The 144,179-nt window shown below is 38.7% G+C and overlaps 2 protein-coding genes across 6 annotated transcripts; both read right to left on the bottom strand.

Moving 5' to 3' along the window:
• Positions 1-8,164: 8,164 nt before the first annotated feature.
• LOC134531718 (uncharacterized) lies at positions 8,165-37,127 on the bottom strand. Of its 5 annotated transcripts, none has more exons than XM_063367554.1 (7): positions 36,875-37,127; positions 32,649-32,789; positions 24,193-24,495; positions 21,433-21,614; positions 20,743-20,937; positions 15,933-16,142; positions 8,165-8,689 (listed from the first exon to the last, which is right to left on the bottom strand). In XM_063367554.1, exons 3-7 carry the CDS (start codon positions 24,359-24,361, stop codon positions 8,522-8,524), a joined length of 924 nt encoding a protein of 307 aa, XP_063223624.1. In that variant the 5' UTR covers positions 24,362-24,495; positions 32,649-32,789; positions 36,875-37,127; the 3' UTR covers positions 8,165-8,521. The 5 variants fall into 5 exon arrangements, with proteins under 5 accessions (XP_063223624.1, XP_063223621.1, XP_063223623.1 ...); XM_063367551.1 differs by lacking the exon at positions 36,875-37,127 and adding an exon at positions 36,664-36,798; XM_063367553.1 differs by lacking the exon at positions 32,649-32,789.
• Positions 37,128-61,580: 24,453 nt separating this feature from the next.
• LOC134531717 (mucin-2-like) lies at positions 61,581-131,639 on the bottom strand. The gene is made up of 10 exons (XM_063367550.1): positions 131,328-131,639; positions 103,999-104,208; positions 93,518-93,685; positions 89,854-90,030; positions 82,055-82,192; positions 81,055-81,191; positions 78,224-78,356; positions 77,465-77,674; positions 72,804-73,754; positions 61,581-63,447 (listed from the first exon to the last, which is right to left on the bottom strand). The coding sequence occupies exons 1-10, from the start codon at positions 131,404-131,406 to the stop codon at positions 63,191-63,193; spliced, it is 2,460 nt and encodes an 819-aa protein (XP_063223620.1). The 5' UTR covers positions 131,407-131,639; the 3' UTR covers positions 61,581-63,190.
• Positions 131,640-144,179: the final 12,540 nt, after the last annotated feature.

The raw sequence follows: 144,179 nt of genomic DNA, 5'->3' as shown, positions 1-144,179 counted from the left end.
AGATACATATTGAATGACTATAAAACTTACTTTTTTATGAGAGCAGATTTTCATGAAATAAATCATGAAATCATTCAACGATAAAAGCTGTTTATTTAACTAAGCGGACTGGTTCGCCCGAAGGAGAAAATTGACGCGGCAAGACCTCGTGGACATAGAGAAATGACACACACTCACTATTTATGTGTTTATGAAACATGATTTTTTTCTGCAATTTCAATTGTAATATGCAAAAACGGTATTGAAAATTGAAACAAATATGGTGACACTACAAACTGTCAAGATCTTTATTTTTTTCTTACTCTCTACTTAGTTCCTTACAATAGAAAAACGTAACGTAATGGCTTGAAAGCTATTGCACGGCAGGCATAGAGGAATGACACTAACAGTTTGTATATCTATGACACACATTACATAAAATTAAGATATATTTTTTTAACACGTTTAATTTTTTTTTTTTTTTTTTTTTTTAGACAAAATATAGCCTATGTCCATCCCCAGGATATAATCTATCTCCTTGCCAAATTTCATTACGATCCGTTCAGCCGTTCAGCCGGGAAAAGGTAACAAACAAACAGACAGACAGACAGACAGACAGACAGACAGACAGAGTTACTTTCGCATTTATAATATTAGTATTGATGAGAATATTTTAAGGAAAAAATATTAACTAAATATTTTTGACAAAAATATTTTTTTTTTTGTGAAGACGCGTCGTTGTAGATGGAAAAGAAAGGTCCATTTACAGTTCAAAAATTTTCATTACAAAATTTTAAGTTTTCCGTACCATGAAACAACTAGGGTCGGCGTTACATTCTACATCAGCATACAGTGTGTGCGAAAGATTCATCCTTGGATCGTCTTTCATCAGATACACATTCCTAAAATAATTTCATTTCTAATGATGCATTATTTTTTAATTGCACGTTTCCTTTGAATAAGCACAGCAAGTTTAAAAGGAATGTTGCCTCAAATTTACATATATACGTATTACAAAAATTTAACGAACGATTGTTTCGTCAATAGGCCCTACACGTGTTATTATTACATTATAGGAAAGTTTCACAACAAATGCTGATAATCCTTCGATTGTTTAATATTAGTTATATAGAATACGTTATACATAAAACATGTAAAAACGACAGTGTTCATGAATTTCGTAAATAGAAAAAACCTGATATACGACAACGGGCCAGTTTTATTAAAGCTTTAAAATTGTTATTATCATTAATATCGATATTAAAGAAGGTAACATAAAAAAATCAATTTTAAAATTTGAGATATTTGCTAAATATTTTCATTGCAGGGTTTTAGGTGGTAAATGTTTTTTTGTATAATTCCAAAGCAAAATTTAGGATTGCAGTTAGCGTAGCATCGGTAGGCAACACGTAGTTCATAGTCAGCAGTCCGGAGTCGCCAGTCAAAATTACATATCATGACCAAGGGAGTATTTGATTAAACCACATCATCGCGAAAGATTTTCTGATAGGTGAAAATATTTTGGCAGCTGGCGGTCTGGCAAGTTGTTTCGGGCCGAAGCCCGGCCTAGCCTCACCACCTCCACCTCCTAGGACTGAACCCGTTAGGGTATTCCAGGAGCACTAACTTTTCTTCTTTCATCCTGATGTCACCTGGTCTTAATGGCATCAGGATGTTTGGCCTCAGATGTTCATATGCCATGGTTTTGAATGGTTTAGCACCATTCGTTTGCCTCAACCAGAAACAACTTATCCATTCTGTTTGAGCCGCCGTGCCTGCAGCCAGAATATAGCTTTGTCAATTTTATAAAATACTTTGTCAGTTGCATCCATGCAGATTTTAAACACGACGGCTGATGTTAAAACTCTTCAGTCATTCCGCGTGGGATCTCTTGTATGCCATTGCTCCGGGACGGTCTGGCAGTCCGAAATGAAGTTAGATGATATCCCACTGCTCGACTGGCGACTGCTGGACTGCTGTCTGTGGAACAGTTTATCTCCGACTGCCGCCTGCCGGTTGCAAGTTGTCAAACTGCGGACTGCGCATTGTGAATAAGGTCCTAGATGCCGAAACGTCCGGCGTCGCCTCTTCGTAAGCAAAAGAAACTAAAAATTGAACATTTATATCCAAATGGTTTTATTCTGCGGGCTATAATGTCAGGCATGCAGTCCGACTGCCGGGCTCGGGTGCTTGATGAGAATGTGACGTGAGACGAGTGGAACGGTATGTGCACAGACGATAACTTTTTTCCGCAATGCGTAACACGCCAGCGCACAGAGAGGTTTAAGTGACACGAGATATTAGTATAAACACAGCGTCGTTTTTTTCTTATTTTAGCGGCGGCTACACATTACACGTCTCTTAGTAACCTGTGGAATTCGTCAAGGTTTTACAATTAGCAGCGGCGATAATGCAATATGATACTTTTTTTGAACCACTCTCACGGAGTTCCGTTTGTCAACTGTGAGTCTGAGCTTAGCGAGATTGACACGTGTACGTCTCCGAACGCATACACTTCCAACTTCCAGAACCGCACGTATGTTGCTAGACTCCGACGTTTATGGTTTGAATCACCGGAAAAAAACATAGAAGTGTGTACTAATCGTACGGCCATTAATAACAAGCAACAAATGCTATTTATGACTTATTATTCTTGTTTTCTGTATAAAAATTTTCAAATGTGTAGAGGTGTTCCCACTACAAACTATCACAGTCAGCCATGGACAGCCGGCAAAATACTACAGTAGAACCCGTTTATAGTGAACCCGCCTATAATGAATTCCCGTTTATTGTGAATTTCCGTCTCAGTCCCGCCAAAATGATGTGAGGTTATGTATTAATTTATTGGATATAGCGCACAACTTTTGTCAATGTTGATACGTTTTCCCGCGTACCACGAACAAATTTTGCCGACATAATGCACATTTTTCTCTATATTTTCATATAATTACAAGTTTTTTTCACAAAACATCTATTCTGGATCACATTGAAGTTTTTCTCCGCAATACGCTACTCGATTGTCCACTGTTCATATGATAAACAAGTCGTAATCGCGTGGCCTCGGTAGACTACGTGTAGCCAGAAATGGTGATCAGTTTGGTGAAAATAAAAAAATAGTTTTCCCTGCATAGTTAAAGAATGGACGAACGCGTGTACATTTAATATGTATTCAAAATAAAAAATAAATTACCGCCACACAAATACGTATGTACATTATAGCAGCAAATTCAATATTTTTACGTCTCATTTTTATCGTTCACGTTTCGGACATTTTGATCGAGTAAGGTTCGTAAGACTACCACTAGATAGAACTCTGTGGACTAAATTTTTCCATAGAAAGTGAGAAAATTTCGTTCCAGCTTTAGCAACTGCGATACTAAATGATATGTAGTGATCTTTGATGCGCCAGACTCGTTATTTTTCGTTTATTTACTTTTGACGGTAAAAAGAATTTCGTTTTATTAAGCTGCATATGTCCTTCAATAAGAAATACGTACATAAAAAGGGGTGAAAAACGCGGTAAAAAACGTAAGGCATTATCTGTGCGAGATAAACTGGACATTATTGAAAAGGTAGACTTTAACCCCACTGTCCCGCACGTGTTAATAGCAAAGGAACCGGCAATTACAACATCCACATTAAGTACAATATTAAACAAACTGAACAATCTTCTTTCTCAAGCTGCGAAAACGTCACAGAGTATTAAATGCCTGAAAAAAGGATAATACGCCGATGTCCAAGAACCATTAGGTAATAGAAAGTTTGTACATGTATAGTTCATTAAAAATAATATCTGCATTTGCTCATAAAACTGTTGCTTTGAGTATTTCCATTCCTTCTTTTCTTGGCTTAGGCCTATGTGTAGTTAAGATTTTGCTTTTGAGTATGTATTGCCAATATAAAAGTTTTCCCAGATATAAAGTTTCCCCTCTATAGTGAACATATAAACTACTCCCTTCAGATTCGTTATAACAGGGTTCTACTGTATTTGTTTTAATTGTGACTATAATGACAAGCTTCTATGTCCAAATTAAACTTACACTGTCTGAAATACTGCAATATTTATGCATGTTTGCACACACCGAACAGTTTGTAGCTAATTGCTTTGGGCACCAAATTCTGCTTACCAAATAAGAACCCCCACCCCCCTCCAAAAAAAAAGGCTCTTCTTATTCTTACGTTCATTCACAATTGAAGTTAAAAAAAATACTTTTTTAAATGTTACGTGAAATTCTTTATTTCAACTTGGCGTTTTTAAAATGGTTAAATGCATATTTTGGTTAAAAGTGTTGATTGCATATAAATTTATACCATTAAAAATATTAATGGCCACATATAAAATAAAATTAATAAATACGTAACTAACAAAGCCATATAAAATCGATTTGAATATATCACTTGTATAATGAAATATTACTTATGCCCAACGATTTGGCGTTTACTTCCTTTAATGGTTTTGTTCTTCTTCCGAGGTGCATTCTGTCGTAACCTTGCCTTATGACCCCGCCTGCAGTCACGCTGAATTCTAATGTCGTTCGGCCTCAACACAACTAACTGTGGAATACGCGTGTACTCAGCCCGGTCTGGTGTCCACAGGCCCGCCCTAGCCGGGGTGAGTATTCAGTCCGGGCAAGCGAAGCACAACTGAAAGAGGACAGGAAGAAAGGCAGCGCGGAGACCCCCCTTCATCCTGCCTCGTCATCCAAGGTCAAGCGGCCGTGGCGGCGCCACATACCGGGAAGAACATTCGCGCAGCACACGTCGTAGAAATCACGGTTTTTCTCAAAATTTTCCGTTGTGACCTAGTGCAAATTATATACGCAGCGAAAGAGAAAGGATTGGTGCACGATCCAAAAGTGGTTTTACGCAATAGTAATGAAAACTGTGAGCTTGGCGTGCCTCTGAAAATACGCTAATTAGGCTTATTCAGCATGCATTTACTAATCGACTATATGTCTGAGACATCTTAAACAACTTTAGGATCATGCCCGGTACCTTAATCTCTTTTATATCCGAAATCGGTAATCGCATGTCAAATAGTTTCGATAAAAACAACTGATTGTTAAACCTCTGCAGCTCACTTTGCACTGCATGTAGGCGGGCCCCTTAAGCCTGTTACACACTATCAGACCAGATTGCCAGACGGTCTGGAGGTCTCGTAGTCGGGGTACATGTCGGACAATGTGTATGTGTGTCGCCAGACCAAATACGTCTTGACAAACTCCCGACTACCAGACACCCCCACCCTTGTCTGGTCTAGTCTTGCAGTGTGTAGCGCTGTCGCCCCAGACCACACGACCATTTGGCCAGGTGGCAAGTACGATCGCGACATGTCGCAACCAAGTAATGAAAATGAAAGAGATAATTCCAGCATTTCTTTTATCTCCTTTTTTGCACCCCAGCTTCTTTAATCCTGCAATGTATCTCAATATGTCTCAAATCAATCCACATCCACACACATCCCCAAACCTCCACTCAGTTTCCGATACTTTAACTTCGGGTAGACCATCGAACCCAGTGCCATCTTCTACACTATTTCACCCAGCTTCGAGTCTTCCACCGGTTATAGAAACATTACCTCAACCTGTTTCAACAACTCCACAGCAGCTTGATATAATACTATCTCACGAGCCAAGTCAGATGTTTCTTCATTAGCCAAACAGCTTCATAATGAGTGTTTTGTAAAACAAAATATATGATTGAATATTCTAAATATGTTTTTGTAAAGATCTTAAGCATTAATAAATGTTGATAATAAGTGATTTTTCCTTACCTTTATTTGATGTTTTAGACAATGGTAGATAGCTGCGCACGTTTCTGGGATTACAGACGACAAAAGCTGCGGTGAAATTGAGCACTAAACTTCATGTCTTTATACAATCTCCCCGTGGCAAGGTAACGGAGTGTCACAATCAGCCTTTCTTCGGTGCTCACAGATTCCCTTAAAATAGTATTTTTCTTTTCTATGAGTGGCTTTACCATAACTAGTAATTCGGTAAAACACTCTTCATTCATTCGTAAATAATTACGAAAATCATCTGATCCCAATTCTTTGATAAAGTTGACATGGGTAAATCTTTTATGTTGTCGGTACATATTCTTCGTCCAAAATCTTCTCTTCTGTCGAATTTTATTTTCACATGTGATAACCAAAACACTTAATGCTAATCCAATTTTTTGTGGTTTGGAAAGATACGGAGGCATATTAAAGCACAACCCGCACTCTCGGCACAACACCAACGACTGGAGCAGTTCAGACAAGTCAGTCTGAAGGTGTATAGCCTCTGTCGAACTTCAGACGGTCTGCCTGTTTTGTCTTGTCTGTCTGATAGTGTGAAACAGGCTTTACCAAACTGTTTGGAATAGAATGGCAATCCAGCAATTCAGTGAACGACCTGCACAGAATCCCTAGTCATAACGGGACGCATGCCGGTGGAAGGGGCGAGTTGGTTGTAGTTTTATTTGCCACTCACATTGTAAATATTAGCACTGCATCTTACCCTCTTTTTTTTTTTTACATACGCGGGAGAAAAGACAGTTGTCTCATTCTGATATAACCATTATGAATGCAAGAATTATTTACAGGTGTAAACTATGCAGTGCTTGGTATACGAGTGTTTATACAGACTATTTAAATACGCAGTACCAACTCAGCCTCTTCATAAATTGTAACATGAAAATGTCTGCAATTATGAGTTTCGTGTTCATTAACCAAATTAAAAAAAAAATTAAATGTTCGTTATAATAACAAGTTTAACAAGTGTCCGTTAATGGAGGGCTTACTATAAACTTATTTAAGATTTTAAAGGTATTAATTTTGGACATCATAGTATTTTTAACACTTTTCAATATTTGTAAGCTATTAAATAAAGCATAAACAAAATCAGTTTTATATTATGCATAGCTCTCATCATTGAAGAGTCCTTTAACTTCTGAATTTTATTTCAGTTGTTTTGCAAGTTAGTTTGATTGCAAAAAAAAATTTTAAAAACTACAAGTAAATATAAAATTTAAAGTTGTGTAACTGTCTGAAACACGTAAAAAAAACATACTAATATCCATGTTGTCATATCTCTTCTGAGTTTTTTTGTTGCTATGTTTACGCCCACAGCACTGCCTCTGAGAGGACTCCTTAGAAGTAGATGTTGGTACAGGTTACACAAAGTGTCTGGCATGCAGTCACAGGTGGTCTGGAATCCCAGCTGGGGCCTCGGCCGAGAACCAGCCACCTTTCGAGGGTAGCAGTTTTGCGCTACACTCCTCTATCATTTGCTTTATCACATTTTTGTTTGAAGAATGCTGCGACTTGGAAGAAGTCCGGTGTCCAGCGTTCACCCCACTTTCTCACTAGGCTTCCCCCTCGCAACTCACTGCCCCAGCTCTCCCCTAACTCCCACCACGCTCATACTTGATACACCCTAACTAGCCTTCGTCCTTTATAGGCTCGCCCACCCCATTTCCTTCAACAGCTCTGTTGGGCTATTAATAAATACTTTTCCTTCTCATCACTATGAATTCTCCTCCACTTTCCCTTCACCCACATAGCTGCTCTCCTCTGCACCCACTCCTGTTCCCTGTCAAGCACTGCTATATATGGATACCATATTGCTGTAGCATGCTCCGGCACAGGGCATACCATGGTTCCTTTATTCTTTTCCTTTATAACACTGCTCCCCTTCTAAGCACCTAGCCCAGCAAACCCAGGGCCTGCCTGCTCTTCTGAACTACCTGCTCCCCCCCAAAGGTTTCCTTGAAACACTACCCCTAGATACTTATAGCTTTGAATTTCACCTATTACTTCTTTTTCCTAGTAAATATAACCATTTTTGTCTTGCTATGTTTATCTTCATGTCATTTATTTCTACACACTCTTCCAGTTCATCCAAATCCTCCCTCTGCATCTCTAACCACACAGTGATCAGCAGTCTCATGCACCCTTTAAGCCCTATCGTTCATCACAAAGCATTCCTGACATGAAACTTCCCTGCTCAGACATCTCATCATCCACACGGACCCTATAAAATGACTAATGTAAAAGACTTTTAAAGTAACAAACATATGACAGTACAAAAGCAAATATCTAGATTGTTTTATTTTGTTTATATGACACATACCATTTGCCATAAAAATGCTGACCTATAATTAATGGAGATGAGGAAACAGCGCAAATCAAAACAATGTCATCTATAAATTAACAAGTTTAATATTTATGGAGTATGTGACCTTCACTTTGTACAGAACTTTACAACTTTAAACAATGGAAGATATGATATTTATCAATACCAAAACAATACGACATCACATACAGTATGATGAGTATGTTATATAATATTCAACCAAATGGCACTTATCAACAATTTACTTCCTGTTTTCACATGAAAACCACTAATATGCTACATGTTGTTGAACATTAAGGTGTTTCAAAATAACATTCATAAGAAATAGTCTGAAAAAAGTTCACCTTCCAAACCATGCTGCTTGTTTGAAAGTTTTACGGGTAATACAAGCACAAGTACATCATCTTTCTTTCACATCAGTTGTGCTAAAGATTCTTCGTTTTTCGCTTATAAAAAATGAAGTCATTAGCCAAGTTATTTTCATGGGTAACTTCACTGTCCACGTCATAACCCTTAGATTCCATGAACTCTCTCAGATAGCTTTTCCCATCGTCTTCTCCAACTTTCACATGAAAGAATTCCACAGACAAGGTCTGAAAAACAAAACAGAAAAAACATAAACCATAATTATGATACACTTTACACAAAAGGTTGTCTTAAAATATGAGTGTGGATAGCAAAATGTTGGAAGGATCCGTGGTTCCATTACACAAAACAAGTACATAGCATTACTGTGCAAGTAATACTGCTGGAATGGTAATATGGAGTTTGACTGCCTCATTAACTTATACAATAAAATTAAACTAATTAAAAAATTACATTGTAGAACAGTGATGGCAACTTCAGTCATTTAGAGGGCCTTACATATTTTATAAAGCAGAGATGCCAAGTACTACGGATTTTCCGTAGTTTCTACGATTTTCGTTACTTGACTACGGCAATACGGATGGTAGGTTAAAACTACAGATTTTATGCATTTTATGGTTTTTCGGTTTGTTTACATTACGTCGCAGCAATATGTGGTATGTTGTGTTCGTGTTCCATAGATGTATGCATGTGTGATGTCACACTTGTGAAACAAAATGCCCTAGACTCACTTTTCGTAACATTTTATTTTACAGTGTCCAGTAATGACTCAATATATCTAAGCCGTTTCATTTTGCTTTGTTATTTTCCGGTGTGTCGGTTAGGTTATGTGTGTATTGATTCCGTGTGTATGCTACACTACATTTGGTGTGTTATTTGCGATATAATGACAGAAAATGTTGAAACGTAAAAGTTCTATCACTGAAAATATGTGCGAGCCTTCAAGTTCGAAGAAATCTAACGGGCTACCGAATCAGCATTATCGGAGATCTTACACGGAAGAATATCCATGCCTACAACCTTCAAAAATGTCTACAAACAAAATGTTTTGTGAGACGTGCAAAGGTGATTTTTCTGTAAAACACGGTGGACGCGATGATTGTCGCATCCAAAAAACATGAAGAAAATGGTCGCCTTAGAGGTCAGTGTAAACCACTAACCTCTTTTTTCACATCTGCTGAAGACACGAGTGTTATTCGTGCAGTGTGTTATTTCACACGATTTCTCATTGAACACAATTTGTCGTTATCAGCAGCTGATCATGCAAAACAGTTATTTAAAGCAATGTTTCATGACTCAAACATAGCAGACAAATATTTTTGTGGGAGAACAAAAACCACCGCAATTGTGAAGAGCATGCCTGATGAAACGGTCACAGGCATCATAAATAGGATTCAGAACGCACCCTTTTTTTTTTGGCAACAGACAGCAGCAATGACAATGATTGTAAATTGTATCCTTTTGTGGTTACATATTATTGTGAAGGAACAGGTTATGACACTTCAGCTTTCACTCGTTGAGTGTTTTGACAACACAGAGGAAGGAATATTTAAGATATTAGACAAAGAGTTGAAAATTATGTCATTGAAGTGGGAAAAATGTGTGTCATTTGGATGTGATAATGCCAACACCATGATTGGCAAGAATAAGGGTGTTCTTGCATTTCTGAAGCAGCAGCATCCTGCAATGATAATACGGGGCTGTGTGTGTCATCTGCTTCATTTGGCATCAAAGAAAGCAACAAAAACATTGGAATTGGCTTTCAACATTGAATCATTCTTGGTAGATGTATATTTTTATCTTGAAAAGAGCTCTAAAAGAAAAATGCATTTGAAAGTTTGCCAAGAGATGTGTGGACCTGAACTTAAAAGCCATAAGATACTGAAGCATGTTAGCACTAGGTGGTTATTTTCTCTAAATTGCAAGTTACCTTTAATTTAAGGCCGTGTTTTGATTGTTTTATTTGTTTAGCAGACATTATTTGTTCAAATACGGTATCAACCCTACCCAGTCTCCTATTTCGGAAAATTTTTCTTAAAATAATATTGGTATTTATACCAGTAAAATAGTTTAAATAGCACCATTTTGCACTTACTAAACAAAATTTTCCCGGGGGAGGGCCCCCGAACCACCACCCCCCCCCTTTTCACTCTTTATTAAGCCAATTGTTGCTCACTACTGACAGGCACTCCATTAGGTTGGCATCTCTGTATAAAGTAATCAGAGAGCTGCAACAATCTTAACTTTGATAGCTTTTTATTTAATTTAATTCTTTGCTTGTTTAAAATGCTTGGTTATCTTTTAGGAAACCATATCTGATTAAATATTGAAAAATAAATGTGTTTTACTACATAGTATTTGGACATAACATTGCAAAATACATGCCATACATAAACCAGCAAAATTTTGAGCATTACATTGATAACTTAGTTACTTCTGTGCAATGTCTACCTCAACATATGATTTAGCCACACAAAGGCTACATGTCATCCGGTGTATATTTTTAGTGGTATCACATCATCTTATGTGATACATTTTATACATACACGCGATACAAAAGTAATTTTTCGTCACAAAATTCTATGCAATTTATTTTTAAAATATTATTGTAAATTTTGCAATTATTTGCTGTATGGAAACATAAGAAACTGTTCTGAAAGAATGTGCAACTCTGTGATGGATATCATCAAATTTTGATTAAGTACTAACATCACACTTTCACTGCTAAATAATCTATGATGTTCCTTGTTTCCAACAACAAAACATTGGAAGTATGATAGTGTTTAGCATCGATAATCTTTAATGTTTAGTTTGCAGCGGCCAGCTTATACTGTCAGCGCACGTTGGCTTTCCCTCCCCTCCTCGATTGGTCTCCTTGTTCCTCCTCTCCTTCCCCTTTCGCCCTCCCTCTCCGCCTCTGAGCTTCCTGCGACGGTTTAGCGATTGGAATGGGCAGTCGTCTTCGGGCTCGGCAGGGCGCAGATCTCGCATGCAGGTATGGTTGGCGTTAGATTATTGGAGCGCAGTGACCGTTCCATTAGGCCGTGTTAGCCATGTAGCTTCTTTCCTCTCCTTCTTGGTTAAATTTTTCTTTCGGTTTGTCACTTCTAAATTCTGTTTCGGGTAACCGTTCGTATGTTTTTGCTCAGTGCCAACCATGCCAGTTTATATCTGTGCCTTGTACATTTTCTTTTTTGTGTCCGTGGCTTGCCGCGTTTGACTTATGTACTGTCCCTATTATTATTTTTTACTGTGCTTGCCGTTTTCGATTCCTTTATGAGGTTCTGCCGGGCCCGCTGATGACGGCCGGCCGAGGCGCGAGGCACAGTTTTTGCTCTGTGGTATTCTCGTCGCGCTGGCTGGTCGTTCCCTATTGTAAGATAAGCACTAGTAGACACGGGTGTTAACTAGGTCCTCGCGCGTGTATGTGCGGTGTTCATTCTTGAGTTTGAGTGTAGGTGTTTGTTGTTTTAGTTTATTTTTTCATGTGCCCTAAGTATGGTTTGCTACGAGTAGCTGGCTTATGTTATGAATCGCTACGCGAATACTTCGCCTTTCATTGTAAGGGCCCCTTTTGCCTGACCTGATACTTCGTCATTACGAGTGTCGTTTGACTCTGCGTGTGCTCGCGAGTTTGTAAGCAGCTTACCCTTTCGGCGCTATATTTTTTTTTTTTTGCGTACCACTCTTAAATTTTACTGGTGGCTTATATGATGGTATTTGGGTAGTGATCTTATGAAACTCGTCATTGTATGTTCAAATTCGTGGTAATAAATTTATAAATAATTGTATCTCCTGCTTGAGGCCTTGGGACTCATATCATTATTGAGCTTTGCCATTCTAGAAAGTTTTAGTGACTTTGAGCCTTTCTGTTTGAGTGGTATGTATATTTATATACTCCTGGTATTTTCGATTACTGCATATACTGTCAATTCTCATTAGGGTAACTTGTAATTTGTTGAGGACAGTCCTCCAGTCAATGTTGATGCAACTTGTTTACCCGTTTAGTACGACTTGTTTGTAAACGGCCGTTTGGGCTGTGGGACCGTGTGGTTTGTAATATTGTGGATACTTGCTTGTTCTTTGTCTACCTTGTATGCGGGGTTGTTCTCCTTACGGGGTTTGAGGCCGTGTCCTCTCTCCCATTGTATCATTTTGTTATGATTAGTTGTTTTTTGCAAATAAAGGGCTATTGAAATGGATCGTTAGATGTCTCTCATGTTTTTGCTCACTTCACCCTAGCTCTGCTTTCGTCCCTAACTGAAGGGATGCACTCTAGTTTGGTATTCCCTGCGACTTGAGGGATCTTTTTGTGAATTGCCCCGAGCGCTGAGGTATCACGCTGCGGTGGGGGCTTCTCCCTCCCCGCTAGCCTGCAAGTTTACCGTAACATGGCAGCAAGCAGTGGGTGATGAGACTAAAACATATTTTAAAAATGGAAAGCCGACTTGATCCACAGAATATGTGGTTACAATGTGAATCCAATGATAATCATGTCAGTTTTTATACTGTAGCTTGCATCAGAAAAATTAAGAAAACCTATGGTAGTTATGAAATTTCAATTCTTCCTTTATTATTGGAGTGCATGGTATGACTTTGAAGAAAAATATGTTAAGCACACAAAATCCAACATGAATACATATACTGTGAATTTCGGAAATAAACCAAAATCAATTAGTAAAAATAATAATAATAATTATATATATTGGTACTCAAATTCTACTGTATGAGAAAAAACAAAAACATGTGTGGGTAAACTCATTGATATAGTATATGTATTGTCCAAAGAAGAAATTTTATTTACAAAATTTTCACAGTTTGTTTATACTGAAAAAGGTCATGGTGTTGACCTAGGTAATAATTACAACAATGTTGTAAAACACAGTATATTGGCGAATACACAAAAATTTCAATAAAAGATGATTTGAAAAATGTTGCATACTTCAGAATTTGTGGTGTTCATTCGACAGTGTGTCATTATTAGAGACTTTATTTCTGATAAAGTATGTACATAAAGCTGCTTATGTACAATGTAAATTTCTTAAAATAGCAGATCTAGAAGATGAAATGGCAAAGGGCATTCTCAAATGCTATCACAGGGTCTTTGATCTCAGTATTGCTGATATTGAAAATAAACTTGTGATGTTCCTAGCTGATGGTGCTTCTGTGAATTTGGGTCACTGAAAAGGTGTAGCTGCTTTTCTTAAGAAACTTGCCCACGATTAGCCTATAGCTCACTGCCTCAGTTACCATCTGGAGTTAAGTGTTAAGGACTATGTTCAGACAAGATATCTATCAGATCTATTTGCATTACTATGTAGGATTCGTGAATTCTACATGTTGCCTACACAAATTTGAAAAAAATTGCTTTACTTTTAGGAGACAAAAATGTTACATTAGTAACTACTGCAAGAGTACACGTTGTGAGGAATGTGCGCTGCCACGTGGACAGACAGCTGTTTTCTCACTTCCCCCCACCCTCTGCCAGCCGGTCTTGGATGCTCGCATCTCTTCCGTAGCAGACATTAAAAAATATCTACTGTACGTTACAGCATATCATACGGTGTAATCGTGCCTGCCTTTCAGACTTTCAGACACAATGTTATTCCTGTATCCTGTGATCACTTGAAAAGTAACTTTGTGAACAGCATGTGGAGTGTTAATATTAAGAACTGCTCATATTTTTTATAGACCTACACATGTAAGATATTTCTCACGTAAAAAATACAAGCAAAATATGTATTCTGCCTCCTTTTCCTGCTTATTTTATCACCACTGATACTTTTCTTCTCCCCTCTTTTATTAATTCCCCCAAAGACATGCTAGTATTCAATCTTTACAGGATTGATAGAGGGGTGAAACAGAAGTACTACTGGTTAGACAAGACTTGCACAGGGGCTGGAAGCATTACATGCCTTGTGGTGCAGTTAATCTTCAACAACTCGGCATTAAAAATGTTTATGAACACACATTGACTACCAGAATAAAAGGGAATAAATACAAAGTTCAGTATACGCTTATATTGTTTCATTCTGTTCTTAGGCGTTTGTGCTCAAGAAAAAAATTGTGCTGTAATGACAAACACATTCATTAAAACATACTGTATACACATTTTAGTGCAAGAAAACAGTAAATTTTTGAAAGCCATCATGAATTATTTGTTTGTCTAGCAAGTTGAAAAGAGCTTAGTTGAAAAGAGCTTAGTTGAAAAACTGCTTGTCGTGTCTATGAACAGCATCACCTATGCCATTTCTAAATGCTGTTTACTGGTGAACCTCCCTAGCGGATGTGAGGAATGCGACTGTGTTAAGATAACAAGGGGTTGCTGGCGATTAGCCGTAGGGCAGAGGAAGTTGCTACTCAATCGCTTTTCTTTCTCTCTCATGCTGCATATGGTTGCACTTACTATGCAACACGTGCTGGAAATGTTAAAATGTGGAGGGAAAGGTGAGTATAATTCCAGCCAAGAAATTTCAAATTTCCAGCAGAAATACTGCTGTGCGACTAATGAACAAAGTTTAACTAATGCACTTTTTTTTTAAAAAATGTAATGTCTGATGTCCCAATAACTTACACAATATTATTAACTGTAAAAATGCCTGTTGCATGGGCCTAAAAAATACTAATTTTACCAGGAACGGACTATGCAATACTGGGTGGTGTTTTGGCTTCATCACAGGCAGTAAGGAGAGAAGTGGAAGATGCTGACAGTTTCTCACGAGGAAGGTTGTAAGAGGGGGCAGACAAGATGGTTTGTGTCTATGGGAGGGATGAGCTTTAGCCTTGAAGAATGGTAAACCAGGGGAGGGAGAGGTAAGCCATACAACGTAATGATGCCGCCGCTGCATCCAATTACTACTACTTTTCACCTATGCCACTTTTGACCACTGTTGATTGTTACTTCACACTGCACATTGAATTTGAACAGATAACACCATCCTGTTGCAGTGTGTCTTATATTTTTGTATTTTTCCTTCCTGCATTTTTTACACACCTACTGTACTGAATAAACTGTTACGAATATAATTTATCTTTCAATCCAATGATGGGGGAAAAAAAAGGGGGGGGGGGAGAGAGAGAGAGAGAGAGATATAAAATGTTTAAAATCAACAGCAAGCACAGCTCTAGACAAAATTTAATTTAATTTAATTTAAGCAGGGTGCTTTAAAATGGTGTTAACCACCAGCATGAAAATATCACATAATTACAGGTTTATTATTTCACCTCTTTAGTTCTAGGACTTGCTATCATAATATTAACTTTTTTTTTTTACATATCGATAGAGTATTTTAGATGGGTGTACTCAGCTTAATAGTTTTAGGGAATTCGGAAAGATATCGGCTAAGCCTATGGCGTATGCTAAGAAACCCATCCCAGGGCGACCATGGAAAACCAAAACAGCTGGACCCAGGTGTCACACTACGAGCACACACCTTTTGTAAGGAAGAAGTTTAATAACGAGCAGCTCACCCGAATGTCCACTTTATCAAACGGTATAGTCTTGAGCACATCCAGCTCGTTGCCCTCCACATCCAGGCTGAAGTAATCCACGGTGGTGCGGTTCAACGCTAGCAAGTACGTGTACAGCGGGAAACACTGCACGTCCACATAGCCATCCGCTCTGTAGCCTGCCGGGTAGTCCGATATCTTCCCAATGTTCACAGCTTGCTTGAACGACACCTCAAATACAAACAAATGGATGTTAGAGCACACAGCAATTTCCATGTTAACAGTAAAACTTCCTTACAACAAAAACAGTATCCAACACAAGGTATAAAAATAACTTTTTATAACCAATTGTTAGCTAAATCTTAGTCAAAAATGTACCTAAACAAGTCATTTTCATTCCTACTAAACAAATATTTTTCTCTTTCTTACAATAGAAAAAATAACTGAACTATGCATTATTTTATTTAAAAAACACCATTTAAAATGAAAAAAGTATAAAATAATAAACTTTTTTTTATAACCTAGTCAATCTAAAGAAATCAAGAATACTTACATGAGAAAAATATACACCCACCCTCGAAGTAATGCTGTTCGATTAGCATGGTTTTGAAGTAATGAAGACAATTAGGACATTATTTGAAGTAGTGTAGTCATAAATTCGAAGTAGCGCTGTTTTCTTTTATGTGAATTTTTATTTCCCTACTCGCACAATGGCAATGGCACTTGTGTAGCAATAAATGCAATGCAACAAATTAATAATGTGATGAATCAACAAACATTATTTTGCTCTTTCCTTAATAGCTATTCGCTTCCTTCATTATTTATGTATCTTCAATGACGCCTGTGTTTTCAGCCAACATTTACCTATTTATGCCATTCTGCATGTGAGCTGCAGCTCTGGAGAGTAAAGCTAACTTTCAGGGCTAGTTTATTTCGCGTCTACTATGATGCGCTAGTGGCAAATCATGGAAAACACACATTTAGTAAACAATATAGTCGGGAATTACATTAACAAGTTAAATAATCTTTCTAATAATAAAAAATGTTAAGTTCATGGTTTTTTAATTCATATTAAAACTGAAATATATCTTCTATATTAAAAACATTATTATTTTGTAACTCATAATTTTTTTTAGTGCATACTTAGGAATGCTATGCCCAAGCCCTATATTTAAAAATGTGATACGTGAACTTTTTAAATTTAATTTTAGGTTGTTTAATCCCTAAATGTTATTCAACATTTATTTAAATGTACTTCAAAAGTATTTAGACATATATTTGTACTGAAAAATAATTTTAACAGGAGCGTTGTCTTTATTAAAATGGTAGTTAGCAGGCACACTTATCTAATTGGAAAATGTATTACTTTGATTAACATGCATTCTTAGGGAAACAATGTATTTGATTAGTGCGGTTTTGATTAACAGTCTGTTTTCCTGGAACGAATTAGGGCGTTACTTCGAGGGGCGGGTGTAGCGACAAATATTTCACAGCAGAAACAGAATAACACAGAACCGTGCAATGCTGGTAGAGAATAACTATACAACAAATATTAGTAGAAAACCATGTTTTAAAGACAAACTGGTACATATGTACTTGTAAAAATACAAAGTTATCATAGATATAAAATAAACTAAGATTGCTTGAAAATTTTTCAGTTTTAACTGCTTCAGCAACTGGACCAACATTTTTGTTCGTTTGAACTTGTTTCTGATATTTCTTCAGAACATTATGTTTTGTTGGAACATTATGTTTTGACAAAAACCACTCGCCAGGTGAGTATCGACATTATGCAGTAAACGGAAAAAGTGGTCACTTGAGCCGCAGCAACAGACAACAGTTCGAAGCAGCTGCAGAAGTGAAAGGCTGGAGTGAGGAAGAATGAGCCACAGAACTAGCCTTGGCCCAGCAAGGACCTCCACTAAGCTGCTTCAGACCATACCAGTTCCGAACCAGAAGGAACATGCAATGTTAGCAGATGTCCTTGAAAACTTAAATAATATAAGTACTGGAGTGATATTACAAATAAAGTTAGTAAAGTATAATTTCAACCAAATTAAATTTTTTAAATAAATACTCAGTTTACAATATTAATATAACCATGTGCATAAAATTAATATCTTATTTAGTAAAAATTTTTTTAGATAAATTTTAATTAACAAGGAAATTCAATAAATATGTAATAATTTATAATGCAAATAAATTATACATATAGAAGCATGAGCTCACAAACACTCCTATGAAAACGGCCAGGAGACTACTAAACCTTCCACAGACACTCTCTGCCAACAACAATGCAAGCTTACAAATAACCTGACTTTGTTATACATATGGGAATATAACCTCACTTATATAATACGCTTGATAAGTTTATAAACACAATTTCTACCACTAATATTCAAAATATATAAATATTTTTAATGATATGGACCAGTATTCAATATCAATCCCTAAAATAAAAGTTTTTATAAGCACATATATTATTTTATTTGTATGTAGCCTTTTTTTTTATCAAGTGAAAATTTTCTTGCATGATCAACATGCACTGTAAAAATTCACTCTAATAACTTTTTCATAACGGCACCTAAAGAAATATAACTTCAAAAATTCCCTTTACAGTGGACAAACTGCATGATGTAGCTGCCATTTCTCAAACATTCACTGCCAAAATTGTACTACAATTTTGTTTCCCTAACTGAACGTGGCCATCTGATTGGCTGGGCAGACAGCTAACAGGATTAGGAAGGAATAAAGTTGGGTATTTTTCAAGTGTTTTCCTTTTTTTACAAACCAAAGCTTTTTCTGATGCCCAGCTCACGTAACCCAGGTAAAACCTTTCGTAAAGTATTTTTTTTATGGGTTTGTTGTAAGTTGTTTGCAGTATTATATCCAGTTACAGTATTATATATATCTTTATATCTTTGTTGTTGTACCAATTATTTATTATTGTTCTTATGAGATAAGAATTAATTATTATGAGATTAGCCTATTGGCCTGTTTCGTGTTCGTGCTCCTAGGAACTTGTGTTTGAAAATTGAAATTTATATCTGCATATGTTTTGTATTTGTCGGATTTGTGCGTGGTGTTGCGGCTCCCGTTCTTTTTTTTTTTTTAGTTTGGCGCGCCATCCTTTTTCCCTGTTACCCTTGCTTGCTGTGCCCGACTTCCGCCAGCGATCTTCAGCTTCACCTCACCGAGAGACGTCTCTGTGGGACCTTCCGTTCGCTGCCTACTCCCTACTGGTGTCACCTGCCTGTGAGAGCCCATCGTGCTTCTGCCCATCGTCCTACCATGAACTTGCCTGGCGGCTTCCTCGTCGTGTGGAAGCTCGATGCTGTCTCGCCGCTTCTGGGTCTTGGAGAGCGACCGTGTTGATTCCGGCTGAGTGCTTCCCGCACTGCCGTGAGTCCATGGCTGCCCCTGGCCCTTGCTGGACGGGCTCTGGACATCGTAGCTGACCCCTTCGGCAGCCTGCTAAGGCACTGTGACCTGGTGTTGCCTGCTGGAAACCCCTCCCATGCCTGGGTGGTTGCGACTCGCAGGACCGCCCTGCTCCGAGCCCTAGTTCTGGGCTGAACATCAATTTCATATCTGAACTTCTTACTCCGTATCAGCCGCTGGCTGCTACCGCTGTTCCGAAGACCTGCGTAGCGTGTGCCTACGTCCGAAGCCATCTCGTTGATCGCCGCAGCGATCTCCAGTTTCCAGTCTCCGATGTCAACATCATGAACTTTCTTCATCGTGTGGATCCACATGCTCTCCGGGCAGAGACACTTTAGGGAGGGGGGTTGAAGCAGTGCGGGCACTGCTGAGCGTTCCTTCCCCTCCTTTCCCCTTCCTCTCTAACTTCTCCTTCCTACCCCCCCTCTTCCTCCCTTCCCCACCGCGCCACCAGTGCACTCTGCCGTGTATTGTTCCCGGCCTATATAACCTCGGCACCCGGGCTATTTGCCGCAGTCTTCCGTACATTTGACACGAGGACTGTCACTTGGGGTTGGCGTCGCGTTGGTATGTACTCGGCTGTGAAACTTGACGTCTGTAATTTTCAGTAATTAGTATGATTTCTTGTTCTTGCTTGCGCGCCGTGGCCGCGCTTTCACTTTTTCATTTTTGCCATGTTTATTAATGTTTGTAATTTCTCTTGGACCCTTCAGGTCAGTGCTTAACTGGATTCTTTGCCTTAGTTTCTTTTGCTCACGCCGAGTACTACCGGTAGCTTATGTAACAGTGTTTTTCTGCGGCTGTATATGGGCATGCCATGATTGCTTTGGACACTTCCTGTCAAGCCGCGTCGTAACGGTAATTGTAAATGTAAACTCTTTCTTTCTTTCTCGTTGTTGCCTAGTGGCCTGTATGATTGTGCTACGTTAAACGCGTCGTCAGCTTGCCCCATTTATTGCACCATTGTTTTAGCCTGTATTCCTGCGGGAATCGAATTGTTATTTGCATATTATATGCATTGTATGCATTGTGATTAATAAATTGGATTGCTTGTTATTTCGTATTATCGACCTATATTTTTTGGAGTGATTAATGCATGTTTACACCTAGTGTTGTTGCATATATGGGTTTAACCTTGAAAGTACGCATGCTTGGACACAAAACTGAGCCATTTATTCCACTTTCAAAGCATTTCTTATGGGTGCACTGAAAACTTTGGGGGTGGTGGGGGGGGGGGGGGGAGGGGGAATCCTAAAATCATTAAAAAATAATATTCAAGAACAAAAAAACCAAGCTTAATGTATATTGGTATTGTGACATTTACTAAAAGATACAGTCAAAAAAAAAATTAGAGGGAAAATTATTTCACACGTCTCTAAAATGAAGTTACCTTCATGGGATGTGGTTTGATGCTTAGGCAAGTGGGAGAAAGGAAAGCTTTCCTATTCTTCTTCACCATCTCAGCGAAGTTGGAGGGATCCGCTTCAATCAACAAACCACTCCAACCATATGTGCGTTCAAACACAAGTGTGTTTGACCGCGTTTCACCATCTAGGGCCCCACACTCCACGAAGAAACCATTTTTCTAGTTTAAAATAATAATAAAAAAAATTATACAGATCAGTCACAAATACATACATGACATAGAGGGAAAAAAATTAAATTGAGTACTACAGTTTCAAAAAAAATTAAAGGTCATTTCACATGTCAACCTTTTTGAACATTCAAAGAATAGTGGAGTAAATACTAGTAAGACTGAAACTGTTAATAAGCCATTTGGCAAATTAATTAGTTAGCAAGCACACAACAACATAGCTTGTACATGTTTAAGTGGATAAAGTAAATTAACCTTTCTATTTAACTGTTGAAATAGATTGAAATGCATTGCAACATATGCTAGTTGGCCACACATGTTTTGTTATTTTCACAAAAGATTACTAACTCAAACCTTGAGTAAGAATTATATTCACTGCCAATACAAAAACCAATAGGACAGAATTAATTTTTTTTTTTTTTTAAATCATGTAAGCTAAGCAAATAGCATAACTACGTTTTAAAGTTGATAAACACAAAGTCTTACCTTATAGTTGACTAGATTTAGAATTTTCTTTGACTGACCCATTGAAGTATCATCCAAGTCAGCATCATTCAAGAAGTAAGGAACTTCCTGTGGTGGTGGCTTTATAATGAAATGTTTCAACAGTCGTGCAACTAATCTTGGATCATCTTGTCTGACATCAGGCCCATTTACTTCTTCTTTATCTAAACACAAGTTCAACACTCTCACCGTGAATACTTATATCCAGGGGCCGGAAAAATTAGCATCTTGCTGTAAGGGGTATTTTATCTCACTCATTTAAAAAATAAATGCTTTTTTCAGATAATTATTTTAAAATGTCATTCACTACATTTTAAACTAATTATATGAAGAAGCATTATATATATATATATATATATATATATATATATATATATATATATATATATATATGGTAATTTTAGAAAAAAACAGATGCTAATTTTTCGAGCCCCTACTGATATCAAACTCAATAACAAGATAAGGTGGTTAAGGGAAGCAGAGTGGTTTAAATGGTCAGAACACTCACCTCCCATCAAGACGATCGGTTTTAGTCTCAGCGGGGCTGAACCAGGATTTTAAACAAGTGGGTAACATGGCGGATGTTGTCTTGGCCTGTGGGTTTTCTCAGGGTGCTCCCATTTTCCCCATAAATTCATTCCGTTGCTCCTCCATACCACATCTCACCTCACGCACTCTTCAGGCAGGCCGGAATGACAGGTCTGTCCCTCGGGTAGGGCAGCCGGCTGCTATGAGTGTCTGGCAAATTCCATCCATTAGACCCTGCTTCAGGCGAGAAACTACACGCAGATATTCATTTTTCAACATTAAATACAAAATTGAAACATATTTAATTTTTGTACAAGCATTCTGTAATATTTGCTTGAAAAAATGTTTCAACGGCTTTATGCCCATGCTAAAGGCTATGAGTTTCATTCAAAGTGTACAGTAAGTAAATCTTGTTTACACTCCAAGTAAATCAAAACTAGGAGAACTCACATATTTTACAGTTAACCCTGTTATGATGTGAACTCCCCCACAGTATCAATCACCAGTTTTAGAGACTCGGAGCAGTGTGTGAGCAACACATCCTCAATGGATTAGACAACTTGCTTGCCTGGTGGGGTGCATGCCTATGTTATGGGACCCGCAGTACAAATATCTGCAATGCGGACATTTTCAAATCCACACTTCTGATTGGTCAAGACGCTCTGCGGCACAACCGCCCTTCTCCAACAAGTGTAAAGAGGGGCGCACTGGCGCACACCAGGCAGAACAGAAGCAGAACACCAGCAAGATACACGAGTCATCAGACAGCTAAAGGAAGGCTGTATGACTGTCACTATACTTTGTCACTTCTTCTCATGTCAGCACATAATCTTATTTATGTCTTATGTAACTCTGTATAGGACACGTATGTAAGGTCACTTCTCTGTTGCATCGATGTGTCATGCGGTATCGTGTGAATGCAGCTTGTCCAGTCTGGTATACTCCCGTTTCACTCGTGGTTCTTGCTGGTGTTCTGCTTCTGTTCTGCCTGGTGTTCGCCAGCGCACCTCTCTTTATACTCGTCGGAGAAGGGTGGTTGTGCTGCAGAGCATCGTGACCAATCAGAGGTGCGGATTTGAAAATGTCCGCATTGCAGATATTTGCGCTGCGGTTCCCATAACTCCCAGGCATGCGCCCCGCCAGGCAAGGATGCGTTGCGCACACACTGCTCCGAGTCTCTAAAACTGGTAATTGACAATGTGGCGGAGTTCACACCACAACAATCCATCTGAAATAACTCTGAGAAATGTTTGTTCACTCGAACGAGTTGTCTCATTTGGTACAGTGGGCACTCTTTGATTAATCTGGCACATTATGTAACTCAGAATTGACCAAGTAAAAGCTGTAACTCAGAACTCATAATTGTGTACATTCCATGATGCTTTTTTGAAGGTGATATATAAATCACTGACAATTGTCATCAAAGACTTTCTTAAACAGTAATGCACATATGTATTTTTTTCTTGTCAAAAAGGCACTTCATTACAACTGGTTTTAAATATGATTGTATGGTATATTCATATGTTCTGGTATTTCAAATAAAACTACATGGATGTTCCACAATCTGGCATGGCAGTGATTCAGAACATTCCAAATCAAAAGGCTTTACTGCAGCAGACTGCAAGCTGTCTCCGTAAAGCTAATTTATATCACTGGCTTTTAAGAAAAAATATAAAATTATTATTAAATATTTATTTACAATTTATTTGCATTATTCTGCAAAATCATGAAAAATGTTGAAGTTAACCCTGATATTACGTTTGAAACATATAAGTCAAGGTTACAAGAAATTATATGAGTAGTACAAAACAATTATGGTTGAATGTAATAAAAAATTTATTTTATGATATGTTGAAAGCTTTATATATAATAGACTAGTTATATATTAGGTTAGATGAGGCAGTGAAAACTAATGTGAATTTACACATATATTGATGCATGGTCACTTCAAGAATAAGTTTTCTGTTAACCTTGAAATTGCATGTAGGCATAACTCAAAGTATTCTCCCAAACAGCACAGAATTTGAGACTCACTTCAGAAGTGTAACTTTAACTTTATTGAAACTTTGAAAGACCTATGAAAATTTAATTAAAAGTCAAAATATTTTGTTGTGTGCACACTACAAACTGGTCTGCTATATTTTTAAAGTTTTAGAACAGGCCCTGCACTATTTAAAGACTGGCCACCCGTACTATTAATAGAACACCTTTTACCTTCAGTATGGTTCATCACACTTGGTTTTTCACTGCCAAAGTCCTTGGAGGGTTGCACCAGTACCATCTTCTCTTTGTCGTCCCCAAGCTGACCATAAAGGATGAATATCCCGAAACAGAACACCAGAAAAATGAGAATGACTGTCACCATATTCCGCTTGAGAATCATGGTTCTGTTGAAAACTGGTTAATGCCGATGGTAGTTCATTAAAACCATCTGCTACAGAATTCAGGCACTCGGGTATTCCTGATGGAGAGAAAATGGTTTCATGTGTGCTCTTTCATAACACACACAAAAATGATCTGCAAAAAAAGAACATGTAATAGGACAGGAAAATCAACATTAAAGGCCATTTAAAATAATCAAACTATGTTTCAAATCACTTTAAATTGTTATTCAATTCAAATCGCTCAAACAGCATGAAATATCACTTAAGTGCCATAATCACATTCATCTTGTTATTCAATACTCCAATTGCTTTAAAGTTTATGTTTTTAATGTAACACAAATTTTTTTTGTCATTTAAAAAGGCTTTAATTTTTTGGTAGTCATTTGTTTCTCAAAAATTATTGGATTATTTTTGAGAAATTATTTTAAACCAATTTTGGTAAATAAAAGGAAATTGTGATGTTAAATCTGTAAATATTAATATGTTTTTAATTGAAAAAATAATGCGGTTTTAATGCAGTTATGTCCTTGGAAAATAAAATTAAACCAGAAAGTTAAAAAAAAAAAAAAATCCTTTCAGTAAAAACCTTAAATTTTCATTGAACTCAATGTTTGAAATACATTCACAAAATGTCCTTGTACTCAAAATATTTGATTATTCAACAAATAAATTCAATAAACATTTTATGTGAAATAAGCCTTTAGATGGCATTAAATTGTGAGGATAGAACCGGAAAGTACAGAAAATTTTATTTTTATCTCCCAGATTATATATTTTCCTGCATTTTATATCACTTTTTTTACACTTCTTGCATTTTTTAATTTTTTCCTTAATCCCTGGAAGTCATAAAAAAAAAAAAAAAAAAAAAGGGGGGGGGGGGGTGGGAGAGTGTGGTGGCTGTACAAAAGTAGAAGGTAAATTGTTTGAAGCAGTGCGGGCACTGCTAAGCGTTCCTTCCCCTCCTTTCCCCTTCCTCTCCAACTTTCCCTTCCTACCCCCCCCCCCTCTTCCTCCCTTCCCCGCCGCGCCACCAGCTCACTCTGCCGTGTATTGTTCCTGGCCTATATAACCTCGGCACCCGGGCTATTTGCCGCAGTCTTCCGGTCGTTTGACACGAGGACTGTCACTTGGGGCTGGCGTCACGTTGGTATGTACTCGGCTGTGAAACTTAACGTCTGTAATTTTCAGTAATTAGTATGATTTCTTGTTCTTGCTTGCGCGTCGTGGTCGCACTTTCACTTATTCTTTTTTGCCATGTTTAGTAATGTTTGTAATTTCTCTTGGACCCTTCAGGTCAGTGCTTAATTGGATTCTTTGCCTTAGTTTCTTTTGCTCACGCCGAGTACTACCGGTAGCTTATGTAACAGTATTTTTCTGCGGCTGTATATGTGCATGCCGTGATGGCTTTGGACACTTCTTGTCAAGCCACGTCGTAACGGTAATCATAATTGTATGTAAACTCTTTCTTTCTTGTTGTTGCCTAGCGGCCCATATGATTGTGCTACGTTAAACGCGCCGTCAGCTTGCCCCATTTATCGCACCATTGTTTTAACCTGTATTCCCGCGGGAATCGAATTGTTATATGCATATTATATGCATTGTATGCATTGTGATTAATAAATTGGATTGGTTGTTATTTCGTATTTTTGTGTCTTTATTTTCTTGCAGCACGAGCGCACCACTGCCGTGGTCGTACGGCAACAACCCCTTGTTTGTGTTGATTTCCCGTTTCAGTTGTAGGTGCGGCTGCATGTTAAACAGTTAAAATGTATGTTGCTTATACATTATTTTAAATTACATATATAAAACAAGATAAACTTTTGGAATTTTAAAATAACACAATAAAAGCTATAATTATATTTAGTTAAGGTGTTTTGGGCATGATGTTGGAACAAATTTTTAACATCTGTATTTTTAGATTTTTTAGGTACTGGACAATTTTTGTAAATAAAAGACATTATAGAATCAATACCATGGAACATTTAAAAAAAAAAAAAAACAAAATTATGCATAACAAACTACTAATTCTTGTTCCTAAAAAGCAGTTATTTCACCACAGGAAGATGAGCTGCATGACTCAGATGCTGGAGATATTAATTTAAAAAATAGTTCATTCCTACTTGGTCAGTAAAATAATTAAGGAGTTTTTAATGACACCTTTACTTCATCACCTTCACCTCTATCAAGACTATCTGTACTTTGTCAAAATATTTCAAGAAAATTTTAAATAATTAAAGCACATATAAAATAATTTTGTTGGTTCGTTCAATTTTTGCAGATAAGCCCATATTGTCCACAGTTATCTCTGAAACACACATCTAACCCAAACATAGTGCCTATCTGAAATTTGTAGCCATAACATTTAATTTTATCACTAATTACATTCACTTTATAAGTTCAAAGTAAGACAGTAAAATACATTTTTAATACAAAAATGAGATACAAAATATGAAAAACTCATTCAAAACAATTATATAAAAATCTAATCGTGTAGCCAGAAATTTACCAGTTGTACTGCCCATGTGGAGTTTGCTATCAAGTGGGGAAAAAAACTACTTTAAAATAGCCACATTTATCCATTAATTGAATGTTTTCATTCTTTATTAAGGAGCTTTTAAAGGTTTTTTAGTGAAATTAAGGACTTTTAAGGACCCTTATTCAAATAAAGAAAAATGAAGGACTCCTTAAGGATATTAAGGAGTCGTACGAACCCTGCAAAATTCCATTGCATTCTTCCGATAAATAAATAAGAACACATGTGCATCACTAAATGCACAGCACAAGACAAGATTACAAATGGACATTTATGCATGGCCAGAGGAGAAAAGCTTGAATAGACATGCCAGCCTAGACTTTACATAACTAGAGTTTAAGGTAAGTTGCTATTGAAACTGTTATTTTATTTGCTGTAAAATATGTTTAGACAACTCAATTTTTTTTGACAAAACAAGAACCTGGACTCCACCAGCTCAGCATTATAATGTGTCCTGAGTGCTGTAGATAAGAAGTAGGCTCATCATCAGCAGTAAAACAATCTTATCTACCAAAGAGATAATCCATAGTGTCTGAATACAAACATGTACACGTATGCACAGATTTACAATTGTTCCTAGTTGCTAGTCACTTGCTATCTGAATGTGTAAAACAAGTGTTGTATTATTGATGTTTTATTTATGTTGGTGGAGGCAGTGTAGATTAAAACAGTAAGTGTAACTATTACTCATGAAATTAGTCTCAGCATGTATTCTGAACATTTCAAATTACTTCCAATATTATTAAACTGATAATGTATTACAGAATATATTTGAAACTCTACCTTTAGTTAGAGCTCTGAATTTAATTCAATATGCATATTTTAAAATGCATAAATATCTATTTCCAAACAACACAGTATAATTATTTTAAGGAGTGTAGCTCAGTGAACTAGACTGATTAAAAAAATGGGTGTGTATACTTATGTATGCATGTTAGAAGTTATACTTATTTAGTGTAATAATAAACCAATTTTAATTTTGTATGAAAATAATTAATATAAATAAAATAAAAGACCTGGAGTGGTATTATAAATACAGTTGGTAAAGTATAATTTCAAACAAATTAAAAAATTCAAATAAATACTCAGTAGTCAATATTAATATAAACATGTATATAAAATTAATTATATGAGTAAAAAATTAAGATAAATTTTAATTAATAATGAAAATTAATAATTATGATGAATGTTTATTTTTAAATTTTTATAATTTATAATTTTCTTTATTTATTAAATAATAATGTAATAATTTAGAATGGAAATAAATTATACATTCGGGAACACATGCTCACAAATATTCCCATAAAAGAGACCAGGAGACTAATAAACCTTTGAGGGCGTACCGGTGTTGAAGTTGGAATATTGGTGGAAACTAATGGGCGCCACCACGTGAGTGGGCACGCGGACCCGGCTGGAGAACTCTAACTCAGGGCGTTACGTGGCCCGTGTGCGGTGAGATATTAGCCCTCCTGATTTTTACGCACACCTGTCCCTAACTAAGCCTGCTCTCAGCGTCGGGCACGCTTCGAATTACCGCAGTAAGCTCTCAGGGCGTCCCACACGCCGCTGACCAGGTTAAGGACCCACGTGGCCCCCCGAACACAAAAACACGTGACTCAATCAAGTTGGTTTTTTTTACTCACGTTACACGCCCTTACACAATCCTCCCGTGATACTGCTATAAAACGCCCGAGGCACGAATCGAGTTAGGTGAGGAGGCGAACCACGCATGTGGCCGGCTCAAGCCGTTACTTAATACACAGATGATAGAGAGCTCCGGAGAGTAAATAATTATTAATCAAGCAGTCTCTCCGACCGAGAGAGGCCCCGAGGATATAAAGAAAACGATTTAGATAAATTACTTAACAGAACTACTTCTCAGTGAAACAACAGTGATGTCCTCGGGGTGTCTGCAGAGACGTCCGCTCCCGGCCGGCTGTAGAAGGAGACTGGGAAGAGACCCGGGCTTGCGGAAGGCAACATGGCGCCCTTCGCGCCGAACACAATTACCGTTACAACTTAGCTATGGCGTGCCCCGGGTTACTATTGAAAAATACATAAATCCTTTTACAAAAATAAGTACATCACATCCATACCCAGACCGTCTGTAATAATTACTTAAATGATAGAAACAGTTTAAATCCAGTTACGTGCTAGTTCCTCCACCGCCCGCTAGGAAGCGTCCTTGTTCGTGTTTGCACTTATTAAATAACAAAACATCATGATTTAGTTAAATAAAAGACACTCACATGCATAGCCGTCGTGACACTATTTTGGGGCGAAAAGGATTACACAATTATTAAGACTTATAGGGGTGCGGCACACTGCAGCTAAGCGCCCTCTTGCTGTAGTTCGTGGCGCGCAGTTTGAATCTCACATGGCTACGTACGTCACGACACAAATGCTGGGTAGGAAAGGTGGTGGGAAAGGGAACGGAGGATGATCAGGCTTGTGGGGGGAAGCCCCGGCTGACGTCACCTTCCACAGACAAAAGCAACAATGGAAGCTAAGCAACCTGACATCGTCAGACACACTGGAACATAACCTCACTTGTATAAATACACTTGAAAAAGTTTATTAACACCATTTCTATGACTAATATTCACAATAAATAAATGTTTTAATGATATGTACCAGTATTCAATATAATCACTGAAGTAATAAGATTTAAAAGCACAAATGTAGTTTTTATTTGCATGTAGATTTTTTTTCATATTGTGAAAATTTCATTGCATGATGGGCATGCATTGTGAAAATTCACTCTCATCATTTTTTCATAACATGTCTAAGGAGTATAACTTCAAAAACTAATCCACTGGTTTTGATACAAAACTTTAGAGTAAACTTTACCATAGGCATATCCAGGAAGGGTGTTTTGGGAGTTAATCCCCCCCTCCAAATAACGTCAAGAAATAACGCTCATGTAATTTGAAGCTCATTGTCTGAAGTTTTGCACTGAACGAGTGAGATAACGTTACTGAACAGCCCAATTGGTAAGCATATGTAAACAAAGTCAAATCGCAGTGGTTGGTTTCAATCACACATTTCCTAAATTCCCGGTTAATGGAATTTTTAATTTTTAGGTAATAAGTACTGCTATTTGTTGATTTCATAGGTCACATTGTTTGCAGTCAATGGAGTTTTCCTTAAAACTATGGACCAACATCCCCCAAAAAAAAATCCTGGATATGCCTATGTACCTGACCCTATCAGTCTCAATTTGAACACAAGCAAGAATGGCTTAAAATATTAAACCAAATATTAAATCTCAAATATTTTGTTTAAAGGCTAGGTATAGCCTGCCAAAAATATCTTGAAAACCACTTTATTTCTATTTTGTTTGACTTTAAGGAGAAAACACATAAATGTGGGTGATCAGGAAATGTTTGGAAGTGACATCAGGATATTACAATTGCAAATTTTTATTTGTAAGCCTATACTAGTAGAGTACCAATGCATGCACTTGGCTTTAATTTTCACACACATACATTTTAACTCTGAAACCAACTGTAAGATCACTTGAAGTATTCAAGTAGATCTATGCCTGTGAGTGAATAAAAAATATAAATTAAATTAGTCATAGTTATACTTAGTAGTTTGTTGTTAAAAGTGGTAACACTATGGAGAGAAATTTTTTTTGCCTAAATAATGTACATACAAAACTACCCATACGGTGCCTTGCCGTGACGCCATTTAATATTTTGCAATGCGTTCAAGTGCCGGTTGTGCTGGGCCTGATCTGGCAGGGAGGTGAAGATCAGGCCGGCACTGTGACGTCCTGAGCCTGCCTGCCAGTTGCTGTGGGCAACAGTCCAACAAAAGAAGTCAGTTTAACTTAGTATTTGGGGTTCCCTACACTCTTACTTCCATCTATTTTCCTGGGGTTTCCTGTCCCCCCCTAACATTTTCTCTCCCGTTACATCGGTGAATAATAAATTAATGGGCTTAAGGTGTCATCAAAAATCGAAGTCATTAAATATAGTGTGGGGTGGGGGGTGAGAATATGAGAATAGACCATTGAGAGAATGAATGAGTGGGGGGAAATGGGAGTCCCCCTAGAAAACCATCAGCTCATGGCAAAGTCTGCCATGTTTTCCACTTGCTCTGCTGGGAATCAAGCTCGGTGAAAGGCAGTTGAACCAACCACTCAACCACCGTGGCACCATGTCTGATGAGGGTAGTTGTTGAACAGTGGTTTTTCCAAGAATAATAATACAACTTCGAAAAAATTTCTGAGCATAGTACTAAACACTTAAATATACTTGATTATTCTGGGGCACTGAGATATTGCAATAAGTTTTTTACTGGAGAAAGATTATCCAGATGTTAAATTTAATTATTTTACTGTTTAGTTAACACCATCTTGAAGTCAATATGTCTTGTACATAATTGTCATTTGTATTGAGAAATATAGTGGTCTAATGTACCAACATTCAAAAAATTATTAATCCCAGAGAAATTAAAAAGTAATGACTGTTTTCTGCTATTATGGGTCTTTATTTCCATGTGGTTTTTCATTATTGTGTTTTTTAATTAAATTTCTTAATTTCTGAAACTATCTAATAACTCATTAACTATGATATTTCAGAAGAGCCATTTAAAAGTTAGTATTTGATACATGACATTCTTGTTATAAAATATCAGTATTCTCTCATATTCAGTTTATATTAAATAAAATTTTACTATCCTACTGGTACACACATTACAAAGTGTTTGTAGAAATTCTGAAGGCAAATGGAAATGAGGTTCTTATGAAGTAATTCTATTAATATAATTTCTGCTTTTTCTGCAATAACTGACCTAGAATGAAAAACAATCATCAACTGGGTACTGGCATTATCAACTTTCTTTATTGATAATGGTTGCCTCTTTGAAATCCTCAGCATAGGAATTCTTATAAAAGAAAGTGAAGTAGGTGTTTCTCTTTCAACTTTGGCAACTTTACTGTGGACAAATGTATCTCAATACTATTTGGAGTTTTGATATCATGGAAGAGCAATGTTTATGTATGTCCCGGGTTACGTTCCTAGACCTTCCAAAAATGCCTAACAGGCGATGTAATAACTTACGGGTGCTCCATAACAGGCCAGGCAGCGCGAGCAGGATGATGCGTCACAGCACAATCAAAATATCGAAACCTTGTCAGCTTGGATAAAGCAAGCATGAAGGCTGTAAACGTATCGTCCGGTAACCATGTCAAGAGCGAGGATGAGAGCAGGCAAGCGACAAGTGGCTGGTTCCCCTCACATTCCTTTGATGGAAGGGCAGTTAGACAATGGAGGGGGGAAAACACACTAAAACTTTCTTCTTCCAGTAACTAGAGACTGCTTGATGGCCTTTTTCATCCATATGGCTACGTAGAATTAAACACGTATATAATAAGATTTCACTGAAGGCAACAAACTATAAGAACTTAATCTGTATTTATTTAGGTTAGTCACACAGTGAACACACTGAGCCTGTACAACGCTGGCTACAAAACTGTTTAGAATAGAATGACTTGCGTATGTCACCGTCCGGCAGATCGGTGAACGACCTACACAGATTCCCTTGACATAACGGACGCACCGGCCAGTGGAAGGGCCGAGTTGGCTGTCTTTTCTTTGCCACACATCGTAAATATTAGTGCCAAATCTTAAGCTCGTCATCCTTCTATAACCAATATGTATGAATGCAAGAATTATTCTGTGTGTAAGTAATACAGTGCTTAGATATGAGTGTATATACGGCTATTCAAGAACTACCAACCACACCTGTTTATAAGTTGAGTTTGGCATCCATTCACCAAATTAAAGGCAACAAAACTGTTACACAAGTATCCGTTAATCGAGGATTTACTATAAATTGTTTGTCAAATGGTCAGAATGATGAATGGTAAGTAATTATCATGTTATCTGTAACAAAGACATAACACAAAAGAGTATAAGGACGATTCCTTACTAAAAGAAATACATTACTATATGTGTAACTTAATTTAGCAATGCTAATGTTTGAAAACATCCTATCATAAGTCAAGATTGCAGATGCCCATTAGATAGGAAAAATTCTTACTTTTACAGAGTACATCATAACATAGAATATGCTACTCTTCAAGAAACGCTGATGTGTTCACTCGTCAATGGTACAGTCACAACTGAGATAAAGACATTGCAACTGATCTACTCAATGGATTGTAACAACTCAACAGTGACACTAATCCTCTCACACTTATGTCACAGAAGTTAGAGCAACACCATTTATATAATACCAACAACATAATTTTGGAAATTATTTAATTTACAACATTGTTGCAGCAAATAAGTGTTATGTTTTAATGTAAAACACAAAGTTTTTGAATACAGTACTTCCAATACAGTACTTTGTTACTTATTTGTTTTGTTGAAAGTGAACTGTAGACTTGAACCATCCATAAAAATAAATGTGAAATGTAATAGGTAAGTACATATTTGAAATATCATTTTGTGAAAGTGGCCGTGGACAGCTGCAAAATTAAATTTTTAATAGTTCGCAGTGGGTTTGTCAGAATTGTACCATAGGATATTCTGGTTTTTGAATACCTGGAAGTTCTGAAAGTGCTTCAAGGTTGATAAATAAGCTGTATGGCTTGTGTTACCTGAAAGTTTCAATATTTTGAATGTTAGTAGTGTCTTCAGTGTTGTTAAGTAATGAATTACAAGTAATCAGATTACTTGTAACGATTACTTTTCAAGTAATTTATACTTGTAACGAGTTACATTTAAAAAATGTAATTTGTACTTGTAATCTGAATACATAACATTAATTGTAATCGATACACTAAGGTAATCAATACTTTATATTTACTTGCCATTACTTTTATTCTCGGAACGTATAATGAATACAATTAAGAACAAGAACAACATACATTTTTGTATTAGCAAAGTTTATAATTTTACGCTTGTAGTGCTACGATCGTATGCACGGTAAGCAAACTAGATAATGAATTTTATTAATGATATGTATTAACACTGTTTTTTACAACATATACTGACATTAGCTACTGTATTTCCACGATTGTAATTGTTTCGTAAGGTCAATTCCAAAATTTAAAGAGTGTTACTTTTATTACAGGTAGCTACTTGTATGAAGTCTTTTGATGTTATTCAAGCAAGTTTGTCCTCAAATATTATTCATTTAATTAAAGATAAGAAATTTAATCATTACATGAAATAATTATTTTAACAAAACATATATGTATGTATATTAATGTAACAGTGTGTAAAAAAAATTGTAAGTCAGTTTTAAAATGGTAGTGGAAAGTAATTGTAATTTTACTGATTACATCTATGTAAAGTAATTTTTACTTGTAATTAGTTACATTGTCACCACAGTAATTGAGCTCAATTACTTTTTCCAAGTACTTTTAACAACACTGAGTGTCTTGGTATAGGCCTATTTTATCTGAATTTTTATTAAATCATGAGGTGTTCTAAAACAAGAAATGTGAGCTGCTTATTGACAGAGGACTGCACAATTTTGATGGAAAACCAATTAAAAGTGGAAAACAGTCTTTGCCCCAGCTGTATCGTACTGACAATAAACACCCGTCTTTCAGAAAACAGCCTCAGCTTCACTGTATCCTAAGGATCTTTGGAGAACCACAGGATCAGGTATATTTCTCGTTTAAAACAGTCTCGGATGCACTATTAAATAAAAAATGGCAGCGGCCGAGTCATTGCACAGGGAAGGTAACTATTTAAAACTATAAATGGTAGTTTCTGGGAATCCAATAAAAATTCTGTACATGGTTTCTAGGGTACATAGAGGTAGATCTATAGTGTTGAAAAAAAAACCACTTTCATAATTTTATTATTTTATACACAGAAAAATCACAACTCTAGAACTTTATCATCAGAGTACCTTAATAACATGTAAAATATTTGTTAAAATTTGGAGTGTTTTTTAAGAACTACTAACGTTCCTCTATTTACCTTCAAAACAGCATCCCAACTTGTTTCAGAGAACTTACCATTTATAGGTTACAATAGACAGCCTGTGCAATTATGCGGCTGCCACAACTTGAAAATACCTAAGATTCCCACCAGGCCGTTCCAAAGCCCGAACAGTTCTGAAGTTTACCGAAGTTCGCCGCCCACTCATGCAACTTTAGTAGCACATAATATAAGGAAATTAGAGAAATGTTGAGCTACTTTAAAAATACTTACAAATAATGTGAATGGTTAATTAGTAAAAATACTGTGAAATCATGTGAACAGTTGGTTTGGTTAGTTTAGCTACATTACAAATACTATAAAATAATGTAGCTATTCTAACCTAACCAACCATTCACTATTTTAAACTTCGTTTAATGTAGCTAACCTACCCTAGCCAACCAACCACAATTTTTTTTAAAAGTATTCCTACTGTAGCTAACCTAACTGAATATTCTCATGTTATCACAAATATGTCAGATTTACACCCAAACTTAAAATTGTAAACTAATAACAATATGAAACTTTTATTTTTTTTTGACGTGACGTCTTATAAATCGATGAACGCCAGCTGCACGCACGAAAAAGCATGACTCATTGTCACGTTCCACCTGAGCTGAGTGTGCAAGAGCCTGCCAACCACCGTGCGAGAAAATCTTCTATAATATCAAACAGGTTAAGGCGGGCTTTTTAAATAATTGTTCGTAATTATATTTAAACTTAGATTATTTAAATTAAATTTGCAAAAACTGTAAATATTTGAAAATTAAAAAGTATGCAATTTTTCATCAATGTTTTCTTATGACGTTATCACGTAAAATTATGGTCCCTAAACAGACTTTACAGACAACCCCCCTTTTTTTAAATTTTTTTTAGAAATGTGGCTTTCTTTCAAAGTTACCAATGTTTTAACTAATCAGCATTAAACTTCTAACCAAATAGGTTCCTAGTGAATGAAATTTAAAATTCAAATCCTCAATGTGTTGATTTTAGGAAACGGAGAGAAAAAAATGAGAAGAAAAATAAACTGAGTGTGAATGTGGCCTCGGAATGAACAATCATACATCTCAGTTTTCCCACATGAGTCTGTGTGTGTATGTTATGGAATAATTTAGCCAATAGAGGTATCATCAGTAATGAAAATGCACATCACAAGTCAATGCTTCATGCCACCATACTGCTAAAACTTTTCCCAGTCAAGGGTTGAGGATTGAGTTTGGATGCTCAGTAAGGACAAATAATATTTTTATTTTTATTTTTATTTTTATTTACCTTCCCCTGTATCACAAAATTAAAAAAAAAAAAATGTACATTTTCATATACATGTAGAATCACAGGATCGGTAATTCAATGAAGCAAAAAAATTTCTCCAGCTACATCAATGCACAGGTATTGTAATGTAATGTTTTCAGACATCTGCAGTACTGAAAAACCATTTTCTGAATTTTATTGTTTTATTTACGGAAAAGCCGCAACGTAAGAAAATAACTAATAAACGTTTTGTTAATGCTCACCTATCAAAACTAACCTTTCACTTAGGATACTATATTTCATAGAAGCCAACATTTTACACAAATAAAATACAATTCCCTGATTTTTTCCCTTCGAGAAAGATACTACTTTAGGAAGACTGACATAAATGCTATAATTAGGTCAGGGTTTAGTTAAGCTGCTCACATCTCACGTGTCTTTGCGAAGTGCAGCATTTGGATTATAAATAGTAGGGGACTTTCAAATCACCACACAAGTTTTATAATAAAAAAAACATGTATTGCAACCAGTTAATAATCATTTATAACACTTTCACATTACTACTTACTCATTGCGATCGTAAAACTTGACAAACAATACTAAACCAAAACAACTTTAACAAAAAATTTATGTAATCATATTCAACGAGCTGGAGACATTATTGAAACCCCAGAGCTCACAATACCCCAATTTTGCAAAACTTTCTAAAAAAAAATCAAGTTTAAGCAACAAAACAAGTCAGAACTATATAGTCAGTTAGCTAGTCCTACAAGACTTACAATTCACGTTTTCCTAAGAGATATAATGCTTGAATCACATTACATCACGTTGCTTGAAAATCAAAAGAACCTCATTTAAAGTACAATATCTTCCTCTTAAAAAGCAAATCGTATGAAACCATTAAACATAACCAACAATTTTTTTTCCCCAACCAAGAGGTATATAACCTCATAAACACCATATCAATATCAATGAGCATATAATCATCTGTATAATAGCATTAAAGAGCGTGAGACAAATTACATGACATCTAGCGGGAAGCATACAACTCATGTATTTCTAAAACCCTCCCGAACATTTCCGAAGTTACCGAAGCTCGCCGTTCGCTCGTGCATCCTTCGGTAGCAATATTTCCATTAACTAAGACTCCTCCTACAAATACATTTAGTTTTTAGTTAAGTTACGGAAAAAAAATTTAAAGAGAAACTTCTTTGCTGAGGTAGCATCAATTATCCAGTGTTACGAAAATTCAGATCGCGCGAGGGAAATAGTTAGGAACATAGTGGGGGAACCGTGAGAGGAGAGGAATAGTTAGATATGTGGTAGGAGAACCCGTAGAGGAGAAGATGGTAGGCGACAAGTAGAATTAATACAGCATAATTGCACATTCGCATAGTACTTGCAAACTTGCAAACTTGCATACTTACACACACTTATACACTTACACACATACATGCTTCCTACTTGCATAGGTACCGGTACCTACTTTACAATTTCACATTCGCATACTTGCAAACTTTAACACATGTTGCCGTCACCCGCGGTCTAGTGATCGAGACCCGGGGCGGTCCTAGTGGTTTTCAGTGACTCTTAAGGAAATCTCCGGCGGGTGCCAGGTTAATTCGAGGATTAACCGAGGTGGTCGTGGGTTTTTGCCCCTGCGTGTTCCACTAGGATCGGCGGCTGTTGATGGTGGAAGGGAGTCCCTGCTTTTAATATGTACTGGCCCTAAACAGTGTAGAGGACTGTTTCCTAACTGTTCAGGGGGCGTCCACGAAATAAAGAAAACGTTATTTAGGTGCTGGTTTTTAATCCCACATCTCACAAAGTGTGGATGGGCACAAGTTACACAATTACACTTAACAAATACGCTGACACTCGCACTGAATAATTAATTACGTTTTACGTTGCGACACTTGCAAACAAGATCCCTACATGGGTTTGAGGGTCGTCGAAGAGTTTGAGTGGGTTAACGGCCACTCCCGTGATGAACTGGAACTAGCTTCGTGCCCGGGCTCACCTGTGTGAGTCGCGGGCCCACGAAGGTAATATTAAGAGACAAGTCTTTAAGTTTTTAGTCGGCAGGCGTCTGCTCGACGAATTATATTAAGTTCTGTGCGGGAGTCGGCCCGGACCATAAAGTGACTGCGTCGCGAACCGTTGTTGCGCGACAAGCAAAAATTAACGCGGCCGGGTTAAGCCCTGCACCGGAAAAGGGCACGGGGCACACGGGGAGAGGAAAAAGAGGTTTTAATGAATTATAATATTTACCAGTATGAAGAATCAGAAGCACAAAAGTTGAAGACTCCCTGCGGGATCACACGTCCGCCCCGGCCCGTGAGTAAAACTCTACTGCCGCTTTGTGCCGGCTTGGGAGGGGAGGAAGCGTCATGACGCGCCGAACTTTCTAATGTGCCGTTATTCCAAATTTATAATTATAATTAGACATTATTACCTATTATTTCTAGAACCCTCGTAACTTAATGACATCTGTCTGAATTAGTTGGCGGAAGGCCTATAATAATAATACATAATAAAATTAAGATTAATAATATTTGAAAATAGAAAGTCAAGCTGGAGACTGTGTGTCACTTGTTGACTACTCCAGTGGCTATTTGCAGGTGAAAAATGGGAGGTTAATTAGGTTTATTTATGCTGTTGTTAATTATTGGCGGAAGGCCGCAAGGGATGTTCCGAACGTTTATTAATCGCGGTTTCCCACGGGGAAAACCGCAGCACCCCTACGACGTACTTTCACTCTTAAGGGTTGTTTTGATAATTAAAAATCACTTAATTACTCCCAGTAATTAATGAAGCTTAAGAACTGTTTGGTGGTGTTGGCATATGGGCGTAATCTGTTTAAACACTCACCGACGTCGACGGCTCGCTTGACTCACGTAACCTGGGTTAGGGTTGCGTTCCGTTAGCGGGGTTTAATACTGGCGGGTGGAGGCCGGGCTTTATGGCCTTCGGACGGACGACGACAATGTATACTTGCACAATATAATTTAACACTCGCATAGTTCCATATATAAATATATAATTTGTGACCTCAGCCATAGAGAATTATGTTTCCTATAGCTAATAATATAATAAGCAATATATTTCATTTCTATCACACATGGACTCCACAAACACATAATTTTAAAAGTATAAATGTGAGTACAACTTGTTTTGAGAGATAGAAGGATATCTTCATTGTTAGAATTTGCAAAAGAAAAAGTATACATTTTCATTGTAAATGAAGCAGAAGAAACAATTTTGGGGTATTTGAATACATACAGAAAACATAATTTTCCATAATATGAAAGTAATATAATGATTTTAAAATATTAGGATAATATTATTCTGTCGTGAAAGTAAAGTACATGATGACGTCGTACCGACGCTACCCTTAAGCCGGTTTCACCCGATCAGTGGCAGGTTGCCCTTTCGGAGCGCATCCTCTCCAAACCCCGGACGAGTCAAGTGAGAGCTCCGCCACGGGACCTAATTCGATGCATAACTTATAAACATAATATAAGTACAATGATCAGTCCCGTTAATTTCAATCACCACCAACACTTTAATTACTTAGTTAATCAATGCGCATCAGTGTAATTACGTGTAAACAACAGTCGTCCACTGACTTATATTTTCAAACAGTTACTTGCTAGTTTGTCATATATCAAGCCCTCAGCAATTAGTTTCCAGATACTAATTTGTAATTAAGTACCTGGAACGATTTTTTTACTTAAACTTATAGTTGTAAGGTGATATAAGTGTCTTGGCGCGCGGCGCGGGGTGGTGGGGGTAGCCCGGAAGCTACCCCGCGCGGCGGCCATCTTCCGGCAGTCTTCTCCAAGCTCAGGCCCGGGGCGCAACTAACGTTCCGTGAGCGGCCATCATCTTTGAATTCAACGATCACTCATTCTGCCATGTGAGTAATTACCCCAAAACTTCCTTTTATTAGCTGCCCACGTGTCCCCGAGCCCTTTTTCCGCGGATCCGGGACTATCCCGACCGGCTTAAAGAGCATCGAGTGCAACTGCGCCACTGGCTCCACTTGCGGTACTGGCCGTCTCCAGTGAACTTTTTAATTAACATGTCGTGCAAATGCCTGCCGGTATCACGAGCGAATAATTTGTAACGCCAAGCTTCGTAACGCCATCACGCGACCCCCCATGGTAACATACGGCACTGGCCGCCTCCAGTGAACTTTTAACCCGCAAGACTGCCGCGGAGTTAGATCGTAGCGTAATAATTAATTAGTGTTTTCATTGGGTAACCCGGAACTTGTACCGTGTACCAACGTAACTTGTCATTCGTGAGTAACGACTAATAAAGTTACTCAGAAACGTCCCCGTGTGTAATTTCAGTGTTCTTGTAATCCCATCAGCCAGGCATGCAACCCCCTATATTGCTTAGGGCGTATCCAGCACCAACACAGTAAGTTCGTCGTCATCGTAAGCCGACTTATCTAGCGGACCACGCTGGGGCAGAAAGAACCCACGATTCATCTCATGGTCTAGTTCAGGCTAGCCTGGCGCCCACCGGACATTCAATCCACATACACGTCACTGCAACCCGCTAGATATTCCCCCTCAGCTCCCACAGAGAGACGGGCGGCGGCAAATGGCGCCCCTGCGTGGTGCGTGACAAGAAAAACGAAATCAGAAAAATTCGAAAAATTCGCAGGAAAAGTAGGAAATTACGACGGAGAACGACCATTTTTAGAAAGCGAAGGGCGAATAGTCGCGGGCGTGACGTGGAAGGCAGACAAAGGTTTTTCCACCCCCCACCCCCTCAAGATTCAACATTCCAGCAGGACGTGCGACGCGGGCGGGCGACGTCACACTACCCCCACTCCGCGGCGACCGTTTCGCTCTCTGCTTTGTGCGGTGTTCCGGGCATTCCTCCTGCCCACCGTTCGTTCTCGCTCTTCGCTTCACACAGCCGGCGCGGCAGCCCCTTCCACCGACGATTTGGATCGGCGCGCGCAGCTCCAGCTGCCACCATTATCGGCCTCTGTTATATGCGACAGTCCGGGCACCTAGCTCGCGACCCGGCGTAGCGCGCACGCGGACACGCAACAAAACAGGCACGTACAGTGCGTGTCATCACACGGCCACGCATACGAGACGAAAGTTACGTGTTAACACTAGACATCATGTCATACCAGGGCGGCGGATTACCGGCTAATATGGATTTATTAACCGGACCGGAACCCGCCTGGGTACAATTCCTAAGTGGAAAGGGGAAAACGGAACCCACGACACAAGTTAACAACGGACTCACCGCGCCCGGAGCGGCGGCTGTTTGCCCAGCGGCAAATCACGCCGAACACGTGCCCCAGTTACAAGACACCACGCGGTACATACCTGACTGGGCCACGGTGACCACACTCGCACGACCGAGCACTGGCCAGGCGATGTCGCTACCCGAATTCGGAGGGGCCCCACACGAGGACCCAAGCATGTTTCTCGAACAATGCACATCGCGGCTAACGCATAATGGCACACACCCTGCCGAATGGGCGGAGAGGGCCAGCGGGCAGCTACGCGGCGCGGCGCGGACTTGGTGGACCAGGTGGGGGCGCTTCGGAATGCCGTGGTCCGAATTCGCCGACAGCTTTACGCACCGGTTCGATACCGGATGCCCACTCATAGACTGCTCGGCGCAGTTTTATGGGGTTAGACAGCGAGAGGGTGAAGATGCGGAGGCATTCGTAGCCAATAAGATCAGGCTGTTTCGGCGAATTTCGCCTAACCAGGATCCCGCCCAAGCACTGCCAGTCGTGACCAAACTGCTTAGGGACGACCTACAGCCATTCATGCGGCTATACCAAACCACGTCCGTCGTGGACTATGCTCGACAAGCACAGGCCACGGAAAACAACCTCGGCGCCGGGAACCAGCGTCATCAGGCGTCCACGACCCCGCGACGACCTTCGATACTACCCCCACCGCCTCAGGCGACGCAAGATGTTCGCGGGCACGAGGAGCAGTCACGCGGGACAGCCGGACGAGCGCCAGACGTTAGGGTAACCGAAGCCCGGGCCCCCCAGTGCAGGTTAGGTTGCCCGCGCGGCACGTTCCATTGGCACAACGACTGCCCCCGGAGGAACGACTCACCCGGCCCACCGCCACCCACAGCACGACCGGACCCGCCCCCGCAGCGACAGACACCCCCGTTCGCCCCCACCATGTCGGGAAACGGGCCCCGGGGGGACCATTACTGAGTCCCCCGGCCGTGGCACCAGCTGTCCCGCCGAGCGCCCATCAACCCCTACCGACCCTGGGGCAACTGCACAGCCTGCCCGCCGGTCTTATGCGTGTGCTCGTGGAGGTCAACGGACACCCAGCCACCGCACTGATCGACACCGGAGCAAGTGCGGTCTTCGTGCGCCCCAACCTGGTGCCGCCTGGCACAATGCACCCGGAGCAGGGCGAACTACGCCTGGCCACCACCGCCCACACCGGACGGATGATCGGCCGCGCGGATATCAAGGTAAGCCTACGGGAGCTCGACACCAGGGTAAAGGCCATTGTAGTGCAGGATCTGAACGAGGAGGTCGTGCTGGGCATGCCGTGGTTAATTGACCAGGACGCCGTGCTTGAGCTACGTCATGCCCGACTCAACCTGGGCCGGACGGAACGCTACGTGGCTTACGCTATGGGACAGACGCCCGTGCCGGAAGGCACCATCACGACGTTAGCCGACATCCGTCATAATGTCCCTCCACAACACCAGGCCGACATAAACCGAGTGCTGTCGGGACGACCGGGCGTCTTCATGACAACAGGCCCGTTGAGACGCACCATGGTGGCAGAACACCGTATCCCGACCACCTCTGATCAACCAGTGTACGACCCACCACGAGGTTATGGTTTCCACGAACAGCGAGCCATCCGAGAACAAGTCACTGAGATGCTACTGAGCGGCGTTATCGAGCCATCACACAGTGCCTACAACTCCTGTGTCGTTCTGGCCTCCAAGAAGGACGGTACGAACCGGTTCTGCGTCGACTTCCGCCCCCTGAACGCCGTCACTGTTAGTGCCCCGCCCCCTCAAATCAGCGTCGAGGCCGCCGTGGCCGGACTGGGGAAAGCGTGTGTATTCAGCACGCTAGACTTAAAGTCCGGTTACTGGCAGGTGCCGATACGGCGCGAGGACCGGGAAAAAACGGCGTTCACGGTACCCGACGGACGCCGATTCCAGTTCCGAGCCATGCCCTTCGGACTGAAGTGCGCCCCAGCCACCTTCCAGACCATGATGACCAGGGTCCTGGAGGGCTACATCGGGGAGTTCGCCCTGGCATACTTAGATGACGTCATCGTGTTCTCGGAGTCGTGGGAGGACCACTGTCGACATCTGGCGCTGGTGATGGAGAGACTGGCCACCAATCACTTGACCGCTAATCCCGCAAAGTGCCACATTGGGGCGACCGAAGTCGATTTTCTGGGACACATAGTTAGCGAGGACGGCAACAGGCCACAACCGGGTCATCTCCGGCAGATAGCTGAAGCGGAAGTGCCACGCACGCGCAAACGGCTACAGCAATTCGTCGGTCTTATCAACTGGCTGCGAAACTATATACCTAATTTTTCGCAACGGATCGCGCCGCTTACAGACTTGTTGTCGCCCCAGACTCGTTATCGATGGACCCCGCCCGCCCAACTGGCCTTCGACGAGATAAAACAGGAGTTCACCCGATGCCACACACTAGCGCGCATAGACCCTGACCGGCCCTTGGTCCTACAGACCGACGCCAGCGCCCTCGGAACCGGCGCTGTACTGTTCCAGGTCGACGACCAAGGGGAGCGGCAAATAGTGGACTATGCTAGCGCTAAGTTTGGGGCAGCCGAAACACGCTACCACAGCAACGAACAGGAATGTCTCGCCGTCGTGTGGGCGATTAAGAAGTACCGCCCACACCTGGAGGGCCGTCCGTTTACGCTCCGCACGGACAACCGCTGCCTCACCTGGCTGCATACCATGCAGGGGCGGAAGGGGAAACTGATCCGCTGGGCACTGCTCCTACAGTCCTTCGACTTCGTCGTTGAGCACGTGCCCGGCGTCGAGAACCAGCTCCCCGACCTGCTCTCCCGTGAACCCGACACCAGCGAAGGGGTGGTGGATGACCACGACTGGGAAGACGTCCTGCCCCCAGACTACGCCACGGCACGAGGCGCCCAACAACCCGCCTACGCTCAGAACATCGTAGGCGAGGCCACGGACGACGCGCCTCCGAACACGGCCGCCGACGTAGACCGCCGCGTCTTAGAGGCCCAACAGCGATCTCCTGATGCCCACCGCCGTCGGCAATCGGCCGAGAGAGTGGGGCAGACGACCTGGCTCCTCCAAGGGGACAGGATAATGAATAGGTCTCCCGACCCGACGGGAACATGGAGGACCTACGTGCCACCGGAGGCCCGCGAGGCCGTGTTGCTGTTTCACCATGACCACGACCTCGCGGGACATCCGGGGGCAGATCAGACCCACCGGGCCATCGGGCAGTACTACCACTGGCCCGGGGTAGCTCGGGACGTCCGTGAATACATCAAGGGGTGCGAGGTCTGCCAGCAGCGCAAGGCTCGGCGTGGGGACGGGGTGCAACAACAACAACCCCGCCTACCGTCGACGCCATTCCAGACCATCGCCCTCGACGTGATGGGGCCCTACCCGCGCTCACCACGTGGCAAACGGTTCCTGATCGTCATCACGGACATGTTCACCAGGTGGACCGAGGCCTACCCCTGCGGCAACTCCCGGGCGGCAACCATCATCGGCCTACTGACCCGCGAGTTCCTTCCTCGTTGGGGCTACCCCCAATCCGCACTGACGGACAACGGCAGCCAGTTCCTGGGTGCACGTTGGAGGGACTGGTGTCGTGAGGCCCACATCGACCACCACACGACGCCCTCCTACCATCCAAGGGCGAACCCCACTGAGCGCCGGAACCAAGAGCTCAAGATCCAGCTACGACTCCGCCTCGGGGACGATCATGCTCAGTGGGACAGCCACGTCGCCGACGCGCTCTTCTGCGTCCGGAGGCGCGTGAACGCCGCCACCGGCATGACACCTGCGGAGATGGTACAGGGCCACAACCTCCCTCTGCCCGGCGAGTGGGCCACCCACGGCGTCCCCCACCCCGAGGAGCGAGGGGGAGAACGCGACCAACGGCGCACAGCTGAACATGATGCCGCCCGGCAACAGCAGGAACAGTATACCCAACATATCACCCCCCAGACCACCAGGGCACCACCCCCTCTACGGACGGGAGACCTGGTGTTCGTGCGGGTCCACCCGCTGTCCACCGCCCCGCGGAATTACTGCGCCGGACTCGCACCCCGTTGGCGGGGGCCCTACGTTGTCCAACGCCGCGTGGGAGCGACCTCGTACCGGATCAACCTGGGTGGTCGCCATGTCCGGAAAATTCATCGAGACGACCTCCGGCTAGCGGCCGTACCGGGTGCCCCGCCGCCCGATGGAGCGGATGACGACGGCCCAGTGGAACCCCGAGACGACGATGAAACAACTCCGGCCACCATGAGCCCGACGCCGCATGGGATGGGCCCCGCGGACGAGCCCCACCCCAACCCAAATGGAACCCCGGACCAGGCCGTTACCCCTCAAGGGGCTCAACGGGGCACCACGCGCCCCAAGAGGCTCTGCTTCGCCCCCACGACGGCAGGCGAAGAAGGCCACGGAGCTGGGCCCGCGTCTCAGAGGGGCGAGGGGTCGCCTGGCGAGAGAGTAGACCGCCCCCGCCGAAGACGACGCCGCCCTGCTCGGCGTCGGGGCTGTGTCCCCGACCGCGCCCCCGACGGGAATATGACGAGTCCCACAGGCGAAGTCCGCGTGACACGCCCAAGCGACGGCCCGGGAACCAGCACGGACAATCGGCTCGGCACGTCCGGCCCCGGGACGCCAACGCCCGGGACCCCCCCATCCGACCCGGCCACGGTCTTCATGGGCCCCGACGGGGATTCCAGCCGGAGCACGAATAGGCCACGACGGGAGCGCCACCCTCCGACGTGGCTCCAGGACTATGTGCTCGACGACGGCGAGCCAGGCGCCGCAACGCCGCCGCCCGACCCGGCAGCCACTGTCGCGTCGCCCCGCAGCGAACCCGCCGGACGTGAACACTCCCCAAACCGGGAGAGCTCCATCGCCCACGACGTGGCCCTACAAGGGGGAACGGACCGGGATTGGTCAGGCCAGTGTCGAATTACGGAGGCGACGCCGTCGGAGCTCAGGGACCTTGACGGGAACATGTCCGACGCGAACCCCGTCATCACGGAACCAGACGAGCCACTAAGCATTGCTACGGGAAGGCCACGACGGGAGCGCCACCCGCCGACGTGGCTCCAGGACTATGTGCTAGACGACAGCGAGCCGTGCGTCGCGACGCCGCCTCCCGGCCCAGCTGACATCGCAGGGATTGGGGCGGCGTCCCCATGCGCCGCGATGCTGCCTCCCGGCCCCGCTGCCTTCGCAGGGACTGAGGCAGCGTCCCCGTGCGCCACCGCTTCGTTCATCGCGACGCCGCCTCCCGGCCCAGCTGACATCGCAGGGATTGGGGCGGCGTCCCCATGCGCCGCGATGCTGCCTCCCGGCCCCGCTGCCTTCGCAGGGACTGAGGCAGCGTCCCCGTGCGCCACCGCTTCGTTCATCGCGACGCCGCCTCCCGGCCCAGCTGACATCGCAGGGATTGGGGCGGCGTCCCCATGCGCCGCGATGCTGCCTCCCGGCCCCGCTGCCTTCGCAGGGACTGAGGCAGCGTCCCCGTGCGCCAACGCTTCGTTCATCGCGACGCCGCCTCCCGGCCCAGCTGACATCGCAGGGATTGGGGCGGCGTCCCCATGCGCCGCGATGCTGCCTCCCGGCCCCGCTGCCTTCGCAGGGACTGAGGCAGCGTCCCCGTGCGCCACCGCTTCGTTCATCGCGACGCCGCCTCCCGGCCCAGCTGACATCGCAGGGATTGGGGCGGCGTCCCCATGCGCCGCGATGCTGCCTCCCGGCCCCGCTGCCTTCGCAGGGACTGAGGCAGCGTCCCCGTGCGCCAACGCTTCGTTCATCGCGACGCCGCCTCCCGGCCCAGCTGACATCGCAGGGATTGGGGCGGCGTCCCCATGCGCCGCGATGCTGCCTCCCGGCCCCGCTGCCTTCGCAGGGACTGAGGCAGCGTCCCCGTGCGCCACCGCTTCGTTCATCGCGACGCCGCCTCCCGGCCCAGCTGACATCGCAGGGATTGGGGCGGCGTCCCCATGCGCCGCGATGTTGCCTCCCGGCCCCGCTGCCTTCGCAGGGACTGAGGCAGCGTCCCCGTGCGCCAACGCTTCGTTCATCGCGACGCCGCCTCCCGGCCCAGCTGACATCGCAGGGATTGGGGCGGCGTCCCCATGCGCCGCCATATCTATGCAGCACACGTTCAAGTGCTGTATTTGGCTGAAGATACCAAGTGACGTCGGAGACTAATCGGCAAAACCGGGCTTCTCTAGGGGGGGGCGTTTGACGTCGTACCGACGCTACCCTTAAGCCGGTTTCACCCGATCAGTGGCAGGTTGCCCTTTCGGAGCGCATCCTCTCCAAACCCCGGACGAGTCAAGTGAGAGCTCCGCCACGGGACCTAATTCGATGCATAACTTATAAACATAATATAAGTACAATGATCAGTCCCGTTAATTTCAATCACCACCAACACTTTAATTACTTAGTTAATCAATGCGCATCAGTGTAATTACGTGTAAACAACAGTCGTCCACTGACTTATATTTTCAAACAGTTACTTGCTAGTTTGTCATATATCAAGCCCTCAGCAATTAGTTTCCAGATACTAATTTGTAATTAAGTACCTGGAACGATTTTTTTACTTAAACTTATAGTTGTAAGGTGATATAAGTGTCTTGGCGCGCGGCGCGGGGTGGTGGGGGTAGCCCGGAAGCTACCCCGCGCGGCGGCCATCTTCCGGCAGTCTTCTCCAAGCTCAGGCCCGGGGCGCAACTAACGTTCCGTGAGCGGCCATCATCTTTGAATTCAACGATCACTCATTCTGCCATGTGAGTAATTACCCCAAAACTTCCTTTTATTAGCTGCCCACGTGTCCCCGAGCCCTTTTTCCGCGGATCCGGGACTATCCCGACCGGCTTAAAGAGCATCGAGTGCAACTGCGCCACTGGCTCCACTTGCGGTACTGGCCGTCTCCAGTGAACTTTTTAATTAACATGTCGTGCAAATGCCTGCCGGTATCACGAGCGAATAATTTGTAACGCCAAGCTTCGTAACGCCATCACGCGACCCCCCATGGTAACATACGGCACTGGCCGCCTCCAGTGAACTTTTAACCCGCAAGACTGCCGCGGAGTTAGATCGTAGCGTAATAATTAATTAGTGTTTTCATTGGGTAACCCGGAACTTGTACCGTGTACCAACGTAACTTGTCATTCGTGAGTAACGACTAATAAAGTTACTCAGAAACGTCCCCGTGTGTAATTTCAGTGTTCTTGTAATCCCATCAGCCAGGCATGCAACCCCCTATATTGCTTAGGGCGTATCCAGCACCAACACAGTAAGTTCGTCGTCATCGTAAGCCGACTTATCTAGCGGACCACGCTGGGGCAGAAAGAACCCACGATTCATCTCATGGTCTAGTTCAGGCTAGCCTGGCGCCCACCGGACATTCAATCCACATACACGTCACTGCAACCCGCTAGATATTCCCCCTCAGCTCCCACAGAGAGACGGGCGGCGGCAATGACATAGCAGGTACCTATGTTAGCTTTTATATAAAATGTAAATGTAACTCTAAAAATGATGATGTCTAAATTTATGTGAAATATGCTGGCGAAAAATTGTTGCTCATTTTGTTACATTTTTCTACTCAGTGTAGGTCAGTGGTAGATACAGGATTTTTTTTTATAAAAGAAACCAGTGGTTGGGGGAAGGTAAGTTTGCAAAAAATTAAAATTGAAAAATGTGTATTTAAAAAAACCTACATTAATATTGATACTAACAGACTGACACATGGGCCACAGCAGTAGCCATATTCAGCATGGCTTCTCACACAGTAACACACTGTCTTCACTGCTATTTTTGCAAATATTTTCATAACTTCGTGGGATGGGTGGGTTTATCCAACCACTTGCATCTGCCACTGTGGAGGTACCTACATATAAAACTAGCATTAAATAGTATGTTATGAAACAAGACTGTTTAGCAAAATTGAAGTGAAAAACAGCAAAGTACTAATTTAACATCAACATTGCAAGACAAGGTTGTGTAAAAGAAAATAAACTTGATTCAGGAAGATCCGGGTTCAAATCTTGCTCCATTCATCCTTGTTTTCGTTTCCCACGACTATCCGAAATTGCTCCAGCAAATGTTGGGACATGGGACAATCTCTTTTTATGGGGTACCGGTATGTCTGATTGCTTCCTCAATTTTGCTGACTGGAAATTTATGGAAATATATTGAACTTAATGTTTCATTGACATCAAAGACAATATAAATGGTGAAAGCTGATGAGCTGCTAATGGAGCATAAACAGAATGTCAGGTTGCCCTGCGTCGCGCGCCCAGGAGTGCCGTCGTCGGACATGGCCCCCAGGATGCTTCCCTTGGCGTAGGCGGCCAGGTATCCTGGGCATCGGCGATCTCATCGCAGGCATCCCAGCTGGCTGTAGCCGGTTTTGTATTGCAATTCGGGAGGGGGTTGCATGTGTGAAAGGGCATTGAAGCCCTTGATGTGAGTGGAGGGTTGGCTGGTTATTTGATCATGGTATCGTTCAGGTCATTGATATCGGTCGGGGGTCGCAATCTCCTTACCCGTTCTGGAATGCCCTGTGAGGTATTCTTTGTTGGTGCATCCTCGGGAAGGTTTTCTTGAATATCACTCACATACCTCAAACAGTCTCCTTTGTGACCATGCATCAAGCATCTTCAACTTCGTACGATTATGAGGATGGATATTAGACTAACTCACGCAAGACCAAACACAAGACTGGAGCAGGCGTACAAAAAGCCAAGCAAAAATTACAGACGCTCGACAAGAAGATTATAGGAGGATTTCTTTCTTTGCTTTTGCCTGCATTGGATGCTCACGGCGGCCTCATTGGTGCAACGAGTGGTATAGTGCGGGCAGTCAACACTTCAAAGAATGAGCGCAAGCAGTTAAAAGAAGCACAGCGACATAATGCAAGCATGGAAGCCATTGCCATGGGTAAAAAAAATGGCGCGGGACTGTACTTACGTCCTCACAAATCAGGCCTAGACATGAGATAGAAACGAAAATCCTAAGTTCTATGCCGAAACGTCCGCTCACCAATATAGATTTAATAAAGTACGCACGCAAACTGAAAATACCAAATTTCCGTGGCGTGTTTATGCGAGACACTTTGCCCAGTAAACCAAAAACCAACGAACACCCCATCATTAATTTAGACACATCGGAAGATATCGCGGCACGCACTGGGTGGCTTATGTAAAGACTGTAAAAATGGCCGAGTACTACGATAGTTTTGGAAATTTACGGCCTCCGCCAGAACTTAGGCGGTACCTGGGCCGGACCACTACATTGTTCTACAATTACGAAACGGAACAGAAGCCTAATCAAACAAACTGCGGACACTTGTGTCTTCGCTTTTAACTAAAAAAATTTAGCTGACAAAAACAATTGCTACTTAAAGGTTGTGCAGTGATGATATATTATTAGTCATGTCGATAACATTTACCTTGACCGGTCACGCATCTGAGCTTCGGGCGGTTCATTTCCCGCCTCTGGATTTAGACAGAGAATGGTGTATCGGACTCGTAGATTTTAAACGTATAATGCCATACCGATTATCGACGAAGAAAATTACAAGATCTGCTTACTGAAAAGCGACGGGACCGCTCATGAAATACAGTTACCTGTTGGCTCTTACGAAATTGACGACATTGCAAATTACATCAGGGATATGTGACCACAGGATGTAGACTTTCAACTGCATGGAAATCCAAACACTCAAAAAAAAATTCTAACATGCAGTGAAATTGTCGACTTTACAAAACCTGGGACCTTAGGTTCGATGCTCGGATTCGAATCAAAGGTGAATGATGCAGGAAGAACGTACGAATCTACACGCGCAGTAAACATTTTGCCTGTGAATGTCATAAGAATAAACTGTAATTTGGCAAGTGGAATGTATCTCAACGGAAGACTAAGCAACATGCTGCACGAGTTTTCGCCGATAGTCCCGCCAGGATATAAACTGGTCGAAGTACCGCAAAGTATCATTTACGTTCCAGTCGTCGTGAAGTGCGCACACGAAGTCGTCGTCAGAATCGTTGACCAGCGAGGACGATTGGTGAATTTTCAAGACGAAGAAATTACATTACGTCTGCACTTGAAGCGATGGGCATAAAGTTCGTAACACCGAACAGTTATAAAAGAAATCGTATTGCAGTGAATAAGAACAGACATCGGTGCATTAACACCTGACAGCATAAAGTATCTTCTTAGTATTGGACAAGTGCCGAATAAATATGGAAGACGAAATCCTCAACGTGGAAGATCCGGTCATTTTTGATGACAGCATTACGAAAATGGAATTGCACGAGTACCAGCCTTACCTGCTCGGACCGTATGCACTACCATCAGAAGTACGCATTGCCGTACAGCACCAAGATATTTGTACTTTACCTTCGCAGTCATTTCTACGTATAAGAGGCACACTGACAAAAGCAGATGGTACACATCCGACAACAACGTCCTGCAATGGTAGTCTTCACCTCATCGAGCGCATTACATATGTACTCAATGGCGTCGAGGTAGACCAGACGAGAGATGTAGGCATAACATCTGCTATGAAAAATTACCTTTCGCTCACGCCAAATGAACTGACTGCTACAAATATGGCCAGTTGGGCTCTCGAGGATGAATCTAAGCTTCCGGATTATGCCGAAGGAAAGTTCGAAGTTTGTGTTCCTCTGTCCATGCTTCTTGGATTCGCTGAGGACTACAAGCACATAATCATTAATTCGAAACAAGAGCTCGTACTGCTTCTAGCCAACACGCACATTAATGCAATTGTCGCCGCTGCAGAAAACCCTCAAGATGTCTCGCTAACACTACAGTCTATTGAGTGGATGCTGCCCCACATCCAAGTGAGCACCGTTGAACGAGTCAAGATGTTGAAGAACATCGAAAATGGCAAGAACTTCAATGTGCCATTCCGATCCTGGAGCCTGGAAACTTATCCTGGCTTGCCTCATAGTCAGCGTATCAATTGGATAGTAAAGTCCAGCTTCGCTACGGAAAAACCAAGATACATCATCGTCGGGCTTCAGACCGGAAGACATCTCAATACAGGAGTAAGTCGCTCCTTATTGGATAACTGTCAATCACGTAATGTAAAATTATTTATAAACAGCGAAAGCTATCCATTTGTTGATATGAACATGGACTTTGAAAGTGGAAGATTTCTTCTCGCATATCAAATGTACGCCAAGTTTCAGCAAGCATACTATGGGCGGAGACAGTCACCGATACTGAGTCCCGACAGTTTCAAGAACAAGGCTCCGTTAATGGTGTTTGATGTTTCCAAACAGGATGATTGAATAAATTCAAACATCATGGACTGTAGGATCGAGATAACGACTAGTGGAAATATTCCAACAAACACCTTTGCTTTTTGTCTGATACTTCACGATCGGCTTGCATCGTACAATTGTCGAGACAAACTTGTGAAAATTCTGACATAAATACTGTTTCGTTTGCGATAATAATTCAGTTACGACCGAGCATTGCTAATGACAAGATGTACTACAATCTGCAAGGTTTCCAGAGCCAAAACGGCTTTGTTCTCAAATAAATTAGCGTCACCTCCAGAGACAAGACTCGAACTCGCAGCTTCCGACCCCGTATCCTTGGATATTACTAGACGAAAAAAGTAAACGGCCAAACGAATGGTTATGTAAATACTACCATGGCCTGGAGTGGGATGAAGGAAAAATCCCATACCACCAAGTGAAAAACACACTGAAAGATTTACTAGTTCAAAACGAAACAATATACGTTGCCGGACCTGAACAGAGGAAATGGCTACGAGATCTGTGTGAAGCCCCTGTTGAAATTGTAGACCTGCAGACCGACTATGGCTGTCCTTCCCTGCGCAAGCTTAGTGCAATATACGATGTGCAGCTACATGACAAGTTTGAACGTGTCTGTGCCTGTACAAACTCGCAGCTAATGCAGAAATGGTACACACAGTGTTAGTAGGAGCCTGCATATATAAATTTCGTACATACAGTACGTTCGTGCCTTCAGTTGTCGTTCGACCTGTAAGAAGATGTTTACATTTCATCCTGCTAATGTGTATGTAAGTGTACGACCTAGCTTCAGCAGTGTCGAGTACAGCTACTGGGATGCCGGGTATCTACGTACATATACAGAAACCTGTGATGGAGGCGTTCAGCATTAGCGGTTTGCGCACTTTCCTGTGTCCTACGAACCGACTCAGCAGCTATTAGATTGTTGTGAACCTGGAAACTGTGCCGTCTATCACATGAGACCGCACACAATCCTTCCTGCTAGCATCGCTGAGGTAGTCGCCTCGTTTGCACGTGCAACACCAAACAGAATATATACTGTGCTATATTTTTTCATGGCTTTTGGATATTAAAAATAAAGTAATTAATGTTGGTTTGAAACCAAAAATATGTTTTTTTAAGTCATAGATTTGGTCGGAATTACCCCAACATGTGAGTAATTCCGATATTTAATGTTTAACAAACAATTTTAATGTTTCTGGCCACATAGTTGTCGCTTTACTAATTTTAATAGCACAAATAAACGCACAGCACACTATAGTAGCAAATGGAAAAAATTACTTTATTTTCAACAAAAAAATATTTTCTGAGAAAAATTAAAAATTATGAAAATGTGGAATATATAAATTATAGCTGATAAAATCAAGTAGTTAATGAGCGACTGGTGTTTATCACTGACAATAGTCACAAACATTATTGACGGGTCTATCAAAACCAGTGCACTCTGCATGAGCCCACTCTGAGCACGAAGTGCACTTATACCAAAATTCATTGTCACGACCTTCATCTTGACATCCTCACTCGGAGCACTGATATAAAGAACCTGGGGGAACACCTCTCTTCATAATCTTGCTCAGCCTTTGACGGGTAGATAAACATTGGTGGTGCGGAAGAACGACTAGCACTCATTGCACATGCAACTGTCACATTTCTTCCCATTTCCCAGCTGACTGCTGTTCCAACTCTGTTCTCCCCTTTCTTGGCGAGTATCTTTCCTGGATTTTGGACAGGACTAATGCCAGTCTTATCTACGTTAAAGATTCTGTCATGTAAAAATTTTTCTTTAACATCTGGCCTTCCAAATTATCATAAAACAATTTAACTTCATCTTTATTGAAAGCTGTAATACTATTTATGCCTGTTGCCTGTGGTTGTCGAAGTGATATGCATGAAACCTTCCAGCCAATCCCCTCTGGCCAACTTACTTGACATGCAGAAATTGTGTGGAATCTGCAGTTTCTCAGCAAAAGAAAAAAGCTAGCTTTCTGAGGTATGTCATTGTAATTCCATAAAGCAATTATGACAGAAGAATTACATGATCTGCAATCTAATTTTCCTGGGCAGTGTTAAAAAATTGGTGGTCGTCTTAAATTAACTTGCGAAACATTACCCGATTTCAGTCGGTCATGGAGTGTTGCATATAGAATGCCATAGCATTTAACTGCTTGACGAGTTTATTTCTTTCTTCTATAGCTTTGACAGCTGCAGTCAGTGCTTCAAAGATGTCTCATGGTATATTATTTGACTGAGTAATGGTTGTTTATTTTTTGAATCCCACCTGGTAAAAAAAATTGCAAGTGCTGATTTAGTAGCAGAAATTCACGAATTAGATGTAACTTCAAATAAAATGTCATGACTCGTTAGGTAAATATCCTTCATGGAGAGATCGGTTTATCAGAAAGAACCAGAAGTACTTGGAGAAACCCCAGGTATGATCGCAAGAACACGGAGAAAACCATATTAATATTGTCAAGAATAATTGGAAGCACACGGAGAAAACAATCATAATATTGTCAAGAATATTCAGGAGCAAACGTATTGACAAGAACAATGCTGGCTTGGACGAGAAGTTATCTTTGCTCAACAATGAGAAGTTCACAAGCTAGCAGAATCTTGCAGTAACTGCGAATTCGGCCTTGGATTAGCCATGGGGCCATTCGCAGGGTATTAACATCACTCTGCCCTTTGTAAAAGATGTGCTACTAATATACACATCTTTAGAACAAGTTGAAAATTCTGCAGTATAGCTATCGGTAAAGCTAAAATGGTCGAGTCATGAAGTGTGAGAGTGGCTTGTTATTTCAAAAGTCAGCAGAAATAAAATGTAAATAATTTTCCTATTACTGTGACTTGCAGTTAGGAAATTGATGTCTTCTGACATGGCTGAGAGAAGTCTCTATCTGCCGCTAATGTATGTAGCACTTCCTATTGCATTCGCCTGGAGCCTGGAATTCTTTGGATGTGAGCGGAGCTGTGCTGACTTGTAGCGATGGCTTCTTGATGTGAAAGTAATGAAAAGATACTAGTTTCAATTCAATTTGAATGAGTGAGTGAGTGTCAATTTTCTATGTCTGACACACGATCATACACATAGTAAGGTCTGGCAAATTAATATTTTTCTCCTTGGTGAAACCAGTCCGCTTAGTGGAGCTCGCAGCGGCTAGAAAAATAAAGGCGCTAATAAAAGTTTTGTTCTTAACTTCGTCAATAGATAGAGTTGCCTTGAATTTTTAACGCACCATCATTTGATGCGTTTGTCATGTCTTTAATTTTCGTTTGTTTGTGCCGTATGCGTTCCTATACCATTCACCCGATTGCGATGATATTTTGGTGATTTTTTATGCGCATGCCCATGAAGGTTACTGAGATGGTATAACTATTTTTCAATAGTTGGAGCACGAATCGTGTCAAAAAATGTGTTTATTTCATTCACGGCACTTTGTCTGTTTTTGTTGTATAAGTGCGCATGCATGACACAATTGATTTAAATATAAAAGAGAGACAGAGATAGAGTGATATGTATAGAGACGGAGAGATAAGTTGTGATAGAGCGATGTATAGAGAATGAAATGGGTTAGATAAAGAGATATACCTATAGATGTATAGAGCTATATAGAGACTTATATATAGAAGATATAGAGATAGTGGGAAGTATATAGGTATGTAGATATAAAGAGATAAATAGAGATAGAGAGATACATAGATGTATATAGATGTAGATAGAGATGAATATATATAGAGATATGGATAGATGATTTGTATATGTGGAACTACTTCAAACATATTACAAAACAAAACTGAATGAGGCATTGCAATGCAGGCCGAGCATTAGCTAGATAATGAAATCTTTTCAATATTAGTAATCTCTTATTTTTCAGCTTTTTTCTATATTGCTTTATAAAGTCTAAATTACATACAGACCAGGTAAATAACTATAAACTAGCAGAACAATGTCTGTCGGGATCTGAAAGTGATATAAATTAATTTTCACACTTGACATTCAAATTAAGAAGACAATTACTAACTACATCTGATTTCGAAAAAGGTCCCCTTCACCCTGTGTTCAGCCCGGGCAACGTCGGGTATTGCAGCTAGTTCTTTTATATTTTTGTCACAACCATTAGTGAGCATTAATTTAAACATAGAATATTTATGTTATATACATATCGATTAATTCTATATTCAAACAATAATTTATATTTTTAATGTATTAAGTCTCATACAATATGCATTAAATAAAACTTTTACTTTGCTTTTTATCACTCATTGACTTATTTTGTGGTGTTGCACTAAATTATTAATAAAATGTGTAGATGAAGGAATTTTCTTCAGGTAAAATGGAATATTTGGAGGAACAGTAGGTACTTGAGCTAGAGTACAGTTCGATGTCATTTTCTTCTACTGAAATCTTGGTTGAAGTCTCCTCCTGTTTGACTCGGATTTACATCAAACATTGTGCAACCAACTTACGAAGACGTCCGTGGAAGATCATATATATTATGAATATGCAACTCAAGCAAATCATTATATTTATAACAGACATGGCAATAGAAATACATTCCTCGATAATCTCATTACTCTGGATGTGTCTTATTTTTTAAAATAAATTATTTAATACAGTAAGTCCATCATTTACGATTTTAGTTAAATTGATTCTGAGATCCTCAATTGTGGAAGAGGAAGCTGTCTCTCCACCGCACTTAAAATAACTTTATGTTATTATTGAACTTACCTGTGTCCGGTTTCGAATTTTAAAACGTGTAACCATGTTACTGTAAGATAAAAACTGAATCATATCACTAATTATGCTACAACCACTCACCTGGGACATCACTCCTTGTGCCTCGATTCAACTCTATTCTATTTTCTTATCTTTAGCATCATTTAGACTATCTCTCATTATTTTAATCATTTCAGAAACTGATTAAAACCCACTATTACCTTTCATTGAACACATAAATACAGGAAGAAATTCATCGCATATAACTTCTATCTTATACAACGTATATTGGTCTTTCATGTTTGACACTAACAAATTAGCTAAACAATTTGTAATATTAATCGAAAAGGTAGGTATTTTTACTGGGCTTGTTATATCACTACCTATTTAAGGTTTTGCAACCTTGTTATGTCATTAACACATAAAATTGTCTATTCTCAGATAAAGCTATGAATAGGTGGCTTGGTATGATTTGCATAAATTTCTTTAATATTTCCTCACAAGTAGAAAATAAGTGTAAACTCAATAAATTGCGAAATAACGATTTGTGGATTACAAAGGAAATTCAATAATAACCTGAATACTTGTTACTGTTGCAAGAGCATGCGCATGGTAGACATTTCATACTATCCATACATCTCATCAAATTATGTAAATGAAACCAATGTAATACTTGACAGTAAATTAAGAGCCATTACATTTAGAAATAATAGGTAATCAAACATTTTTTAAATAATATCAAAAGTTTTTTTTCTCTTCTTATTTATTGCTTACATATATCAAGACCTATTTATAATTCTCTTATAAGATTTTTTCGAATAATATATTTTTTAATGTCGAAATCGCAGGTTGTAATAAACCACCTTAAAGTTTGAGTTCATCGGTTCGCCAAAATCGGTATGTATTTATTATTTTTCTCAAACTTTGCATTTAAACCAGTTATAACTGTAAGATGTTTTGCATAAAATGAACTATATTTCCTTCTATTAATTTTATTTGATTTGTTAATTCATGAGTATAACTTGTAATCTTTATTGTCAAATGTACCAAATAAAAACTTCAAAATTGAACCACCTCCATTAATTAAACCTCGTTTTTCTGTCTTCTGAGAAATGTGTAAAATCAATTTAAATGAGAGATCTCATTCTACAGTTCATTAATTAATTTATGAATGGTTATTTATGCATTCGGTAACAATAGATCTCTCAAAAGAGATGAATTTAATTATTTTTATAGTTATAGGATTCATCAATTAGCAACTGAAAGCGAACTTTCTACTACCTTATCAGCTGCTTTAATATAAACGAGTTCTCTCCTGAATTCTACGAGAGCTGCCTCAAAATCCTTTATGTGGCGATCCAACATGATCGTCCATCTATCTCCTATAAGCAAGGTGTCATTCTCTTGAACCAATATTATGCCAGAGCCTATCATTTGATCTGTAATGTAAACCATTTTACCCATCTTTTAGCTATGTCCCTAAAAGATTTCTGCTAATATAAAATACTCATAAATTTTAAAAATTGTTCCACTGTTGAGGCGTTTTTTTTGCTCCGGAACATAAATTATCAACAAATATTTTTATCTACAGGTTTTTTTTATTTTACTCACAAAATATCGTGATGGTTCCCATACGTAAATCTCAATGTCATTTACAACATTTTGATCATCAATATCATCATTATTTAGAGCTTCTATATTCTCGTCATTTATACACAGACTTCTACTTGTGCTGTTTCGTGTATAATGTGTCGTAACTTAGGCGCCTTGTCCTACTCGAAGTCACTGACATTATTATTATTATCATTTAATTCCTCAATATAATCTTCACCTGAAGAAATATCTTCCTCACATAGGCTACTACTTTGCCTTTGTCATGGCGGCCTGACGGCTTGCTCAGGAGAGCTTTTCAGTCATTTTAGTCTATCACTATGCACAACAACTTTATGTCTGTCTACGAAATCTTAAATGTGTCATTACTTCATTTCTCGAAACTTTATGAGGTACAGTCCAGTATTATGAAAATTAAATATCCTTACTTTCTTTAAGCTTGGGGATGTGGTGTGTTCAAAAAGTAATGGGAAATTTATTTTTCTCAAAAGAAGTTTACTTATTCGTCTACATTAATATCATCACATTCAAAATAGTCCACATTAGATATTTACATTTCTTCCAATTCTCGAATTATTTCTGGAACTCGATCTTTGGGATATTATTTAGCTCTTTCAGTGAAGTGCTTTTAATCTCATCTATGCTTGCAAAACGACGGCCCTTTAAGGTTTTCTTTATTTTTGGGAACAGAAAAAAAACACACGGGGCTATGTCCGGCGAATATGGAGGCTGAGGCATCATTATATTAATGTTTTTCGCCACAAATTTACGAACAAGCAATGCAGTGTTAGCAGGTGCATTAACGTGGTGCAAAGTCATGAATTGTTTCGCCACAAATCCAGGCTTTTTTTTGCTACATGCAAATGGCATTGGACTTGTAGTAGGTATCCTATCTTTTCTAGGTACTTTTGCCATGAAAAATCATATAAAACAAAACATCCAGATGAAATCTGTGCACTGAATAAAGACCCAGCCTCTGTCGTGCCTACTACAGTGCCTTTAGCCATTCCGGGGCAAGTTCGTCTTCAGTATCGGCAAAAAAGCAATTGACTATAACAGAATCGTTCGGAAGGAAAATGCTTTGGGACGTAAATAACGCAAAAGACAAGAAATACCATTATTTAACAGCAGAAATGGTTGCACTAGAAAACGAGCCATTATCCATCGTTAGTAGAAAGAACCGGATTCATCAGACTCCTAGAACAAGCTTTACTCCGCTATAAATTTCCAAGCACCCTGCAGCAGCGTGTACAGCGAAATACTTTTTTTCTGAAGCTGGCTGTGTCTACGAAGACAAGCGAAACCTTTTGTTGCCTCATAATGCAGTGAAATTGGTATTGTTATCTTTAAAAGATTTGTGCAATGGGAGTGCATGACTTGATGTAAGTTTTAGCAATGGCGTATGTCCAAAAACTTACATCAAGAAATTGGTATTCATTCACCGTAATTTGCCCTTTTTGCAGTACTAGTACTAATTTTTTGTTGTTGTAAAATGAAAATATGGTGGTAATATTTGTTATGTGACTCAAATAAAGTACTTAGATTTTATATATATATTTTATAAATTTTATTTAAAATCAGGTATCCGCCCGGATACTAGCTTATTATCCGGTATTCGGCCGGATAGTAAATTTAGGCCTGATAGGCCGGATACCGGATAGTTACTGGATATCCGTTTCATCACTAATTTAAATTATTTAAATTTTTTTGCATCTTTAGCTTCAGGCTTTGTAGCAGACACACAACAGATTTTTTAAATTTTATTTTCAGTTCTAAGTTGTTTTAAATTACGCTCAAACAATTTACGAGGCCAGACGATAGATAGTGCAATATAGTTTTCTAGCAAAATTTTAGAATTCACTTAGAAATCTTTTTATTTCAAAGAAATATCTATACTTATCAATTAAAAACCAATTTGACTACTCTAACTCTTAAAAATTTAGGTCTCACTTGATAAAATGAGTGTTGACTGATAGCAATTTTTGAATTCTGATGACAATAATATGATAAGACGCTCCTCCAGGAATTTATTTACTAAGACCAATCATTCTTTAACACTCATAAAAATGAGAGTTGAGAGAGACAGTCCCCAAAATAATATAATTTTATATCCAACATGACTAAAACAAGCCACTTTATATCTATCCAGAATAAGTGAAACGTATGTCTTCACATTAGATATTTAAAAGTGTTCATTTGCTATATTCATGAACAACAGATACATAACTTTGCCCAAACAGAAATTGACTTATAAGAAGACAAACTTAAATATTATAAACTAATGTACTCACCAGTATATTCCAATTAACATGTTTAAAGTTGTGGATGCTAATCTTTCTAACATTTTTTCTATTAATTTCCATATCTTAAGTGCAACCGTTTGATAACTGTTTAAAACTGTAGGGATATAACATGAACATTATCCCTCCACTCTCATATTTCACTGGCTGACAGACTTAAAACTATAGAATACAGGTTTTCAACAATTTGGTGCATTGAAATCACAGCCATAAAAATAACACTTTTGATCTCATTGGCTATAAAAATACATAATTTTATTCGGTATGAATAAAAATAGTTACAAAACTTTTAGACCAATTTAATCTGTTGTGAGGTATATACAAAGTAACTATCTACACAAGTTTAGTATCAAACTATATGAATTGCAGAAAACCACATAAATATTAAGAATGTCGAAAAACACACGCTCATCCATTAACATACAAACGATACATAAATAGTGTTTTACATTTTCCGCACAACTGGGTTTGGTTTTGTATTTAAAACTCACCACTTTATGCAGTAACGTTTAACACTTTCCCAATCCAAGTTCAGGAATGGGCAACGTTTTTGTTTTATAAAAGCTTTAGTAATGAAATAAAGCAACGATACACAACGGTTTATTTGTTTTTTATTAATAACTGTGATATTTGCAAATTTTAGAACAGAATTTCAAAAGATTAGTTATAAACTTCGCTTCAAAGTATTCGTACCTCTTTGAGTCACAAAAATTCAGTCAACAGTGCTGTTTTTTCATGCTAACTTATAAAAAAATTCATCCTCCTCAACTCATTCAACCCATAACTTCCGATGGACATCACCTCGCGGAGCACTGGCATAACATTTGAAAATTTGAAAAATAAACTCTTCAAAACAAATTTTTAAAGCCAATCTGGAACTTAAATTTCATTATTGCTTTTGCTTATTTATCTCGATAAATGTTTTTGTATTCTTTCCTGAGAAAAAAAATTATTCTCGGTTTGGCTTAAAATATTCTAACGATTAAATTACGGTAAAATCGGGTTATTATGATGTAAGGCAATAACATCTAAGAAATGTTTTCTTATACGACATCATGACCTGGATATTGTATTGACCAGCACTTTAAATTTTCCTTTTCACCAGTAACGTCCGTATATCTAACAACGGAATTAAAAACGAAATGGGCCAGCGCGGGTCCGAATAGAAGCGGGACAATGGGTTCACCCCGACCTTGGTGGACAGGGCCCATGCCATCTAGTGTGATCGCCCATGCCGTCATCAGGGTTTCAGAACATCGAAACTGAGGAGGATTCATGCTGTGGGGGTGGTGCATGGACCACTAACGTAAGGAAACAACTAACGTAGTGATTGGACTGCTGATATCATGAAGACCGATTTTTGTTACAGAAAATTCATAATCAGTTTTACCTAGCAAATATAAGCTTAATTAAAATTTATAAAATTATTTTTTTTCCTCGTTTTTTTGCAGTAAACAATTAAGTGGACTATTCGCTGGATATCAAACACCTACTGAATCCAAACTCAGATGTACAAAGTGATACAAGAGTTTGTAATCTCAACTAGGTACGTGTCAACTGCATTCGGGACGATATAAGATTTTTTTTTGTGTCTTATGCTGAACGGTTTATTTGCCAATAGAATTGTATAAAAAAAGGTGTAATGGCTGGCACAGTTGGCGAGTTTCTCATAACTTTGTGTACCTATTGCTTTAATTAAGTGTTAAATTGTTATACGTAAAAATTGTCCCTAAAATTGTTAATTTAAACAACGGCGCATGTTCGCTGGCCTACCATTTGAAGGCAAACGCGCGTTCTTATGTTAGGAACAGTGTGTTCGGGCAGTCCTGTGCACGATACAAGAACAGGTCCACGGCTGAAAGGCTCTCGAGGGCGGGCATGTGGGCGGGGCGCTCAGACGTCGTCGTCGCGGTACTCCTTGGGCGTGGCCAGGGTGAAGTCGAGGATCTCGTCCGCCGTGAGGAAGCGCACGTCCGAGTCGTCCGACAGGTCGTCGCGGCGTCTGTTGCGGCGCCTGCGCCTCAGCACCGCGAAGGCGAGCGCGGCCGCGCACACGCACGACAAGATGGCGGCCACCGTCCCGCCCAGCGCCAGCGGCAGCGCCGACTTCTCTTTCCGTTGCTCGGCCGAGATGCGCGGCACCAGCAAGCCTGCGGACACACGTCGGGGCGGGTTCCGACACTCGCACGTCTGCCACCACAACCCTTTAGCGGGACCCCGGGCTGTTTACCTTTGCGGAGGCTCTCCCGCGAAAAATTAGAAAAAAAAAAAAACTCTTTCAAAAGAAAACATTATTAACCCAACCTATGAATCAAATTTCGACGATGGTTTTGCTAATTTTTTTTACCTTATTTTTGATATTCTATCCGGATAAATTATTCTCGGGTCAGTTTTATAAATGCTTAAGATAAAATTTCCGGAATAATCAATAAAATATTTGAAATATTCTTCTAACAGGAAATCATGAATTGAACTAGGCATTGACTAGCACATTAAGTTAAGAGATATAAAAAAAAAATTTAATTTTACTTGTACGATTAATGTTCACGTTTGAAACAGAACAATAAATGGCGATTGCCGGCCCTGATGCCAGCACCTGTAGCCCGGCGTGCCCGCCCTAATGCCGGCCTTCGTCCCGGTGTTGCTGAAGGTGCTGTCCAGCGCGAGGCTACAGGCATCACTGAGAGCTCTGCTGGAGCCAGGGCCGGCGCGTCCATACAGGCGAACTAGGCAACCGCCTAGCGCGCCAAGTAGCTGGGGGCGGCGCAGCACGACACACAACAGCTCATATCATATGTTTAACGATTATTGAAACTAGATGAAAATGGATTTTTGTAACAGTTTGGAATATTTATATTGTTATAAGTAATTATTTAAAGTCCACGGTGACCTGTTTATGATTTGTAATAAATAAAAAAGGAAAAAAAAAACCCTGCTTACATTTGATTGTTGACAAAATCTTAGGCTTAGCCTACATGATGTATTTTGAGGCAAGGATTTTTTTTTTGGGTGTCCGGCCCGGTTGGGGGGGGGGGGGGGGGAGGGGCAATTAAGGTTTTTCGCCTAGGGCGCCATTTACCTTGCACACCGGCCCTGGCTGGAGCTGTGGAAGTTGTGTAGCGGCGATGAAGTCGGATTTTGGCACGTGCTTAAACTATTGTGTATTGTGTTGTCTAAAACATTTTTCAGTAGGCAGAGCAGAACTGTATAAAATACCGAGTGCTCGGAAATTACGGGGCATAAATTTAATGCGTGGCAGGGAATGCCATTTGCTAAAAAAAAAAAAAAAAAAAAACAAAAAAAAAACGTATGTTTTGAAACGCAACCGCGCGATGATACAGGTGCGAACAGATTCGCGCAAATGTGAATTTATCGCGCATCGGACACCACTCCAGTGGCTGACAGGACGCGCTATCGCAGCATTGTGACGTTCAAACGCTCTGTGGCAATAAGGGACTAGCGTGGCGCAGACGTTTAGAGTTGGCCACACGCAGTCTGGTGTACAGCACCCTTCTTGGTACGAAACTATAAGTTTCAGGCAGTCGCTGGTTAAGCTGTACAATTCTGTAAAAGTGATCTTGGTAACCGCATACTTCTTCTGTTAGTTAAAACTATTCCCTGTTCCACCTTTACAATTTGCCTATTGGCCATCTCTGCGAATGTAAAGTCTGTCATGACGTTACCGGACGTCAAAAAAATGCAGCATCGTACTAATTAAACTGTCAACACATCGTCAATCACCCAAAGTCAAACGAGTGAATGTACCACAACCAATAATCCACTATGCTGTTCACCAGACACCTGGTTGCTACGCGTGAGACATCCCTAAATGGTTTAAGAAATATCAGATGCAGTGCGTCGGTAAAACACTACAGGCGCAGAGTAACAAACTTATAATTTGACTGGATATTGAAGTAAAAGCAGTAAACTGAATAAATTTGATTCTTTACTAAAAAAAATTGGTTGTCTGTAAAGTCAGTTTACGGACGATAGTTTAACGTGACCTCATAACAAAACATTGATGAAATGATTGCATAATTTATGAATAAAATTGAATCATTTTTATTTTAATAATAAAAGAATAAATACTTGAAATTATAGTACTAGTAATCAGATTTTTAAAATGCAAGAATAATTAACCTTTATTGCCGAAATTGTTGTTGTAATAAGCAATGAACACCACATTAACTTTTCACTTCACTTTATAAAAAGTCGACGAAACAGTTCACGTGTAGATGACTTGTAATTAATTTTTAAAACTGGCGTTTAGCTATAAAGTTTAAATATAATTATGAACAAGTTTTCATATAAATAAATAATCTGTAATCAAATATCTATCATCAATTATATTTATCACCATAATTTTTTAGTCAATTGTAACATAACCTATTATTACTGCACTCGCCGACAGCATAACGGAACACAGCGTAACGGAACAATGAGCGTAACGGGACACCGTGTAACGGAAAAATTTGCGTAACGGGACACTTTTCCGTGCGTGAAGCCGGCGTTCATCGATTAATTAGACATTGTCACGTCAAAAAAATCAAAAAGGATATTAAATGCACGATTATGGCTTTACACGTGCTTACACTGGCAACTTTATAGCTAGTCTTAAAACCAGTGGTTCACCACGCTACCAGTAAGCTACTAAAAACATGTTGCCACAAAACCAAAACATATATTGTGATTGGCAATCTAGGAGAGTAAAGTGAAAATTGTACATGCCAAGTGCTATATATAAATAATAATAAATATATATAAATAGTAATGATTATTTAAAGTCTGAAAACGAATAGTTCGTTAGACAAAATTACGTAACTTAGCTAAATGCAACAACAAAGTTCTCTCGACAAGGAAGTTTAAGTAATTTAATTTACAAAATGTCATAAAAGATTCGACTTAAATAAATCTTCGATAAAGTTAGTGCTGTTTATGCGTGCTTTTAAAACTACGCTGAATTATGTTGCGATTCACTGCTAGTTTCGGAGGCGGACGCCTGCTTGAAAATACCTGCAGCAGTAGCGTCTAAATTATAGGTAGCCAACAAATCACTAGATCCCATATGCCTAAGTTCAGTTATTTAAATATCACAAGACTGGCGGGTACTCCAAGTATAGTTCTGAATATGTACATGTGCTTAAATCACATAAGATTTAAACTTTACTAAACAGGAGTTCAGAGTGCGTGTTGAAACTCCTAACACTTTAAGAATGTGCATGACCTATAGATTTCGACGAGAGTCGGGGTACATCTAGGCCGCGCTCATGGCTACTCTACATCACACGCGAGTCCAATAGACTACAATAAATAACGTAGCACTATTGCAATAAAAAAGGGAGAGAATGTTAGTAGTTCCGTGCCCGTAATATGGCCCAGCGGTAGTGAGACGACTCCTTTAATTGCAAATCCGCTGTTGCAGTCCTCTCGCAACATCTCGTTGCCACGGCACAGGCAAGTTGCAGTAACACGCATGTGCGATCCCCTCGGGTAGATAGTCTCGCCTCAGTCCGATGTCTGTTCCGCCCGATACCGGGCGAACCGTGCAGCCAAAACAACTCCCAACGGCGCAAAGAGCGCCGCGTGCATTGGCAGCAGTGTTACCAACTCCTGGACACACAATCCCCCCAAATGGTACTTGAAAAACCCCCAGATGAAGCAAAAAACCCCCAAAAATTTAATTTAAGGAAAAACATTACAAGAACTAAACACTTTAACGGTTTTATCAACTAAACAGCATACGCACATGTAGGAAAATCACCTCACCTGTATAATGTAGTCCTATTTTCGTTGAAATTTTTTTATGCAAACACACAAACTAAGTCACTTCGAAACATTTTTAGCACTCAGTTAACCAAGAGTCCCAGGCCATCGGATCCGGATTGTCTGAATCATCTTCATTCAGTAGCAGAGTCAAGTAATAAGTTCTAGTTGATTTTTCCACACTAGATGGTTCTTTTGATGAACTTCCCCGTGAAGCTGGAGGGTCATCACCATATGCTGCCATCGTTCCAATTTTTTCCAGCACATCAGTTGGGAATGTGTAATCTTTGCAGCATTTCTTTTTACGTCTGAGTCCAGCACGAACGCACAAAATCGCATTTAGCATACCAATTTCCATTTTGTTTCTTTGGCGGTTTTTAACCAAATTCATTTGGCTGAAAACTCTCTCTAGCTCGCCATTGGACCACGGCAAAACAAGGAACTGAATTGCCAACTCTGCAAGGTTCTGAAATGGATTAATTCCAAATGCATTCCTGTAGCCTAGAATCTCTGCCCACAGTGCTGTAGTACTTGTCCTGTAACTTCCTGAATACAGTCCAGGGGCGTAGCCAGGATTTTATTTTGGGGGGGGGGGGGGATAAAACATTTGGCTATTCACCCACCCCCCTTTACGAAGTGGGGGGTCCGGAGGCTTCCCCCGGAAAAATTTGGATTTTTACATGAAAAATGGTGCTATTTTAGCAGTTTTCATAATATAACATTGAATATTGTTCTGCTGTAAACATTATTGATTTTGAATATTAAAATAACACAAATTACACAAACTCAACTCAGGTAAAAAAAAACCTTCCACACATTTCGGGAAGGGATGGATCCCTATGATCCCCCCCCCCCTTCCCAACGCCCCTGATACAGTCCTTTAGTTCATTATCAAAAAACCACTCTGGCCTGAATCGCTGCAAATAATTATGATCAACTTTTTTGTTTGGCATAATATAGGCTAGATTTACCTACAAAATTACATCACAAAAGACTGATTTTAGTTTTTGTTCACTTGCAGAATGCAGAAGAACACTGTAAGATTACTAGATAAATCATAAATAATGCTGAATTGTTGAACAACACAATAACAACAGTTTAGGAAACATGCAAACATACAGCAAACTTCGGAAATAAACATACATAAATATACATGTAATTCCCCCAAATTTCCCCCAAGATATGCGGAAACCCCCCAAAATTCCCCCTAGCCCCCAGATGTAAAATTTTGCCCCCATAAGCAATCAAAAACCCCCAAATCTGGGGGGAATACCCCTTAGTTGGCAACACTGATTGGCAGCACAACTCCAGTTCGACAGCAGCGCCTCGTTGCGGCCGGCAAGCAAAACAAAACATTCTCTACCGCAATTACGGTACGCACTGAAACTCCAGGCACAAGAAGTCTGCAAGGCGTCAAACTACGGCAAAATACTTACAAAATGAAGCAATATTATGATAACCAGCTTACAAATAGTATTAAAAGAAAATCAAGGAAATGTTGGGACGGAGCCGCTTTAAGGGGCCCGCCTACATGCAGTGCAAAGTATAAGCTGCAGAGGTTTAACAATTAATAGTTTTTATCGAAACTATTTGACATGCGATTACCGATTTCAGATATAAAAGAGATTAAGGTACCGGGCATGATCCTAAAGTTGTTTAAGATGTCTCAGACTTATAGTCGATTAGTAAATGCATGCCGAATAAGCCTAATTAGCGTATTTTCAGAGGCACGCCAAACTCACAGTTTTCATTGCTATTGCGTAAAACCACTTTTGGATAGTGCACCAATCCTTTCTCTTTCGCTGCGTATATAATTTGCACTAGGTCGTATGGTCGTAACGGAAAATTTTGAGAAAAACCGTGATTTCTACGACATGTGCTGCGCGAATGTTTTTCCCGGAATGTGGCGCCGCCACGGCCGCTTGACCTTGGAAGGCACGACGGGAGGAAGGGGGGGTCTCCGCACAGCCACTTCTTCCCATCCTCTTTCACTTGTGCTTCGCTCGCCCGGACTGAATACCCACCCCGGGCTGAGTACACGCGTATTACACAGTTGTGTAGCGGCCGAACGGCATGGGAATTCAGCGTGACTACAGGCGGGGACATAAGACAGGTTACGACTGAATGTACCTCGGAAGAAGAACAAAATTATTAAAGGAAGGAAACACAAATTGTGGGAAATAAGTAATATTGCATTATAAAAGTGTTATATTCAAATCAAATATTATATGGCTTTGTCAGTTACGTATTTATTTATTTTATTTTATGTGTGCCTATTAATATTTTTAATGGCATAAATTTATATGCAACTAATACTTTTAACCAAAAGATGCATTTCACCATTTTAAAAACGTCAAATTGAAATAAAGAATTTGACATAAAATGGAAAAAGCATTTTAAAAAATCTGCAATTGCGAATGAACTTAGGAATAAGAAGAGCCTTTGTGTTTATACATGTGGTTGGGGGGGGGGGGGTGTGTACTTGGTAAGCAGAATTTGGTGACAAAGCAATTAGCTAGTCTACAAACTGTTCGGTGTTTGCAAACGTGCTTAAGCATTGTAGTATTTGAGACAGTGTAAGTTTTATTTTGACATAGAAGCTTGTCACTACAGTCACAATAGTTTTTTGCCGGCTGTCCGTGGCTTACCGTGATAGTTTGTAGTGGGAACACCTCTACACATTTAAAAACTTTTATACAGCTAACAAGAATAATAAGAGTCATAAAAAGCATATGTTGCAACTTATTATTGGCCGTATGATTAGTACACACGTCTATGTTTTTCCAGTGATTCAAGCTAGAAACGTCAGAGTCTAGCAACATACGTGCAAGGGTAACACGTGGTTCTGGAAGTCGTGTCACCAAAACCTCTCTGCGCTAGCGTGTTACGCATAGCGGAAAAAAGTTATCGTTTGTGCATACTCGTCTCTCGTTACATTCTCATTAAGAACCCAAGCCTGGCAGTCGGACTGCATGCCTGAGTAGATTTTTGTCATTATAGCCTGCAGAATAAAACCATTTGGAAATAAATGTTCACATTTTAGTTTATTTTGCTTGTGAAGAGGCGACGTCGGGCGTTTCGGCGTCTAGGACCTTATTCACAATGCGCAGTCCGCAGTTTGTCAACTGGCATGCAGTAGGCGGCAGTCGAAGATAAATGGTTCCACAGACAGCAGTCCAGCAGTCGCCAGTCGAGCAGTGGGATCACATCGAACTTTATTTCGGACTGCCAGACCGCCAGCTGCCAAAATATTCTCACCAATCGGAACATCTCTCACGATGATGTTTAATAAAATACTCCCTTGGTCATGTTATGTAATTTTGTAGTTTGTAGACTAGCTAATTGCTTTGGCACCAAATTCTGCTTACCAAGTACACCCCCCCCCCCCCAACCACATGTATAAACACAAAGGCTCTTCTTATTCTTAAGTTCATTCACCATTGCAGTTTTTTTTTAAATACTTTTTCCATTTTACTTCAAATTCTTCATTTCAATTTGACGTTTTTAAGTGGTAAAATGCATCTTTTGGTTAAAAGTATTAGTTGCATATAAATTTATGCCATTAAAAATATTAATAGGCACACATAAAATAAAATAAATAAATACGTAACTGACAAAGCCATATAATATTTGATTTGAATATAACACTTTTATAATGCAATATTACTTATTCCCCACAATTTGGCGTTTCCTTCCTTTAATAATTTTGTTCTTCTTCCGAGGTACATTCAGTCGTAACCTGTCTTATGTCCCCGCCTGTAGTCACGCTGAATTCCCATGCCGTTCGTCCGCTACACAACTGTGTAATACGCGTGTACTCAGCCCGGGGTGGGTATTCAGTCCGGGCGAGCGAAGCACAAGTGAAAGAGGATGGGAAGAAGTGGCTGTGCGGAGACCCCCCCTTCCTCCCGTCGTGCCTTCCAAGGTCAAGCGGCCGTGGCGGCGCCACATTCCGGGAAAAACATTCGCGCAGCACATGTCGTAGAAATCACGGTTTTTCTCAAAATTTTCCGTTACGACCATACGACCTAGTGCAAATTATATACACAGCGAAAGAGAAAGGATTGGTGCACTATCCAAAAGTGGTTTTACGCAATAGCAATGAAAACTGTGAGTTTGGCGTGCCTCTGAAAATACGCTAATTAGGCTTATTCGGCATGCATTTACTAATCGACTATATGTCTGAGACATCTTAAACAACTTTAGGATCATGCCCGGTACCTTAATCTCTTTTATATCTGAAATCGGTAATCGCATGTCAAATAGTTTCGATAAAAACAATTAATTGTTAAACCTCTGCAGCTTATACTTTGCACTGCATGTAGGCGGGCCCCTTAAGCTTATGGCTAACTATAATCTGGACACGACGAAATCGATTAGACGTTGTACATCTTTCCAAAACGACAGAGTTAATGGCATAGGGTCTCAATGTAACGACAACATTAACACAACAAACTTGAATATGGCTGTCGGGAAATCTTTCAATACCAAATACGTCCATATATTGCAGTGTATAACGCACTAAAAAAAGTGTGGGCCCTTTATAAAGCTTTTATCTCCTGTTAACAGTTTGAAGTGCATAAGAACGAAGTGAAATAAAGTTTATTTTACATACAAAGAAGCAGTTTATATATGTTAGTAAGGGAATGAAAAATAATTATGCTCTTTGCTTTGCGAAGAGTTAAAACGAAACATTTGAAGCCACACTAAAAATGTGAAAAGTTACACACATGTAAAATCAAATTTAATTTTTCAGAATAAACATTTACTACCAAGTGGTAAATACATATTTATGAAATGTAATTTTGTAAGGTTTCCGTTTTGCATTCCGTCTAGCGGCACGACACGACGAAGTTAGAAATGGAATCTACTTCTTGCAGGCCGTCGGGGCGCGCATTTCGTCGTGTCAACGTCACAGTGACCTTGAATTTCATTGGCTACTGAGCGTGCCAGGTCTGTCGTGTCGTGTTCGTCGTGGCACTGCGAAGCCAGCTAACGTCCAGGGTGTCCACAGTTAGTACTTTCGTACTAGATCTAGTACTTTTATAAGTTTTTTAGTGGTCTAGTACATTTACGCTCAGATATGGTACTTTTTTCTTTTTAATATAATAATATTACAGTAACTCCAATATGTTTTATTATTAAGAGTAATTATTTTAATATTTTTAAAAACTATGGTTTTATGTGTGTGTGGTGTGATATTTAAGTTCAAGCATTGCAATGCCATAATAAGTTCCTAAATTGTTAATACCATAAAACATTATAATTTAGTACTTTTTTTCTTTCAAATCTAGTACTTTTTCTCGCCTAAGTTGGTACGAAATATTTTTTCCTTGTGGACACCCTGCTAACGTCTGTGCTCGGCTAACAGCCTGCTCACCGCGAGCGTTTGAACGTCACTGTGCTGCGATCGCATGTCCTCTCAGCCAGCGGAGTGATGCCTTATGCGCGTGAAAGTCAACATGAGTGATACTGTTTGCGCCTGTAACTTTGCAGGGTTGTGTTTCCGAACATACGTTCCTCAACAGAAATTGCTTCATTTGCCATTCCCTGCTACACATTAAATTTATGTCCCAAAATTTCCTTACATTCTGTAGAAATAGTATAAACATAGTGAAGCCACGCATTTTTTTCGTGCTTTATATTGTAATGCATGTTATATTTTTATAGGTATAATCAAATTTCTTGATAGTTCGAGTTCTCACTTAAATTTACTGAGGTCAATTTGAAACTGTGTTATTACCTGTCATTGTTGTCGATCCTGGAGTCACCGGCATGGAAGTAGCTCGGGTACTTGAAGCAGTTGCGCGTTCAAAAGCTGCATGCGTTGTCCGGTGCACAGTTGGCAGCGCTGTTGTAGCACGTGATCTCACAGCTGGCCACTTGTGAGGGGTTGGCTTGGTGAAGAGAACAGGTGTGCGGGCGTTGGTGCGTTTCGTGAAGCGGGTGGTGGGGCGAGTGGTGGGGCGAGTTGCAGCTCGAGTGGTGGGGCGAGTTGCAGCTCGGGTGGTGGGGCGAGTTGCAGTTCGTGTGGTGGGGCGAGTGGTAGCTCGGGTGGTGGGGCGAGTTGAAGCTCGGGTAGTGGGGCGAGTTGCAGTTCGTGTGGTGGGGCGAGTGGTAGCTCGGGTGGTGGGGCGAGTTGAAGCTCGGGTGGTGGGGCGAGTTGTAGCTCGGGTGGTGGGGCGAGTTGCAGCTCGTGTGGTGGGGCGAGTTGTAGCTCGAGTGGTGGGGCGAGTGGTGACCCTAGTTGGGTGGGTTGTAGCTCCAGTGACTGTATAGCGACGAGTTGGGGCAGTCGGCCGAGTCGTGGCGTGGTGCGTTGTTTGAGTGTCGATGGGAGAGAAAACCTGTGCGGGCTCAGAGCTGAAGAAAATCCTACCTATTGTTCCAGATGATTGATCTGTGGTCACCGGTGGTTCATACATAGATGCAGGGTGCACAGAAGGTCCTTCGGTCGTTAAATGAGATGGCATCCATGTTTGTTTACTCGATGATGCACTGCTGTGACTGTTTTCCGGTGTTCTTGATGTAAAGTATCTTGGCAGTGGTGTGTTTGTGTATGGCCCCTCAATATCCGATATTTTTGTAGGAGAAAACTGTGCAGGGGTTATAAAAAATGAAGGTGTGAATCCTGAATCATTTTTTAATTTAGTCGTAGTGGTAAGAGGCAGAGGAGGAATGGAGTAGTTTAGGGCTGAAACAGAATAAATTCATTAGTTTAGTACTATGCAATGACACACAATTTATAGAAAAATATGTTGAATTTATCTCTATTTTTAGGCTCAAGACGTGTGAGTACTAAAACACTAAAAAATGTCGTTATAATGTCTAGTCGACAGTTAGTTCAATAAAGATGGATACACTAAACATCACAGTTCAGATACTGAGAAAGGAAATCAGTCATATTCTACAATTGTCCAGTCCAGAACATTTCGAAATCAGGATGGCCGAGCCGGGATGCGAGTCCAGTCATTAACTACAACGCCACCGCGCTAAAAAGAGTAGATACGGAAATGGTTTAAACATAAGGCATATTGTACCTAATACAATATTTTTTAGGTTCTGCAGTAATATTGCAGTTTTATGCTTTTGTCTCGAATACTGTTCGTAGCACTAATAACAAATAGTACCTGTTAGATTTGTCATAATTAAAAATAATTTTTGTGTAGTAGACGATAAATAATATCACAATAGTAGTACATAATAGTATGTTCGGTGCCTGGGTTTCCGAAGAGGAGACCAGGAAGGGCTGGCCATCTGTGATTGTGACGTCACGGCGGCCATCTTAGATGACCTTGACTTTGACATTTGACCTTAACATTTTAAATTTGCCAAAAATTGCCAAAAATGACTCAAAATTTGTCAAAATTTGTCCCAATTTCGCCAAAATTACGGGTTTTTAGAAAATATTCTCCACCGAAAAATATGAAAACAAAATCGCAAAAATATAAATTTCCTTATTTTGAGGGAAAAATTCTCGTTTTGAGGTAAAATTTCCCGCTTTAATCCTCAAAAATGCCAGAGGCTTAAAAAGTCCTCAAACCAACTTAAATTCCTCATTTACAAGCCACCCTAAGCCCTCGAGGTCATTACCTTGACAATTAGGATAAATATAGCCACCATTTTGAATTGTTACGTAACCATTTAAATTTAGTTAGGATCACCATCTTTAAAATCTGTAATTATTATCAGAAAATTTTGGGGAAAATTTTAAAATTTATAAAAATTTAATTATTAAATTTTTAATAAAAACATTTGCCATTTTGAAAATATATCATAACCGCCCTTTTGAAGTTCCGTACCGGTAATTATTATCGAAAAAAATAGGGAAAAATTAAAAACAAAGTTGTATACAAATTTATAACATTTTAATTAAAACAGCACTTAAATCATGGCGTCCTGGGTTTTAACTCGGCGAGAGAGAAAAAAATGGCAACAAATCCTTTCTCCATGGAAACCACCGACACACTGACCTCCGACCACTAATGCAATGGTATATAATATATCGCCAGCTAATATGACGTCACGTCCGCATTCTTGTTTTCGTCTGCTGGAGGCTGCCATATTGGATCATACATATCGGTTTTGTATGCTAGAGGGCGCTACAGTTATGTTAGGTTAATGTTCACCCATTAAAGTGTAGTGATTATTTATTGTCAGTGCACCCGCCTTCTTTTCAGCCATGTTGGCCACCATGTTGGAAATATGTATTTATTCAGCTAGAAATTAGGGGAAAAATTCCCAAATTCCAAAATACATCAAAATAAATAACAATTAATTAGTTGAATGATTCGATCGATTACAGTGTTTGTTTGGATCCTTGCTAGATCAAAAAATTGTAATTTTAAGTAACAAAACTTGCATACATAATATTATGGTGGAAAGTCCTAAAAGCAGATTAGGTTCCTAGTCTACCAGCCTCCAGTAAGCCTATGATGACATTTTGGTTGGCCGTCTTGGTTGTCCATAATATTTGACCTAGAAACTCGGAAAATATGCCAAAATCATAAAAAATACTAATTATTGTACTAATATATTCATGTCTTTGCTTTGATACTTGGTGGATGCAGACAGTTAATTTAATTAAAATTCCCACTTAAGTGACATTTTCAAGAAATTAAATACCACAAAAATTACAAATAAAAAAGTTAATTACATAAATTTTACACTACTACAGGGACACATTGCTAATGTTAGCAATATAATAATCATTTAGTTCTGCATTGGCTTGAACTAACTAATTCTTATCCCTAATCGGTTTACTCAAGACAGAGACCAGCCAGATTTTTTCACCATATTTTATTAAATAATTTTTTAAACTTGAAATTACAATTTTTGCATTGAGCGAGGATCGAACCAAAGACGGAATTCAATCAAATCAATAATTATTTCAATACAAATTTTTTTTGATTATTTTTGGAATTTTTTTCTGAATTTCTAGCTAAATAATTGCAGATTTTCTAAAATTGTGGATTCCAAGATAGCGGCCACGGATTCATCTAAAATGGCAACGACCTCCTGATCATAAACCACCATAGACGAACACGCCCGAACATGGTCAAGTCCTCACGATTGGTAAGCCACAACTGAGTAAAGTAAGCTACCAAGCCGTAGTCCCACAAGAAAGAAATTGTGCCAGTTTTCCCTGTTTCCATCTACTACTGAAAAAGATAAAAATAACAAGGGTTGATAGACACAAAATATCATAACTTATTTAGTAAGTATACTATCAAATCCATTATAATTTTTTGTAAAAATTCTAATTATCTAAAACCTAAAGCTGAAACAATTTTTGATGAAACTAAGTATTACCGTAAAAAACAGTGGTTTTAAATAATAAAAAATATCATTACGTCATTACTATAAAATTAATTCGAATATATTTTAAACCATCTTAATATTATTTAAACATTGGTTCAAAGCAAATTTTTATATGACTACGTATTGTTGCAAGATATGAAAAATAGTAATTGAAGGTCAAAAGTATTCATAAATACCATTGTAGGCATAATATGAAAAAGATATCTAAAGCTGAATGCATTGAGTTAAAATCATTCGAAAATGATTTGCTACATGGATATGAGAAAATGTTTTATCAATCATTTTGGAATGTCGGAAAACATATGGGATATCATGTATGTTAGGTTCTTAAATTGTTCCAGACGTTTATAGAAACTTCCAGAACGTTTTCGGAATAAATAGGTACTTAGAAATCTAACTACTTCTGTAGGCTTCGCCAAAAGGAATTTTTTGTATATACCTTATTCAAAAATCCACTTCTCAAAATTTTCTATGGGATCCCTCTTCTAGGTTGAATGGAATTTCGAAGCCCGGGGCGAAAAAAAAAAAAAAAAAATCCGAAGCTTTTTCTTTAATATCATCTAATATTTTAGCTTTATTTCGATATAATACACATGTATGTTCTTACAACAATAAATTCATATTAGAACTAGAATAAAAAAAGGCTGTAATTAATGTCTAGTTAAACTTAATCTTATTTGTGTGCCAATGTGAAAAAAAAGAGAGTTTAATAGATGTCTTAAACACATGCTGTTTAAAAATCCGGAATGCTATGCTGGTTTTTTTTACACGTAGTTGTATTCGAATGGTGTTTAATACCAGTAAACAAACCTTCATTTTACAAAAAAAAAAAGAAAAAAAAAAGAAAAGTAGGGAATGAGGATGATAACATAAGTATGTGGTCGAAGGCCACGTGGAATGAGTCAAACATGGCGAATCAAACAAATTCACGGGGTAAAATCTTTGTGCAATTTTTTTGAAACCGTTGCTGGCATTATTTGTAGGTCTTCGTTGCAAAATAAACTGTTACTAAACTGATTTAGTATTCTTTTTTCTTGGTGTATAAGTTAGTAACGAACTTGTGTGAAACCAGCCAACTCTTACCTCGTATGCAGTAGATGTGGAAGTCCGAGCAGCAGGTGTTGCTGTCCGCACAACTCGCGTGACAGTCGCACGTGATGAGTTCTGGTACTTTGCTCGTGGTGAGTTCCGTGGAGGCAGCGAAGGCAGTGGTGCTCCTCAACAAGTACAGTGGCTCCCCGCACCGTCCTCTGCAACTCTGGGGATTCTTGATGCCATTCTCGCTGTAGTTACCTGATTTCATTTCAGCCATGGGTAAAGAAAACACATGATTAGTAGGTATATAATAGCTCAGAGTGAAAAATTGGACAGTAAAAGAAATAAAATACGTAGAGAAGCATACTACAAAAAAAAAAAAACAGGCTAAATGTTCAACGTTCAGCATTTAGGGCTACCTTGTCCTAAAAATAAAAAAAAAACTTGCTGAAATCAAGTTATGTTTACCAAATAAAATTTAAAGCAATTATTTGTAAATTTAACTCTGATGTCATCAATTATTAAAGAAAAAGAACATATATGTTTTCAATCAAATTGAGGAGTTATTTTTATGTAAACCAAATTTCAAACAGCAAACATGAAAACAATTTTCTATATATTTTTAAACGTAAAAAAGTAATTTCGGTACAACGTAGATGTGTTATAAACCTAACAATCATCTAATATAAGCAGTTGAATATAAAAAAATATATTAATATGCCTACTTACAAAATAGGTATAAAGTTTACTTAATAATAAATTTATATTTATTCTAACATTTTGTAATGTACAATAAACATTTGTTACTTTGCAGGTGTGTTGTTGCTTCTGTAGTAGTCAGACTTGAGAAACGGTTGCACGAGGGTCCATTTTCAATTTCCACATCATCTATTGCGATGTCACTCAAAAAACTCTCTCCTCGTACACCTTCTATAACAATCTGCACAAACATATGACACACATCACCAAAAATATTTTACCGATAATTGTAGTTTTCAGTTTTATGTTGAATTTTATATACTAACATAGGTATGTATGTATTCTATTACATCTTATCCAATTTATAAGTTTATAGCCTATGACTTCCGGACAGACAGACAGGCACAGCTACTAAAAAAGATTCCATAATTTTTGCATTAAGTACCTTAAAACTGCATGTATAGTAATATAAAAATACACTTCATGTATAATATACTAAAAAAGATGATATATAATTTGCATAGTATTAACTTTGAATTGTTTGTTGAACATGTAGTGTCACACAGTAGGGCAGCTGCAGTTCCTGAAGATATGCCTGCTTTGTTTACGGATGCAGAACCTACCACAACAAATATGTCTGCATTATTCTGAGTACAACTTTTTGTGGCTGATGTTTAAACTGGATGGCAACATCCTTTCAGAACCGAAAAAATATAGAGCATAGACATTTTTAATGCTTTCACTTTCTCTGGCGTGATTCGGATATGGTTGCAAAACTGCGACGTGTTCTGGGCGTAATGTACGTTCTGCTTTGGAGACAGAATCACTGTAGAGAAAACAACTTTTTCTTAGTTATCTGAAACAAAAGTCACGAGATAACGAATGTTACCATAGAAATCTTTTATATTTACAGCTTGTGGACATTTTTTGATATAAATTTATTGTTGGTATATTTAAAACTCTAAAATGTCTTATGGTAGTGACCTATGAATGTAATTTAAGTACCCTTTCCATTTTAAGCTATCACCAGAACTTACGGGAGTATTGGGGATGTTCCGGGCGAACAATTACGATTGCAATGTACGCACAAGCTGTAATGAAGTGGGAGTCTGTTGAGTGGCTGATAATGTATTGATTAAGTTTTTTCAAAGTTATCTTTAGAATTGTGTGATACAATTTGCAAAAGTTTTATTGCGAGATTCTGTTTAAAATATTTTGTTTAGGGAAATAAATTATATTATTATTTTGTATTTATATTTTTCATTTGTTTCAGATAAATAATTATATTATTTTGTCAGAAATCTTATTAATTTTATTTCAAGCAATGGCTTTTAACGATCCTTAGTTAAGTGTCAGTAGTTTTCTTGCGCAAAGAAACAATTCTGAACAGTTGTTGCGACTTCCATACACATATGTTCAGAACCTCATCTAACGAACCTGAATACTAGCTCTGGAGTCATGGACTCGATTTCCACCTCTATCATGGATCAAGCTAGTCCTCCCGCATATGACAGGAACGTAAATATTATTTTTAAAAAATCTTCATCAAACATCTGTCGTTCTGAGGCACAAGCATGTTTGAATATTCTTGAAATGAACCGCTGAACACAATCAGTGGTCGTGAAATTGAATTGAAAGAACATTATCGCACGCTGGTCCTGATATACGCCCAGTTCAGTTGACAGAGTATTAAAAATGTTCTATGTTGAAAACCGCTGGCGGTTTTGTTTATTCTATTGTCATTTATTTACATTAGAATTAGATTAAGCAGGCTAGAAACTTTTTATATATTCAGAAATATAACAGATTCGTCTTGCTTGGCGCGTGCCTGCAGGGTAGTAGCTCATTGAAATGCTGTTAATGCTGTGGGGAACGATGTTGAAGTAGATACTATTCAGTGCCTTAGAAAAGGTTTACTAAAACTTGAACCAGGCGAACAGCATTATGGTTCAAAACTAATGGAGGAACTCAACATAATTGCTCTTATTTGACGAAATAAATTTTAATATATTTATGAGAACAAAAGCTTATTTTTCTACGACGTGAACGCAATTTTTTCCGGCTAAATCCTACAGTGGCTGATTCAGAAACCTTATAACAAGGAGGGGGTTAGCCCTGACGTTGAGGCAATAATAAATTGTTTTCCAATTTTTTTTCTAGAAAACATAATACAATTTTATCTTGTGTATATTACAGGTACAAAAGTTCCGCTTGGATGCGACTCTGAATTCTGCGTTCAATTAGAATGTAAAACAGCACCATGAGCTTAGTTACACCTTTGAATATATATCCTGTATATAAGTCGCCAGCCCAGGTTAAAATTTCTAATACGGTTTTGAGGTAGTTGGTTAATTCACCGCCGCAATCACCACCATCTCTAGGGTATCGACTTGTGGTGGTCCCTAGCGGACAAGTGTCGAACTCTTCAAACACCCCTTCCCCTCCCGTAGAACGAACTTGAGCTGCAGTGAATGATAGATGGGGGGTGCGGGGAATGACAGCGGGCGACAGTGCTGCCCTCTAACGTGTAAATAACAACTAAGACGATACAGGGCGTTACGGCAGCGCACTGCAGCGGCGAAGTTCCCAAGCTGCTCATCATGCGCTTCTGAAAAACGTAGAGTAAATCCTATCCACTCGCGACGTCTATACAATATATATATTCAAAGGTTACACATAGTGAATTCATTCTAAACGCAAAACATTGCAAATAATTTGGTTAACTATTGTCACGATATAGTATCTAAAATGATATGCACTTATTTAACTGCAATGCACATAGAACCTCATTTATTAGGGCTGTATTATTCTGATAAATTTTACATTTTATTTATTCTAAAAGCTATCATAAATTTGCAAATAATGTCCCATAAAGTATAGTATTCCAATCCGTTCTTATTACAGAAGTAAATATTTTTACATTTCATTAACATAGTTACCTGGAAAGGAACTTCTAATTTGCTTATTTTGAAGAATCCTTCAAGCCAGACATCTCCCTGTTCACCTTTCTTTTGGAACACAGGCTTTAAGTTTTGTATCTTCTTTCCCTCTGGTTTGATGTACACGTTCAAGGAACCTTAAAGAAGGCCGATTCAGCAAACACATGTCACTGAAGAGTGAATCACTTTCAAACAACTTTTCAGTGGCCAGTGGGCCATTGTACTGGAGTTCCTTTTGAATTCATATTAGCTTACTTAATATGTTTCAAATTCAGTTTGTTTACAAACTGTTAAATATTACTGCAAGAAGCTACAAACACTGAAAACTGAACATCAAGCGTGCATATTTATAAAATAAAGACGGTCTTCGGTGTTTAGGGCTTTATTTCTAGCAAAAACGATAAGTCTTATATGACAAACTGTTATATTAATTCACTCAGAAGACTGCATTTTGAAATAAAAGAGTGTATCAATAGTAAAACTTCAGCTTTTCCCGCAATAGGCCGCTGAAAATAGGCTCGCCCACTTTTAAGGTTGGGATCAAACTATCGACCTTCACCGGCGTTAGGGCTTAGTGATTATTGCTACCAAAGAAAAGTTTCGATACATACTTGCTTGCTCTGGTAACCATAATGATCCTTACAAGAAAAAATGTGGACGGCCGGGGTAGAAATTAACACTACGGACCGTCACCGACACCCATACATTCTACACCTGATTACTTAACTTATCTCACAACTTTTGTAGTGATCTTCGGGCCATATGGAACCATCACACAGCGTGAAATCATTATATTTGAGACAGCCGTAGCAGAAGTTGTTGTTACTTATTTATCACAGTTCAGAAGATAGTTTATATATCATTCAATGGCAGTCTTTCAGGTAAAATAATAATAAATTACTCCTCTAGTAACGCTATGGATGGTTATATTTATTAGTGGATTCACTGTTAGTATAATTCACATAATATATTAACTCAAATAGAGATCAATATCACTTACCAGTAGATAGTCCGTACATGTGATACCAGAAGGTGAAGCAGGCATCCTCTGACAGTTTCGGGCTGTAAACCGGAGAGTATATCCTTGTTTTGCTGCTCAAGCCACGTGGAATAGACGTCTCCATGTACAAGTAATATCCTGTAATTGTAAGTTTGAGCACTGTATTAAAATTTTACATAAAATAATAATTATTATTGAAGTTATACTTATTTAGGTACGTTATGTAAAAATTATGAAAGTGAATTTTCACGATACGCGCGCAACATGCAACAAAATTTTCACAGAATAAAAAAAAAAGGCTACATGCAAGTAAAAATTATATATGTGTTTTTAAATATTATATAGAATACTGTACCTTATCATTAAATACTTTCATTTATTTTGAATATTAGTGATATAAATTGTGTTTATAAACTTTTTCAACTGCATTTTCAAGTGTATTTGTAAAAGTGAGATTAGGTTATAATTCTTTATGAGCGTTTTGAAAAAATAATGAGAGTGAAATTTTACGATGCGTGCGCAGCATGCAAAAATAATTGGCACGATGAAGAAAGGCTACATATGTACAAAAAATTATATATGTGGTTCTGTTGATGTACGATATTGAATACTGGTCCATATAATTAAAAACATTTATTTATTGTGAATATTAGTGATAGAAATTGTGTTCATATACATTAACAAGTGTTTTATCAAGTGTGATTATTTAAGTGAGGTTATGTTCCCGTATGTATATCGATGTCAGTTTGCGTGTAATATTGCGTTGTCGCTGACATGAAGTTCTGTGGAAAGTTTAGTAGTCTTCTTGACGTTTTCATGGGAGTGTTTGTGAGGTCATGATCCCATATATGTAGCCTATAACGTATTTGCATTATAAATTATAACTTATTTCATTATTAGTTAATAAATAAACACCTAACATGTTTATTGATTTTTTATTAATTAAAATTGATCTCGATTATATTATTAAATAAAATAATTAATATTGTACACATGTTTATATAAATATTGAATACTGAGTATTTATTTAATTATTTTAAATTGAATTGAATTTATACTTTACCTTAGTATTTATATCACTCCAATCCTTTCATTATTTTATTTCTATTAATTATTTGCATGCAGTATAAAGTTAGTTGTTTCTTACGCCAAGCAAGTGTAACTTCTAACACGGGTACACAAGTACTACATGCACCCATTTAAAAAAAAAAATAAACTACAATAATTTAAAGTCAAACAATTATGTACACAAATTTTAATTTTTTTTAAGATTCATATTATTTTATTCTACTATGATTCGATATTTTGTTGAAAAACATCACCCGATGTCAATATTACTATAATACAATAAAATTAATGTTTACTCAATCCGAAGATAACCAACAATATATTTAAATACAAATCCTTAAATTCAAAAGAAGTACCTAGGTCCTACATTTTATAGTCCAACAAAAATTATTGCTAAAATATATATTTTGTGAAATTATATATACACACAAGCATACTTTGTATTAATAAGTATTTATATTGAAGATTGTATCTTGCTCATGCGGAAGAGCTAAAGTGCAGAGTGTTCAAGGCCTTTCAACAAATCGCTTTACTTTTCAATCGCCGGGTCTGAAATCAGGTGATTACAGATGTTACCTACTTGAGGATTCAGGCACCTGCAGCATTTTTGTTAGTACCTGCTGTATGGATATCCTTATTTTTTTTTGTCAAAGAAAACTTATTTCTAGTCGTTGAATTGTATACTGGAGTTCAGAATTTTAACAGACCAGAAAATGTTGCTTTCGCAAGAGCACACTTTGTGGTGTAAAAACATATTATTGATATTTAACTTTAATAATAGAGCTCATAACAAGAGTTTGAACACTATATAGTGTGTGTAGAAGGAATCAACTTTATACAAGTCGTAACCTAAGTTGCAGTGTGTTTACGATGCAAATTTTTTCAACAGAAATTAATCCATCGTCTTTTATGAGTTTTGCTGAGAAAGATGTCAAATTACAGATCATCAAATGAAATACGTCGTTGTACAGCTTTGTATTTATATATTATATATAAATATATAATTATATATCATATATAATAATTTATATATACTATATATAAATATATAATATATGTAAATGTTATACATTCAAATACATACTATATTAATATATATACTATACTATATATAAATATTATATATATCCAGTCAGACAACTTAGGCAACCTATTTAGGCATCACTCGCTAAATGTTAGTTTTTAATCACCACCAGTGAAATTAAAGCTTAATATCTAAATATCATCACACAATTTGAGATCTTTGTAAGGAGATTGATTAAGACAGACTTAACGAACCACAATCAACAAAAATGAAGCACGTTTGGAAGCACCTTTTGAAGCACATTCGACATAAGGGAAGCACTACTGGAAGCACAATCAAAAAAGTAAGCACATGTAGAAGCATACTCGATAAAAGAGAATCACATTTGGAAGCACAATCAACAAAGGAAACACTTTTGGAAGCACAATCAACAAAGGAAACACATTTGGAAGCACAATCGACAAAAAGGAAGAACATTTAGAATCACATTATAGAAAGGAAGCACATTCGACATTAAGAAAGAACATTTGTAAGCACAAGATAAAATAAAGCATATTTGGAAGTATATGTGACCAAAATGAAGCATATTTGGTATTAAACTTGATAAGAAAGCACATTTGGAAGCGCATTCAAAAAACGGAAGCACATTGTGAAGCACTATCAACCAAAAGGAAGCACTTTTTGAAGGCCAAGCAAAAGTAATGCACATTTGGAAGCACATACGATAAAATGGAAGCACATTTGGAAGCACATTCACAAATAGGTAACTATACAGGTATTAAGATAACTCAGTATTAGTTAGAAATCAGTTTACGAGAAATAAAACACTTTCGAAATATTAATAATAATAATAATATATTTTTAAATTTTATAATCATGCAAGTTAAACAAATCATTATTGTATGTAGCCAGCTTCCTTCATTTCTTGATTTCAAAAGGATAAGTTGTGTTCGGTGTAGCAAGTCGTTTAAGTGAAGAGAGAGCTTAAAACGACACGACATAACTTGTTAGTCGAGCCCACTTTCAAGACAGAGGACAACGATGGATCTGCTATTCTAAAGAAGTGTGTGCTGCATGACAACAATAACTGTCCTTGTCTTAAACGTGATTATGTTCATAGCTCCCCTGATTTCGACAAAGAACTTAAATTGAAGGACGTTAATGATTTAAGGAAGACTGAAGACAAGTAAGTATCATTAACATGAAAAGTGAGAATACAGTCAAGTCCATCTCAAGTAGATCCTCCGTACTTGGGACAAATGATGGACACTTATAAAGGAAGCTTGTACCTAGACGATGAATAAGCTACGACGTCAACGATTTCGAATTCTTACAGTAATCCAGGTTAAGATGCTGACTTCTACGATGATGGCGACAGTGACTTGAAGCTGGTGACAAGACTAAATACTGTGATAAAGCACCTAAAGCTGGTATGATTTAAGACTGTGATAAGCCTTGAGACCAAAATGATGGAAATTATTTGATAACATAAATTATTCTGATCAAGTTTAAGTAGATAACTGGGACGATAGTAATCAAAAAATATTTATAATAAACATGCAATGAAGATGACAGCAGCAAAGGAGATTGATTGCTTACTGTCATGGGAAGATCCTAACTTATAGGTCGATCGTGGCTTTGCTTAGGGCAGGAAACTATTCGCACCTTAACGAAGTAGCCTCCATACTCAAAGAACTGAGGGAAGCTGGCTACATACAATAGTGACTTTTTTTACTTGCATGTGGATAACATTGAAAGTAATTATATTTTATATTTCAAAAGTAATTGTTTTATTTCAAGAAATATGATTTCTAACTAGAACTTAGTTCTTGTAATACACTTTCTAACTTAAAGATGTAAAAAATATCAATGACTAACTAAATAGAGGGTTATAATAAATTCATTCCAGTAATCGGGGCAATTTCGATCAATGTGCAATTGAAATCATTTGGAACCAAATGCAGTTGGAGCAATTGGAGCTTTAGAGAATTTGGAGCATTTGGAACTATGGAGCATTTGAGCACTTGGGGCGATTGGAGCATGGGAGAACTTAGGCAGTTGGAGCAATTGGAGCACTTGAGCAGATAGAACACTTGTAGCATTGGAGCAATTGGAGCACTTGGGCAGTTGGAGCACTTGAAGCTGTTGGAGCACTTGGATAATTTGTGACAATTGGAGCCTTTTAACCATTTAGCCAAGTTCGAATCTGATATGTTATTATAGCATTTATAGACAGTAAAATTATTATATTAAAAAGAATTATAACTGACTGTTATTTTGACTCGTGCATTAATGGAAAATGGTTATTGTTTTGACTCGCGTCTTATACCATTTGCTGCGGTTATTTATGTAAGGTCCAGACGACGGAGTCCTCAGTCCTCCTTTGATTGCGATGCAGTGAGGATCGACTCTCTTCAGTACGTTTCCTGAGATTTAGTTGATGTTTGAATGTCGACCTTGATGGTCAGTTTACCATCAGCAGAGCAGAACCTGGTGGCAGCGAAGATCGATGGCAGCAGAGACTTCAATGGCAGTATGCCAATGGTGATGCATATCTCGATGGTATCTGTGATAACAGCTGCCGAGGAGACATCAGCAGTTGCTGTTCCATGAGTTGAAGTTTCTCCAGTAACCTCGGAGACTTCAATGAACGATGGAATTTCATCGCTCCAGTGCAAATACTGTGGTACGTCATTCACTAACACTTCAAATGTTCGCAGGCATGAAAGAGGTGGATGTCGGAATGATGCACAAAGAATACTGTTTCAGTGCATCAAACGTAGTAATTTCATGGCTCAAAATTCTATATCGACATTATGATATCGGCATTGGGTTAGTTAATTGTCAGAATAACCTATTTATAAAAATTAAACTATTTATTTTTTTACTCTCGTCTCATGCTAGTGCGCATACCCCAATGGCAAGTTTGCTGACAACTCCAGAGATCCCGATGTAAACGACGGCGACGACGACGCAGATCCTGTTGGCAAAGGCGTCAAACGTTACACCTGCTGTTCCAGCAGATCAGATGTTTACGCCTGCAGTGTCTTCAGCAGCAGAACAATGGATGTCAACAGTGCCAGTGACATCGATGGATGACGTTGCAACTAACGGTGTTCCAACATCCCACTGTACGTATCGTGACATCAAAAACTTCAAAATTGGTGATTACGCAATACATTATTGTAAAAATATATCCTAACGCATTAAATATCAGCGCAACAGGTGTTGTAGTCGGGTTGTACGCTACGGAAACTTGAAAAAGCACATGTGGTTTTGCAAAGTACTGACTAAACGTTCATCAGAACCAAACTGTGTATTCTACGTCAAGACTTGCAAGGCATCATGAAATATATCACTGTCTTTTTAACGAAACTGAGAGCTCTGTGCTATGTGAAAAATGTGGTAATAAACTCTTACGTGGAACTGCAGTGTAAAGACCCGTAAAGACATGTAACGTACTTTATTTGTACTCTAAGAAGACTGTAAAAATCGGAAAAGGCCATTATTTGTTTTTTATTTGTTCTTGTAGTAGAGTAGAAATTATGCAATAAACTTTTTATTTGTAAAAATCTTGTTTAATTTTTCATACCTGTAATTTTTATGTTAATTTTTATTAAATTGTCATTAGACAAGGATTAACCCGAGGATGGGAATCGACCGAGTCAATCATTTTTTTGATGAGTGATTATTTTGATGATTTTTTGAATTTTCCCCGAATTCCTAGCTAAATAAATAAAGAATTTCAAGATGGCGGCCGATACGGCCGACAAGATAGCGGTTATCGCGACATTTGACTGTCTGTTAATAAAAAAATACTGCATTCTAGCTGGTAAAAATTAAACTAAGTAATATGGTGGCAGTGCCCTCTAGCAGATGAAAAAATGTGTCGCATCCAAGATGGCAGCAGACAAAAAAGATGGCCGCCATGACATCCGTGACACATCATATCTGGATGCGGTGCCCATATGGTGTACATTGCCCATATTTTGACCTACATGCATACAATAAGAAGAAAACTTTAAAATATACAGAAAGTTTTCAATAACACATAGTTTTTACATCAAAAATGTTTTACAGTCACGCTTTTTCAAGTGAAGGCAGCCCCCCCCCCCCCCCTCTTAGTGAGGGGCTTCTTAATTTCAAGGGGGCCTGGGCCCCCTGCCCCCCTCCCAGGATATACGCCCAGGGGATGCTTGATATAATTTGTCTTAAATTTACTATAACTTATTTTAGGATTTAATCATTACGAAAATGAAAGAGGAAAAATAAAATATTAATTTAATTTTTTAATTTTTAGTTTATTCAACTATAAAAGAGTTTTTTTAGTTTTTAAAATATACGTTTATTTGATTCTTTTTAGTTTCAAAACAAAATAATAATTATGAGTAATTAAAACAAAAATACTAAATGACTGATTTTAGTATTTATTTGTTACAATGAAATTAAAATTAGTCATTAATGTTCACGTAATCTAGTCATTTTAGTTAATGCGTCACCATTACATCGAACTTTTTTTTGTTTTCTTAGAGCAATCAAGTTCTTCTACTTGGAGACCATACAGTGACTTTACGCGACTAAGAGCTACATAATCCTATCCGGCAGCAAAGATAGGCGATTCCAAATAAACAACTGCATAATCTACAGTGCAGCTTTGCATTTTATGCATGTTAGATACCCAACTCAGTATTAATGGCAACATTCGCCTTTCAACAGTACCACAGCTGTATTTATCTGGAAACAGAATGGCTAGTGATTTAATTATATGTACACCATTTGTGCCGAAATCAACACGGACTGGTGGAATGTCCGTATCATACACTTGATCACGACGGAAGAGAGGCCAGATGATTCCAGATATAGTAGGCTACTCATATTGCCATTAACAAACCCCGGACACATTGTCCACCATAACATGACCTCGGAAAAACTCTAAACCTAAAAGAATACTTTTAAAATTTTAAAAATAAGGGGCACATTTTCGACCATAATCCAACATTTTGTATCAGAAAAACTCCAAATAGAAAAAAGAATGAATTTGATAATTTTTGAAATTTTGGGTCTATACTCATTCCCCCCCCCCCCCTTTTCCACCTGGGTAACAGTCGACCACGGGGCAAATTCCCACCATGCCCCAAACTAATGGATACACAAAAATCATGGTTATTAACCATAGCTCGAAAATAGTGGTTATTTTACCCTCTGACTCACCACTCCCCCTTAACAATAATGTCTTAAGTTATTAAAATATTGTATTGTCAGAGGTTGTTTATGATGCAAAATTTCAACACATTCGGACGTCGAAAAGTGTGTGAAAAATGAATGGAATATTTGATTGCCTAGTCCATTCATACGTGCACGCAGGCGAAGCTGATAAAAGCGTGGCAGGAAATGTGTTGAAACCAGGGGCGCAACAACAGGGGGGGGGAAGGGTATTTTGCCCCCCCCCCCTCTGAAACCTTGAAGTGGGGGCAACGGGGGCAAAGAAAGTGCTGTGTAATCAATTTTTATATAATAAAACTGCTTAAATAGCACCATTTTCCACCTTGAAATACAAATTTTCCCGGGGGAGGACCCCCGGACCCCTCGCTTCAATAGGGGGATCGATGATTCTTTATAAAAAAAGGTATATGCCGCCCCTTTGGAAATTTAGTTGTTGCGCCCCTGGTTGAGACCAGAGTGGTCTGCTGGACGCTGGAGGGCGTACCGAGGCGGCCCGGCCCGAGCGTGTGGTCGTGGGCCGGTCCCGTCCCCACGTGGCGCGACGGCGTGGGGCCGTTCTGCCGGAACCACCGCACTCCGTCCGCGGGCAGCTGCTCCTGCGCCCACCCGCACACGTCCGCCGCCTCGAAGTCGCAGCGCGCCTGCGCCGCCTCGTAGTCGGCTGCAACAGGAGCGCGCCATAGACCACCCCCACTCTACAGCCTTCTCAGTTGCTGCGCGCCGGTTGGAACCCTGGACTTACGTATGTGCGTCCGAAGTCATACTTCTTTTTGTGTTTAATACACAGAGCCACGGAATTTTCGCGCATTCATTTAGTCGCAAGCTAGAATGCAAACCTCCACACTCTCGCACTGTGTTCGTGATTGGACCGCAGTTATCTGGACACACGCCCCCCTCTACGACCGTGAGCCAACGACGTCCAGCTAGGAGAGAAGTAAGCGAATCAGGTAGTGCCAAATAACAAGGATAAAAAATGTTCTCGCTAAGAAATCAACCGATGGGAAAGTAAACATGGGTCGAGCACACCTGTAACTTTGAATTCTATCCTGAGGCCAGAGGAATCCGCGAAATACCCGGGACTCTATTAATACACTATGAATGAATTGTTTAAAAATATAATTTATTTACGTAAATTTGGTACAGCACAATGGATATAGAGTTAATTAATTATACGTATATGGTGGCCGGTCTACACGCAGAGAAAAATCATACTTCATTTAGGGGAAAGAAGGCAGTGTTGTTTCGAAGATGAATGCAGACAATAATGCAACTTTTTTTTTTTTTTTGGATGTCGCAAAATTTCATCAACCAGAAGCAAATTGTAATTTAATATGATGGAATAGAGGGATGGAGATAATTTTTTTTCTTTTGAAATCAGACGTACCTACACAGTAACTTGTGTCTTGTAGTTTTTTTTTTGGCATGGCCTCCACATTCGATAACGGGCGCTGGACCCAGGATCGGAGGCGGCCCCCCGCCCCCACAATTTTACAGTCACGTGCTACATTATAATTGCATGGTTATTTATTACCTACACTCTTTTTAGAATGTTATTTAATCTGAAAATACAGGGTAAAATTGTGGTTACTGTTTTATAAGTCCGAACTAAGCTTTACTTATAAAAAATTTTCACTTTAAAATAACCACAGCGAGTATGTATATTTATTTTACACACTAAGATAAAAATAAACGGTGCTGGGCCCGGGTCCCCTCCAGGCCCGGTCCTTGGACCCATGGGTCCACCCAGCCCCACCCGTGTGGGGGCCATGTTTTTGGACCTTCTGTAGTTTGAGAAGTGTCAGTTTCATGTAACACACATTTACACCCTTTCCTAGGACACGAACCCAGAACCCCATCGCACCATAAGCCGGTGTGCATTCAACTGCGCTACATAGGTCGGCTTTACCACTGAGATGCTTTATTACAATAGGAGAGGCTAAAGAATATTAGATTCTTTATTGTTAAATCCCAAGATCACAATGTGTTTTTAAATTTAAGATTATTTATTTTTATTACTATAATGTTTATAAAATTTATTCTAGGATAGTTTAGCTGTCACAAAGATTTATTTGGCACACTGATACGCTTGGTACGTCCACTGATGTTCACGAAAGTGAATATATACAGGTTTAATGCCGCCACACGCAGTCGACTATCTGGACGACTTCCGCTCGCGGTCGCATGCGCTTTATAGACTTTGTGTTATACTCCCATCCTTGGTGTGTGCGCAGATCTTTCCATTTCCGTTGCATACTAAATTTTCACCCTCAATGCAGCTAAAGAAGTATAATTTCAATGAAACATTACATCAATGTATTTGAAAAATATTTTGTATTTAATTTTACATATTTTCAATCATGGACCCGTCAAAATTTTAGTACCTTTAAATATGAGAAATTGCGATTTATTTTAATATTTTTATCAAATATTTAATATGCCGGAACTTGGTATTACGAACACAGCCGTGTTAGGGCCTGGCGAGCTTGCTGGAAGGAATATGAATCTTTAGTCGGAAAGTTTGATGTAAGATGCGTCAAGTTTGATTTGTACTCAGGGTATTGCTACAAGGTCAGGAGAGCAAACAACGTTGATAATATCAACGTTGATATGATTTTCTTCAATCTACCATAGTTAAAAATCCCCTAAAAATCAGATAGCTATTCTATATACTGTTACGAACACGAGAGACCAGAACGCGATGCCAGGTTTGGAGCTGGCTGATAGCCCCGCACGGCCACTGACGTCACGCGCCATCCATTTACGTAAGGTATGCCACGCACGCCTGGCCGGATTACAAAGGATTCAATACTCCCCTCCCCTCCTCCGCACCCATTCATCGTCCTGCCTCGGCGCTGTTATCTATCGCTGAGCGGTCTTGGGGAATTCCGCGGGTCGCCGCGCGAACAAGCGACGCTGTTCTCGATGTTTCGGGCGTCGGGTCGGCTCGGGATGTCGCGACTCGTCACGGTTGTTCTCGTCGGTTCTGGAAGGACGCCCCCGAGGTACTTCAGCAGCGGACGCCGGCCTCCGGGGCAGTTCCGCGAGGAGTGCGGCGAGAGTGCCGGCGGAGTGCGCGTGAGTGCCGAGCCTCGAGCGAGTCTCGAGCGAGTTCCGCGACAGTTCCGGAGTTCCGAGAGTTCCGAGAGTTCCGAGAGTTCCGCGAGCGAAGGGAAGTGCGACATCGGCGAAGAGGTTGAGAGACTGTGTGTGTGGACAGGCGCGAGGTAAGGGGCGAACCGCTGTTGAGCCTAGCTCCTGTGAGGAGTGCGAACTGTGGAACTTAGACATTGGGTGACTTGAGAATAAACATTTTTAAGTGCTAGTGATTTGTAATAGGATTTTTTTAAGTACAATGATTTATTATAAATGTAAATATTAGTAATCAATAAAACTGTAGTAAAACTTAATTGGGCTAGCCCTTACGAACCCAATTCTCCCCACCTCATAAATTGTAACAATACGAAAGAAAAAATCCTAGTTTGCCCATTCAGATTTGTTACAATTTTAAAATAATTATTGTATCCATACATAGAATGGAGAGCATTTACACATAATTTTACATTACCTATGTATGTTAGTCGGGGAGGATAGAAATATTATTTTACAAATTGTGCAGTTCAGAGTTAAATATTTCAATTTATTTATCAAATAAGAAATCATTTTAAACTTGTTTTTCATGAAATTTTGTTTTATAAATATATACACAAACCCATTAAAATAAAACATCAAATGAACAAAGGAGTAGAAGGTGTTTTGTGGAAGTGGAATTCTTAATTTAAAACACTGTATAAATTATGTTCTATAAAAATGCAACCGAATTTTTATAAGTCACAAATATGTGCACACTTACACTCTTAGAGAGAAACTTACTCCACTTATAAGTTTTATTTATATTTAATCATTATATTTATGAAATATCTTTTGCTTTATTAAAAATTATCAAAAATTTAAAAACAAATTCACTCTTAGTTTATTTCATCATTCATTTCGTCAGTGCAGACTTTCCATGAATCATGAAATGATTATACCTATAGGCCTATATAATGTCTTGATACTTTTGGTGAGATAAACTGCAGTTATTTTGACAGCATTTTGATACTTATGATCTGTGACCAAAGTGAGTTTGTTACACGCGGAGTGCCGCGAACCTTCGCAGGCCGGCGCCGAGGAGTTCCAGCTGCGGCCGTCGCAGTACACGACCGCCGACCCGCCCAGCTTGTAGCCGGGGTCGCAGCTGAAGTTCAGCACGGCCGACTGGTACTGGTCGTCCGACAGGACGTCTCCGTTCCGCAGCGAAGGTATTGTGCAGCCAGGTCCTGCCGACAAACACAACCATTATTGCAAGTTTCACTGTGATCGCGTCGTAACAATTCTTTAAAGTTATTATTATTTTTTTTTTTTTTTTTTTTTTTTTTAGACGGGCACGAAAGAATAATTTTTCTTTTGCTATGTTACGATCTGATAAATGGTTCAGCGTCCGTCCAAATTTTGTGTTTGACCATCTATTATGTGAAGGAATAACATATCTCAAAATAACGTTATTTACAAATGTAAATAAAAGATTGATTTTTAAAAAATATCACGTTATAAAACACATAATTTTTGATTATATGATTTCCAGCTCAAAATATTCGTGGAAAAAATTATTCTTATTAAAAAAAACTTGGAAATGAAATATATTTTTTATCAAATTACAAACAAATGTCGTTGCGGGAACCGTAAATACCACTCATTCCTCGAGCTGATGTGAAATGAGGCTCGGATGTGGAGTAGTAACGGAATGCAAAGGTATACAGTAGTAACGGGATTAGACGCTTTTCGACTTAACGGTGTCCCTTACGCTTCCCACGTTCAGGGGAAAAAAAAAGTGTCTGGACCCATCAGGAATCGAATCCGGAACCTTTTGGTGAGGTGTGAGAGGCATGACTAATAAACTTTAAAAAAAAAATGCAACTCAAATACATCATTGGAAAAGTTATCCCAAGTAAAACTGAACTATCAAATATTAAAACATTAAAGTCAAATACAGAATATTAAAAACTATTTATTAATCCTGAAAACTCTACATTACTATAAATTGTTTATTGCATTTAATATTTATTACGTTCGAAGATTAAGTTTAACTTTTCTTCGTTTTGTGGTGTCGATTTTGCAGCAGTAGTGCTCATAGATTACTTTCTAGTGGCATCCGTTTTACTTAGTCATAAAGTAACAGTGTCATTATTTCTGGGACATTTTGATGTTCTGGTCCTACATATATAGGTCTCATGTTGTATAGCTCGCTTAGAGCTCTCCTGGTGGCTTTTGTTTCGGATATGATCAGTGAATACTAATATAATTAACTTATATGTGGACAGCCATAATAGGCAAAATCAGATGTAGCCTAATTCTTTTTAGATATGGATACTTTAAGCCTAATGCTTTAGAAGTTGTAGCTAACTACGATGTGGGATTATTGGCGTAATTTATTTGGTTTGGATGATGGCAGATAGGTACAATGTTTTACTCTATGTAGAAAAATTATGGGGCTTCGGAGACAAGAGTCAGGGCGTAAAGCCTGAGACAGCCACCATATAGGATTTACGTCACAGCCAACATCTCAAATGACCTTGAAATTCGACCTTAGATTTTACTACAGCCATCTTGAATTACAGTGACTTTAATATTTATAGGCTACGTTCCAGATACCACCAATTGGAATTCTGCCATTTTGAATTCAACAAAATTCTGCACACTGCTGTCTTGGATACCATTTTGTGTTAGATAAATAATAATTCTTTGTTTTATAAATATATAAGACATTTATGAAAATAAATATAAACATGCTTATGACTCTAAAGTACTTGGATAAACGCAATGAGTGCAACGAGTCTTAAGTTTGATTTCCAATAGATGTACTTGTAAAACAACTACAAGATGTCCCTTTTCCACGATATCCACCAGCAGACAAAGGCATATATTACTCCCAACAATGAGATATACTGGCAACCATAATGACCACCATATTGACCATCATATTGGACTTTTTCATCTGATAAAGTGTGCGTGAGTCGGCCACTATTTTGCTTTACTTTTTATCTACTAGAGTGCACTATTGTCAATCAGTAGATCGTCAAAAACATAACTGGCAGCTATTTTGTCGTTCTTGGCCACAATCTTTAAAATCTTTAAAATTAATCTAAAAATTCAAAACAAATTACAATAATTCTTAAAATATTCTGGCAATAAAACGACGAACACATTAATATGCTTGTTGGCTAGAAGCAGTACGAGCGCTTTTTTCGAATTTGTGATGATGTGCTCAGTAGTATTCTGCATGACCGGGCATTATGGATAGAATAATGCAGATTTCGAACCTTCCTTTAGTATAAATAGAAGTTTATACTCATACTCGAGGCCACAATTAGACAAATTTACCGCAGAAAGTGTGGTGAGAGCGAGAGGTATTTTTCATCGTGGATATTAGGCCTTCATTGAGAAAAAATATTGATTAGATAAATAATACAAATGAGAGATTTTCTTTGTGGCCGGGTACCCCTCCCCCCTATAACCATGGGGTTTAGAGGTTTCCTATGTACATACAAATTATCGTGAGGGCAATAGTTGTCTCGGTGTTCGCACAGTGATACAAAATAGAGATGGTAGTGTGTACAGCCTGAGCAGGAAAGCTGGTATTTGTTGAAATCCATTTACGTAATGATTTCATAAAAAAAGTTTAGTTTTTTAATTTTGAGAATATCTTCTTTCATATTTAATCTTCTTGGGATGAATACCGCAAGAAAATATGCTAATAGGTGTTAATACACCGACCTTTCGTAGCGCAAACTGGTTATCAGAACTTCAATCTGATTTATTTCATTAGTTCGTGGTCTTACAAATCTTGTCTACACCCACCACTTCAAGTGTAGATGTAACTTGGTTTATTCGTTGAAAATGTTCGCCAATCGTCCTCTCTGGTCAACGATTCTGACGTCTTCCTGTGGGCTCTCTTAACGACGCCTTGAACCTAAATGATAATTTGTGGGATTTAAATACCTAATAGACCCATTGGACAAAATTCGAGTAGCATGTTTTTTGTCTTTAATTGCGATATTATCAACTGGCCAAATTAAAGATTATTCGAATCACATTCACAGGTAAACTACCAAAATTGACTAGTTTCGTAAAGTGGATACATATATTCATTGTCTATATAAAATGCATTTTAGAGTGTTTGTGTTATCACGCAGATAAAAGTCTACATTTCGTTAATGTATCTATATTCAGATGTCATTGATTTCGTAAGAGTCAACAAGTCATTGTATCTCCTGAGTTGTCATATCACTTTTCAGGAAGCAGTTATCTTAATTAATAAATATTGGATTATATTTTGTAAGTTTGAAAATCCACTTTACCAACACTCAATTCTCCATCTAGATCTAGAAGTGGAAAATGGAGTGTCCACAGCTCCGAACTTTGACCTGCTAAGGTAAGTGTTATAGACATGACTGATCAGTTTAAAAAAGGTACACATACATTTTATTTATTTTCCGTAGGAGAAATATGAGGTATAAAACCACAGTTCAATTGTTAGTTTCTTTTTCTGTTTCGTAATTGTGCGCTGTATGAAAATCTTGGAGTTACTGTCATAAAAATGAAGGAGTATCAAAATATCCAAAACTGTCGTAGTATTTGGCATTGTTTCAAGACTTAATGTATTACCTAGTGCCTGCCTCGACGTACCAATGTGTTTAAATTTACTGTGGTACTCTCGCCATTATTTAGTTTTATTACATAGTTATCTCACACTATAAATCCGCGAAAACTCTATATATTCATTGAGCTTACAGTAAGTAAGCAGAAGTTTAGGAAGGGAACTTAGGATATTTTCATTAGTTTTTTATATATGTGTGACCTACTTTGTGCGGTCGTAGGTAGTGTAATGCAACGATTATTTACTCCATTACAATAGAGTCCATGTTGGCATAATGTTGCTGTTCTTTAAAACGTTCACCGTTTGCACTTTACTGCTTTGGTACGTACTGATAAGGCCACTGATGGGTCCCAAATTAGGTAAACGTAGTGGTAGAAATCAGCTACTAACTTTTATTCTCCATGCTTTTATTTTGATCTTTGGAATACCTCTTATAACCTTACCCGAGATTATTTTATTCGTGCAAGGGATGAATTTATTCCAGTGAGTTCCCGCTTAAAGTTCAGTCATGGTCTTCATCAAATTTTATACGCCCCAAGCAACTATTGCTTCTCCAAGTTCAGCGCCTGGGGAGCTGCTTGTAGTATTAGCTATCTAAGATAGTACCTCGTCAGCCCAGTGGCTCTCGTTCAAGTAGTTGCTGAGGGACTAGATGGCGCTGTGTTGTTAGCATGCTTCGTACAGAGCGTTGAGGCCTACATCTCCGAGTGTTAGTTGTTCCTGGGATTCACAACTTGTATCCAGTAATATGTAGCTTGAATGGCAGGATATTTTTCAGCGAATTTACAAGTTAAACACGTTGATAGATTTCTTTATTTTTTAGTCGTAAATTAAAACTTTACTTTTTTAATTTTTATTAGTAGGTACCATTCAGATAATCAAATAAAGCATTTTTCTGCCGTGTGTATTGTACAGGGAAACGAAGACGGCGCTCACGAATCGTGACATTGTGATATATTACCATATAATTCTCTATGCATTATTGCAGAACCATCCAAATGTCAAAAAAATGTGTTTTTCTATGTTTTTTGGCTGAACTAAATGCATTTCGGTTGGATAATGTGTAGCTGTATTCCCAGCCACTGCAACATATAAAGAACCGACGCTTGGCTATCAACATACGATTGGTATACGGCCTGGAATATGTTCCATACATAAAAATTAAACTGTATCTCTATATTTTATGCATCAGTCTGAAATATATTTGTGCAGCATTATGGCAGTTATAGTGTACATATATATATAATGTGTGTTGAATTAATGATAGTTTTGGGGTATATGGACCATAAAATATAAAATTAGGTAAAATTTTTCTAGTAGTCGCACCATGGTAATGGTTACTAGTTAGTCATCCTTTGAGATATAACTAAAATAATTCATAACTACCTTAGTAGACACAGTATCAAATACATTTAACAGTAAGCGCCGGGTGCGAGCCTCATCCCTGGGGCATAGGCGACCCGCGCGCCACGGAAGGAAAAAAAAAAGCGCAGAAAAAACTCCGCGGGGGAGTTTAAAATCAAATACACGTGACGGGAACCACCGGTCAGCGAACATTTGTCTACCCCCTTCCAGATGCATCGAGTTCTTGTCGACTGCCCTAACCGCCACTGCAGGCGGGTTTTAAAAGACAAGTTTCGACCGCACGAGCGACGAATGCGGTTCACACAAGGGAAGACGGGTACCAGGCACAAGACCGAAAGTCATAAGACCGACATTTCGGTCTTATGCCTTTCGGTGTTGTGCCTTTCGGTGTTGTGCCTTTCGGTCTAGTGCCTTTCGGTTTAGTGCCTGACGCCAGATTTAAGACATATTCTTAGCGAGAGAAATATTCCATTTTTCGGTCTTGTGCCTTTCGGTGTTGTGCCTTTCGGTCTTGTGCCTTTCGGTCTTGTGCCTTTCGGTCTTGTGCCTTTCGGTCTAGTGTCTTTCGGTCTTGTGCCTTTCGGTCTAGTGCCTTTCGGTCTTGTGCCTTTCGGTCTTGTGCCTTTCGGTCTAGTGTCTTTCGGTCTTGTGCCTTTCGGTCTAGTGTCTTTCGGTCTTGTGCCTTTCGGTCTTGTGCTTTTCGGTCTTGTGCCTTTCGGTCTAGTGCCGCGTCCCCGGGAAGACTACGTCTCACCACCACCAGGAATAAGAAGACCAGACTCCGTCACCGTCACGCTGCCCAACGTCACCGGCCCACGCCTGTTGAAGACTGTCATTAGGCATGCTTGAGCCAGACACAGTAGCATCAGAGACAGTCACCGGGCAGTACGTCACCGTGTGTGAACGTACGACTTACGTTAAGTAACGGAAGAGAACGTAAGGGCGACAGACATTTTCCCGAGTCACGACGAGCGAGTGTACAGCTGGCACTGACCAGGGCCGGCGCGTCCATACAGGCGAACTAGGCAACCGCCTAGGGCGCCAAGTAGCTGGGGGCGGCGCAGAACGACACATAAACCGCTGATATAATATGTTTAACGATTATTGAAACTAGATGAAAATGGATTTTTGTAACAGTTTGGAATGTTTATATTGATATAAGTAATTATTCAAAGTCCGCGGTGACCTGTTTATCATTTGTAATAAGTAAAAAAGTAAAAAAAAAAAATCACAAGCCTGCTTACATTTGATTGTTGACAAAATCTTAGGCTTACGTGATGTATTTTGAGGCAGGGAAAATTTTTTTGGGGGGTGTCCGGCGGGGGGGTGGTGGTATTAAGGTTTTTCGCCTAGGGCGCCAATTTACCTTGCGCCGGCCCTGGCACTGACGATGGCGACAATAGACTACACCGGACTTGGACGTGAACCACTGAGGACGGAACGCCACCGAATACGAGAACGAGAGCACGATATGCCAGACAAGCTGTGAAACTGGCAGTGAAGAGTTGAACTACCAGTTGCAGGCGACCTCTGCAGTCGCTGTCGCAAGGATGTTGCAGTGGGTCGGTGGGACGACGACGCAGTTCGAGAGGCATCAGCTCGCTCCGGAGAGGGGAGAGGGCGCACGAGAGCGAGTGGAGCACCGCCAGTCTCACCAATCAGCTCGCCGGTCTCTGAGCAGGTGACACTCGCAGCCATAGAGTCAGGAGCTTGGACACAGGCCAGCTGGACGAGTCCCGCAAGCCGTAACGAGAGTAGGTGAGACAACGCGAGTATTCGGTTGCTTCCAGGACACCAGCTAAGCCCAGATGCAAGTTACGATATTTTTACAACCGCACGGTCGGCGGAGTTATCCCTAGAGGGGACTGTACTTGGTGAATAGTAACTTCCAATTGTACTATCGAGTGTTGACAAACATACTTGAACACTGAGCCGTACAAGTCATTGTCAGTATTATATTTTGTCATTTTATTTTGCACAATTTTTATATAAAGAAATATCTCTAGTATTCATTAAATGTATAAATGATTTATTTGTTTTTGTTTGTACTTGTAATGTTCAAAGGGAATTGTAGTCAGAATAATGTTTAGATTTGCTTTAAGTTATTTTAGTGAGAATTTTATAAATGTTTGTTGTTTGTTTTTGGACATCCGCGTGTAAAATTAAGAAATTTTCCTATTCAAGATTTGGTTGCGAGAAATCTTGAAGGCTATGCCATCAGCGCTAAGGGATATTCATGTGCAGGTTATTTGACGGAAAAAACCAGTTTGGTTAAAAGTCCTTTATTTTGATTCCAGTTACCATGTGTAACAATCTTGCAAGACACAGCCTACAACTTCAGTGTGACTTAGAGGAGGGCTGCTAGCACGCACAAACAATCTTGTTCAATTTTTAAGGGGCATTCAAATGAGATTGTATACTTTGGGAAATGAAATGTTTACTAAAAAAATTGTTCTCGCCATTTACACGATTTGCATTATATTTTCTCCGTTGTTGTTAGGGATATTACCCACACCCCTACCATCACATAAAAATGTTATTGCATACATTCTAAATATTTTCTGAAATTTTTGTCTTAAACCATTTTTAGTAAAACCAATAAATACTGCAAGGGGTGAAGAAAATAGAAGTTTTACGACAAACATATTTGTAACTCAGTAAGCACAATATTAAAAGCGTTTTATGTTTTTGTAAACCTTACAAATATTTACTAAAACTTTTGCCTGAAAGAAATTTTGATATGACCAAAACTTACTGGAAGGTAAAACCAAAAAGAGGCAGCGAAGAAACAAAATTATTACTCTCTTATCAGAAAAAAAATCAAGCCTGTTTAAAATTTTTGTGAATATGTAAAATCTTACTAATATCGTTTGCAATTTTTGATACCTGAAACCCTTAGCGCAAAGGGCGAAAAAAATATCAATTACTTAACTTATGTTTGATTTATAATTGGAATTTTCTTTAGAGGAAGAGCATGGAACCTAAATACCTGCACCAGGCCAATGTCAGGCTTATGACAATAAAATTACTATCGAGGATATTATAAAAGATGTATGAACAAACTGGAAGCATTTGTTAGAAAACATTAAAATTATAGCTGCACGAAAAATGTGAAAGTGTTTCATCAATCCTTTTGGAATTTTCGAAAATATATTGGATACATGGTACACACAGTTTTCAGAATGTTCCAGAACTTTCTAGAATATTCCAAAAGTTTCCAGAATGATCCCAAATAAATATAAACTTTGAACTCTACCTTTGCCTGTAGGCCAAGCCAACAGTTTTTTTTTAAATCCAAGATGGCATCCAAGATGGAGGTAGTATTTTGTGATATGATTTTTAACAAATATGGTGAAATTTAAATTGGTATTCTCTGAAATTTCAAAATCCAAGATGGTGGATCTAAAATGGCATTCAATTTGGTGGTCTTGGTCAAGGTTATATTTAAATTTCGAGTTGGCTGATTCATGCTCAAACTCTAAACCTTGTCCTAGAAGCCCTATAACTATAATACTACAGTTTGTTAAATTATTGTTTTGCTAAAAATAATCGTATCGAAATTGTATACTTTTATCGTACACTTATTTACTACGAAATGGCCACCATTCTCTGCACTCCAAAGATAAGAGTAAGGACCTCAGTAGTTTGTACTCCATACATTCAGTAGTAAATGAAATATCAGCTTGGCTATAGAAAGTGAGTGAGATGGAAGAAGAAGAAAATTTATCTCTGGCCTTGACGAGGGAAGAATATCACTTTGCTGTGCATAATTATGAATGGCTGATTACGTCTCATACTTAAGTGCAGTGGGCAGAGTAATGTAGATTTATTCTCTTTTTACACTACAGAGTTTCTGCCGCTATCATATACATTTAAAAATTGTTGTTTTACAAACAATAGATGGTTTTATTGAAGCACATCAAAACAAGTTTCTGATTATAGCATTATGTTTTCAAGATTATTTTGCACGGACAAAATCTTTCGAAAATCACGTTTTTAGTCTTAGAAATATTTTACCAACTAACTTAAATACATCAAGAAACAGATCCTAATATCAGTAATCTGTGTATATGTAAATAATAAGATAAGTGGAATTGATAATATGTTATTATCTTTGAAAATGGGCACGTGCTAAAACCAGCAACACGCAGCAGACACCTTGTATCGAAAGCATAATTCCATATCACGTTATCTAATATCAATAAAGGCAATAAAACATTTTGCGTTTAAGACCTTAAGCATTTGTAAGAAACGCATACAAATTAGCTAAATCGTAACCATGTTAAAAAAAAATCCGCTTAACACATTAGTAGGAAACTATTAAAGATTATAACAACTTATAATACATACTATTTTTACTGAGATTATTTTTAGATGACAGCGAGGTCACAAGAGACGGAAACAAGAAAAAAACGAGGGAAGGAATCGGCCATGGTTTACAGCAAGTAACCATCCCAGTATCTGCAGCATTGCCATGAAGAAACGAACAACATCAATCAGGATTACAAGCTGGGGTTTGAACCTGGGTCCTCCGAATGCAGTCCAATGTAACTGAGACATTGTTTTAGTTACACTGCTCTGTAAGAAATAATTGATATAGGTTTGTCGGTAGCTTCAGCTGCTTTTGGGATATGATAACGAAGTTTGATTTTTTACTTAGCCTTATACACACACAAATATTCCTGGTTAGACTTCTATTGCAATCATCATCTTTTCCTTACAGAACATCAGGGCCTCAAGCTTTTAACAAAAGGTCTACTACTTTAACAATATTAAAAAGAAGAAAGAAAAATCGTCTTAAAACCTAATTCGCGACCACAAATTTAGTTATATTTGTTATCCTGAACACATAACAAAATAATATGGAATAAACGTGACATTTTATAAAAACTCTGATTATTATTTGTCACACTGTTAGTGAAATAGCAGAGACTCGCGATATAGAGTCCCTCCATGTGATTGTTTGTTCATACAATTTAACAACACCTGGTTCATAGCTTTAGTTGCTTCCTATTTGCCCGTAGCTTTAGTTAATAAAGGTTTGTCCATAGCTTTAGCTGCTAGAAGTTTAGCCTTAGCTTTAATTGCTAAACTTTCATCCGTAGATTTAGTTACAAAACGTTTGTTCGTAGCTTTGGTTGCTAATTATTTGTCGGTAGATTTAGTTGTTTAAAGTTTGTTCGTAGCTTTAGTTGGTAGATGTATGTTTGTAGCTTTAATCGGTAGAGACCGGAAAAATTCGCGGGCACATTTCGTGATAGGCTGAGATTCAAACATGTGTACAATTCTGCTGGTTCAGCTATTGGCTCGCAGTTTAACTGGAGCTCTCTGGGCCAATGAGAGACTATCGACCAAAGAAGCGTCGAATCACAAGCTACCCAGTGGAGACGCCTCACAATTTAGTACCCAATGAACACACGTGTTTACTTGAGAAATGCAGAGGATAATGGAGGCTTTGCTAGAGGTCATTGAATCCGCGAATTTTTCCGGTCCCTATTTATCGGCCTTGACTGTTCGGAATCAGCTTCGTGGCACTCCGCCGCCAGGAGAGGAGAGAGTGTGCATACTTACGGACGCATACCGGAGCAGGGGACGTCCAGTGGCCTCTGACGCACGTGGAGTACTTCTGTCCGTACATCTGGTACTTGCGGCCGCACCTGAACACGGCGGCGCGGTTCCTGGAGCGGATAGTCACGCGGCCGTTGTCCAGGTGTGGCAGGGGGCAGCTCTGGAAGCCATGGACTCTGATCCGCACAGCTCTGACCGCCTGGATGCCTGGGCCTGCGGACACAGGCACCGCCTCTCAAAGAACATTCCCACAGTCCGCGTGATTTGCTAAGTACTCAACAATATTATGTTGATGGTTTTATTTCGTTTTACTTTTATAAAGACCTGCAACATTATCCTTATTTTATTTACTTGAAAGACAGTAAATTTTGATATCTTTGACGCCCCGTAAAATTTTGTGGAACTTATTGTTGAAGTACGTGAAATTTTGATTTTTAACTCCCTCACAACCCAGCATGGTAGCTAATTTTTGTTTTGTTTGAAAACTACGTTTTCAGTTGATGGCTATGTAATATAAGGAACACCACTGCTGAATTTCAAGTCTTTAGGAGATATACTTGAAAAATGCGAAATTTCATTTTTAACGCCCCCACAAACCCACATTGGAGGCTGATTTGAGGAAAACCCAGTGCTCAGTTTGTTACTGCCCTTGAGTAGTTAAAGAAAAATATAAATAAAATTTAAAAATTTAAAAATATAAATTTATTTATCAAAGTTCTGGAAACTACCTTATATAGGCTACACAGTAACAACTGTATAATCAGAGGACACAAGGGAGAAACATTTAAAATTTAATTAGTTCTCAAAATAGGAACTAGGAAGGTGGATCGTATTCGAAGTGAAAAACAAAATCTGGTTTGCTTATCTTCTACCTGTTTGTTATATTTTCTTTGGATATTCATTCAAATTACAACATTACTCTTGACAGAATTGATTATAAGGAGAGCTGGTGCCGTTAGTAAATATCAATTAAAACTCACTGCGTTACAAATTATAACAATCTTATTTTCAAAAAATAAATTAAACATTAATAAATTTAATTGATTAAACACATTAGTTGTTCTGATCGGTGCTGGAATATATATTCACAATATATAAAAGAGGACTGTTCACTGGCTGAGAATAACTAGGAGATTCTGGTATTCTTCAATTTCCGAGGGACCGGCGTGAATTTTGTAGATTAAATTTTGAAAAGTCTTTAACTAATTCTTAAACTGTATCTTGCACCCCACAGTCTGGGGTTGGAGTGAACTGTGTCACTCCCTCAGGAGAGGCGGCGCGAGTGGTCGCGGTGAACCGTCGCGAGACATCGCAAGAACTAGCTACTCGGCTGAACTAAAGCAACTAGGCAACTAGATGCATAAATTTTTTTAGGGAAATATCGTCATCGTCATAAAAGAAAGTATCATATGGCTTCTGCTTCGAGCTTGTGTGTTTATTTTCCAATTTCAACTCATTTTCCCCCTTAGTTTTCTTTCCGCTTCTTCTTTCAACACCGAAGGCGCAAAAAATGTAAACAAACAGTCTGGCGAGCTATACTAACATGAGCTCTCATGTCTCTCGTATAAGTGTCAATGCACTTACGCACTTGTGGTCTTATATTGACAATATTGTAGCATCCCAGTGTACGAAGTACTGTGAAGTCTTTCAGAGACCACGCGATTTTTTTTTTTAGTCCTTATCAAGACAACTTCTGAGAAATAAAAAATAACATAAAAATAAATATTTTTTTATTTCAAAAACCAAATCAGAAACGTTCACATCAAAATATAACATGGTAAATATAGGATTTTTAATCCTATACATATTATGAAAAAAAAATTATAACACAAATGAATTTAATGTTAAGAGGAAATGCCCACAGCGCTTTCCCTCTTTTCGAATGCAGTTTCTCAAAAAACAGAAAACATATTTTTTTGTACTTATTCACAAAATATATTTATTTACCAAAAAATAGAACTTAATTAATTTTTAATGTGAACATTTCCTAATTGCGTTTTTATAATAAAATACTGGTAACTGCTCCATAATGATGGCGACTGAAATCTCGACCGAAACGTCGGTGAATTATTCGCCTAGGACACGGCTACAACACAGAAGCCAAGCTATTATTTTCTTCTTTTTTTTCTAACAATCCAATAAGGGTACACAATTGTTCACACTTTCAAAGTTTGAAATCTTGATGTTGGCCAAACTTTATTTTAATGAATCCGATGATTAAAGATAAATTTGTCTGACGGGAAACCTAACGCGATTTAAAATGACGTAAATAATTATTTGAAGCCTAGGTATCCATATATATAACATAATTAGTATTTTTATACAGTAAGAGAAAACACAAAATGTAAAATCAAAATGTAAAATATATCTCCCGAACGAAAGATTGTCCGAAAGATACTAAAATGCATTTTTTTGTTACTTTTGAAACAACTTATTTCCAGTGTTTGGGTATAAGAGACTGAAACAGCCTGTATATCGGATAATTGGCTAAAGGTTCAAACCAAGTATGTCGTCACATCGACGGGTTATACCCCCATCCTCTATACCCAGTCACAGCCCGGAAATTTTGATGAGTTTAATGATCTTTGTGTTGGATGTCCTTTGCTAGTTAGTTGCCAACTTTGCGACACATGTTGAAAGTGTTGACCGCGACTGGGTCTTTCTTTCGTAACTGCCTTGTCATTGGCTCGAAGCCCAGCGAGGCGTGTCAGACAATCTCTCGCCCAATTACGGAGTACTTAAAAGGGGTTTTGGATTTAACCTGTAGCGGATCAACTAGAATTATCGTTTTCCCATTACTCTCTCTATTTATCTATCTCTCTCGTTCGCAGGTTCAAACCCAGCCGACATTGTTCAGATTTTTAAGTGACTACACAGAAAAAAAAAATGTTGTGTACTTTTACAAAAGATTCCTTTGGGTACCAGTTGCCAAGCAATAGTTTGTAATACTGCAAGAAAGATATTGTAACTTTCTGCAACACATGGCTAAGGTTAATTTTTGCATGTATAAAATACATTTTGATAATTGGCACACAATTTTGTATTTAGATTGATGTTTTTTAAAGAATAATTCTTTTAAATTAAACTACGGAAATGTGAATCGAATATTCAGTATTTGTACTCTATGTTGTCTTATTATGATTATTAATGTGTGCAGTTCATACTGGAAAGCTCTTCAGGGATAAACTTAAAACTTGAAAGTCCTGGAATAACACAAAACATAAATGTCCGGTTAAAATTGCGAACCCATTATTACTGCGAACACTAATTTGCAGTGATACAATTGTTTTCATGTAAATGTACAAGTTTACACATATCTGTACAGTTATCAAAATGTATTTTATATATGCAAAAATAACCTTAGCCATGTGTTGCAGAAAGTTACAATATCTTTCTTATATTATTACAAACTATTTCTTGGAAAACTGGTACCCAAAGGAATCTTTTGTAAAAGTACACAACATTTTTTTTTTCTGTGTAGTCACTTAAAAATCCGAACAAAGTCGGCTGGGTTTTAACCTGCGAACGAGAGAGATAGATAAATAGAGAGAGTAACAGGAAAATGATTTTGCTAGTTGATCCAGCTACAGGTTAAATCCAAAACCCCTTTTAAGTACTCCGCAATTGGGCGAGAGATTGTCTGACACGCCTCGCTGGGCATCGAGCCAATGAAAAGGCAGTTACGAAAGAAGGACCCAGTCGCGGTCAACACTTTCAACATGTGTCGCAAAGTGGGCAGCTAACTAGCAAAGGATATCCAACACAAAATTTCCGGGCTGTGACTGGGTATAGGGGATGGGGGTATAACCCGTCGATGTGACGACATACTTGGTTTGAACCTTTAGCCAATTATCCGATATACAGGCTGTTTCAGTCTCTTATACCCAAACACTGGAAATAAGTTGTTTCAAAAGTAACAAAAAAATGCATTTTAGTATCTTTCGGACAATCTTTCGTTCGGGAGATATATTTTACATTTTGATTTTACATTTTGTGTTTCTCTTACTGTATAAAAATACTAATTATGTTATATATATGGATACCTAGGCTTCAAAATAATTATATACGCCATTTGAAATCGCGTTAGGTTTCCCGTCAGACAAATTTAATTTTAATCATCCGATTCATTAAAATAAAGTTTGGCCAACATCAAGATTTCAAACTTTGAAAGTGTGAAAAATTGTGTAACCTTATTGGATTGTTGAAAAAAAGAAGAAAATAATAGCTTGGCTTCTGTGTTGTAGCCGTGTCCTAGGCGAATAATTCACCGACGTTTCGGTCGACATTGCAGTCGCCATCATTAGGGAGCAGTTACCAGTATTTTATTATAAAAACGCAATTAGGAAATGTTCACATTAAAAATTAATTAAGTTCTATATTTTGGTAAATCAATGGGCCTATATTCAGTGAAAAAGTACAAAAAAATATGTTTTCTGTTTTTTGAGAAACTGCATTCGAAAAGAGAGAAGCACTTTGGGCATTTTCTCTAAACATTAAATTCCATTTTTTTTCCCTTCAAAATAGGCTATGTATAGGATTAAAAATCCTATATTTACCATGTTATATTTTGATGCGAACTTTTCTGATTTGGTTTTTGAAATAAAAAAAAATATTTATCTTTATGTAAATTTTTTATTTCTCAGAAGTTGTTTTGATAAGGAATAAAAACAATTCGCGGGGTCTCTGAAAGACTTCACATTACTTCATACACTCGGAAAAAAGTTACCCATTTATAGCCCGCTGTCTTGTGAATCGTCCCAACGCAGCAGTTACAATTTTAGTTGAGGGTTTCTCTCATGATTTCAGTGGCAGGACTAAGAATAACTATTTGAATTTTAGCCTTTTGCTAAATGAGTTATCAGATTTTCCGTTCTCTATGTACCTATAGTTAAAAAACTTTAAGAACTATCAGAACCTTTTATTTATTAATATAAACTTTACCAATTTAAATTTTTGAAATAAAATATGTTCTGGTTTTATTTACTAACGATTTGTTATTCATTCTCATTCCTTCGTGTGTGTGTAGATAGGCCTATATAAATTTATATTAGGTTTTCTAAGATTCAGTCATTATTTTCTATATCTACTTAAACGTAATTTTCGTATTTGGATATACTAATGTAAAATCAATTAGGGATAAAATACTACTTAAACACCACATATCTTTACGGTCGCCATCTTGGATTATATAAATGTTGCATGTTACATTACGCCCGCCATTCTTGATTAGTATGTTGTCATCGTTACACTTTTCTTTACGTCCACCATATTGGATTCTATAAATGTTGCATGCTTAGTTACGGCCGCCATCTTGAAAATTAACAATTTTAATGCTAATATTTCCGAAAAAAATTCCAAAAAAATATTTAAGCAATTGCCTACTTTAAATGTTTAGTTACTTAAACGATTTCGGTCCTCGGTTCGATTCCCGGCGAGGGTCAACCGTTCAACCAGTAATTTATGAATATATTTAAAAACATTTCAACAAAAAGTAATAAAAATGTCTATACACCACACCTGACAATTTGAATTATATCACCACTAGGTAGGGTAACATGGTCTGAATCGGGTCAAAAAATGCAAAACACTCAATTAAAAACACCAAAATACAAAGTACTAAATAATTATGCTATCAGAAGAAAGATTGGTTAATTTAATACAGATTACACTAATAAAACAAATTTTGCTTCAAATATTTTCCAAACAACGAGGTCATATATCAAACCCTGCAATTGACCCTATTCGCCCAAGGTTAATGGCGAATAGGGTCACTAAATAGGGCGAATCGGGTCAGCAACAAACACTAGAAAATAAATACAAAAACTGAAAAAAAATTTATATAAAATAATATTTGTCTAATTTTACTTAAACATATTACTTTGGTTTGTGTTGAACTTGAGTTTTGACATAAAATTCTCAACATGACCATATTCCAAAAACCTGCTCTAGTTACCATTTTAAAAATTAAGCTAATTTCTATGGTATTAACACTATTAACCTACAACAGTAAAAAAAGACACAAAGAAACTGCATTGAAAATAAAAATTACATTATGAACAAATTTTTTCAAGTAAATGTAAAATGTAATAAAAATTCAAATTGCTACATTGTTGCAATGTTACTATGAAGAAAAATAGCCTATTGCAGATAAACAACCTAATTTACAAATAAAAGTACACTTGTAAATTAATACTGGTTATATTAAGAGTAACATGTGTATAAAAAGTTATAGTAAATAAAGTCTTACTTGTTTAACTTTGTTAGTTTATGTAAAACATCTGCCACAAACAAATGACTTTTTCCCTTCTGCTCCGACACAAAGTTCGTGATACCATTCTTTGCCTTTTTGACACTGTATCCAGTCTCCTTTGGCGATGGATCGCGGATATGAATACTTTAGGTTACAGAAACAGCATGCAGTTTTCGTTTTCTTCATCTGCGGATTTACAGCTGCTGGGATGATAGTCATCGTCACTACGCCTGCCAATTTTTCTCTTAGTGCAAGTGTTCTTCCATTGTTGTTTATTTTGGCCTGGTTCATTGTGTTCCACAGTCTCATTTCTGTTCTTACCTAACTTTCTAGACTTTGTTTCAACAATGAAGTCTGGGGAAGTAAGTAATTTAGCTGTTGGTTTTCTTGCTGTTCGTTTTCTTTTTTGCACTTGTTTCACTGGAGTAAGCAAGAGATCGTGAAAACTTGTTTTAGGTCTGCTAGGACTAGGAAAGCAAACAGTACCAGAACTGTTTAAGGGTTCCAGGACTGCTCCAGAAGTACCTTGAACTAGACCCTCAGATCTAGGTACATGTGCAGGCACAGTTTCTGTTTGGGTTTTGTAAGCTATTTCTTCAGGCATTGAAACTTGCTCGCAGGCAGAAGATGGAAGATATTCATGGTTTTTAACTGCATCTTTATTTAAAGGATAAATCCCTGTAGACGCGAAACCACTCTCAGCATTTCTAGACGTGGCTGCCTGTGACCATGCAATCCTGAAGATTCCTCCAAAGTTAAATTTGGTTATTTTCCTTTCCCCGCCATGCTGCTGAACGAATTTGTTGCACGTTTCATTGTAAAATGTTTTTAAAGGTTTAAAAAAAGACCTGTCCAAAGGCTGGAGTCTGTGAGTCGTGTGACTGGGCAGACAAATGATGCTGATCAAATTTTTTTCACAGAACTCCAAAGCTTGGATGGATTTGTGAGAAGAATGACCATCTAGAACTAACAAACATCGACCAGCAACCCTAAATTTCTGAAAATGATGCAACCATTTCACAAAAGCCCCATTAATCCAACCACTTTCAGGCATGATTACTTCCGTGCCATTTGGGAAACCATCTTTATATTCCTTATGATATCGCTTTCCTTTAAAAATTACAAATAGGGGAATATAATTCCCCATTGCATTGGTACAAGCCACAACAGTAACGTTCTCGCCTCTTTCAACACATGTTTGGCTGACAACTGTTGGTGAACCCTTCTGTTCCAAAATTTTGCTGGCTGGTTTATTATTCAGGGGGAAACCAGACTCATCGCAATTATAAATTGCTGCCGGACTTGTCATTAGTTGTAATTTGTTAAGCTCATTTTCCAACAATTCAAAATATTCGTTAACTTCGACTTTGTTTTGGCCTTCACAGCGAGAGAAAGAAAGAGCTTCTGGTTTACGCAGGCTAATGTCAGGGTGCCTTTCTAGAAATCCCGTCATAAAGTCTGGTCCTGCCATTTCACATTTTTTTGAAAATTTGTTTGGTATGTTATTTGCTTGAGCAAAAGAAAACGCGACTTTTCTTACATCTTTTCTTGTAACACCGAAACCACATTTAGAGAGTCGAACAATTCTGTCTTTTAATGCTAATTCCTGTTCGTGTGTAAAAATGTTTGTCCTTTTTTTCTTAACTGCACTTTTACACCACGAGTATAACGCCGCTGAAGACACGAAAATGGCATGCCAAATGTCTTAGCTGCTGCGCGTTTACTAAGGTACCTGTTATTTACGGCTTCCATTGCTTCTCTCATATTTTCCTCACTCCACGTTTGCGTCGTTTTCCGCTTGTACTTACCCATCTGTTAAAGAAAAAAAATACCGCGTAAGTAAATCGCTCAATAAAAACCTTTTAAACAGATGACCCTTTTCGCCCTATGAACTCTGACCCGATTCACCCTAGTGACGCGAAAAATTCTAAATGTTAAGTTGGCTAAACTGACTGAAGCTAAAAACTAAACGGAAACATACAATTAATCGTTACTTTGTGTATTTGTTGCATGCATGACCCGCTGTGCTTAAATACTGATATTGGTTTTACTTTTCTGTGAAATAAAACTCACGAAAATAAGAAAACGGTTAAAAAGAGACACTCGTGAATTCTTACCTTTACAAAACTGCAGAAAATGGAAGAGCGAACGCACGGTAACGTTGCATACTCATTCACAGCAGCGTTTTAGTTACGCTCTTCAACACTAGATAGCAGCAGCGACCTCTCTCCGTTTCGTTTACGAGAAATGACGCCGAGAACAAGAATGACCCGATTCGGCCCCTGACCCGATTCAAACCATGTTACCCTATATCAACTATCGTTACGGACGCCATCTTGATAATCTTTATTTATTATCCGATTTAATGAAAAAAATTCAAAATTCATCAAAAAATAACTTATGAATATACTGATTGATTAGATCGATTCCTGTCCTTGGTTCGAACTCGGTAAGAGCAAAATATGAAAAAACGACAGATCCTTCCTCCACGGAAGCCACCTACAGACTGACCTACCACCATCAATACCAAGGTATATATCGTCAGCTGGTATGACATCATGTCCGCCATCTTGTCTTCGTCTGCTGGAGGCCACCATCTTGTTTTCGTCTGCTAGAGTGCGCTGAAGCCATGTTAGTGTAATTTTTTGTTCACCAACCTTTTACCTCGACTGTTGGCATTGAACTTTGACCTTGACCTTTTACCGTTACCTTGAATTTTTAACTTCAATTTGAACTTTGACGACCTATAACTTTGAACTTGAACTTTGACATTGACATTGAACTTTGATTTCGGCATTTAACTTTGACCTTGATTTTGAACCTTTTTCTTGAACTTTGCCTTGACCTTCAACTTTGGCCTTGACCTTGAACTTTGACATTGACCTTGAACTTAGACCTTAACTTTGACCTTGGCCTTTGATCTTGATGACCAGGTTAGATCCGCCATTTTGTGTTCAGAGAATGTGCTAAGAATCCTCTTCGCAAATTGTTTGGTTGTGATAAATGTCATAAGCAGTTTGCCAGAAAAGATAATATGAAAACGCACATGAAGACATGCAAAGGTCCTTCTGCGCGGCAGAAAGTAAAGATTTCTATACAACAACTATGCATTGATGTTCATAAGAGTATGCCTGGAAATGGTACAACTGCAGCAACGTCAGTATCTGGATCGATTCTGAAAGGCTCGTCTTCATCACCGCGGTATTCTTGCAGCTACTGCGATATGACGTTTGCATTTGCTCATGATGTACGGAGACATGAGAGGAGTAAATGTACAAAGAATCCTTCTCGCATGAAGTTTCGCTGTGATGAGAGTAATGAATGGTTTACTCGAATTGATAATTTGCGTCGACATGCGAAAAACTGTAACGGAGAAGTCCGTGCGCCTACTGCTGAACTACCTGCAGAAATTTCGACTCCTCGCTTTGGAGACTCGTAAGCTTACAAGCAAGAAAACAGATGCGCAGCAACCGATTGCTATGGCATCTGGACATGGAACTAAACCTAAGCCTGTGATCGGTGCTTTACAGGTACTGTACTTCTGCATTAGCTTTACAATAAACTCTCGCAATCTAGCGATCTGACACTTAAGCGTTCACAATTATAGGTGTCTTGTAATCTTGTAATCTTGTAATCGCGCAACTATGTGAGGTTATACCTGCCAATCACATGTTTTATGATAGTTTCAGCGAGCGTGTAACAATTTTTTTTCACCTCTGTAATTTCATAGGGACATTTAAATAATAAAAATAACTTTCGGGTAACATTTTCTCACTTCATGCTGATTGGCGATGTCTTCAGGTCACCGACCTGAAAACTTCTTTTAAAAGCAGGCTTCTTCCTTTTTCTAGCGACTGCTTCCGAACCTAGTTTCTGGTGTACAAACTCTCGTACTTCTTCACTTGCAGGTAGGTTGTTCTCGTTTTGTGTTCGTCTCGTACTTGGGTAGGTAAACTGGGTTGATTTACACTGACCTGTCCAGGCAAAGGACTTCAAGGGGAGTTTGCCCTGAAGATGAATAAACAGCGTGATTCAATACAACACACTATATATTGCAATTTGTCCCGCCACGACTGCTTTGTGTGGTTTCAGAACATGCGGAGTAGTTTACCGAGATTTTTCATTTGCCTTTCCACAGGGATACTCTGGGGGTGCCGTACGGAAATGGTGGTAGGAATGGATCCTATTTTCCGTACGCCCTGTTGCCATATGTTGCTAATAAATTGTGTTGTCCTGTCTGACAATACACGCTTAGGCACACTGCATTATTCAACGAATGACTTAAATTTATGCAACAGATTTTTTGCAGTTGTTTTTATTATTACATAAAGTCTCGTGTATTTCGAAAACACTTCCATAATAACGAATTAATGCTTCACACCTCCTTTGGACTGAGACAAAAAGAAATCAGTTACAGAGGTTTACTGTGTAGAATAAGATGAAGTTCACCATGTTCAGGAATTTTCTTTGTCTTTTGGCACACATCACACGACAGTAGTATAGGATAGGGCATCCTGCGCCAGGCTTCAGGCTGTGGATTGAGGATTGTCTGTCCGCCATCTTGGATTTTGACGTCACGGCGGCCATCTTGGACGAGCGTAACGTGACAATATGCGTAACGTGACACTTTTTCGTGCATGCAGCTGGCGTAACGGGACACAGCGTAACGGGACATAACGTAACGGGACAAGTATATCACGGCGACCATTTTGGATCCGACATTTTTATGACGTCATTGTGTTCTCGAAAATTCCGGCGATGTGTTTTCCGCCATTTTGAATCATGACGTCACCGTTGCAATTTTCGTTACGGCAGCCATCTTTAACTTTTTTATTTATTATCCGATTTTAACGAATTTTTTTTAAAATTTATAAAAAAATTAAATTAATAAAATTTTAATAAATTATTAATAAAAAAATTACATAAACGACACGGAGCTCGGAGTCCTCGGTTCGAACCCGACAGAGGCAAAAAAAATATAAAATGACGACCAATCCTTCCCCCATGGTGGATGCAAGCAGAATGACCCCCACCACTTATGTCAATGCACATATACCATCAGGTAGTATGACGTCATGTCCGTCATCTTGAAATTTGGACGCCATCTTGGAAATCCGTAATTTTTATGTTAGAAAATCGGGAAAAATTCCAAAATTCATCAAAAAATTAACGTAATAGAATTCTGATTGATTATATCGATGTTCGTCCTTGGTTCGAAACCGGTGAGGGCAAAAAATAAAAAAAATCAGATCCTTCCTCCACAGAAGCCACCTACAGACTGACCTACCACCACCAATAACTAGGTATTTACCATCAGCTGGTATGACATCATGTCCGCCATCTTGTCTTTGTCCGCTGGAGGGAACCATCTTGTTTTCGTCTGCTAGAGTGTGCTGGAGTCATGTTAGTATAATGTTCTGTTCACCATAACTTTGACCTTGACCTTGGACTTTGACCTTGACCTTGAAATTTGACCTTGACCTTGAAATTTGACCTTGACCTTGAAATTTGACCTTGACCTTAAACTTTGACCTTGACCTTAAACTTTGACCTTGACCTTGAAAATTGACCTTAGCCTTTGACCTTGACCTTGAACTTTGACCTTGATCTTGAAATTTGACCTTGACCTTGATGTCCATCACGGATCCGTCATTTTATGTTCAGTACATGTTACCAGGAGCTACCACATGCTAGTGGTCATTGCCACCATCATGTTTTCGTCTGCTGGAGGACTCCATATTGTGTGTACTCGTCTTACCATCATGATAATTTTTTAATAACATGCTACAGTGCAGTAATCATTTATTATTACTCAGGTGCCCGACATCTTGAAATTCGGCCGACATCTTGAAATCATGTAATTATTTAGTTAGAAATGCGGGAAAAATTCCAATAGTCTCCATAAAAATCAATTATTAATTTACAAATTGAATCGATGGATCCCTGTCCACGCTTCGATTCTTGACCAGAGACAGTTGTAACTAATTATTAAATAAATGTTAGGTTCTGTTTTCCATAACCTTTCGCGGAGTTAATTAATCATTCACTCTACGAAAAAAAAACTCAAGTCAATATACCGGACCAACGAATTAAATCAGTGCCGATTAGCCTATTATGAAAGTCTAATTTTTCAATAATCTGAATAACATATAAACCGTTCATGTACAAAGCCACACATATAGATCAATTGTCTTCAGTCCATGAGACCGAGTCATGTCATTATCAGACGTATAGGCTAGTCATTTCAGGACCACATGACCTTCGTAATCCATCGTGACATTTTTATACATTCTAAAGGACCAAGTGACCTTGAAAAATATTTTAGTAACACCAAGAGGTGATAAACTAGTATATATTCAATCACTACATTTTGTACTACGTGCAATCAACAAAAAAGGAAGCACCAACAACGAAAAGACAGGACCACCAACGAAAAGGAAGCACATTTGGAAGCACCAACAAAGAAAAGGCAGCACCGCCAACGAAAAGGAAGCACATTTGGAAGCACCGTCAACGAAAAGGCAGCACCGACAACGAAAAGGAAGCACATTTGGAAGCACTGACAACGAAAAGGCAGCACCGACAACGAAAAGGAAGCACATTTGGAAGCACTGACAACGAAAAGGCAGCACCGACAACGAAAAGGAAGCACATTTGGAAGCACCTACAAAGAAAAGGCAGCACCGCCAACGAAAAGGAAGCACATTTGGAAGCACCGACAAAGAAAAGACAGCACTGACAACGAAAAGGAAGCACATTTGGAAGCACCGTCAACGAAAAGGCAGCACCGACAACGAAAAGGAAGCACATTTGGAAGCACCGACAACGAAAAGGCAGCACCGACAACGAAAAGGAAGCACATTTGGAAGCACTGACAACGAAAAGGCAGCACCGACAACGAAAAGGAAGCACATTTGGAAGCACTGACAACGAAAAGGCAGCACCGACAACGAAAAGGAAGCACATTTGGAAGCACCGACAAAGAAAAGGCAGCACCGCCAACGAAAAGGAAGCACATTTGGAAGCACCGACAAAGAAAAGACAGCACTGACAACGAAAAGGAAGCACATTTGGAAGCACCGTCAACGAAAAGGCAGCATCGACAACGAAAAGGAAGCACATTTGGAAGCACTGACAACGAAAAGACAGCACCGACAACGAAAAGGCAGCACATTTAGAAGCACTGACAACGAAAAGGCAGCACAGGCATCGAAAAGGAAGCACATTTGGAAGCACCGACAACGAAAAGGCAGCACCGCCAACGAAAATGCAGCTCATTTGGAAGCACCGACATCGAAAAGGAAGCACCATCAACGAAAAGGCAGCACCATCAACGAAAAGGAAGCACATTTGGAAGCACAAGTTACGAGAACTTAGTCTTAGTTAGAAATCTGAATACAAGAAAAAAAAACATTAAATTTTTATAATTGCAATTGTTTATTTCTTTACATTATACAAATACAAGTAAAACAAGCCATTATTATATGTAGCCAGCTTTTCTCAGTTCTTTGAGTATGAATGATATTTCTTTGATGCACGAATAATTTCCTGCACAAAGCGAGTCATGTAGAAGTCTTAGCCGGTCAACCAATATGTTTGGATCGTTCCATGAAGTGTAATCAGTCTCTTCTACCACCATCTTACTTGTTTGATTATTATAAATATTATTTTCTCTGGTGTCTTCCGTTTTAACTCCATCCTCAGGGTTACTTTCATTATCGAGACAATGATCATCACAAGCTTGATCCGATTTATTTAATATATCACGTTGTTTCCATCGTTTCGGTCTCAGGACACCACCACAGTCTTCGATCTTGCCTGCTTTAGTTGCTTCATCACAGTCTATACCTTTGTCAACAGCCGCAGAGTCACTGTAGCAATCACCGTAGAAGGCATCATCTTCACCCAGATTACCGTAAGAATTCGATGTCGATGATGTCGAAGCGTCTTCATCGTCTTCATGCTTCCTTTTTAGGAGTCCATCATTTTTACAAAGTAGGAAAGATCTTTTTGAATTCGGCTGGAATGTATTCTCACTTTTTACGTTAAAGATTCTTCCATTGTCTTCATTCTTCCATAAATCATAATCGTCCTTCAATTTAAGTTCTTTGTCGAGATCGGAAGAACCGCGATCATAATCTCTCCCAAGACAAGGAATATTATTGTCGTAATGCAGATCACTCTTTCTTAGTCTAGTAGAGCCATCGTTGTCCTCTAGCTTGTACACAGGCTTGACGTTACAAGTTCTGTCATGTCTTTTTAAGCTCTCTCTCCGCGTAAACGACTTGCTACATCGAACACAACTTATCATATTACGTAGTGGATTTTTATCACAGTCATTCTTCTCGTGTTGTCTTCCATTCTTTCTCAAGATAAATTCTTTGCTGCAAAACTTACACCTGTGTCCTTTCGTTACAGCATCAGTCACCGAATCAGGATTCATATTAGTTACTGAGACTATGGTCAGATGCAAACTGAATTAATTAAATTAGATACATTACTTAAATATAATTTTTAATATTTCATCTGCAAGAATTAAGTTACATCATACAAAAGAAATTGTTACATGTGGTCTCGATTATTAGCATGTGATGTCGCCACGTGTTGTGTTGAGTCTTAATTTATTTAGTTGTTTTATGTGGTATGCGGGAAGCTCACTAACGATCGCAAAACAAGGATGGCTTCGCTAGACATCTAGGAGAAGGAAGTTCATCTTACATGTTAGTGCTCCACGGATGTCTCATGACATATTATTTGACTGAGTAATGGTTGCTTAGTTTTTATTTCCACCTGGTAAAAAAATTACAAGTGCTGATTTAGTAACAGATATTCTCGAATTAAATGTAACTCTAAATAACACGTCATGACTCATTAGGTAAAAAATCCGTCATGCAGAGAGCGGTTTCTCATAATAGACAGAAACACTTGAAGAATCCACAGGAATAATCAGGAGTTCATGGAGAAATCCATCATAATATTGAAAAAATAATAGGGAGCACACGGAGAAAACCATCACACGTTTCTTTGTTATCATATAAATACAGAAAAAATATTTAATAATAAAATAAATTAATAAAAAAATTTTAATTGAAAAAAAATTAAATTGAAAGCAGGAATAATCAGGAGCACACGGAGAAAACCATCATAATATTGACATGGATAATCAGATGCACTCGGAGAAAACCACCACACGTTTTCTTTGATATCATAAAATTACAGGGAAAAATTTTTTTAAAAATAAATAAAAAAAATTCAAAAAAGGAAAAAAATTACCAAAATACATAAAATTCTGGCTTGTACTAGAACTCTATCTTTGTTACACAATGAGAAGTTCACAAGCTAGCAGAATCTATTTATGTATTTTGGTAATTTTTTCCTTTTTTGAATTTTTTTTATTTATTTTTAAAAAAATTTTTCCCTGTAATTTTATGATATCAAAGAAAACGTGTGGTGGTTTTCTCCGAGTGCATCTGATTATCCATGTCAATATTATGATGGTTTTCTCCGTGTGCTCCTGATTATTCCTGCTTTCAATTTAATTTTTTTTTCAATTAAATTTTTTTTATTAATTTATTTTATTATTAAATATTTTTTCTGTATTTATATGATAACAAAGAAACGTGTGATGGTTTTCTCCGTGTGCTCCCTATTATTTTTTCAATATTATGATGGATTTCTCCATGAACTCCTGATTATTCCTGTGGATTCTTCAAGTGTTTCTGTCTATTATGAGAAACCGCTCTCTGCATGACGGATTTTTTACCTAATGAGTCATGACGTGTTATTTAGAGTTACATTTAATTCGAGAATATCTGTTACTAAATCAGCACTTGTAATTTTTTTACCAGGTGGAAATAAAAACTAAGCAACCATTACTCAGTCAAATAATATGTCATGAGACATCCGTGGAGCACTAACATGTAAGATGAACTTCCTTCTCCTAGATGTCTAGCGAAGCCATCCTTGTTTTGCGATCGTTAGTGAGCTTCCCGCATACCAACATAAAACAACTAAATAAATTAAGACTCAACACAACACGTGGCGACATCACATGCTAATAATCGAGACCACATGTAACAATTTCTTTTGTATGATGTAACTTAATTCTTGCAGATGAAATATTAAAAATTATATTTAAGTAATGTATCTAATTTAATTAATTCAGTTTGCATCTGACCATAGTCTCAGTAACTAATATGAATCCTGATTCGGTGACTGATGCTGTAACGAAAGGACACAGGTGTAAGTTTTGCAGCAAAGAATTTATCTTGAGAAAGAATGGAAGACAACACGAGAAGAATGACTGTGATAAAAATCCACTACGTAATATGATAAGTTGTGTTCGATGTAGCAAGTCGTTTACGCGGAGAGAGAGCTTAAAAAGACATGACAGAACTTGTAACGTCAAGCCTGTGTACAAGCTAGAGGACAACGATGGCTCTACTAGACTAAGAAAGAGTGATCTGCATTACGACAATAATATTCCTTGTCTTGGGAGAGATTATGATCGCGGTTCTTCCGATCTCGACAAAGAACTTAAATTGAAGGACGATTATGATTTATGGAAGAATGAAGACAATGGAAGAATCTTTAACGTAAAAAGTGAGAATACATTCCAGCCGAATTCAAAAAGATCTTTCCTACTTTGTAAAAATGATGGACTCCTAAAAAGGAAGCATGAAGACGATGAAGACGCTTCGACATCATCGACATCGAATTCTTACGGTAATCTGGGTGAAGATGATGCCTTCTACGGTGATTGCTACAGTGACTCTGCGGCTGTTGACAAAGGTATAGACTGTGATGAAGCAACTAAAGCAGGCAAGATCGAAGACTGTGGTGGTGTCCTGAGACCGAAACGATGGAAACAACGTGATATATTAAATAAATCGGATCAAGCTTGTGATGATCATTGTCTCGATAATGAAAGTAACCCTGAGGATGGAGTTAAAACGGAAGACACCAGAGAAAATAATATTTATAATAATCAAACAAGTAAGATGGTGGTAGAAGAGACTGATTACACTTCATGGAACGATCCAAACATATTGGTTGACCGGCTAAGACTTCTACATGACTCGCTTTGTGCAGGAAATTATTCGTGCATCAAAGAAATATCATTCATACTCAAAGAACTGAGGAAAGCTGGCTACATATAATAATGGCTTGTTTTACTTGTATTTGTATAATGTAAAGAAATAAATAATTGCAATTATAAAAATTTAATGTTTTTTTTTCTTGTATTCAGATTTCTAACTAAGACTAAGTTCTCGTAACTTGTGCTTCCAAATGTGCTTCCTTTTCGTTGATGGTGCTGCCTTTTCGTTGATGGTGCTTCCTTTTCGATGTCGGTGCTTCCAAATGAGCTGCATTTTCGTTGGCGGTGCTGCCTTTTCGTTGTCGGTGCTTCCAAATGTGCTTCCTTTTCGATGCCTGTGCTGCCTTTTCGTTGTCAGTGCTTCTAAATGTGCTGCCTTTTCGTTGTCGGTGCTGTCTTTTCGTTGTCAGTGCTTCCAAATGTGCTTCCTTTTCGTTGTCGGTGCTGCCTTTTCGTTGACGGTGCTTCCAAATGTGCTTCCTTTTCGTTGTCAGTGCTGTCTTTTCTTTGTCGGTGCTTCCAAATGTGCTTCCTTTTCGTTGGCGGTGCTGCCTTTTCTTTGTCGGTGCTTCCAAATGTGCTTCCTTTTCGTTGTCGGTGCTGCCTTTTCGTTGTCAGTGCTTCCAAATGTGCTTCCTTTTCGTTGTCGGTGCTGCCTTTTCGTTGTCAGTGCTTCCAAATGTGCTTCCTTTTCGTTGTCGGTGCTGCCTTTTCGTTGTCGGTGCTTCCAAATGTGCTTCCTTTTCGTTGTCGGTGCTGCCTTTTCGTTGACGGTGCTTCCAAATGTGCTTCCTTTTCGTTGTCAGTGCTGTCTTTTCTTTGTCGGTGCTTCCAAATGTGCTTCCTTTTCGTTGGCGGTGCTGCCTTTTCTTTGTAGGTGCTTCCAAATGTGCTTCCTTTTCGTTGTCGGTGCTGCCTTTTCGTTGTCAGTGCTTCCAAATGTGCTTCCTTTTCGTTGTCGGTGCTGCCTTTTCGTTGTCAGTGCTTCCAAATGTGCTTCCTTTTCGTTGTCGGTGCTGCCTTTTCGTTGACGGTGCTTCCAAATGTGCTTCCTTTTCGTTGGCGGTGCTGCCTTTTCTTTGTTGGTGCTTCCAAAAGTGCTTCCTTTTCGTTGGTGGTCCTGTCTTTTCGTTGTTGGTGCTTCCTTTTTTGTTGTTTGCACGTAGTACAAAATGTAGTGATTGAATATATACTAGTTTATCACCTCTTGGTGTTACTAAAATATTTTTCAAGGTCACTTGGTCCTTTAGAATGTATAAAAATGTCACGATGGATTACGAAGGTCATGTGGTCCTGAAATGACTAGCCTATACGTCTGATAATGACATGACTCGGTCTCATGGACTGAAGACAATTGATCTATATGTGTGGCTTTGTACATGAACGGTTTATATGTTATTCAGATTATTGAAAAATTAGACTTTCATAATAGGCTAATCGGCACTGGTTTAATTCGTTGGTCCGGTATATTGACTTGAGTTTTTTTTTCGTAGAGTGAATGATTAATTAACTCCGCGAAAGGTTATGGAAAACAGAACCTAACATTTATTTAATAATTAGTTACAACTGTCTCTGGTCAAGAATCGAACCGTGGACAGGGATCCATCGATTCAATTTGTAAATTAATAATTGATTTTTACGGAGACTATTGGAATTTTTCCCGCATTTCTAACTAAATAATTACATGATTTCAAGATGTCGGCCGAATTTCAAGATGTCGGGCACCTGAGTAATAATAAATGATTACTGCACTGTAGCATGTTATTAAAAAATTATCATGATGGTAAGATGAGTACACACAATATGGAGTCCTCCAGCAGACAAAAACATGATGGTGGCAATGACCACTAGCATGTGGTAGCTCCTGGTAACATGTACTGAACATAAAATGACGGATCCGTGATGAACATCAAGGTCAAGGTCAAATTTCAAGATCAAGGTCAAAGTTCAAGGTCAAGGTCAAAGGCTAAGGTCAATTTTCAAGGTCAAGGTCAAAGTTTAAGGTCAAGGTCAAAGTTTAAGGTCAAGGTCAAAGTTCAAGGTCAAGGTCAAATTTCAAGGTCAAGGTCAAATTTCAAGGTCAAGGTCAAATTTCAAGGTCAAGGTCAAAGTCCAAGGTCAAGGTCAAAGTTATGGTGAACAGAACATTATACTAACATGACTCCAGCACACTCTAGCAGACGAAAACAAGATGGTTCCCTCCAGCGGACAAAGACAAGATGGCGGACATGATGTCATACCAGCTGATGGTAAATACCTAGTTATTGGTGGTGGTAGGTCAGTCTGTAGGTGGCTTCTGTGGAGGAAGGATCTGATTTTTTTTATTTTTTGCCCTCACCGGTTTCGAACCAAGGACGAACATCGATATAATCAATCAGAATTCTATTACGTTAATTTTTTGATGAATTTTGGAATTTTTCCCGATTTTCTAACATAAAAATTACGGATTTCCAAGATGGCGTCCAAATTTCAAGATGACGGACATGACGTCATACTACCTGATGGTATATGTGCATTGACATAAGTGGTGGGGGTCATTCTGCTTGCATCCACCGTGGGGGAAGGATAGGTCGTCATTTTATATTTTTTTTGCCTCTGTCGGGTTCGAACCGAGGACTCCGAGCTCCGTGTCGTTTATGTAATTTTTTTATTAATAATTTATTAAAATTTTATTAATTTAATTTTTTTATAAATTTTAAAAAAAATTTCGTTAAAATCGGATAATAAATAAAAAAGTTAAAGATGGCTGCCGTAACGAAAATTGCAACGGTGACGTCATGATTCAAAATGGCGGAAAACACATCGCCGGAATTTTCGAGAACACAATGACGTCATAAAAATGTCGGATCCAAAATGGCCGCCGTGATATACTTGTCCCGTTACGTTATGTCCCGTTACGCTGTGTCCCGTTACGCCGGCTGCATGCACGAAAAAGTGTCACGTTACGCATATTGTCACGTTACGCTCGTCCAAGATGGCCGCCGTGACGTCAAAATCCAAGATGGCGGACAGACAATCCTCAATCCACAGCCTGAAGCCTGGCGCAGGATGCCCTATCCTATACTACTCACGACCTTTTTATTTTTATGATATTCCTGGGCATGGTAGGCCAATTAACTGACGCCTTATCGCGTCGTATAGTTTTCTACTTCCTGCATGGCCTAGGCTGACATGCAGTTCCCAGATAACTGCATCTCGCAATGACACTGGTATTACAGTCTTCCAGTTGTCATCGTAAGGGTTCCTTTTGTGAGTATGTGCAAAAAGTATGCTTTCTGAGAAAATACAGAAATGTTGATGGATCTTGTGATCCGCAGAATTTTCCTGTAGTTGCCGTCGGATTTTCTAGCTGTTTCACAGCTGCATGGTATATCCTATAACTTAGGATTCGCTTGAAGTAAATCAGCTGCCAAGGGAGCTACTAGGAATCATCTTGCTTTATTCACACTACTTCCAGATTTCGATCTCTTCCTTTCGACTTAAGTGGTCGTCTGCCATATTCTCACTGCCTTTGATATATTCTATATATAATGTTCAGGCTGTACTCTTGAAACAGTAAAAGCCACATGGTTAAGCAGCTGCTAAACAGCTTGCCGATTTTAGACAAGTTAATGCCTGATGATCAGTTTAGAGTACGATATTAAAAAAAAAACAGCAATTCGAGAAAATTTTAAAGTGACCACACAATTGCAAGTGCCTATCTTTCGGTCACTACGTAGCTCTTCTCTGAAAAATTTATGGTGCGAGTTGCCATTTCGACAGTCTTCTCTTTCCCTATGTTGTCACATTGGGCTAGCTTGCAGCCCTGTGTAGAATCTGAAGCATCTGTATACAATTAAATTCACGCCATTGAACCGAGTGGTAGATGACATGTTCTGTAAGAAACCGCTGTTCAGTTTCACAAATGCTTCTTTTTGTTTCTCTAACCATGCCCACGCAGTAGTCTTTTTCAAGAGCTCAAACAAAAGTACTGCTATTCCGGGTACTTTGTCAGAGTATTTTCTGTAGAACCCCACTACACCCAGGAATGCTCGTAGCTGCCTAACATTTCTAGGGGTTGGGAATTCTCTTATGGCCTGGAGTTTATCTGGAAGTGTCTTAATACCGTATGATGTCAACACATGCCCTACAAATAGGAGTTCTTCCCTGCAGAAGACAGATGTTCTTATTTTGATGGTCATACTGGCCTGTTGCAATTTTTCCAAAACCGTGTGGATATACGTGACATTTTCATGAAAACTATTTGAGGTTATTAAAATGTCATCAACACATGCTTGTGAATAGGCACTACACTCTGGACCTAGAGAGGCATACAACCATCTCGTGAACTCTGTAATGCAGAAACGGTATTGCTGGTTTCTAAATAGGAATGCGGTATATTGGCACGATGCAGGTTCCAGTGGAATTTGCCAATATCCCGAAGACAGGTCTAATGCGGTCAGAAACTTTATGGACTAGTACGTCTCAAGATCTTATGTGTCTCCACGAAAGGTAATGAGAAACAGAACATAAACTTTATTTTAATTTTAGTTTTCGTTATCACTGGCCGAGAATAAAATCAAGGACGAAAATCCATCGTACAAATAATTATTTTAATAATTGAATTTTTTGATGATTTTTGGAATTTTTCCCGAATTTCTAGCAACATAATTACAGATTTCCAAGATGGCGGACATAAAGACTTACTGAAGGTTGGTTTATGTGGAACTTAGGCTACTTTTAGGTTTTTGAACAGGATTTATTAAATAAGTATTTTTTCTACATTAAATTAAAATATTTGCATTTGTCAAGAATTGAACCAAGGACAGGAACTAATCGAATAAATCAGTATATTAATTAAAAATTTATTAAATGAATTTTGGAATTTTTCCCGAATTTCAAGATAAATAATTACGAATTTACAAGATGGTGTCCAAATTTCAAGATGGCGATGCCACAGTAATAATAAATTATTACTGCACTCTAGCAGGTAAAAATTAAACTAACATGATGGTAGCGCACTCTAGCAGATAGCATGTATACTACATGACACTAGTGCTCCTTGTATCGATTACTGAAAACAAGATTTCGACAGCGTTCTCTAGCAGATGCCTTGTATTTTAACTAACTCTCCCGGCACCGAGTGCTGAATTTAAGATGGTGTATCCAAGATGGTCACCATGGTCAAGATCCAAGGTCAAGGTTGAAGGTCAAGGTCAAAAATCAAGGTCAAAGGTCGTGGTCAAAGTTCTAGGTCAAAGTCAAAGTTCAAGGTCTAAGTCAAGGTTAAAGGTCTTGTAAAAGAAAATTAAACTAACATGATGGTAGCACTCTCTAGCAGACGAAAACAAGATGGTGGCCTCCATAGGCTAAAACCAAATCGGATGTGACGTCATACTAACTGTCGATATATCCCTTGGCATTAGTGGTGGTAGGTCAGTCTGCCAGTATAAGTCCGTGTTTTAATTAGCATTATATTAATATTTGATTAATTATATTTTTTTCATAAATTTTAAAATTTTCCCATTAAAATCATATAATAATAACCGATTTTCAAGATGGCGGACATGACTCATACTAACTGGTGATATATATACCTTCGCATAAGTGGTGGGAGGTCAGTCTGCCTGCGGCTTCCGTGGAGGAAGGATCGGTAGGTATATATATTTTTATTTTTGCCCTCACTAGGTTTGAACAGAGTACTCCGAGCACCATGACGCAAGTGCATTTTTTTGAATAAAATTTGATTTGTTCATTTTTCTTATAAATTTTAATTTTTCTACAAACTTCTAGTATACAAATTACGGATTTTTAAGATGGCGGCCATAATGTAAATTGCAACGGTGACGTCATAATTCCAGATGGCGGTCTTGGGATCCTAATTGAGAAGGTGCGGCTAAGAGCGGCTAGTCGTTAAGGAATTTAAGCCGTTTTTAGGAATTTCGAAGCTGTTGCCAATTTTGAAGATTAAAACGGGAAATTTTTGGCTCAAAAGGAAACTTTTTCCAGTGAAAACGGGTAATTTGTAGAAATTTTTAGTTATTTTGAGTCATTTTTGAGGATTTTTGAGTCATTTTGAGTCTCAAATGGCCGCCGTGACGTCAGATGGCGGTCAGCACCAAGCACCATAGCCAGAAGCCAATGTCAGAACATACTTTTATACACTACTCAAGATGGCCGCCATGTCGTCACAATCCAAGATGGCGGTTGGCTCTTACGACTCCAAGCTTAGATGCCTGGGCTAGAAATTACATTCATATACTATTCCTATCATATCAAGTTGGTAAAAATTCTAAATATCATATAATACGTTTGCATGTAACAATTTTAGATACAATCAACCATTGATGCAAGGGGTGGACAAAAATAACACAAACTAATCATAATTTTCTTCGTAGGCACGCCATCCAAATAGTTCGAATGGTGTGTAAACCTTACAATTAATTTGTTAAACTTTTGTTGAAACAATTTTGATACAACCAACTGGAGCTGCCGCAGGAGTGTAAAAGATAGGGATTTGAAGGACAATAAAATTCACAACTCTTATATTTATGTAGGCTATAAAATCCGTTACAATTAATTGTAATACTACCAAATATTATCTACTCTACATTTTTTTTTGAAATTTTTTATATGATGATTCATTGCTGCAAGGTGTTGAAGAAATAGGGGTTGAAGGGAAAAAAATTCATAACTGCCGTACTCTGTCAAATCCGATAAAACGTATTGTAAACCTTCTAAATATTATCTTAAATCTTGGTTCAAAACCTGTTTCATAAGACCATTTATTACTACAAGGGGTTTAGTATCTTAAGTACAAAAAATACATCTTTTAGTAAGCGTATAATGAAATTTGTTCTATGCTGTTTTCAACCTACTTAATATTGTCTGAAAAAATTATAAACAGCAAACTTGGATTCGACGTATTATTACGGCCATGGGTGTAAAAACGGGGGTTGAAATATTTATAAAGTCCATAACTCTGTTGCCAAAACATTTTACCTGAAACGCTATTTGATAACAGCAAGCCTTATAGAAAGGGGAAAATTAATTGGTTTCATTCTTAACCTATGATACAAAATATATACGTTATCAGTACAGTATAGAAAATAATTACTTGCGCCAAACTAAGTTAAATTTCATGGCTATGTCATTCTTATCGAGAATGTACTAATAATTATAGGCAAATGCTGGCTGCATCAAATAAACATTTAAAATGTTTTCTTTGTATATAATATGAGAAAAATTTTAATCAAATCATTTAAGTGATACTTATTTAGGCCCGCTATGAAAAATAATTACAAGAGTGAATTTTTCGATGCACGCGCACAATGCAAGAACTTTTTTCGCAGGATAAAATAAAAGGTAAATACAAAAAAAAATTATGTAGCCTATGTACATTAAATCTTATAATTTAGTGAATGGTATTAATACTGGTCCATAAGATTAAAACATTTTTTTTTGTAATTATTGTTGACATAAATTTTGAACATAAACTTTTTAAAGTGTATTTTCAAGTGTATTTATATACTTAAGTTTAGGATATAATTCTTTAGGCACGTTATAAAAAAATATAAAAATTAATTTTTGTAATGCATACGCAGCATGAAACAAAAATTCACATGATGGAAAAAGGCTCCACACAAATAAAATTTATATATGTGCTTTTAAATCATTTAATTTAGTGAATGATATTGATTTCCTGTCCATATAATTAAAAACATTTATTTTGAATATTATTTATATAAATTGTATTTATTAACTTTTTCAAGTGTATTTTTTTAAGTAAGGCTATGCTCTCATATGTATAATTTATTTGTAACATAAATTATGATTTATCACATTAATAATTAATAAATAAAAATATAATAGTAATTCAGCAAGTTTATTTATTTTTAAGTATTAATTAAAATTAATATTTATTATTTTACTAAATTAAATAATTATTTTTATACTCATTTTTATATTGAATACTGAAATTTATTTAATTATTTATTTTGATTGATTCTATACTTTAGCAATTGTATTTATAATATCACTCCATTACTTTTATTATTTTATTTATATTAGTAATTATTTGCATGCAAACTAACTTCTAACTCGCATACGCTAGTATACGCAAACATTTTTTTTTTGATATTCGAGAAAATGTAACCTTTCTTGTACATTGGAAATTTTTAGAAGGTTGCAGAACTTTCTATTTTAATTTTTTTTTCATAGAAATCTCCCTGCCCCTGTAGGCTGTGCAGAAAGTGATTTTTATTTTAATTGTCGCTTCTCGTTGCTAGCAGCAACCGCCATTAATTGCATACAACTGCATGACAAACATCAACTTAAACACTACTGCCATCTGTGTTACCGGTTGTAAAGAAGTATTACATCTAAATATTCAATAATTGTTTTGAACAATAAAACTAAGCAATAAAGTACACACAGTGATTCATTGTTTGCGGAATACCTCTGTGTTATTGGCTGTGAAGATTTCCTTTAAAAATACTCAGTAATTCACTCCTCCCTCCCCCAAAACAGTTTTTCTCACTGCCAACAACTCACCCAGAATTCTTTTCAACCCCCCGATCCTTACCTCCGTTACTTTTGTTATCTTCGTTACCTATTGTCACTTCGTTAACCTGTAATTACGTTATCGCTCAACTTACCATAACAGCTGTAAAATATTTTTCATAAATGTGTTCCCACATATTCGCCTCCTCCAGCCTGGCATAAATTTAACTCTGTCAGTCCCCATGTATGTGTCCTTAAGGGTTAAATTGGTATTTTTGAATTTGTAATACATACAATTAGCATTCATTTTTTGGAGGTTTTACTTCAAGGCTTAAAATTATTTTTAATTATTAACAAGTTTTAATTTATTCTCTAATATAGTATTTATTAAAATTGAAATATCTGTAGCCTATATAATATATTATTTTTAAAGCTAATCTTTGTAGTTAATATACATTAAAATTCACACGATTTTTATGAGTCGCAAACAAAAATGTATCTTTAATATTGTAGCAATGTTTTTTTTTTAAAATAGTAAATAATACTTTTATATAAAATTGCACAATTTACGTTCCGCGCCTTTTTCATTAGAGCATTTTAATCAATTCTGTCCAACTACAAAAATAGCACTAATTTTTTTCGAGGATCAAGTTTGAAGAAATTGTTAAAAATATAAATAATGCATATTTATAACTGGCAATGTTGAGGTGATTTTCTCCAGAAACTTTTTTTCACTGAAGTTATTAATTATTTTGAAATTAAAAATGAATTCCAGTACTTTTTACACCATGAAAATAATTTTATATCTTTATTGATTGTAATGTAGGTAACTCACTTATGTTGCTTGATGGCGTTTTGGAGTTCATAATATGTGGTTCTAGAACACCAATGCTTGTTTTTTCTTTGGTTTTAAAAGTAATCCTGACCTCTGCATGAAACTAAATCATATTACTTTAAGTGCTTTACTTAATTCACAGCCATACATATATAAAAGTTTTACACTTTAAAAAGTAACGAAAACTTTAATAATTTACACTATTTTTATATTTCCGGTAGACGTATTATTTTAATTAAAAATATTAAATGGATATTTAAAGTTAAAGTCAGCTTATTCAATGCTGTAAACATTAGTTATCTTTCAATACAAGATTTGTGATGATATAAACCGGGAATATGTTTGTAGAACATACCAAAGTAAATTTAATACTAAACGTCTTTTTTTTAGAACACTATATAAAACAAAAAATTCTGTTTGATATATTTTAAGAAAATTATTTGCCAGTAATTTATTTAAATAAATAGTTATGTGTGAAATTTAAATAATTATGTATTTGTGTTACTGTAATTTTCAACGTGTGCTGTAGGAATATTTTTCTTGCATTTCACATACAAATGTTACCACTATAACTTAACTTAATGTACTTTATATCTAACAAAGAACATCACTTATAATTTAAACATTTTTTTCGTGTTTTAATAAATAATAGCGTTAGTTGGTCTTACCGAGTTGGACGGGAATTAGCATACAGAGAAGAAATAAGGGTGCTGCCACACATGCTGTGAAACCATCACTGTTCTTCATGACCCGCCTTGCTGAATCACGCACAAAACTGCCGAAATAGTTTAAGTATGGTTATCTTTGGCCACGCACGCCAGAAAACTGCCACAGTATTTGGTGAAAGCTAAAATAATTTCACTCGCAGCTAAGCTATCGGCGGACAGAATGGAGGGAAAACAAAGGCAAATATTCCTCTTGGACCCGAAAACACCATTCCAAGTGATGCGCCTGGAAACTAAGTCCCTACTGAGTTTATCGCTCCTTGCGCTTCTGTTGGAGTGTAGATAGAGTGTGTTACGTCCTGCCTCCATGCTTATCGCGCTCATTTCCTCCGTCATAATCATGTGTGCTCTTGGCAATTTACCAAACTGGCTTTCACAGACCAATTGAAACTGAATGTATAGCATTTCTATTGGTCGCGTATGATTATTTATTCAAACAATACACAAACAAAATTTTAAATATTCCAAATAAGTAATACACTCTAACAAATTTTTAGGTCAAAAATGCTAACATAACAATGTATTTGTTTTACAAGTTAGTTTCTACTGGAAAACTGCCAGCTTTAAATATTAATGAATTTAAATGTGATTTTTTTTAAAATATGTATATATTTTATAAATTATTTTTACTACAATTAAAAACAGTATTAAAACACAGACACCAAGATTGGGCCTGATGAGAAAATAAAAGTTACTGTATTTTTAATTATTGTGGAAAGTAACTATTATGGATACGATTAAAATTAATTAATATTAATCGACTTCTTGAATAAACAATGGAGTCCAAAGTTTGGTTTGGAGTTCGATTACTGCAATGACTTTCACCAAGTCGTCGATGAGTGAACCAGCAGAATAATTAATACCATCACTGTAAATAAGGTCTAAATACAATTGAAGGGGCGCACTTTACATGCCTATCGTTTTCTTTTAGTTAGTATTGGAATATAACCTTAAAAATTGCATCTAAAATGAGAAACCAATTTCGGCAAAAAAAAAAAACAAATTGTCACCCACATAAATTGGGTTCGTGAGAAAACTTGTTACAGTGTCACATAAAGGTAAAACAATTTGAGAAACCAGTATTTTGCACGTGAAACCACTGGACTATGTTATACGGCAAGAACACTGTTTGTAATAAAATGATCTCATATCCACCACTTCACGTCCCTAAACATTTTTGTTGAGTTTCTGGTAAATCTATATGTGTTCTTGGTATTTCAAATTGAATATAATCATAACCATAACATAATAAAGATTTTTTTGTTCATAGATGATAAATTATGACTGGCTCAAGCACTGTTCTACAACGAATACTTGGCCGTGGAAATTCTAGTCCTTTTTATTTTACAAACAAAAAAAAATTACGGTCCTAAAAATAATCATAATTGACACTAAATGATTTATACATAAGAAGAATTCTTAACTGACAATAATACATTATATTTAAGGTACCTTTCGAAGAAAGACTAACTATTGTTGCCGTTACGATGGTGTGACTTATACAAATTTTTTAAATTAGATTTTCGTTTTATGGTCCATAAACTTAAACCATCGTCAACTAAAAAGTTTATCATATGTTATTGTATATATATATATATATATATATATATATATATATATATATATATATATATATATATATCCATATATCACATTTTTATGGCCACAATAACTGCCAAAAATTTTGCACAGATCACTTCCAAATTGATACATAAAATATACCTAGTTATAAAAAATCTCGGTAAAATCCGTTAATGCGCAAAATCCGACCAAAGGGTAAATGTGGTAGGTTTTTGAAAAACAGAAAAATCGCTATAGCTTGACGAATGTGTCATCTTTGGTGTCATGGCAGTCATCTTGTTTACGACTGCTGGAGGCCGTCATCTTGGATGATGTCACAACTAATTTTTCTGTTCTGACATCACATATGCGATCTTGTTTTCGTCTGTTGGAGGTAGCCAATTTGGATGATGTCTCATCCGCCATCTTGTTTTTTATTCAGCTGGAGGTCGCCATCTTGGATGATGTAATGACCACGATTTTGGTTTCTGTTGTTAGTTCCTAGAGTGCGAGAGCGTCGCTCTGTCTCATGCACATAATGTCGATGTTCCATTACCTACCAGTGGTGTTATAAACTTTAACAACTTATTAAATTTAAATTTTTATACAAATTACACTTGTAGGCGAGGTGATTCGAACCATAACAGCTCAGAACTCATACGCCTTTAGAAAACATACGACTTTGACCACACGGCCATCGATGCATTTACCAGACTGAGAATTGATTAAGGTATGTAAAAGAATAACTTATTCAAATTAGTAATTATTTAATATGAAGGAATAATAGCAGCACCTGTTAGAGGCCAAGCTACCATCTTTATTTTCAGTACTTGCTACTAGGAGAAAAGTGTCACATAGTAGGTATACACATCGTCTGCTAGAGGGCGCCACTGCCATCTTTGCTTACCGGATTTACTACTAGGCGCACTAGTGTACAGAGTACACACAACCTCCACCAGAGTGCACTGGCACCGTATTAGTTTAATTTTTACCCGCTAGAGTGCCAGTCACAAGACTATTGTGACATCCACCATATTGTCGTCCATCTTGGTTGCCATCTTGAAATTCGGCAATTTTTAATAAAGAAATACGGAAAAATTTTTAAAATTGATCAAAAAATAACCTGTTAATACAATGATTGATTCGATCAATTCCAGCCATTGGTTCGATCCTTTGTCGATGCAAAAGAGGTAATTTAATCCAATATTGTGGCCTCCAGCATATGTAAACAAGATGATTGTCATGACATCAGAATCTAAGATGGCGGCAGGTCCTACTATAATTAAAAATGTAATTTTGGGGAGTGGAGCACTCGATTCCAAGATGAATTAAAGTACTAAAAAACAAAATGGTGGGCGAGGTCAAGTCAAAGGTCAGGCATTCTAGGTGACCACTGTGATGTCACAAATCAATATTACTGCACTCTAGTGGGTGAAAATTAAACTGACATGGCGACAGTGCACTCTAGCAGACGAAAACAAGATTATGGTCTCCAGCAGACTAAAACATGATGTGACCTCCAGGAGACGGAAACAATATGGCGGCCTCCAGCATACGAAAACAAGATGGCGCACATGACGACATATTAGCGTGCGATATATATACCTTGGCATTAGTAGTGGGCTGATAGACTATGGTGGCTTCCATGGAGGAAGTATCAGTCACATTTTTATTTTTGCCCTCACCGGGTTCGAACTGAGGTCACCAATATGTAAGGGCGTATTTTAATTAAAATTTTATTAAAATATTATTTTTTAATTTTTATAAATCTACAAATTTTCCCAATTTTTTTTCCCGTTAGTACCTACTTACGAAGTTTTAAATGGCGGAATTGAATTAATAATCCAAGATGGCGGAATGTTATTTATTCAAAATTTTAAATTAATTTTTTTAAGTATTAAATTTCTTCCCGATTTCATAGCTTAAAATATACGAATTATTTAAAAAGGCAGCCGTAACGAAAATTGTAAAGTTTTAGAATCCATGATTGCTGTTGTGACGTAAGCAAATATTTTTATAATTTTAATTGAATTGTAATAGAGATTTGTTAATTTTTTATTTTAAGACATGTTTACTCACGCCAGGTATCGAAACGAGGACCGAAGTCAATTAAGTACGGTAACTAAAATTTTTAAGAAAACATTTTTTTTTTTAATTTTTTTTTTCCGGAAATTTTTTGTTGAAAATGTAAGAATTTTAAGTTTATGGACAAGGTCAAGGTCAAGGTCAAAGCTACCCATCAGAGGCTTATTGGAGGCTTATAAGTAGTATACGAATGTATGTCCTGGTACAGGGTTCAGGGTGTGGTGCTTGGTCTGCCATCTTGGATTCTGACATCATGGTGGCCATCTTGGATGACCTTGAACTTGACCTTTGACCTTGACCTTGGTGGTCATATTGGATCCGCCATCTTGGATGACATAATCGCCGCCATTTTGATTTCTCGAAAATTCTGCCATTTTGAATTATGATGTCACCGTTGCAACTTCCATTATGACTGCCATTTTGAAAACCTTTAATTATTACTGGATTATAATGAATAAATGTAAAATTAAAAAATTAAATATTAAATTTTAACTAAAAATATTTAAAAAAAATGATGCAATTTTTGTTATAGTCCCCATTTTGAAATATCCTTAATTTTTATGTTAGAAAATCGGGAAAAATTTTAAAATTAATAAAAAAAATTAGTTAACCGAATTTAATAATAAAAATTTATTAAAAAATATTTCAAGAATTATAAAAAAACACACTTACACCATGGAGCTTGAAGTCCTCGGTTCGATCCCGGCGAGGTAAAAAAAATATCGTTACAAGTCCTTCCTCCACAGAAGCCACCAGCAGACTGACCTCTAACCACTAATACCAAGGTATATATACCACCAGCTTGTATCATGTCACATCTTCATTAAATATTTTCGTCTGCTGGAGGCCACCATCTTGTTTTCGTCTTCTAGAGTGTACTGACACCATGTTAGTGTAATTCTTAACCGTTAGAGTGCAGTTATCGTTTATTATTACTGAGGCGCCCGCCATCTATAAATTTGGACGCCATCATGGAATTGTGTAATTATTCAGCTAGAGATTCGGGGAAATTTTCAAAAATCACCAATAAAAATTGCAATCAATTTACAGACTGATTCGATCAGTTCCAGTCCTCGGTTCGACACACCAATAAGTTTGGTATTTTCCCTAACGTTTACTAAAGTTACTATTTACGGGTTTATGTTGCTACACATGTTTCCGCCATCTTGAAGATTTCAACACCGTGGTTAAAGCGCTTACTTTCTTTCGACTTCCAAATACCGTACAATGAGAGCTAAGATGTTTACACATTAAAAAAAAAAAAAACACCGAGAACGGTATCTATTGAAGAAAAATATTGGTGAAAATGGGCCGGTTGTTTTAGGTACGAGAGCTAGAAGACAATCTACTTTGGACTCAAATAAGACAATTGTGCTACGATTTCGTACGGGAATTAAGTGTGATCACACGTGTTACCCGAGAATGCTGAAAAATTACAATAGATAATGCACAATTACAATTTTGAAATACATGTAGTTTTTTTTTATATTTTTAAGTGCGCATACTTAATTTTGTTTTCCATATGGCAACACCAATGCAACATACTTGGATAAGAGGTATTTAGTAGCCACAGTCACCACACGCATATTTTGAGGCCACCTCTTTTGAAAAATTTTTCTCGACGATTTGGCATGTCTTGTTGTAGCATGCCAGCCTTAAAGCCAAGATGTGTGCAACGTACGCAATTCAATGGTGGCAAAGGAAAATGTATCTTGTAGAAAAAAGAACAACGGAGCTTCAAATTGTCTACAGATTCTATAAAACCTAAAATCAGTTAAATTTCAGTTATCGAATTATCTGTTATACTTTACTTAAATTTTACTCCTACAGTCTATCGAAGGAATCTGTTTTTCGGAATTATGTTGCGTATGATGTCGCACCAGGCAAATATGCGAATTGGTATGTTGTGCGAAGGTGAAATAAACGACAAAATATTTTGGTATGTATTAATTATTAAAGTTTTATTTCTGTTTGGATTACAATAGTTTTGACATAATGAGAACATTTTTTTCTGTCTCTTCGGGTGAAAGTGGCCTTTAAATATGGCCCTGAGGACACCCGTTTGGTTAGTAAAAATCAAGCTTGAAGGCCTTGAAACAAGTGAAAACTTTAGACACATGACTTTTAATTTTTGTTCATGCCTTTACTTCTCAATTTACAATACAAACGTCGGTGTTCTAACATCAATAGTGTAGCCTAATCCCAAACAATAATATTCCTGATAATTTAAAAGAATAATTTACTTCCAACTTGAGGGGGTACTAGAGGCAAGGCAACGAGGCAGGCCAGTCGTAAACGAGGGGGTTGGGGGTGTATCTCCTTCTGGTTGCGGGTAATACTCATCCATGTAAATCTCTGGACAGGTATGGAGCCCGGGAGAACCTAGTATGGTGCAGGTGGCTTAAAGGTGCAAGGGCCGGTTCGGTGGGGGGTCTGGTCAGTTTCAGGTCAACGCTAACCAATTTGGAAAGCCCCGACGGGGACAATCTGGACGCAAGGAAGGATCTTCCCAGTGCCCGAACGGGGATGCAGGTTCTCTAACCATATATATAATATCTGGACTGTTTTGTACTGATTGTCGTTACCCGTTCCCTACACAATGGCGCACATGCCGGGAACCAGTCTTGAACCACGTCTAGGCCGAAGATATATGCAGGCCTGAAAACACGTCTGTTGAGAGTACAGCACGTTTCCAGAGCCCCGTCTGCGTGTAGTGGCGTAACTAGGACGCCATTGTTCTTGAAACTTCGAGTGTCAAGTCGGTGATTCTGATGACGCGACACTTCTGAAGGCTACGAGACCTTTCCAGGTCGGAACTTGGCAAGGTATTTAAGACGGCGGCCGACTTGCTACCAGTTGTGTGAGAGAGTGAGGTGAAGCGGGGGGTGGCAAAGGGCGAATCCTCGTGCAATGAAGTGAATAATGTGAGTGACCCCTAGGCAAGCGATAGTGGGCTAAAAGTGACGGGCTTCGTATGTGAAGGTTTTTATCGTCGATGACCGAAGCATCTAGTGCGGTGTTGTGTGTGCGGCGGACGAGTGAGTAGCTACTGCTAAGCATTTTGTTGGGACCGAGGTGCTTGGTAAAAGACGAATAGGAAAGAGATACCCTTGTCGAGCCGAGCTCCAGTGTGGAGAGTAATTAGTGGACTTATGAAAGTGCAATTAATGTGTGGCCAGACACCTAAGTTATTGTAATTTAAGAAATAGGGTTAATATTAGTTAACAACAATACCTAACCCCGCATCAACAAAGCTGCCTGCTAGGTTCAGATTGGTTGTCGTAAAGTCAAGAGATTTCGACTTTATTTTAACGAGATCAACGTAAATGGTGGTAACCATCGTTAAGTCCAGGGCCGCAACTAGGGGGGGGGGGGGCGGCAAGCGGGGCATACGCCCCTGGCGCAAAGCTGTGGGGGCGACGAAATCGCTTGCATTGTAATTCCTACTACAACTGGTAACCGGTAAAAAGTTTTTTAACTTGCGTGCCAGGAATGTCTCATCTGATTTCCAATATAACGTCTCAACATATTTAATGAACAAGTCTAGTGATTATACGGACTACTTTATGGACATAGTGGGTTCATGCATGGAAGGTACAGTAGCACAGAAACTGTTACATGTAGGTATGGAAAATTCTGAAATAGCACCATTTTTCCGTGGGAGGGCCCCCGGACCCCCCATTTTATTGGTGTAGTATGTGCAAAAAAAGAGGGGGGGGGGGGGCGCATGAATCCATTCATGCCCCGGGTGCCAGAGATTCTAGTTGCGGCCCTGGTTAAGTCAAACTGTAGAGTCACGTGTCTAAGGTTTTCAATCGTGTAAAGGCCTTGTTCGCGCGTGGCTAGGGGGGTGGCCAGTCAGTGCCCCCTCGTGAGAGTAACGGAACGCGGTCAGCTGGAGGCGGGAGCAGGTGTCACAGCACGCCGAGCCCCTCGCTGGCCTCCGAGTCGTCGTCCTGCACCAGCGCCTCCTCGTGCGACATGTAGCGCACGTAGGCGTCGTCGGGCGCCGCCTCCAGTTGGCCGCCGCCCGCGCCCGCCGCCCGCCGCCGCCGCCAGGCCAGCGCCGCCCCGCCCGCCGCCAGCAGCGCCGCCCCCGCTGCAGCCGCCGCCGCCGCAGCCACGGCCCCCGCGCTCCAGGACTCGCCCGCCCGCCGGCCCGCGCGCATGCCGCCTGCCGCAGACACACCAGCGCACCAGTCGGTCAGCTCGCAGTTGGAAGCCTCGGATCATACCATTTCTCGGACAAACGCCACACCACTGCAGTTTTGCACTGTTTGTCATGGGAACAAATTCATAAATGCAAAATCTCTCTCTCTCTCTCTCTCTCTCTCTCTCTCTCTCTCTCTATATATATATATATATATATATATATATATATATTCTAAGAAGTATTAGAAAACATTTTTTAAAAAGATGAATGAAATCGGTAAAGCCGTTCTCAAGTTATAGCAAGAACGGCTTTACCGATTTCATTCATCTTTTTTAAAAATGTTTTCTGATATTTCGTACAAGGTTCTTTCATAAAAAAAAAAAAAAAAGAAAATTGCACAGAAACTTAGAAAATTTAAGAAAGCTTAAAACTACCGTTATTATAAACCTTTTTAATGTAACCTTATCAGCCCCAGCATTGTATACTCTTTGCTAAGAGCGTTTGAAATAACTGTCAGTTGTTTTGACAGTTGTCTTGTCAGTTGTTCAGACTGATCGCAAATCGCCAATTTCGTTTATAAAGATCGCATAATTCTAACGTAGCGTTATATTCTCTTTGCGTTAGTTAGTTGTATCGCTCGGAATCAAGGACTTCATCATGGAAATCCATGGTCGGCATTAAGAACGAATTATAACCCTTACCCAGCTCCCTGGTCGGAATGATAATTTAAAATTAAACTATTTTGCTTTGATTTTGCATATTGTTAATGAAATATGGTTTCCATTTCTTAGTGCACACTGCACAGTCGATTGAATCGGAACATTTATGGAGTTTTAATTTGTTCATTTATAATTAGCAGTTGAAATTTTGTTATTAAAAATGCCAAGAAATAGACATACAAACATAGGTCGCAGAACTCGTAATGCCGCAAGTCAAAGATATTTAAGAGCAAATCAAACTGATGAGCAACGCGAAGCGCGAAATGAAGTTGAACGGAATCGATATCAAGAACATAGGAATGTTGCATTTGATACACATCGAGCTGCATTCAATTATATCTTGGCAATTGATTACAGTTCACATCAAATCGTTGTTATTGAACCTATGAACATTGTATGTTCACATTGCAAGGCATTGAAATTCAAAAATAAAGCCCCTGGATTGTGTTGCACCAGCGGCCAGGTCAAATCGATGCCATTGGAAGCGCCACCAGACCCACTACATTCGTTGGTTTCTGGAAATGGGCCAGATTCCAAACATTTTTTGACTCATATCCAGCAATACAATAATTGCTTTCAAATGACCTCATTTGATGCAACAAAAATAATTCGAGATAATTTTCTGCCCACTTTCAAGATTCAGGGTCAAATGTATCATCAAACAGGTTCCATATTGCCAACGCCGGACAGTGACTACAAATTTTTGCAAATTTATTTTATGGGTGATTCAGCAAGACAAGTCGATCAGCGTTGTGCACGCAATAATTCAGTGAATAGACCAACTGTGGAACAACTCCAAATATTTTTTCCCTCAACACAACGAATTGGTTGCATTATTCTAGACTGCATTAGATCGCATGCCATCTGATAACCACAAAATTATCATTAGAGCCGATAAGACGCTTGTAGGACAACACGCAAGACGTTTTAATGCGCCAACAGTTGATGAAGTCGCTATTGTCGTCATGGATGAAAATTTAGAAAATCGAGATATTGTTTTACATCGGCGGAACGATCAACTGCAGCGTGTATCCAAAACACATCGATCATATGATGCGTTACAATATCCTATCTTATTTCGGCAAAGTGAAGATGGGTATCATTTTTCAATGAAGATGATAAATCCAATAACAGGCGCCGAAACTAACAAAAAAGTTAGTTCAATGAATTATTATTCATATCGACTGATGGTTCGGGAAAATGAGGACAACCACATCTTAAAATGTCGGCGTCTATATTTCACCAATATGCTGTGGATATGTACGTGAAAGTTGAGACAGGGCGATTGACATGAATTAGGATGAACCAGGCAAAACTCCGTTCCGAGGAATATGTTCATCTGCGGGATGCAATTAATGCCGATGGAAATGCATAGAATATCGGCAGAACAACTATTCTCCCAGCAACATACGCATGAATACGCTCAAGATGCTATGTCGTATGTACGTCATTATGGCACACCAGATTTGTTTATCATGTTCACGTGCAATCCACAGTGGACAGAAATTCGACAAGAATTATTAACTGGCCAATCACCCATCGATCGCCACGACATCACTGCAAGGGTGTTGAAAAGAAAATTAAAATCACTCATGGATTTTATTGTCAAGCATCGCGTGTTCGGAGAGACGCGTTGTTGGATGTATTCAGTCGAGTGGAGAAAGCGCGGATTGTCACATGCACATATCCTCATTTGGTTGGTTGAGAGGATAAGACCGAATGAAATCGATGATGTAATATCAGCAGAAATTCCAGATAATGATGAAGATCCACTGTTACATGAGGTGATTACAAAAAATATGATTCATGGTCCCTGTGGAATATTAAATCCTATTTTTCCGTGTATGGTTGAAGGGAAATGTTCAAAACGCTACCCAAGACAATTAGTAGCAGAAACAATTACTGGAAATGACGGTTATCCACTATATCACCGCAGATCTACAGATGACAATGGAAGGTCAACAATAGTCAAAGTGAATCAACAGGACATTTAAGTTGATAATCGTTGGGTTGATCCGTTTTCGCCGTTACTCTCAAAGACATTAAAAGCGCACATAAACATCGAATTTTGCCAGTCCGTGAAATCTATTAAGTACATTTGCAAGTACCTGAACAAAGGTAGTGACATGGCTGTGTTCGGAGTTGCTGCCAAACGATGACGTCACTCAATTTCTAATAGGCCGCTATATTAGCAGTAACGAAGCGATGTGGCGTATTTTTTTATTTGAAATACATGAAAGACACCCCACAGTTGTTCACTTGGCCATACATTTAGAAAATGGTCAAAGAGGTTATTTTACAACGGAGAATGTATTACAACGAGTTGACAGGCCACCATCGACAACATTGACCAGCTTCTTTGAAATGTGCCAGAATGATGACTTTGCCAGAACGCTGCTTTACTCTGAAATGCCAAGATATTATACCTGGAACCAATCGTCAAAGAAATTTCAAAGACGGAAACAAGGGCAGCCAGTTCCAGGTTACCCACAAATATTTTCCGCCGATGCACTAGGACGTCTTTACACAGTCCATCCCAGTCAAGACGAGTGTTTTTATTTGCGTTTACTGTTAGACAATATTCGTAGCCCAACATCATTTCATCATCTGCGAACAGTTAATGGTGTATTGTGCGGCACATACAGAGAAGCCTGCCAACATTTGGGAATGCTAGAGAATGACGCTCATTGGGACCACACACTCGAAGATGCTGTAATGTTGTCAAATGCTAAACAAATACGAACATTGTTTGCTATAATTTTGTGCACATGCTTCCTATCCACACCGATTGATATATGGAACAAATATAAAGATCATATGGCCGAAGATATATTGCATCAGATGCGTCTTAGAACATTGAATTCAGATTTGCAAATGAACGAAGAAATTTAACAATGAAGCATTAATTTTAATTGAGGACATGTGATTCATGCTTACCAACAAAAGATTATTACAATTAGGAATAACGCCCAATCGCCCAATGCACGACGCATTTAATAAAGAGTTGAGACGCGAAACCCAATACGATTGCGAAACATTAAGAGAAACCATTCAAAGATACGTACCCATTCTAAATCAGCAACAAAAATATGCCTACGATACACTCATGCAAGTAGTGAACAATGGAACTAGCGGAATTTGTTTCTTAGATGCGCCCGGTGGAACTGGAAAAACATTCTTGATATAATGGATTTTGGCAAAGATTCGATCACAAAACGGTATTGCACTTGCACTTGCATCATCAGGTATTGGAGCAACGTTGTTGGAAGGCGGTCGAACAGCTAATTCAGCACTTAAATTGCCGTTGAACATGCAAGTTAATGAAACTCCAACTTGCAACCTTTCGAGGAATTCTGCGATGGCCAAAGTGTTGCAGCAAAGCAGATTAATCGTTTGGGATGAATGTACGATGGTACACAAAAAAATCTTCGGAGGCATTAGACCGCACAATGAAAGATTTACGAAACAACCAAAACCGGTTTGGTGGAGCGATGATTCTATTGGCAGGTGATTTTCGACAAACATTGCCAGTAATGCCTCGATCAACCTCAGCCGACGAACTTAATGCATGTTTGAAGTCGTCCATTTTATGGAAATACGTCAAGACACTAAAATTAAATATGAATATGCGAGTGGTATTGCAAAATGACGAATCTGGTGAAGTATTTTCCAAACAATTGCTCGATATTGGTAATGGTAAAATTCATGTTGACACATCGTCTGGATACATTACATTCCCTGCAAATTTTTGTCACTCTATTGAATCAAAGACCGAACTCATCGAGATGGTTTTTCCAAGCATTGCTGAAAATCACAAAAATCATGTTTGGTTAAGTGAACGTGTTATATTGGCTGCAAAAAACGTTGATTTCAACGAAATGATTTTTCAAATTCAAAGTAAGAATAGCTGGCGAATTGATGACATACAAATCGGTTGATTCCGTTACTAACCAAGATGATGTTGTCAACTATCCAACGGAATTTTTAAATTCCTCAGAATTGCCCGTATTACCACCTCATAATCTGCAACTAAAAATCGGATCGGTAATCATAATGTTACGAAACATAAACCAGCAACGTCTTTGTAATGGCACACGGCTTTCGGTGAAGAAATTATTGAACAACGTCATTGAAGCCACAATTTTAAAAAGGAAGTATAAAGGCGAAGACCTTTTGATTCCACGCATCCCTATGATTCCAAACGATATGCCATTCGACTTTAAACGGTTACAATTTCCAGTGCGGCTTGCATTTGCAATGCCAATAAATTAATCGCAA

This window comes from Bacillus rossius, chromosome 5 (assembly GCF_032445375.1).
Source record: "Bacillus rossius redtenbacheri isolate Brsri chromosome 5, Brsri_v3, whole genome shotgun sequence".
Taxonomy (NCBI): Eukaryota; Metazoa; Arthropoda; class Insecta; order Phasmatodea; family Bacillidae; genus Bacillus; species Bacillus rossius.
Note: the sequence above shows the minus strand (reverse complement) of the source record. Positions and strands in the feature narration are given on the sequence as shown.

Coding starts and splice junctions, on each gene's coding strand:
- LOC134531718 (XM_063367554.1), bottom strand. CDS start 24,361: ATGATTCTCAAGCGGAATATGGTGACAGTCATTCTCATTTTTCTGGTG. Junction 21,615..24,192: donor TGTGATGAACCATACTGAAG/GTAAAAGGTGTT, acceptor ACTTGTGTTTAG/ATAAAGAAGAAGTAAATGGG. Junction 16,143..20,742: donor TCAAACCACATCCCATGAAG/GTAACTTCATTT, acceptor TTTGTATTTGAG/GTGTCGTTCAAGCAAGCTGT.
- LOC134531717 (XM_063367550.1), bottom strand. CDS start 131,406: ATGAAGAACAGTGATGGTTTCACAGCATGTGTGGCAGCACCCTTATTT. Junction 82,193..89,853: donor GCTCGGGCCGGGCCGCCTCG/GTACGCCCTCCA, acceptor TTACAATTACAG/GATATTACTTGTACATGGAG. Junction 78,357..81,054: donor AATTAGAAGTTCCTTTCCAG/GTAACTATGTTA, acceptor ATGTTTGTGCAG/ATTGTTATAGAAGGTGTACG.